Source organism: Oryzias latipes, chromosome 17 (genome assembly GCF_002234675.1).
Source record: "Oryzias latipes chromosome 17, ASM223467v1".
Classification (NCBI taxonomy): Eukaryota; Metazoa; Chordata; class Actinopteri; order Beloniformes; family Adrianichthyidae; genus Oryzias; species Oryzias latipes.
The window spans coordinates 4,611,697-4,723,366 of NC_019875.2; the positions used below are offsets into that span (position 1 = coordinate 4,611,697).

Genomic DNA, 111,670 nt, shown 5'->3' on the forward strand with positions numbered 1-111,670 from the left:
ACTAGTTTAGCTCATTTTGCCTTGATGATCAATTTTCATCCATGCACAGAATGTTTGTAGTGACTGTGTGACATGACCTTTAACCCTTGTGCTATCTTAGATGACCCCACCCTTACAATGACGTGTTCTCCCTACCATGACAAAGGTGGATAAAGGTGGAAAGATTTCATGTAATCCATGGACACCAGTGAAGATCACAAATCATTGAAGAAAAAAGGTTCAGAGCACTGTCTAGTGGGTCTAGATGACCCACCTCCCAATGTTAAAGTGCCTAGGATAGCACAAGGGTTACATGTCAGGACGTCAAAGCAGAGAGCGTGTTAACAAAAATGCTAAATCATAAACACCCTACTTACTGACTTAGTAGTTTTTAAAAACTATAAAAGTTGTTACTCTTCTCTCAAATAAAGTTAAGTAAAGCATTCTCTAGTCCTTTTGCAGCAATATTTTAAAAATAAATGTTCCATAGGAAGGTCTTTGAATTTGGGGTTATGGGGTCATGTTCTGTGGTGGTGGTTGGTGGGGGGGGGCTGCATGCTGACTGGTTGCTGCAGCTCACTGATGCTCTCCACCCTCCATGCATATCATCGCCCCAACAGCTCAGCTGTCGCACAGAAAAGCAGAGAATTTGTGGAGTTTTTACAAGGGTTAACAAACAAAACAGCAGCTGCTGTCTGGCGTTTTGTTTTTTGTAAGTAACCCTTGTGCTATCCTAGGCACTTTAACATTGTTGGGAGTTGGGTCATCTAGACCCACTAGACAGTGCTCTGAACCTTTTTTCTTCAATGATTTGTGATCTTCACTGGTGTCCATGGATTACATGAAATCTTTCCACCTTTGTCCACCTTTGTCATGGTAGGAATAACATGTCAAAGTAAGGGTGGGGTCATCTAAGATAACACAAGGGTTAAGACATTTTGGAGTGATTCAATAGAACTGCCTTGGACTATAGTGTAGAATTTGAGACATCAAAATGAGAAATTTTAATTTATTTAAACTGTAAATTGTTTCATTTTTGCATTTCTGAGTATTTTTCCATTTAAATTGCTGTCAATCAAACTGTTGCAAAGATGCTCTGTTTGAATTAATGAGCTGTTGTGATGTCACGACAGCCCGGTAGAGCATGCGCATTGCTCAAACTCTCTGATCTGCAAGCTCAAGTGCGGCAGAAGAGAAGAGGGAACATTGCTGTAACACCCACAAATATTTTAAGTGCGTAGATTTTGTTTTTGGACACATGTATTTAAAATTTAAGTTAAAATCCCAAATGTGTTCTCAGCATTTGTAGGGTAAAAATAAAAACAAGAATAAAATCATGGGACCTTTTTAATTATCACCTCGATGAAAATAAGGAAAACATAAAGTTTTGGAGGCCTGTGTAACTTGGCTCTTCGTCCCGCAGCGGTTCTCTGTCTGGCCGCCAGCTTGCCTCCCAGGAGCCGGTGTAATCGCTCCAGCTCCATGGTCCCTGGGACAGACTGTCCAGGGTGTACCTGCCTTCACCCAACAATAGTTGGAACGGGTACTGACCCCAGATCGTCTGTACCATTGACTTGGCAGTGAAACTTGACGCCTCCGCCGTGCCAATCATGTTTGGTGTGAACACAGCTTAACCCTAACCCCTAATCCTAAACTTAACCCCTCCTCTGAGTCCATGCTGCCAAGAAAAGAGCTCGGCATTGGCCGCCCATATTTGGAACATTTTGTGCAAATACTCACTTTTTTTATAACATTTCAGTTCATTTGCTGTTCAGGGTAAACCAACAATCTGCATGAGCTAGCATCACATCAGTTCTGAGCCACAGCCAGTGCTGCTTGCTGCGGTAATGCAGCTGTAACTGAAACACCTTTTGAAGTCTGAAGTTTTAAAACTGACGGAGTTTAACCAACAAATGTCATTACTTTACTGACTGATCCAAGTGAAGTGAATGTTCCCTCCCAGCTGCTGATAATCAAACTGTTTTGGATAATTCATATATTTTCTCACATGTTTTGCATGGCTCCTCTGGGCAGTAATTTGACTTTTCTTTATGTAATCAAATATGTTATTATACACAATTTCTAAACTGTTTGCAAACAGTAGAACTTTATCACAAAGTCGTGACTGCGGGTGGTAATGATGCCCTTTACATCTAGCAATTTTCAAAAGTTGAAAAAGTAATCCACCATTATCCATTTTTGTGTTAAACTTTTAACCATTTTTTTGGGTCTCTTTCCATTAGACCAAGGGTTAAAAACGTTCAGTTTAGTCCAGGAAATGTGCCATGAAGATGGTTAACTACAGATACAGAGCTGGACTCAGGTTCATTTGTAATTTATGTCTGTCAACACGTCAGAAAAAAAAACAGAATGAAACCCTCCATCATAGGAGACTCAGTTGTTTGGTCTGTTCTGTTAATGGGACTTATAAAAAGTTACTATTTTAACTTTTTTAAATATCAACATTTTAAATAAAGGAACATTTCTGTACATTTTGCAGCCGCAAATCCACAGCTGCCCTGCAGCATCGGGGAGACTCCCAAAAGGAGCCTGGAAGTTTGTGCATTAAGCATCGCTCAACAGAGAGGAAGCATTATCCTCACGGACGATAAAGGAAGCTGTGCTCTCCCGGCGCGGCTGTCGGCGATTCGCTGATATGGAAAAACTGTCAGCTAACTGGTTTGAGAAAAAGTACAACAAGCCATCAAGTGCAGCACAGAGGAAACGTTTATTGATGTTTGCACAGAAACCTCCTTCGGAGCGATTTACATGAGGTGGGAAACGGCGTCCGTTGAAAATTAAGTCATGAATCCCTTTATCAGCACAGATATCTGAAGATTTCAAGACTTTAACTGGCATCTCACTGTTATCCTAACAGAAAGACCAGGAAGTCATGCAAGGAATGAAGAGTAAAGATCACTGTGTGGTCCCTCTTTTTAGCGAAGGATTGATTCAGGAACCAAAACCTCAGTCAGGAATATTCCATCCTCTGAAACCCACACTCCACGTAAACAAAATCAATCTTCTTTCAGATTAAAAAAAAAAAAATCACAAGTAGCTTTTAATTATTAAGTTACACTTGATCATTTAGATATGATTTTATTGATTTTATAAGCAAACATGCAGGAATCGTGTGATTTCCGATTGTTTTAGTGTCGTTCCAGCTAGAGCAGAGGCGTGAATGCTGAATAAATTATCTCTGTACAAATGAACACCTATACACTGATCACCACACGATCAGAACCCGATTCCCATCACTAATCGTACTCTCTACCCACCAACGGTAACAGCAAAATATACAGCTTCACACACACAACAAATATGACGACATGTTTTTAAAGGACAGGCAGAGATCCACCTCAAAGGATAACTTAAAATAAAAAATAAAAGTCGATGATGCTTTTGTATCCCGTACTCTAACCGTTCGGGTTACTTTTTGTACTTTTCTTTTTTCCACATTTAAAGTTAAACAGCCAGCCGTCAGAACTTAGAGGATTTGCCACTTGGACATATGTAGACAGAGGAGAAAAACTAACAAAGCCCACCCTCGTATTCATCATCTTCCTCCCCTCCAGCGGCATGTGCCCCACTGCTGCCACCTTGTGGAGCAGCGGCAGCCTTCTTCTTCTTTCCTCCTCCTCCAGGGACCTTCAGGGAAATGGCCAGTTTGGCGTACTGGGAAGAGAAACAGCATTTAGAGCCTTCGTTTTTACATTCACAAGGATTTGACGGAACATGAACGTATATTCTGACGTTCATCAGACACATTAGGAGATTTCTTGTGTCATAGATATGTTCAGAGTAGCTGGTAACTTTTTAAATCCAGGACTTTGGCTGCAGCTCAAAAATGCGTTTCAGGTTCATTCATGGATGAATTCACTCCACTGAAGATCTTCATGGATGAAAACGGTTCACAAATATGTGGACTAAACACTGCACGATGAGCAAAAAGTAGCTGGTTGGAAGAGGCAAGACTTTCAAAATAAAACGCTTGAAAATTAACCTCTTACTTTTATGACATTTTGACAGGAAAAATGAGATTAAGGAAAAAAGGTTCTCCCACTCTAAACATGTCTGATAGATCTGACAAATCCTTTCTCACAGCTCCTTTTGTATTTTTGTCATCTTCGCCCTCTACAAAACTGGGAAATAACAGGCACAGTGAGAGAAAGTGGAGCCAACATCACATGTCAAACAGTAAGGCTAAGCCCGAATTCCCACCCTAACCCCTATATAGTACACTATATAGAGCACTATATACTGCCCTGAATTTTAAAAGCAATCCGGACTCCACGCACACAACTTTTTTTTTTTCTTTAAACGGCGGATATGATGCCCTCAATTTCATTAAGTTAAAATCTGATAAATATGAACATTTTGGGATGATTATTTATGGGCCCATCTTCTTCTAAAGATAAAACGTTGATGATTTATTTAAAAACATTTCTTTAAATACATATTTTTGGCAAAAATTGTTCCGACGCAATGCATTGTGGTCTATCAATGCACACGGAGGTTGTGTCGAATTCCCACCCTAACCACTAAAAACTATATAGTCCGGGTCTACGTAGTGCCCTGCTCGCTCCATTTCTTCCCCACTGTCTTCTGAAGATAAAAACATTGATGATTTATTAAAGAAATGCATTTAAATACATTTTTGGGCAAAAATTGTTCCGATGCAATGCACCCAGGGCACTCAAGTTTGGAATTGTAGATTCGTACAACACTACAAAATGGCGAAAGCACTACATAGTGGCCTGTATAGAGGTTAGGGTGGGAATTCAGACAGCGCTTACAATTCCCAAAGCCAGTGCCATAGAAATTCCCCAGAAGTTTCTGTGATAAGACAGTGTGAATCGTTGCTCACTAGATCGGTGAATATAGACCACAATGCATTGCATCCAAACAATTTTTGCCAAAAGAAATGTATTTTTTTTAAATAAATCATCAACGTTTTTATCTTCAGAAGAGAGTGGACTCAGAAATAATCTTCACAAAACGCTCATATTATTAGATTTTAACTATTGGAAATCGATAACGTCATATCTATGGAAGTATTTCTGGAGCATAATTAAAAATAAAAGTCAAAACCAGAAATGCTTTTTCTTTTTCAAAATGAAGCTGCATTTTTTGACTCAAAATTAAAATGAAAAAGCAATCCGCCAAACCGCTTTTTCATTTTCTTCCTCAAGATTGATTATTCTGTCACTTAATTAAAATGATAAAGAAAATGGTATTTGACATTTCATTTTCAAAAATTTCTCTGGTAAATGTGTAGCAAAATTCATTAAGACATGTCTAATTTGACAATTAAAATGGATTAACAGAAATGCTTTTTCATTTTCACAATGTAACTGCATCAAATGACTCAAAATTAAAATTAAATGTCACTCTTTTAAAATGCTTTTTCATTTTTTCTTTAACATCGCTCATTCTGTGACATAATTAAAGTGATAATGCAAAGAGTTGATTGCATTTGCATTTTCAAATTCAACCCACAAAAAGTGTAGCAATATTCAATACGACGACGTCAGTGCTCACTGTTCTGTGCTTTCCTGGCAGTGTTGCCAGATTGGGCGGTTTTGGTTCTAAATTTACGGGTAAAAGTGGCTTTAGGCGGGTAGGCAAAATTTAGGTGATTTTAGGGTCGGTCTGGCAGTTCTTATTTCCTCATGAAAATATATCACCTGACTGTGTGGCTGTTGGAGTTCTGCGAAGCTTCTATGTACTGGGATTCCGTGAACGCACCAGGCCGAGTGTGGGAGGAGCTACCAGCTAATGTTTTTAGCCGGATCGCTACATGGAGCGGTGTCTCTGTCACTCACTATCTCACTTACAATATATGGAAGACACTGAGAATGTGGAGAGATCATGTTTATTTGTTTTAAAGAGTTCTACATCATAATCATGTTTCCGTGTTTGAGTTCATCCCAGAGATTCTCCCAGAGAGTCTCTGCTTCAGCTTCCAGGGATGACGGCCACTGCAGCAGTTTTCCATTTCTCTCTCTCTGAGTCTGAAAGCTGTCCCGCGTTAACCCGAGAGGGAAAAAATAAAACCAGATTTATAATTATTGTATTGATGAAAATAAAAATATATATATCATAAGATTCAGGAGAAGGGTTTGGGATCCGGCTAAGACGTGTCAACAACAACATTTAGCTTCTGATGCATTTAAACTCCGTACTGCGGGCATAATGCCACAATGTGCATCTTGGCTGTAAATATGTGGGAAAAACTTCAGCCTTTATTTGGTCTGGACACGATTGGAAACACAAATTCACATGACTGCATGGTTTCTCAGGACTGCCTTCAAAAGCCGCCTCAAAGCTACTCCTCTGCTCAGAGACTCTGTTTCCACGGGAGACACAGTCAGACGGACTGAGGTCTGAATCGTCCTCCGGAGCGTTGTACATTACAAAGCACCCTTCACTTCCCTTCACAAAAACAGGAAGAGTCCGGCTGCACTGATCAGACATGCTTTGCTCGCGAAGAGCATTTAGCCACACCGAGTGAGCACTGACGTCATCGCCCCGCCCCCCCCTAGAAATGCTGACTGGTATTGACTTATGCTACACTTTTTGCGGGGTGGATGTGAAAATGAAAATATAATCCCCTCTTTGCATTTTCGTTTTAATTATGAAACAAAATAAGCGTTTTTTAAGTAGATAAGGAAAAAGCAATTTGAAGAATTGATTTTTCATTTTAATTTTGAGTCATTTGATGCAGCTACATTTTGAAAATGGAAAAGCATTTCCGTTAATGCATTTTAATTGTCAAATTAGACATTTCTAAATGAATTTTGCTACACATTTACCAGAGAACTTTTTGAAAATTAAATGTCAAACACCATTTTCTTTATCGTTTTAATTAAGTGACAGAATAATCAATGTTGAAGAAGAAAATGAAAAAGCATTTAGGTGGATTGCTTTTTCATTTTAATTTTGAGTCAAAAAATGCAGCTTCATTTTGAAAATGAAAAAGCATTTCTGGTTTTGACTTTTATTTTTAATTATGCTCCAGAAAAACTTCCATACATAAAAAAGTGAGCATGGTGTCCAAATTGCTTTTAAAATTCAGGTCACAACATCTAGTTTTTTAGTAGTTAGGGGTTAGGGTGGGAATTTGGACACAACCTAACAGATGTAGGTTATAAAGTGAGGGCAGCATCAAGAAGCTGCAGGGGAGGAGCAGCTTTTTCTCTGTTGGAAAGACACCTAACATGGAAACTTTGACAGGAAAAGCAGCAGCTTCAAAGTTTTCTGGCACTGATGCAGATGGCAGCTCATAGCTGCTGTTCACGTAGGAAAGAAAACAGTCACACGGCTCAAAATGACACCAAATAGAGAAACTGTTCTCATTTGTGAACGTTTCTCATCTGAAAATCAAAGGCAGACTGGGAAAAAGGATGGATCATAATTAGGATGGAACTGTAGAAAATGTATAAACCTTGTAATATCGTAATAAGACGTCCTATAGAACAAAAAAAGACAATATCTTCATGCTTATTTAAGAAAAATGTATCATCAAAACTTACATCATTATCCATATACTTCAGCAATGGAGAGTTGCACACGCGATAAACTTGGTCTTCATCCTGCTCATCAAAGCCTTGTAGCAGTGTCTCCATGGCAACGCAGTCTTCACTTCCACTATAGCCAGGCAGACTGGGGGATATTAAAGCAGGAGTCCAGTTAAGTTTCAACAGGATCACACACGAACGTGAAGAAAAGTCAACATGAACCAGACGTCCATGAACGTCTGGAGTCGTACCTGTAACTTTCTCTGACGCATTTATCTGCTGCCACATAGTCCCCTCTGTGAAGGTGAACCAGCACTTGAGCCGTGGTTTTCTACAGAGGGGGGGAAACACAGGTTCAGCAGGTACGCCTCGTTTTTTTCTTTAGATTCATCTCTGCACTGGTCTGTGATCAGGATCGCATGATTCTGAAATTGTTATACGTGTTTTCTGAAAGCATAGAATGTTTATCAAAATCAGGACTTGCTTCAACCAGTAGTTTTGAAGCTCTGATGTTTAACCCTTTTGCTATCTTGTGGGGTCCAGATGACCCCACTGGGGTCATCTGGACCCCACAAGATAGCACAAGGGTTAAGACGGATCTGATTTAGACATTTCAATGCTGACTGACCAGCTGACGTAGAACAATGCGATGTGTTGCTCCCTGCTTTCAAAAACTCGCTAATAATTTGATAACACATTCCAATCCTTTCTTGAGCTAAATCCTTGAATCTCAGTTGTGAATGTATTGCGAGACATTTCTGAGACAACAATAGCCAAGAGAAGAGGGAAGGAAATAGCAAAACAAGGAGTTGCTGCACCTTGAAACACATCGGGAAGTTCTCAATCTCTTTGTACATGTTCTTCTCCTTCTGCAGAGCGGTTGCAGCCTCGTCCAGCCTGGTTTACCAGACAAAACCAAAGCACAAGCAGACCAGGGTTATTCTGCAATGATTATTTACAAGAAGGAAGAAAAAGCCAAAATCTCCTTGGCTCTGGTTTGTTTGACCTTTTTAACCGAACCAGAAGTCTGGAGGCTTTCCCCAGCAGCTCCACAGCCTGACGCAGGCGGTCCTCATTCTGGACACAAAACAAGCAGGTATGAGGATGCAAAACATAATCAGAGAGCTGATGCAGTTCTTGAGCTGTTCTTACCTCGAACACTCCAGCTGCTTTTTGGTACAGGTCAACAGCTTTCTCCAGGTTAATAGGCTCAATCAGTCTGAAAGGGAAGACTAATTTTAAGTTCCAAAGTCAACTGAGGGTTCCTTTTTTCACTAAAGTCTGACGAGCAACAGTTTGGTTATTTCCACGTTAACAATAACTAAACTTCTGCTGAGTATTCAAGCATTCCACTCATGCCAACAAAAAAAAGGTTTCTTTTTTACTTTCCAGCGCGGTCCAGAGCCATGGCAGCAGTATCGGGAGTCCCGTTCTCCATGTACATCATGCATGCCTTCTCTATGTACTGAATGGCTTCCGGCATCTTCTTTTGTTCCTGTTGCAGCAGAAATGAGGGGGAATTACAACGGGACAGCGAACGCACCGCGGGGTTGTTAAGGCTTTCCCAGCATTCACTCACCTTCAGCATCATGCCTGCTTGTTCAATAGCTCTGGAAAAAGAGGAGCACTTAAAATAAACATTGAAGTTTTCCTTTTATGTATATATCAGTGACGTGCAGTCAGGAGAGGCAGGTGAGGCACAGCCTCACCTGTCATTATGGGAAGAAAAGAGAAAAAATAAATTCAATTATTATATTTAATCAGTAAGTTGTGCTTTGCGGTCATTTTCCATTTAAATGTACCATTTTTGGGTGTTTTTTCTTTTCAAAATCGCTGAATTCCCGCATTTGCCGTTCAGATACTAAGTGACCTGCGATGAGGCACCAGCCCGCTGAGCCTCACCTTGGATTGCGCAATACCTATGCAGTCAGACGGTACTGCTGTCTCTCTGTATGTCGGTTCAATCACTTGTACTATATGAGCTGAGTTTAAATAATTTAGCAGATGTATATGATGCACAGTGCTTGTTTTTATAAATAACTGTATGTGAGGGACGTGTTTCTTGTGCTGAGCGCTAAACGACGGCGAAAAAGCCGCTGGGTGAGGCCAGACATTCTCGTGCCTCATGTTGCAGTTCTCGTGCCTCATGTTAGGGGGCGCCGGTGAGCCCTGAGATTATGACGCTAAAAATACTAGAAGAAGTGATAGCAAGCGGCAAGTCATTTTCTTCAGAAGGAGCGGCGTATGGACTTTATTTACAACTAAAGGTAAGACGATAATAACGTTTGTGCTTTTTTCTATGCTGCAGTTTGTATATGAAAAAAAAACATGTTGAAATTATATTTTAAACAAAACGTTAACTGTTGTCAATCAAATGGTGAATAAGTTACTCAGTTATTTATACTCATGGTTCATATGTTTGTAAATCTGACTGATGACGTCAGTGCCTCACCAGCCATTAACCTCACCGCACGTCACTGGTATATATGTGTGTGTGTGTTCAATGTCAGAGGAGGGATATGAAAAAAAACAAATACTCACTTTGCAGCATGAAAAAGCCTGAATTGGAAGTTAAGGAAACACCACCTCCCCACATACGTGTCTTTGTTTTATGCAGAAACTAAATAATCTGTGGTACATCTGTAAATATTAAAATGAAAAAAAACAAGTCTTTTTACATAACAAAAGTTTCTGGGTGTGTATTTCTCAATATGTGTAATAGTTATCTGAAACTGAATATGTGCTCCTCTGAGAGGGAACAGGGTTGCACTGGGTTGGTATTAGGGCATGACGACTATTCCAGGATTTATCTTTTTTTTTCCCTTTTAAAATGTCCTAAAGCAAATAATATCATATCATATATAGCAATGATTGTGATTATTGAACTTGTGTTTTTTTAGTCCATAAACGTCTTTATGCAGCTCAGTGGACTTGTGGTAGAGTGTCCACCCTGTAACTGGAAGGTCATGAGTTTAAATCCAGGCTGAGACATACCCAAGACCCTAAAAATGGGACCTAATGAATGCCTCCCTGCTTGACACTCAGTATTAAGAGCTTGGATTGTAGTAAGTAAGTAAGTAAGTAATCTTTATTTATATAGCACTTCTCACAGAGAACGACTCACAAAGTGCTTCACAACGTAAAAACAATATAAAATCAGTAGCGATACCCAATAAAACGCACACAGGCATAGAAATAAACAAACAGGCAAAAGTGAACACAAGTAAAAGTCAGCTAAAAGCTTTCCTAAATAAAAAGGTCTTAACTTGAGCTTTAAAACACTCGACTGAGTCAATCTGGCGCAGAGACAGGGGGAGGTCGTTCCAAAGTCGGGGAGCAACTGCCTGAAAGGCGAGGTCTCCTCTTGTTTTAAAATGAGTTTTTGGAACACATAAAAGATTTTTTTCAGTGGACCTCAAAGAACGTGCAGGAGTGTAGGGAGTTAAAAGGTCAGAAATATAGATCGGGTATGCACCCGTATGGAAGCATTAGTGTAGCATAATTAAAACTAAAAGTCAAAACCAGAAATGCTTTTTCATTTTCAAAATGAAGCTGCATTTTTTGACTCAAAATTAAAATGAAAAAGCAATCCGCCAAACCGCTTTTTCTTTTTCTTCTTCAACACTGCTTATTCTGTCACTTAATTAAAATGATAATGAAAATGGTGTTTGACATTTCATTTTCAAAAAGTTCTCTGGTAAATGTGTAGCAAAATTCATTTAGAAATGTCTAATTTGACAATTAAAATGGATTAACAGAAATGCTTTTTCATTTTCAAAATGTAACTGCATCAGATGACTCAAAATTTAAATGAAAAATCAATCTTAAAAACCGCTTATTCTGTGTCATAATTAAAACGAAAATGCAAAAAGGGGATTGCACTTTCATTTTCACATCCACCCTGCGAACATTGTCGCGATAATAATTTCGAATAAGCATTTCCAGAGGGGAGGCGGGGCGATGACATCAGTACTATCTTCGTGTGTCCGGCTGCGAAGAGACACATGCTAGGAGCAGTGTAGCTTTGTGTTAGCGGCAGAGAAGGGGGCTTTGTGATGGTTGTGAACTTCTGATGATTGTACACAACGTAGCTACGTAGCAGCATTTCCGCCTTCTGTGGTCCTCCTTCGGACGCACAACGTTTTGTCCAAACTGCCCCCAGACTAGCTTTGTCTTCGGACCGGTAGCCGTTTTTAGCACGTTTTTGACGTACCACAGTGCGTCCGAAGGATGACCACAGAAGGCGGAAATGCTGCTACGTAGTCCTGATAAGCTGTGTAAAATCATCAGAAGTTCACAACCATCACAAAGCCCTCTCCTCTGCCGCTAACACAAAGCTACACTGCTCCTAGCATGAGTCTCGTAACAACCGGACACACGGAGATAGCAGTGACGTCATCGCCCCGCCTCCCCTCTGGAAATGCTAAGTCGAATTGAAATATGCGACACTATTCACAGGGTGGATGTGAAAATGAAAATGCAATCCCCTCTTTGCATTTTCATTTTAATTATGACACAGAATAAGCGGTTTTTAAGATTAATTTTTCATTTAAATTTTGAGTCATCTGATGCAGTTACATTTTGAAAATGAAAAAGCATTTCTGGTTTTGACTTTTATTTTTAATTATGCTACACAAATGCTCCCATAGAATTGGGGGGGTTAAACCACCAAATGGTTCCCTGGCACGGCTGTGTCTGCAGCTCACCGCTCCCCCAGGGGGATGATGGGTCAAATGCGGAGAACAAATGTCACATGTCTAGGTAGGTGTGACAGATGAAGGGACTTTAACTTTTTATTTTATGACATGACAAACTGTCACATTTCAGTAGAGATAGGGTGCATTAACAAGACAGGTGTCCTCGTTAATGGAGCAAAGACACTAAAAGCTAAGCCCCACATGTGAGGATACGTCTTGTTCTCCGTGTGGTACTCCGCCTCCTTCAGGTAAGCATCCTTCGCCTGTTCGTACTGCTTTGCGTTCTTGAAGCAGACAGCTGCAGGAGAAGAGTCAAGAACACATGCGGGATTGATTGATCATGACATGTCAGCCTCCTCGTCTGCTGGGACTGCTGGGGTTGCGGACGTGAGGCTTTCACCTGCTTTGGCGTATTCCGACGCTGCGCTGTCAAAGTCCGGCTTCCACTTCGTCATGCTCGTCTTTAAGCTACAGAAACAGGAGGAGTCGGTGAAAAACGGCTCCGGTAATCCCGGTCACCGAATTCAGACGACTCATGAGTGTTAGGAGAAACGCACAGATTTAACAACCGTGCAATACGTCAGGGATCAACCGTGTTCTGTCAGACTGAGCCAGTGGCCTGCAGTGCTGCTAGCTAGCTAAATCAGGATCACAAACTGGTCTTTTCTTTCTGCGCCGGAAATGGCAGCATTCGTGTCGGAACTCACCATTTTTCGGCTTTAGCTATGTGCTCGTGAGCTTCATTTATCTTCTGTGCAGCCATGCTGTGAAATAATCACAGTCGTACTGATATCGAGAAACGGATAGGAATATTTTGTACGGCGATGTTTGGATCATCAGGAACTCCTCCTCAGCGCTGACGTCATCGAATGTTGCAGGCTACGGGTGCCGCCGAGGGACAAGCAAAACACCCGAATCAACACAGCCGAATAAGCTGTTGTTTATTTATGTAAATATTGCAATACAGATTCTGTATTGTATAGTACAGTTGTACATTAATATTTGTTCGTTCTACTGTTTTATTTTTTAAGTGGTGGTTCATAACTCAATTTATTGATAGATTTCTGATTAAAATCCAGTATTCTTACTCAGCTAGAGTGACTTGTGTAATTGTAATTTTTGGCAACAGTTTTTGGCATGGACTTTCACATTACTGGCCATACGTTGTTGATAGAATTTGGCTTTGATAAAACATCCCTGATTAGCGCATGGGAACACTTTTAATATTATTTTAAACCAGAAGATTACACTTGCCTGTAAAACAGCATGGAGAGGTAAGACAACCTCTATTATTTAAAGTCCCAGTCAAATTATTTTTTGATCTATTCTTAAAGCATTCCCAGAGGTCTTTTAAGTATTATTATGCAATTTTTAGCCCAAATCAATAAACCTGTGTCCTAGTTTCTGCAGGGCGCTAGGAGTTGATCAGAAATGCACCTCTGAGTTGTGGGCGCGCTGATGTCATGGAGTGAGCCTGTGCTCATTTCCCATCATCCATCTGTTTACATGCTCTCCCGCTACCTCATGGCCCCTCACACCCCCAACCTCATTAGCGGCGCAACATAAATGGTGGTCAGTATCAGAGTTATCCAGCATTCCAGGAAAATGAAGACGTTCATGGATCCATTGGTCTGACGGTGGATAATCAGAATGGAGCAGAGCAGGGAGCTTATAGCCTGCTGATTGTAGTTTGAACATAACATTAACAAGCTTTTTCAAACGGCATGTTTTCGTCTGCTCCTGATTCACCACAATTTGAAGGAATAAAAATACTCAGAAATGCATTTTTATACATATCTTCCATCATCAGAAAATGCTACAAGAACCTGTTAAAAAGAGCAAAAACAGAATAGGTCCATAAATTCAATCACATCTGAACATCTGATAAAAGTTTCAAACTTCAGCATAGAGTGTATTTCTTTAGTTTGCAAACTCTAAATTAAAAAAATCTCTTTTTACTCATCTTCTGTTCTTCCATTAACAAAATGATCTTTTCCAGTAACCCTCGATGGCAAAAAGACACCGAAATAGAACTTTTTTATTAGATCCAATCCATGTTTTACTCCAAAGTACTGACTGCAGCAAGTGGCTTGCAGGCATTCAAAGTTCATGCTTCTTAGATTTAATTCAAAACTCTGTTTATTAAATTCAAGATTCTGAGAGCAAAATCTGAATATCTTTTTTTTTTTTTTTTTTTTACTTTGTTTGTTGACATTTTTCTATATCAAACAGACATACAGTGTAAAACAAGATGTCAAAAAAGGACAATGTTGTGTAAAAGAAACAAACAAACACTTGATTGTCAATCTAGTAGAGTTTCTGGGGGGCGATTTGAAATGAGGAAACTTTTGAACATAGTCCCTGATCTGGAAGAAACGGAAAATATGCTGATTTTGGAGGTAATTTTTCTTTGACAGTTGTTCAAAAGAGGAAAAAACACTGTTTTTAAAAAAAAAGTAAGAGATTGACTTAATCCCTTTGCGCTGCCATAGTTTGAATGACAAATCGGTTTTGGACGGATCGAATCTGCAGTTTTTGTAGACTGATGTGAGGAGTGTAGGATTTATAAGGCTGAACTGTTTCCTGAATTTACTCCAGATTTTCAAAGAAGTGGACACCACTGGGCAGATATGGACACTGGGAAGGGGAAGCTGTGAACACAGTATTGAACGCAGACAAAATTCTGAAGATTTCCTTTCCAGCTGGATCTAGCTTAGTGTGGAATCCTTTCAATCGCTCATCCAGAAGAGAAGTTTCTGGATATTTGCCGCCCAATAGTAATATCTGAAGGATGGCAGGGCAAACCCTCCTTCATCCTTTGGGGATTGTAAAACTGACTTGCAAATACGAGCCGGTTTGCCTGACCATAGAAATTATGAAATGGTCCTGTCTAGCTTGTCGTAAAATCTGAATTTCTTATTGGGCTTGCTATTTTTTTTCATGCCCCCAACAACCCTTTTCTGTATCTTAATTCATTTAATTACAAATTTGATTTCATTGTCTGAAAATTCAAAAAATAGTACATTTCTTTGGTCTGATGCCATAAGTTGAACCCCTCCACGCCTGACTGTATTTCGAATTCTTTAAAAAATATTCTTCGGTGTTTTTCCCACCCAAGGTGATGCAAAATTAAGTTGAGCCCTGGATTTAATGTGAATTAGTGACATGCAGTATAAACGGGTTAAGAAAATAAATCAGATCTGATCGAACTGTTTTCCCCATTTTACTCAAGGACTTATGTTTTTGTACTGTTTTGGGGATGTTAAACTGTTGTTTTTTTTTTTAAATCTCTGCTCCACTACTTTGCATTACAATGTAGAACACCAAAACACGATGCATTACCATAAAATCCATTCATCCATCTATCTTCAGATCATGCTGAACCCCCTTCGTGGTCATGGCGTTGCTGGAGCCTAACCCAGCTACTGTTAGGCAAAGGTGGGTTTCGCCCTGACCACACACACACCCAATCAGGCACACCTCGGGTAATTTAGAGACACCAATTAACCTATGATCACAAAATACACTTCAAAAATACTTTCAATATTTAAAACACCCCCCACCCAAAAAAAAAAATCTGGTAACATTATTATCTATTTGTTTTTTATTTAATACCATTAAATATACATTTTCCACAAATGTATGTTAGATGCATACTTTGAACATGTCAATTTTATCATGCAGTTCACCTCATTACCAGATTTAAGAAAAACAGTTGACCTTCAGGTTTGACTTTTTAAAACTCTCCTACAGGACAGTTGACAGAACTGAATGTCTTTAAATTAACCTCTAATGTCGTTTAAATTGACGATTTTTCCCCCTTCGAGTCCTGGTTGTGGTTCCTGATCCACATGCTGGTGATCAGCAGATGTTTGGCTGCCGCCTCTGTACCAAACACCCATGGAGGAAAACAAAGAGGCCCAGGGAGCGGATGTGACGTCATGACAGCCTCAGTCTCTAATGGCTGAACATCAACTGACGGCGACTATCAAACTTTTACCCTCCTCAGCAGAAGGTGCAGAGCTACTGTTGACTTCTCCTCGGTGGTAACTTCCCTACGCGTATTTCTGTCTCTGGATTACAAATGTGGGCTTAGAAATGGATCCGAGGTTTGACGTCCCGCGGAGGGCCGCCGGCGGCAGCGGGGGCTCCGCGAACTCTTCTCCCGCCCTCGGAGCTCAGTCCCGCCGCAGGAAGATGCCCCCCAGACCGGCGGATTTCAAACTTCAAATTATAATTATTGGCTCCCGTGGTGTTGGTAAAACCAGCCTCATGGAGAGATTCACGGATGACACTTTCTGCGAAGCCTGCAAGTCAACCGTAGGTGAGAAAACGGCGTTCCTGGAAGTGTTTGTGTACTTTCACACAACTAGCTTAAAAGCATGTAGCAGAGGGGGCTCCGGCTATTTACTGGAATAATATAGTTTTCAAGTACAACATGAACACCGTCTATGTTCTGCAGTTTATATAGTTTGAATGGTGGAGGAATTTAATGCAGTCCATAAACCACGAATCCATCATTATTTGATTTGTTTGATCAACAAAAAGTATTTGTTTGTCGCCAAAAATATTTTATTTATGTATTGATTAATATACGTTTTGTTCAAAAGTATTTGCATTCTACTATTCATTTTTTCTCAAAACTTTTCGGGTCACCTTTTGCTGCCTAAAGTACTTTTTTGTTTTTGTTTTACAGAAACATGTTATTCCAACGCATTAATAAATGTGTTTTTATATGTGTTTTAAGTAGCAAAGTTTGTCATTTGTTGTTGTGAAATGAGGTAAACAGTCCTGTGACCTGTGATCCAGCTGGCCATAGTGTCCAGTCCAAAAATAGTCTGACAGCCAACTGCTGTACCACAACTCCATTTTGTGTCTGGTCTTTTCCATGACAGGGCCCTGCTTCATCAGATCTGGCTTTTTCTGCCACATGAATGACAAAAGAGCTGTTGGACTTCTTAAAAAAGGCCTTTCCAATCAGATTCCAGTTACAACTCCAGTTCTTTTTGTCATTTGAGTCAAATGGTATTAATGTTATTCCCACATCAGAAAAGCAAGGTTAACGTGTGATTTGACTTTTAGGAGTTGATTTCAAAATCAAGACAGTGGAGCTGAGAGGAAAGAAGATCAGGCTGCAGATTTGGTGAGTACCTGGGAACATATACTTCTGCAAAGTGTTTATTTATTTTATTTTTTTTTGCAGTCTGCAACAACACAAACCAAAACCCTCTATCTGTGTCCCAGCTGTGTGCATGGTGTTTGTTTTTCCTGTTTATTCCTGGGGGGTATTCCAGGAAGCATGTTTAAACTAGCCTGACTTTAACCCTGAACTCCGGCTGAAATCCACCTGAACTTGCTTACTCTGGGTATGTCGGTTCCAAAAGACCGGATATGAGTTAGCGTAATTACGCTCCACTTGGTAACCCTGGGTTAATGCAGGTGCACAGCAAGTACATAAAGACATTCTCAATGGATCGCCGATTTCCAGAGTCACCATGGAAACGCGTTGAGAAAAAAAGAGCGCTATATTAAGAGATTAGATTAGATTAATGATGGCGAATGGAGATTATACGCCCATCAAAAAAGTAATACGGCTGCATCATCAAAAGAAAGAGTATCTGCTTGGAGAAAAACAACAGACTAAGTAAACGCACAATATTCTGGATCAATTCTATTTTCATTGTGACTCATAAAACTTATCCACTTAAATGAATTTCTTCAATTGTTAAGTAATTTAGTTAAATGTTTTCAACCTAATTCGTTACGTCTACCCAACTCAATATTTTTTTACCACTTAGATTTACATATTTATCTAACTAAATGTCATATTACTTGAATTCAGCTAAATGTTTTTCCATCTTAATTTATTGTACTTCTTGAACTCTCGTATGTCTTAAGTTAGACCCTGCAGACATTCTCATTTTTATAACAATAAAATGATTCAAACAAAAAGGATTCACCAAATGAAACATAAAATCTTTTACCATTTCTCGGACTTTAACATCACACCACAAAGTAGTACGGCTGCTTAAGGTTATGTTCAGAGCATGAGTTGCTATGGCAACTTGACATACCCTGAAACATACCTCCATTTCTGGAACCAAAAGCTGAGGTTATCCGCTCCCTTAGCCTCAAACTTACCATGGTTACTAGCATAACCTGCTTTCTGGAATACCCCCTTGCTCCTGCATTCAAACAAGTGTTTGTGCTGGCAGGAAACCTTCAACGTGATGCAGACAGCAGCCTGCAGTTGGCTTAATGTCTGCAGTCTTGGAGCTTTCTGTTGCATTAGGCAGATGTATCTTTTTAACCTCTGATTTTGCATTTTAGTTTGTGATTAGACCCACACATTTGAATTGACTTCAGCCCAGCAGTGAGTTTCTGTCCTGGCTTTGATGCAGCAGTATGCTGGACCGGGTCTTTTGCAAGTCAAACACCTGATTTAAACTCATAATGCAGCAGGTTTCAGTCTGCATAGTTGCTGTTTGAATGCTGCAGACGTGGATGTTTACATTTGTATGATATGTCTTCCTGATGTAGCCCAGATTAAACATTTCTTAGTTCTTAGACGCAAAAAAGTATGTCGGCCCATCCCTACCTGTTACTTTATTTCTCAAAACCTGGACTTTAGTGTAATTAAACACAAAGTAGATTTCCCCCAAAAACTCTCCCATAATACTGTACAGCTTTTCACTGTTTGAATGTGCAGGAACCCCCCCCTAGGAAAACTGTGGGAACACACTGACTATCTGAACAAATGTCACGTTTTGTCCACGTGGTGGCGCTTTGGCTCAGACGTGGGGAGTCTTTGGCTTGTTGCACTAACCCATCTGTCTGCTCACTAACCTCCTGTCATGACATCACCATCACCTCCTCCACGGTGACCACACTCCTCCACCCACCCTCGATCGTTGCGATGGGGATAGGCGGGGCGACTGTGTGGCCGTCCATCTTGAAATCCCCTCATGGAGCTCTGCCGCTGCTGTGTCCAGCCCGCGCTGCCACTGTGCTGCTGTTTCTGTCCGCTCTTCTGCTCGTGACTCATGGGGGGAGCGTGACGGCTGAAGGTACAGTAACGCCACCCGCTCTGCTTCACGCTGCTCGTCTAATCATCGGAGCTGCTTTGGTTCAGTGTCCAGTTTAAACATTCTGAATCAGCAGTGCAGTTTTGTAGTAACTGATTTGTGATCGAAACCCTTCACTTGTATTTTTCATTTCTATTTACAATTTCAACTCAAAAAAGTGATTTAGTGTCATATTGCTACCAGAAAAATCTCATCATTCTGTTGCTGGTTTAATCTGCCACTTCTAGATTTTAGAAACAATTGTTTTTTTTTTGGTTTCATTTGAATCATGATCACTTTAACCCCTTCACGCCGCATGTCACTAATTCTCAAAGGACCATTTAACCCACAACTTAATTTAGCATCAAAAGAAGATTTGTATGTAATTGGAAATCAATTCAGGCATGAAGGGGTTAACACATGAATCCAAAGTGCAGCTGATTTCTGCAGAACTGAATGAGGCCGGAGCGCACTGGCATGAACACGAGCTCCATGTTGGTTTCAGGGACACTGCCGGACAGGAGAGGTTCAACAGCATCACGTCTGCTTACTACAGAGGAGCCAAGGGCATTGTGCTGGTTTATGACATCACTAAGCAGGAGACCTTTGAGGACCTTCCTAAATGGATGAAAATGATAGACAAGGTAAGGAGCAGCACATGTGTGAGAAGGTCTTTGGTTTAAAAACTCCATCTTTCTTTTTATGGAGCCATCGACTTTATTTGGAGCAATCAACACCACTTCTGTCTTTGCAAAGTCCCGACGTGTTCAAAGCAGAAGTCATATTTCTGCTTCCTCCTGGTTCTTTGAAGCAGTTGACTGTATTTTCCTCCTGCCGTTAAACGTCTCCAGTAGGGGTGTGTATTGGCAAGAGTCTGGCGATATAATACATATCCCGATATTTTACAGAAACATATTTTCTTTCTTTTTTTTTAAAGAATATGACTTTGAAAAAACTCAACCTGAATTTCAATACGTCTTTCACTGTAATAAAATAGTCAAATTCAGTTTATTTAATGATCATAATATTAAGCACTGCAACTGTGTCTCATATATGTTGCTTTTACCCAAACACATTCACAGTGCTTTTATTTTGGTAATTTATAAAATAGAAAGGGAACAGTCAACATTGTCTGATTTCCACAACAAAGAATGAATGTGTCTTAACCAATAAGTTTCTATTAGGGAAATAAAATTCTGTTTATTTTCAACACTGCTTAATGTAGCTTCTCCAATGCTTTTAAACGGTTCAGGAGCCTGGATGGTGCTTCAAAAATAAGGGGGGGTTTACACACTGATTCTCTCTAGGAACAATAAAGTGTGATGATGAGGCAGCAGGACAGAATGAAGGAAAGTTGATTTAATGTGACAAAGATACTTTGTTTACATATCAGTCTGCTCTGCTGCACCGTTGCAGCCACGCTTCTTCTCACACGTGGAAGTAAACTAACGCTCCTCGCCACAATGTTGGCCTTTCAGAACGTTGTACAAAACTTGCTAAAGTAGAAAAAGAAGGTCGCTAAAGTAGAATCTATAGCTGGGAGGTTCTGCAGAACTTTAGGCCGCTTTGCCGATAGCATTTAGCAGATGCTAAGCGCATTAGCCTCTTAGACGCTGCTGGGCTTCATTATCTATCTTATTTATCTGAGCCGCTAAAAAGCACAGCAATCCACGTTTTTATATGTTACTGGCAGCAACATCGCTCAGAGTTTCTGTTTGGTATCCATCCCAAGTAAAAACTAAGTAGTTCATGTCTCATAACAACAGAACAAGCTGCCTCTGGCTGCAGTCTTCCTGTTGTCTTGTGCAGAGTAGAGCTGCTCTAAGAGGCTCCGTGTTCTCTGCTGCCAACTAGCGGTGGGAGGGTGAAGTGGACAACAAGAGTCTGACACTGAAGGATGCTCAGAAATAATTAAATAAATATCGTCCTGGCTACATTTTGAATCGGTACAAGTATCGCCAAATGAACTATTGCAATATTTTGCTGAATCGATTTTTTTCTTACACCCCTAGTTTCTAGAGCAGCAGATTACCCGAAACAATAGAGGTTAGTGGAAAGCCTTTCAGTCCTGACTGGAGAGGAGGGTTTGCCGTGTTCTTATTGGTCTGGTGCAGAAAATCCTCCCAGTAATGGCCGGGAAAAAAGAATAAACCTGAAAAAAATTCAATATTGATTTATTAAGACCATAAATTATTTATGCTTTGAACTAAGTTTTTGAATAGATAACATAGTTTTTGATATTTTATCATTTTTCAGTATATTGTATTAAAGAAAACTCCATACTTGTTCAGTTTAGTATAACAAACTTTAAATGGATGAAGTTTGAAAAAACAAATGCATTAATTGTGTTTAATCCCAAACCAAGAAGAATTGTGACCTCATGCAATATAATTGAATGGATTTAGTTTTTGACAGTGATGTCCAGCCCTTAAAGATTTTTCTGCCTTTCTGTTGACAGAGGAGGTGGTTTTTAAAGGCGTATTACATTGATATATTTCCCAAAACTGCAAAAAATGACTTTTTTTCAAATTTAATGAGTCACGTGACCAACAACCGGATGGCGATGAGCTGCTTGGTAGGAACTGGCGGCACCAGAGCTCCCACAGCATCACAGCTCATCAAAAGTTGAGCGTGTCATGAACAGCTTCTCTGGAAAATCACCAACCACCATTTCCCACAATGGCTTCATCAGTAGCCCCTCCCACGTGTAAGGAGCTCGCCGCTCCACGGCCTGAAGAGGACGCCGACGTCTCCTTTGATTGATGATGCGCTAGTGCCGTGGCAGAAAGTTGAATGTATCTGCTGTCAAAGTATTGATCACATCCGTCACCATGTTTCTGAATGACTGCATGAGGGAGTAGGTTTGTGTTTATTTGCATATTTATGATTTAAAGGAAATGGTGTCATAGAAAAATTGTGTTTTTTCGACATTTCTAGAATTTCAATAAAGTTTTGTGTGGGATGGAAACGCAGCTATTGTCACCTGGTTGAGACGACAAACCCACAGATCCACACTAAGTCATTTTCTGAATCTTTTTCTGACGCCTCCTGTCCTCAAGTTGACCCTCTGCTGTCTTTGTGTCATGGCAGTACGCCTCAGAGGAAGCAGAACTTCTGCTGGTTGGAAACAAGCTGGACTGTGAGACGGATCGGATCATCTCCAGACAGCAAGGAGAGAGGGTGTGTTCAGCACAGACCTACACAGCCCACACGGGCAAAAATGCACCGTGTCTTTATGAGCAATCTATTCTCACCAGGTCTACAAATGTTGTCAGTTTGCACATTTGCAGAAAATATGTATAGGTAAAAAAATATACAGATTTTATCCAGAAGGACAGGCCAAGCTGTTGTTGTTTTCACAAAAGAAAATAAATTTTCCAAATGCGTGCGGCCAGCCCTGAACCTGTTTCCTTGGCTGCATGGACCTGGAGAAAGGGTGACGGTTAGGATTACAGTTGCATTTAGGGTCAAACCACCAAATAGTTCCTGTGTGCGGCTGTTCCTGCAGCTCCCCGCTCCTCCAGGGAATGCAGAGAACACAATTCACACATCTAGGTGCGTGACAGATAATGGAAGCTTAATTTTAAATATGCGCGGCTCAACAAAATGCAAACATCGGACGCACTTAAAGTACGTGCAGGAAATGCCGCAATGCGCAACTTTTTGTGCATCAACTTTCACAAAAACACATTAGTCAAGGCTGTTGCTTCTTTTTCAGCAGACTCTAAAATAAATATCATCCAAACACAAATAAATGCATGTTTTTTCTAGAACTGATACATAGTGAGACTGCCTGCTTCTCACAAAACGCTGCTTAGAGAAGCGATGTTTCTGATCAGTGGGGGAGTCGGTGCTTTACTGTTGCCTCTCATTCAGAGTTTGTTCTGATGATCTAAAGCTCCTTCCTCTTTGTGGGATTTGCAGTTTGCCTCTAGGATAAGTGGGATGCGTTTCTGCGAAGCCAGTGCCAAGGATAACTTCAATGTGGACGAGATCTTCCTGAAGCTGGTGGATGACATTCTCAGTAAGGTTGGTGCTGTGCATTTCATTTGTAAAAAAAAAAGCTAGACTGACATCATTAGAAAAGGGCTTTCAAATGATGATGGTACAAAAACTCAATCTCGTTTTCATGCAACTCTACTGTCTGTGAAGATTCTCTGTCGTTCGGGTCACATCAACTCCGATTCTGTGGCAGAACTTTAAAGGTTCGTGAAGGAGCTGTTCCCCTGCTCATCCGAGTCAGAACTGCACATCACAGCGGCTTCCTGAGTTCTAACTGATGCAGATGACCAGACGTTCTCGCATAGAGAAACAATTAAAAAAAGGTGTTTTATGCAGAATTGAGACCTTTTAATCCTTCCATCCTTTCAGTAACTTTCATGGTCCTGCTTGTTGCTGCAAGTCCTGTCCTAAACCTGCTTCTGCAGTTGTCCGACGGTCACTGAGATCATTTTCAGGGTCCAGTTTTTGGTCTGCATCGAGGCCACAGCAGCAAACCCCGTTTCCACAGGGGGGAAGAAGTAGAAACCAGGACACTCTGACCCAGAATTCGGTCAATTTTCTCCACACCTCAAGAGCGAGTTGACTAAACAGTGTGCCTACGTGAGTGCACGTACGTGCACGGTCATCCTTCACATCACACGCTGCAGAGCTGCATCTGTACTGTCAAGAATCCAAAACACGGTCATGTTTTAAGGATGGTTTTGTTCCGATTTCATGTCAACTGGAGGCAGAATTAAGAAAAAGGGCTTTTTCTGCTCCGCTTTAGTAAATCTGTCCTTGTTTTCCCTGCAGCTTTGAATTTGACTTGACAGTTTGTTCAGACTACAGGTGACGGACCAAACACCCTCTTCTCATGGGGGAGTTTTTCAGCACAAAACACAAACAACTCATTTGTGATGAAAAAGAAAACATTTCATAAATTAATAAGCAGAAGCAAAGATTGATTAGAAATCAATGCAAGAGTTCCTCAGAAAAAAAAACTGTTTTCATGATGTTGTGACTTCTTCTGTTTGTATTTAATGTAATATCATTTAAAAAAAAAACACCTATAGTTTTTCTTTGTAAAATAATGCTATAACTTGATTGGTAGATTTTTTTGATCTCCCTGTCAACTAGTCTGGTGAGTCAAAAATGAGATTTTTATGTTGCACTTAAAAGCTTCAAAAAGTTGATTTTGCACGAAACAGGCCCTTTAACAGAAATTAACAGCATAAACATGCACAGCTTTGACTGTTCTGTAAGCACAGGGCCTTTGCTTTCATTCTTTACTTGTATGAAAAGGTTGTTTCTTTTTTTTTGTTTATGACATGAAACAAACATCTTTTTTTGTCGTCTTTCCTTAAAAAAAATGTACTTACTTCAAATCTCTTACCTTTTAAAGATCCTCTCCGAAAACTGTTTTTGTCCTTTTTAAAATGTTCTTGTGGCATTTTTCTGATGACGGAGGACATACGTTTAAGAAAATTAAACTCAAAGTGACGTTTCTGGGTATTTCTTTACTCAAACCGTTGTGAATCAGGAGCAGATGAAAAAAGGCCGTTTGAAAATTAATTTCAAGTTTTCCTGCTCTGCTCCATTCTGATCATCCACCTGCAGACAAACGGATCCACGAACGTCTTTGTGGTCCTGGTCGGAGCTGGAATCTGGATCACAACTGGATCACTCTGATTATTATTACTTTCAGGTTGTGAGGGGCTGTAAGCTAGTGGGAGAGGCTGTAAATGGGTAGATGATAGGAATTGGAGCCGTTGGAGTTGAGTTTTATCCACAACTTGGAGGAGAATGTCTGAACTCCTGCCGCTCTGCAGAAACTATGTTCTAGAAAAACACAACAGGTTTTGGATTTTGGCTGATGATTATAATTAAGACAGCTGGGAACGCTTTGAAAATAGGTCAGAAGACGATCAGAGCGCGACTGTGAGAAGTCATTGTGTGACCTGTTGTGGGAACTGTCGTGCTTGTTGCTTTCGTGTGCTGCACTAAGTTGTGTTTCTGCTCCTGGTTTTGCAGATGCCTCTGGAAGTTCCCAGCAAGGAGCTGTCCAACAGCGTTCTGTCCCTGCAGCCGGAGCCGGAAGTACCGCCAGAACTGCCCCCGCCCCGCATGCGTTGTTGCTGAGTCTCTCCCATCATCCCTCTCTCACAAAGCACATAGAAACCCCAGCGTGCAGTGGACACGTGGCTCCACTGGGGGGCGACACACAGCAGCTGTGTGGATGGTTGAAGGCTGCTGTAAATGATGCATGAACTGTCAAAGCAGCAGTATTATCTTCCTCCGTTTCTCTTCTCAGATATGCAGCATACACTAACCTTTAGGCCTGGAGATTCTTCTTTATCCTAGTACCACCTCACTGTCTACATGTGACCCCGACTACCTCATTGCATCGATGGTTAACCCAGCTGTGCCTGCATGTGCCTTCCACATAGAGAGCTCTCCAGGAAAAGTTGCACATTTTCTAAGGGCAGTAATATCCTTCTCTCTCTTTGTCTCCACATCTTGTCCAAGTTAGCCCGGCGCATCACCTCTGGAAGACAGAAAATAAAGAGAAGTTTACTCTCTGGGTTCACAGCTGAACTACTTTATATACAGATGAACATTCTTTAAGTCATTTGGGTTGAAGGAAGCGAAACACACCGTAAACATGCCGTGGTGCCATGATGACCCACAGAAAAAGGGCCTTGTTTTTATTTTAGTGGTGATTCTAACTTATTCCGTTTTCTAGTATCTGTAACTGCTATATATATATTTTTTCCGAGGATGTCATATTTGACACTAGAGTCTCTCAGTGAAGGGGGAGAACAGTTGTAGTTTAGCACCCTGAAGATCAGTGCAGCCTCAGCAGAGAGTGAGGCTCAGAGTGAACTGGAGACGCAAAGAGAGATGGGTAATGTAGGCTGGAGCAAGTAACCCTTCACTACCTGAGGATGTGGAGAGGAAAATCAAGTGCACATCTCTTTTTTCTTTATTGTGACTAATATTTCTGTGGTGTTTGTGTTTTATTGCTAAACTCCAAGTTTCCTTTTTTGGGGCAAAGTGCAAGGCGGTTTTGTTCAGTGTTCGACTCAGGAAACTTGAAAAAAGGCCTGATTGTTTTTTTTTTTTTTTTTTTTTTTTTGAGGACGGGCTCAATCAAGTCCGAGTGTTGAATCCAACGAAAGGTCTGGTTTCTGGGACGTGGCAGCATTTCGTATTCAAGTGCCAGATTTCATACAAATACACCCCCCACCCACCCACCCACCCTCCTCCATGCAGTCCCCCAAAAAACTGCAGAAACCAGATCAGCTCTGTTGAGTCATGTCTGATAAAAAGACGCTCCTGCAGAGTCTTTGAATGAAATGTTTTTTTTCTGACGGCTGCAATGTTAAATCCCTGCTTCAAATGTTCCTTTACGGAGCGGACAGGAATTTCCTTCACGGTTTTCTCCCAACTGAGTCCATGTCTGACGTTTATTTAAACCCACTACATGGACATATATGTGCTATACTTCCTCCCGTGCTCTTAGAAAACAATAATCCTTCATATGTTTGTTGAGCTGTGGCATTTAGGGGGAGATATGATGTTAATGTAAATTTGATGGCCTAAAAAGACTTTTTTTATTGACGTTTTATGCTCAATTTTAGCTTTTAAAGGTTTAAAAAGGCACCATGTCCATCCAAGAAAAGGTTTTGTACCAAAATAAAATCCTTACATTTCTATGATTGGACTCAGTCAAAAGGGTTTTTGTAGAAAATCTAGAATTTTTGTTTTCAGAACAGGACCTGTCTGTCTTTTTGCTACTAACCCCTAAGTGTAACAACCAAGCCTAATACTACATCTGACATGCTTCGATCTGTATTCTTTAAAGGCGCAGACTTTACTTTGTATTAAACCTGTCTTCATTTTTTTTGTAATTCATGATGGAAAAAGCAGGTTTGTTGTATTTATAACTTTTTGGCATTCTGGAACTAATGAGATGCTATTAAAGATGTCTATATTTATTGCTAGACCGGAGTCTTTCATTTGCTGTGGGAATCTTCATCAACCGTGACGCGCGCTCTGAGAGGAAAGGCGTGCTCCGTTCTGACATGCGCAGCAGCGCGTGCGTGTCAAACCTGGTCCCGGAGTAAACAAGGGGTGTGCTGGCGGGGCCAGGGCGCATGCGCGCCGTAGGAGCTGACGAGCGTCGAGCCTCGCGCCGCAGTGATTGCAGAGCTTCACGGGAGCAGGAGGACGCGCGGGGATGGAGAGCCGGCCTGCGGAGGAGGAGGAGGAGCGCCGCCGCGGATCCGTCTGACCAACTTTGGCTCCTTCAGGCAGCGGATGCCACCTGTCACTCACCGGGTCTGCGCCGATTATCCGCGTTTACCGGCAGCCTTTCCTTCGAAACGGGACTACGGGGTCACAGCAGCCGGGATGGAGTGAAGGAGACCTCGCAGACCGCAGGATGCGCACCCCGGTGAGGAGGGGAGCAGCGAAACCGGGCAGCTTTTCTGCGGGGCCGCGAATTGATCGCTTCCTCCTCCACTCCGCTCCCGCCGGTGTATAATGGAGAGCTCCAATGGCTCCGGTGGCGACACAAAAGCGCACAGCCAGCAGCCGGAGAAGAAGAGACCGAACCGAGCGCCGTCCCCGGCCAGACCCTTCCTGAAGGATGTGCCGTCCCGCTCCGCCAAACCACCTGCCATCGGACCCAAATCCCCCAAACTCTCCAAGCAGCAGCAGCAGCAGTGCGCCCCAGTGTCCTTAGCCCACCAGAACCGCAGCTCCAGACGCAGCACAGCTGGGTCCAAGGAGAAACCAGCCACAGTCAAAAGTAGCACCAGGTCTGCTGCCGCGAAAAAGCCCGCAAAGCCGCCCCAGCACGCAGCAACCGAGCCCAAAGCCGCCAGCACCAAGCCGGACACCGCTGGCAGTCCGGTCCTCACCAAAGGCAAGAAGGGGAAATTACCCGCGGGTTCTCCGGGCCCGTTCAGCCATGGATCCCCGATCCGGGTCCCCACAGGGGCCCGTCTGGCCCGGGTCACTCAGACCGACAGCAGCTCCGACTTGTCGGATTGCCCGTCCGAACCGCTGTCGGACGAGCAGAGGGCGGCACCTGCCGCAAGTAGCGACGCGGAGTCCGGTACCGGCTCCAGTGACCGGGACCAACCGGGAGCGCCAGCCGCAGCGCCGCCGCGCACGAGCGACTCTCCCGCCGCCAAGGGAAGCGCGCGCGCACAGGACAGCAAACCGGAGAGCGGCTCCGCCGGCGCACAGGTCAAACAGCCCGCAGCCAAGGAGGTGACCGAGGAGGATCTGCAGCGGGAGATCGAGGATCTGAGATCTGAAAACGACTACCTCAAGGTGCGTGGCTGCCGTCTCTCAACAGGTTCACGCAGTCAGTCAGTCAGGTGCATTCAACCCCTAAAGTTAGAACGGACTGTTTTTATTGTCCTTCAGACAAACTCCTGAAAATGTCAAAACAAGCATCAGTTTAATCCTGAGGGATTCCCCGCAGATTCGACTGTTTCCTCTCAAAATCAAACTTTTCACATCTGACAGTCTGCTGGCTCCGTGGATGTGGGAGGGTATTAATAGTTTGATGTTCTGGGTTCAGATATGAACGCATCTTTATTCGTCAGGAATCTGTAAACTCGCGCTCTGCGTTTCTGGTTCTTTTCCCATCTTTCAACTCTAAAGTTGAGGAGAGTTTATCAAAGACCAAACCTCCTTTTTGCCAGATGGGACGTGAATGTATTTGCATAAGACTGATGAGAGTATTATTTCAAACGTGAGCTCGCTCGAACGCGCGCGCGCATGTCTGCTGGGCCTTCCTCCCTGGTTTGGTGGAGACACAAGAGACTTAATCAGCTTTGCTGGCTCTGCTGTGATGGCTTTATCCCGCAGGAGTTGATCACATTCACATGTCCCATGTGTGGGGGGCTCAAACACCCTCCTGCCTGGTTGTCAGTCTGCCAGCTGGGTCTCTTAGGTCCTTCTGCTCCCCCGTGCAGCCCCCCCTGCCCACAGAAAACAAGGCCACCCCCTACTGCTGCCCTCTCTTTGAATGCAAAAACGTGTTTGCCATCCTTCCTGCAGATTTTGTTTCTTAAAAAAGAATAAAGTGAAGATGGATTTATTCTTAGTTTGTCTTTTAGGTTTCACTGTAGAAAAACGTTGATTTGATAACCTGCAGGTGATTATCACCTCACCTATTATCTGTGTGCAGGCAGATAATCAATTAACTGATGAGTCAGTCCAGTTCTTTCAGAGCAGCGCTAGACTAAAATGTACAGCATATAAAGCTGGTTGTTTTTGAAAACCTGTTTAAAATAAATAATTCAAATGTTTGAACTGACAGTTATGACAGCAGAAAATCCTTTTAAATGTTTCCCTTTGATCAATAAGCTCTACTTTATCATAAGATATTTTTGCATTAAATAATTTGAACTGCTTTTGCAATCCAGAATCAACAAACTCTAGCTTTTCTCAACAGTTTAGCAGGTTTCACAGCAAAAAAACGAAAGCAGTTTTTTTTCCTCCAAATTATTGAAAATGTTAATATTTGTTAATTTAATTTAGAACACACTTTTCCTTTCAAAGGAAGCCTAAAAGCGATCTCTTATTTCCCTCAAATAAATAAGAAAAAACAGATAAAGCTGTTTCACAAATTAGAAAAACATTTCTGTCCTGTGTCTTTATAAAGACCCACTCCAATGAGGAAAATGGTGTTTTTGGTGTTTTTAACATGTTCTTGGAGCATTTCTCTCATGATGGATGACATATATGAATAAATATATAAATAGCATTCCTTGGTATTTCTTTATTCAAATTGTGAATCAGGAACCAATGAAAAAAATGCAGTTTAAAAAGATTGAAGCTGTGACATTGAAGCTTCAAGTCTTCCTGCTCTGCTCCATTCTGATCATCCACCAACAGATCATAAACAGATCCATGAACGTCTTTGTTTTCCTCGTCCCAGCTGTAATCTGGATCAGAGCTCTATGGCTACAATATTGCCCACCGTTTTTCTTGCAGCACTAATGTTAGGTTGGGGTGTAAGGATTGTAAGCTAGCGGGAGAGCATGTACACAGATGGATGATGGGAAATGAGGGCAGACTTAGTCCTGTCCACAACTCAGAGGGGAGTTTCTGATGAACTCCTGCCGCTCTGCGGAAAATAACACTTTTTAAAAGTTATTTTTGCCTAAAACAGCATGCTCATAATTAAAAGACCACTGGGAACGCTTTGACAACAGATAAAAAGATGATGGGAGTGGGACTTCAACGTCCAGCATGCAGTGACGCCTAGTGGCACAATCTGTAATATGGAACCAACTGAATATTTTCCATCTTCTACATCAGTGTTTCCCATCCCTGGTCCCTGGGGCAGACTATCCTGCATGGTTTCCATGTTGCCCCGCCCATGCACACCTGATTCATCATCGGGCTCTGCAGAAGCCGGACAATGACGGTCATCAGAGGCTGGTGTGTCTGAGCAGAGCTGGATTGAAAAAATGCAGGACAGTGTTCCCTGAGGACCAGGGTCGGGAAAAACTGTTCTACACAAAGTACCAGTTGACTAAAACTAGCGTAGACCCCAAGTATGCATTCAGCCAAAACTTATATAGTTTGATATAATCAGTTGTGGCCCTGCGACAGACTGGCCACCTGTCCAGGGTGTCCCCTGCCTTCACCCACGAGTGGCTAGGATAGGCTCCAGCAGCACCGTGACCCCGAAAGGGAAAAAAACGGGTTTACAAGATGAATGGATCAAAAATTAGTTATAGCATCTGCTAAGTGGAGATGAGGACACTATAAAGAGTGGTAAAGAAGCAGCTGTGAGCCAGCACCCAGCGTTTACGAACATCAGGAGTATTGTTTGCACACACCTGCTCCCAGGAGACCGCCAGGTCTGTCTTTGCTTTTAACCTGCCCATCGATTGGCTCGACCTTGTGAGAGGTCGTCAGCTCCTCCCCACGGGGCCCAGCTGGGATCTCAACAGCCCATGTGGGCTTTTCCAAATGAGGATAGATTTACTTTTCTTTAATGGACATACTCTTTCCTCCATTTATGGATCCAATTGTTTTTTTCATCAGGGGCCAGTCAAGCTTTTTAGAATATTGATCCCTCAGAAAATGTGTGGTCCCCTCATGGTTGGAGGCACAGATGCGGACAAAGTCAGACTTGGATGTCGCAGGCAGAATGAAACATATGAATGCACCCAACCCTGGAGATAAGATGCTTACAGGCATCTAGTATTGTTACATCATCACAGAAGTGCATGCAGTCCTGGAACTCATGTAATCATGTGAAAGTATTAGCATAATCCACCAAGGTGTTTCATATTACACTCTCTATTTTACAACTTTTTTAACGTGAAACCATTAAAAGCTGGCTTTTAAATGTGAATGACATTTTCATTCCGGCCTAACATTGATCTACAGTATATATGGTTTATGCAGAACAATGAGAAAAATATGGCACCTTCAGCTGCTGTAAGCGTCCTGAGCTGCAGGAAGTTTCCCAGATCAATCTCCAGGGAACGTTTCTCCTCTTATCACGTCTCCTGAACTCTTGTCCTTTCATAACAGTTTTGTCCAAATCAGGTTGAAGTCGCTTTTGGTTAAAATTTCCAAAAGAGGTTTGCAGAGATTGGATCCTCTGCTGTCATTTCTTTTCAAACATCACTACTATCGTGACACTGTGTCATATTGGAGCAACTTGACGAGCAAAAAAGGGATCAGCAACTGAAAGGTTTTTCTATTTTACTCTCCTCTTTCCTGTTCCTGCAGCCTTTCACAGGCTTTTAATAGCAGACTTGATTAAAAGAGAAGCTGTTTTTTTAAAGACAAACATTGAAACAGGATCATTTATCATTAGTGTTGTTGAAAAAACACATAAATATGTGGATGACAAGCATAACCACATGAGTGCGCAGAAGGATGACTCTTCCTGTGTCTTTAGGAAAAATATAAAAAAAAGAAAAAAGTTTTTGGTCTCATGTTTTATAATCAACTTGAATTCACTTGTGCTGTAACTAAATTAATCTGGGAAACAGTTTTGAGCGCCAGGATGGCTGTTCGGGAGCCTCTGATGCTGCTGTAAGAAGCGCACAAACGTTGTGTAACAGCAGGGATTTTCTGGCAGCAGCTAGCGGCTGGGTCGTGTGATACTTCAGCTTTCCAAAGACGCTTTAGGAAAACGGCCCCCGTATCACGCCGCACTGGTACATCTGTGTCTCCCTGATCACGCAGAGCTCCACTTTGCTGGCTTTGTCTTCATCCTCAGAAGAGGTTTCCCTCCTCTTCGGAATGAGGTTTCGCATCTTTTCATGCACTTCTTCTTCTCCTGTCTACGAGAGTGCGTTTGGTGTTTGCTGAAATTGTGCTTCATTGTTGCTGTTTCTTTTCTTTCAGTTCTTTATTTGTGTTAAAGTGTTGAAAATTCTCTATAAAATTCTCTATACATAGAAAAACAGAGAGATTTAGAGTAGCGTTGAAGATGCTACTACAATTCTACTGAGACTGGGATTTCAAAATCCTCTTAATCTAAGCCACATTTTTCCTCGTCTGACTGCTGGTACATGAAAACGACAGTGTTTCAAAGAAATACTGATCCACTTTGCAATTTAGGATGTGCTTTACCCCTAGAGACACTGATGAAATGTAGGAAATCTTTAAGAACTGTTCTGAACTCCTGCATGTCCTCAGGATGAAGTGGAGGAGCTGCGTGCAGAGATGGAGGAGGTCCGAGACTGCTACCTGGAGGAGGAGGTCTACCAGCTGCAGGAGCTGCGAAGGGAGCTGGACCGCTCCAACAAGAACTGCCGCATCCTGCAGTACCGCCTGCGAAAGGCGGAGCAGAAGAGTCTGCGGGTGGCTCAGACAGGCCAGGTGGATGGAGATCTGCTGCGCGGCCTGGAGCAGGATCTGAAGGTCTGGCAGCGCTGTTCACATTTGACTAATGACAAGATGCCAAACATCACAGCTATTGTTTATAGTGTAGAATAGACTGTAAATGCGAGCTGCTTTCTCGGTGCACATGTGCAGTACTGACGTGTGCTTCCTGTATTCTGGGATGCCGCTGACCTCAGGTCGCCAAAGATGTGTCGGTGCGATTGCACAACGAGCTGGAGATCGTTGAGGACAAACGCAGCCGAGCGGAGGACGAGAACGAGACGCTCAGGCAAAAGATCATCGAGGTGGAGATTTCCAAGCAGGCGCTGCACAACGAGCTGGAGAGGATGAAGGAGGTGAGAGGATGAGGAGGTCTTTGTCAGATGTGGGCATTACTGCAGATGCGACTGTCGGGCTGCTGCGGAGAAAGTAGTGAAGGTTTGGAGCTTTGCTGAACTCTCATTCCTCACAGTTTCCGATGGTGTAGAAACTTTTACGTTCTCGTGAATCCTCTTCTCTAAGGAAGTTTAACATCTTGTGTCAGCCAGGATTATTTGGTCTGAAATGAATTCAGTCAAAATATAAAAGCCTTAGTAAAACTAAACAACACTGCTGTTAAAGATGTTTAAAAACTTTAGATTTAACGAAATACATTTCCCAGAGGCCTTTGCCACTGACTGCAGGCACAGAGTTTTCCACCACAGACAGTTTGAGTTTGTTGGAAAAAGTCTGGGTTGTTTGTTGATGACTTCTTTGCCTTGAACTGTAGGAGAGCGCGGAGTGAGCGCTGGAGGATTGGAGGTTTGGCGGAGTTAAAGACAGGAATGCCGGATCACTGCTCTGAGCTGTACCGGTGATGTAACATCACTATGAAAAGCTGAACTGCCCCGTGCATTACATATTTTAGACCTCACTGACCTCAGGCCAAGTGACGAAAGTGTTGCATAAGTCTTTTGGGGTTTGTTCAGAACCCAAACTTGAAAACCAAGAGTTAGTGTTTGACAGGAGGGGGTTGTAATCTTTGCTTTGGTGACGCTAAAGTTTAGCTTCATGAGGAGTCAGGCGAACAAAGGCTTTTCTCCGTGATGCTCATGTTCAGCTGCTTAGAATAATCAATGATGACGGCTGCAGGTAACTTGCCGTCTGCCAGCGAACAGAAAGAAGGTTAATCCCACAACAGTCTCTTCCAGGGACTCTTGTGTTTGTTTCGTACTTAAGCGCTGATCCGTTAACTTCCAGTCATAGCAGCTCCACTGGTTTAGAATCTATACTCTGCTTGTGACCTTTGCTGCGATGCTTCCAGCACGGCTGTCTTCAAAGACGACTTGTCTGCGCAGACTGGACCCGGAACAGAAAATCCATCTCTGGTCTGCTTCTGCAGCTAAATTCCAGGTCGCAGTCGTGACTGTAACAGCCTGAAAGAAAACAACCGAAGGAGCCACACTGGCAGGAGAGGAGCTGCATGCCACAAACTTTTGATATCTGGAGGTGTCAGAGCGCATTTAAAGGCCTCGGTGTGCTCTGCTGATGCTGTGCATGAAGACAGTTTTGCTCTGGATGCTGCTGGAGTGATGCATACATGCATGAGCAGATCAGTGGAGGGGGAGAGATGGTAGACGGCCTGAGATTGCAGACGTGCCAAATGAATGCAGATTTTTTGGTGTGTTTGTGGTCCCCTGTGTATCGTCCCAGAAAAACTCACTGCATCTGTGGATCTGTTTAATGTAAGGAAGCCCCAGACGCACACACATGAATGCACGCACACACACACACCCATTCATGGAAAAACACACACATGCATGCACATACACATACAAACACACACACACACACACACACACATACATGGAGAAACAAATGCATACATAGAGAAACACTCACACATGCATGGAGAAACACACACATATATGCACACACAGACACACACACACACCTATACACGGAGAAACACACACAAGCATGCACACACACACACTCACGCATGGAGAAATTCATAAAAGCATGTACAAAGACATGCATAGAGAAACACGCACAACATGCACACACACATATACATCAAGAAACATATGCATGCACACAAATACACACACGGAGAAATTCACGCATGCATGCACACAAATACACACACGGAGAAATACACGCATGCATGCACAAATACACACATGGAGAAACACACACATGCATGCACAAACACACATAGATGTTCAAGTACAGCATTTAGAAGTGCCTGAAAACTCCCACCTTTCAGTTGGTGTGTTGATGGCTGAAAACGGTAAATTCATTCTGCGGTTCCCAATGGTTACTTTTTAAAGTTAAAAGCAACTTAAAATCTCGGCAGCCTCTGCCACGTCTGCGGCCTCTGAGGCGTCTGAAGCCTCTGCGACGCTGCTGCATAAGTCCCGTCACTGATTTTGTTAAACCTGTGTGACGAGCTTCCTTCACTCTACTGCAGATGTCAAGAACGGAACAAAAAAAACATCCCAGCCTTAACCCAACTCACCTTTGGCTCACAGGACATGAATGGTCTTCTTACGTTTAGCTTCTCTTTGGGCGGCTTTCTCTTGGTGTGAAGGAGGATTTGAACAGAGCATCACTTGGTTTTGCATAATTAACGAATCAGGGAGGAAATCCTGTTAAATCCCACTCTCCTATCTTCTTTGATCAGCTCTGGATTTAAAGACCACTGCGTCCTGTTGCGGGGTCTGTCCTCTGCCGCCAGGATAGAGGGACTCCATCCCAAAGATCTGCATTCTGGCATGGATCAATCCCACTCCTACAAAACAGCCTATCATCTTTTTATTGGGGGTGGTGGTGGTGGTGGGGTGGGGGTCGGGAACACAGTGGCCAGCCGTTTGCCCTGACAGCCTTAGCCGATGCAGAAGGGCTGCTCCTGCAACATGCCGGCTGTGGTCGGTGTGAAGGCACACAAACCCGGCTGAGATTTTTCCTCCTCTGCCATGAGACAATGGACTCGCTCATATGTGTAATGAAAAGGAACTAATGAAATGTCTGCAGGCAGAACTGCAGCATCAGGTGATTTATTGAGTCTCTCCAGGTTTTCTGGGCTGAATTTTTCTTTCATTAGAACCACACACTAACCCTTTGCTCTGTGCTGCTGCTCCTGGACCAGCAGGTGTTTCTGATGATGCACTCAGACTCAAACGTGCCAAAGTCAGGTGTGCTGCAGAAAGCAAGTTCAGCATCAAGATCTTCTGGTTTGACGCGGTTAGCTAACCGCAGATCTTGAGTAACCAGGTTACAGGAAGAATTTGTCACAGTGACCAGGAAACCTCCTCTAGAAAACCGGTTTCCCTGATCTCCCATGCTGCTTTGGGAAACCAGGTTTTGGTTTAAAGCATACTTTTAAAAACTGGTTCACAAGAAAACCCGCATACTGAATGACAGTATAGATAAAGTGCCTTTATCATGCAAAATCTACTTTTTGAGCCAATACGGGTTTAGTAATGTTCATTCCTCGCAAAAAAAACATCCCCAAACTCTGTTTTGATCCGTTCATGCACTTCTGAGTATTCCTCTAAAAACCTGTTCTCACATTGTGACATCACAAAGGAAGAACTGCCCCTTTCAGGAAGAGTGTGCTGCCAGCCCCGCCCCCAGGCTAACACACGCCCATATTCTCAGTGGAGCTAGCAGTGATCGGCTAAACGCTTTCATTTTGTATACACAATGTGCACATCGTTTTTTGTAAAAGTTTGGATGTTGTTTACCTCTGAGTGGCATAATGAACTGCAAAAAACACTGTTTTTTAATAAAAAACGTCTTTTTTATTGTACCAAAGGTAATATATAATGATTTATTTGGATGTAGTTTCTCCTGAAAGGCTTAAGAATGGCATGATACGGGACCTTTAAAACTTAGCTTCTGTCAAACTGGTCGTGTTTAAAGACGAGATACAAGCTTTAATACCGGATTGAAAACGTTCAACTCCCTTTAATTCGCTCACATTTGGGAAATGTGAGAGAACTCTCCCCTGGGGGAGCAGTGAGCTCCAGGGACACCCAGGCTTTGACTGCAGGGAGGAATGAGGTCTCCCTGAAAAGCCACAGTTCCACTGTTTCAGGGCAGACACTCTACCACAAGGCCACTCTGCAGGAAACATAAATTATGATTGATTCTTTTAGTATGTCCCTCTTTCATCCATCCCGACCAGAGTCATTTATCATTTTAAAATTCCACTTTAAAAGTTGTCATAGACGTATGTGATTTTTTTTTTGTCAGTAGTTCCACATGTCCGACTTTGTTCCTCATACTAATGTTTGGGTTTAAAATATTGTTTGATTGGTGTTGAAATGCTTTTTAAATTATCCTTTATAAATTTATCCCATTTTTCTTATACAAAAAGATTCTTTCAGTTAGATTATAATATAAGAATTCATCATTTTATATCATCTGTTATGTTAAAAATCTTTTTCATAACCAATAATAACTACTTAAAATCAAAAAAATGATTTCGAATTCAATTAATTCATAAATTAAATTAAATTCAGTAAATGTTGGGGGAAGACGGGACATTCTGCCGTTGCAGGACGAAACCATCAACTTGTAAATGGAAATTAATTGAATTCAGAGTTTGGCCGTTAATACCGCTCATGTTTTCACTGAATGTGAACGACATTTTCTAAAGGCCTCTCACTATCTCTGAACTTAATTTCTATTTCCCGTAAACGACTGTTTTTCCGCCTTGGCATCAGTTTCTTGATGCCGTTTTCAGCCGCACCTCATCCCCACTTTTTCTCTGTTTTTATGCAGATTTAATGAAAGATTTGAACAAACTCTTCAGATTATTGTGATTTAAAGATCTCAAATCAAACACAAACACTCGTTTTTATTCCTGAGTTAATCAGCTGGAAAAAAACAAAATAAAAACAGAGGCAGTTTCTCCAAACCAGCCGGCGGGCAGCAGATTTGTCCTGCTCACACTCGTCGCCTCAGACTTGACTGACAGATTTAACAGCTAGAAATCGTCTGACGGTATATGTATGCTTTGATTTATGCATAAACTGTTGAAATGTTCATGTGGACCAAAAAGAATGCAGCTTCTCCTCTGGGCAGCTGCTCTCTCTGCAGACATGGTGGGGAAAACGATCAATTGTTAATGCCGTGTTCTGCTTTAGCTGGCTTCAGTGTCCACTTCCAGGAAAAAAAATCTTAATTTAATCTTCAAATAATTGATCTGTTTTGGGTTTTTTTTCACGTTTATTCCTGCAGAGACTATATGAAGTCAAAACCTCACTTGTCTGCATATTAATCATAAGAATTAATCTTTCTCCTTGTGGTGATGAGGAAGATCTCTGCAGATGTGTCGTTCCCCTCGTTTCCCCGCCAACAAGCCTCACTGTTTGGGATGCCTCTGTCTTTGATCACTGCCTCTGCATAACTCAGAGGATCCAGCTCCATCAGGATGCACCACAATGACTGTACGAGACCGTAGGTTGGTAGTCGTGAAGCGCTGCACAAGCACGAGTCACTGCAGAGCAGCAGCTTCTGCGTTTTTCCTCATCCTCCGGTTCTCCTCTCTGTCATCTCCTCCCATGTTGTGGTTTTAAAGGAATCTCATTGACCCAGTTAAAATCTTGTGTCTGACTCCAGCAATGAGGAGGGAGGCAGAGGAGGCTGGAAGTGAAAAGCTGCTGCAGTCCTTGTTATCATGCAGCTGCTCTGAAACTCACGATGGAACAGGACAGAGAGGGAAAACTTCACATAAGGTTAATGCAGTGTCCACTTTTCGGAGTCAGCCATGTTGCTCTCGTACATGGAGCTGCGAGATGGGCTCGAAGCTGCGGAGCTGCAACCATCTTCTGAAGACTGCTGTGCGAACAAAAGAAAATCAGACCCATCAATATGCTGGAGCTCCCCCCTTTGAAGCTTAAATCTGTAAAAAAAAGTCAGTCTTCTCCATCCATCCTGGTGGATTTTTCTGATGCATGTAGACCAGAAGATCCTGGGGGGGGGGAAGACAGCCACGGAGCCTCAGACAGCTTCTTTAAAATCATTTCATAAACTCTGTTGCTTGAATTAAAAACATGAAGGCTTCAGGAAATGGAATTTCAAACCCCTTTAAAAAACGTTCTCCGTAGCTGATTTTTGCTCATTGACAGTACACTACAAACAGATTTGAGTAATTTGGATGAAATATTACATTGAAGGTCTATATCATACTTTTCTTAAGGTTTTCATAGTAAACTAGATCCAAATAAATGATCAAATATTACATTTAGCACACTAAAAAACGATTTTTTAAAATGAATTAGTAGTTATTTTCGCAGCTCATTTTACTATCCAGAAGTGAAACGACTTAAACTCTGAGGCTCCGCCTTTCCCTACTTGACATCACATTAGAGTCGGCCTCTGCAGCATGTCTGTGTTTCTCCCACGAAAACAAACAGCATCCAAACTTTTGCAAAGATGGTTGTCCTTATTGGGTGTTTAAAAGGAAAGCGTTTAGGACAGCGGGTTGTCTTTTGCAAGGAATTAATAGACACTTAAAATCTCAAAAAAATAGATTTTGCATGAAGTAGGCCCTTTCAAATAAATGCCTTTGAAACCCCAGAAACAAGAATAGTAAATCTGGTAAATTCTTTTTCTAAAATCCACATCTAAAGTTGGTGCAATATCAGAATAAATGACAAGGATCAGTTCAAATGTAAATTAGCATCTGAACCCTCAGGTCAAAAGGGAACCAGTGAGATTTTGAAATTAAAAAATGCAGCAGCTTGGCGGGCTGGAACTGCGGGTGAATCCGGGTTTTTCATCTCTCCTCCAAACACAAGGAGGGGAGTGGGGGGGGGGGGGGGCACTGCCTTGAGTCAGTTATTGTAGGGGGTGTTGTGAGTCTTATTGTGGGCCTTGCCAAAGGTTGTAGAGGGAGAGGGTGTCACTGGATGGGCTTTTGCCAGCCGACACCCATGAAAGGAGGACGTTGGCTGGAGGAGGCTTCTCCATGCAGTCTTTCCAAAAAGTAACTTTAACTTTAGGAGCCTCCGACCCCCTTCCAGTCCACGTTTCTGTTTTTGGTATTGCTTCATGCTCTCCTTAACTTCTAGTTTAAACTTGTGATTTTTTCCCCCCACCATTAATCCCATTATTTAAAAGTTGCCAACTATTTTTTAGGATTAAGCTGCTTAAACTATTTGCTAACATTCAAAGAAATAAATTAAAAATAAGGAACACCAAAGATTCTGTGAAAATGTTAAAAACCTCGTTAATTTCTTCACAGAAAATCCAAACAAGTGTCAATAAAAGCAAAATTTTATTTCTGGAATGACTTGAAAAAGCAAAATGCAAACTCTGGGCGTGGCTGCAGGAGACGACTGCTAGAATGCAGTCACACCAAAGAGAAACAGGATTCTCATTGCTCTGTGCATTCAGCATGTTCATGGATGTTAGTTTTTTTTCTGGTATTGGTGTTAAATATGGAGGAAAACTAACTTTATATTTCTTGGATCTTTTGCATAGAGGAGTCGTCTTGCTAAAGCGGTCCAGTTCTCATCTGCAGATCCTCCTGAATGAATCAGCTGCTGCTCTCCTGCTTCTCATCATTCTGACAGCTTGTTATTTGTCTGGGAATTAATAGCAAACCCCCCCCCCCCCCATTGGCTCTTCTGCTGTCATTTCTGAACCACAGTCCTGACGTGAGCATCAGCGAAGGCCCCGCCCACCTATTACCAGCCTTTTGTGAATAGTTTGTTGCACACAGAAACTGGGGAAAAGGGGTGAAGGGGGGGGGGGACCTCATTATCAGTCCCCCACTTTCAAAATGTCTCCCCCAAAAATGCCCCTGTCATGAATAATTCACTCACTCTTGTCTGTTTCTTGTTAATGAGCCAAAAGACGAAGCCGTGGCTCAAAGGCACCTTTGTGCTGACGGCGTGGCGAGGGCAAACACGCTCGTTTCACGGCGACAGAGAGACGCCGCCAGACACCTCTGTCTCCGGATGTTACAGGATCATCTGAAGGACAAGCTGTAAATTCATCTCCAGAAGCATGTCCAAAGTCCGGCCCGTCGGGTTTCATCAAATCTGTGACAGCGTGGAGCGCCACGCGGTTTCCACAAACCGTGTGGAGGGTTCCTCGATGGTGGTGGGCTAAAGGAAGTTTGAGGCCATCGTAAACCTGTGGCAACACTGTCACACGACACTTCCGTCACACGTCCAGCTCATTTCTGAAGTGTTGACTGTATCAAAGAAGAAAAGTGGACAGTGAGGGCCGCCGCTCCCAGCACAAGAAGAAATTGGCAGAATTATTTCACTGAAATATAAAACGACTAGATCTGCCCAATATACAGAGAGGCTGTGGCTGTTTTCAGGAGGTTCAGCATAAGAGGCAGACACGGCAGGCTAGCTACGACACACTTGCTGTCTTTGGGCACTCCTGCCCTTTGGAGATGGCTGTTAGCTGGACGTGATGCCGGTTGGACTCTTGTCTTCTTAGCTTTCTGAGAATCCCACAAAAAAGTCTGGTTTGGGATATTTTTGACTGCACCTGCCTCTCTCATGAACATCTATGCATTTAAACTAGTCAGTGTTGATTTTTCTTCTAAAAAAATACTTTTTTTTAGCGAGATAACCTGTTTTTATGATCCTTCCTGCCTCCGATGCAGCTGGGATTTCTTCCCACCCGAGCGCTTCTTCTTGCGGCTTTTCCTGGTCTGTTCTCAACGTTTCTGAAGTTCTGCATCCTTTCAAAAAGAGCAGGACTCTCCTTTGGTTTTTCATGTTATTATTCCTCTCATTTAGCCCAGCTGATCTCTTTTCTGCCTCAAGTCAGCTGTTAATTTGACTGGGATTTGGATCCATTTGTCTGATCCATGTCTTTCACAGAGCAGCTGCTGTATCTCGTCTTTATCCCGATGTTTATCTACTTCATAAAGCGAAGTGTTTTGGGATCTCACTGAGTTCCTTTATAGTTGTTCAAAAGGCAAATATTTTGTCGTTGGTTACTCGTTTCATTGTTGGAAATGTTGAAACTTTTCTTTTTTAAATTGTGTTTCTGGCAGAAGTGCAGAGAAAGACCATTTTCTCTTTTTAATCATAATCCTTCTCTCTCGTCTGCGGGTCAGAGCCAGAAAAGATGTGTCTTCAAGCTGGAAATGAGCTAAAATGACATCCTAAAGTCAAGGTGAAGGGAAACTTTAGCTCTAACATTTTGACACGTCCGTCAGTGACGTCTCTGCAGGTGTAACTTGGACCACACATGGCACATGAAAAGGTTGCAGACGAGGCTGCAGTGGGACTTTGACACTGTACCGTTTTGTAAAGGACGGCAGCTGGAAAAAAGTCAAAGAAACTTCCAATTTGTGGCGTTTGTGATGAGTTTTAAACAGGTTTTGAGACGTGGAGGCTGCTGGGATCAGATCGTTTACCAAAAGCCGGTTTCAGTGCTGGTCTAGTTGTGGTTCTACCTGCTGTGGCTCTGGTTGGCTCACTCCTGCTGCTTCACACCCCAGTCACTGCTGGACGGCTGCCAGAACACCATCCCAGAATACTCTGTGCAGCCGCCGAGAAGCTCGCGGGCAGATGACGGGGCAGCCAGTTTTTTTCCATGCCTTTCTTTTTGGATGAGTTAGCTGAGATTGGAGTCCTGCTCCGATCATCTTTTGATGTATTATCAAAGCGTTCCCAGTGGTCTTTTAATGATGATTTGCCGGAAAAAAGCCAAAAAACAAAACTGTGTTGCTTTCTAGAACATAGTTTCTGCAAAGCGGCAGGAGTTCATTAGAAATTCACCTCGGGACTGTTGGCGCGGAGTGAGCCCACTCCTACTTCCCGTCATCTATCTAGCTAACTAGCTTCTAGCCTACGGCTCCTCACAACCTAACGTTAGCAGTCCAACAGATATCGGATCCATCCAGCTGCACAGTTCTGATTCAGATTCCAGCTGGGAGCTTGTGGCCCCGCCCAGCGTAGTTTCATTGGAGCGAGTCTTTAAGCTGAATAGGATGTAACCGCTTTACCGTGCTTTTCCTCTGAAAGTCGAGTAAAACCACAACTGTCATTTGATTCATTGCTACAACATTTTTCGGTTGACCTAAACCTCACACTGAGCTGTGCTCCACTCCCAACCAAAGCATGTTCCTTATAATGTAGCAGCAGTTAGAGGCTTTTCAAAAGAATATGAGATTTATTGCCAGAGAGAATTGTTCAAACATATTTCTTTACTTCTCAAATTTATTTCTAACATGAAAACTATTCTAATTTAAAATGGGGCCTACTTTTAAGTTCAGAGGGGAAGTATTTGTGATTTTAATTTGTCATCACTTGTGTTTTTGTCCTGAGTTGAGATCAGTCACCTTCATCGCTGATGTCCCGCTCTGCTCGGCTCTTTGTGTTGGCTTTCGTTAGCGATACATCAGCTCCTCGTTCCCCCTGCTGGCCTCCAGCGGTCGCCGACCCAGTGTCCCTGCTGGATTCCAGCGCTCGCTGTCACGTTCAGTAGGAGGCTGCCAGCTCTGCGCTCGTCAAGCCTCTGCATCAGCGAGGGGCTTGGTCCGGCCCACAGCAGACGACGCTCCATCCTGTCCGTCAGCCTGCTCTCCAGGTGCTGGAGTTTGCTCCGTTGATCTAAAATTCATCCGTTTAAATATGAAGCATTTAGAAGAAAACCCGCTCTGTGGACACCACAGGAAGCCGGGCTGTGTGGGCCCCATGTAGTTAAACTGTTGAGTTGACTGAAAAGGCGCCACAGGTGCTAAAAACGACACAAAAAGCCCAAACCTATAAATATAATTCCCCAAACATTCCATCTGTTTTGAGAGAAGCGGTCAGCAACTCCAAGTTACCATGTTTAAAACCCCCAGTTCTTTATTTCCAGGTCAGATCGTTTGATTGGGTGGTCTTAAACATCTCGTTACCCGGGCAACCAGTGATGGACGGCCCAGCAAGGCGATGGGTCATTAATTACTGTGGGAAGGTTTTCCGCCTCTGCTGCTGCTTACAGGGTAACCGAGCATCACGGCCTCGGACTGCATGGAATTATGGGAATCACATGAACATAACATCATTCCTTTTAGAAATGACCACATCTGACATGTGTGACAAATGGAACCAGCACATCAAAAATGTTTAAATGTACTGTATGTGTTCATTTTATTTAAAAAAAAAAGGTTTAAAATCATTTAAAAACTCAGAAAGTTTCCCCTGGAATCACGACTGAAGTATGTTTCCTTTGCAATAATAGGAATGTTATACCTGAAAATGTTAAATACAATTCCTGATCTACTATTGGTCAGGGTTGGTGCTGTAGTGACATTTACAGGTTTTGCCCATTAAAACCAAAATACACTTTTATTCTCCAGTTTAAAAATGTGATCTGGTTCCAGCAGGTTCAAGCTTCTTGACTTTAAGGTTATTTAGATGTTGTCGTTCTTCTTCTGAATAGAAGCCTGTGAAGCTCCTGTGCTGTGTGTGTGTGTGTGTGTGTCTGTGTGTGTGTGTGTGTGTGTGTGTGTGTGTGTGTGTGTGTGTGTCTGTGGGTGTGTGTGTGTGATGTGTGATGGGGCGCTGAGGTGGGGAGGTGCGACTGCCTGTATGCATGTACATCATTGGAGGAAAATGCTTCAGCTGCAGTGCGGCCTCCTCCTCGCTGCTCGTTTCCTCCTTGCAGAGTCAGCGCTGCATTAAGAGCTTCCTGACTGTAATTTTAATGTGTCATGCGTGTCAAAGCCCACACGCATGCTTTCATATTTGGTGCTGTAGCTTCATTCCTGCTGTTGGGGATTTACTACGACTTTTTCGGGAGGCAAATCGTGTGTCATTTTTTTGTGATTTCATTGTGATTTTTCTGTTTTACCTCATTGTTTTTGTTAGTGCTGCAGTATTATGGAAGCTTGTTGAGGTGTTTTATGAAAGATCAGTGAGGTTTTGTGGCTCTCTGCGATGCATGATGGGTCTCAGACAGAGGTCAGAGGAGATGAGTGACTCTGCTTTGCTCACACATGACCTCCATCAGATCTAGGTGGACTTGTGGCTTAAAGAATGATATACTACCTCTGTGTTTCTGCAAAGGCTGTTACAGCATCCAGAGCTAATTTACGGAGGACCTTTTTGATCTCCGGGACTCACAAATGTCCACCGGAGACACCAGAAATAGCAACACGGTTGATTCCTTGTGCAATTCACCTGCTACAAGCTTCATGCTGCAAAAAACAATACACAAAAGACTTGAATGGGAAGAGTGACAGAAGAAAAAGACGTGTAAATCTGCAAAGCGTGTCACAGCCAACAGCCTCTGTTTTGAAGATGCCCCCGTCTGCCTGGATGTCCTGACATTGCAGTGTCCTTTGAGACTGCTGCATCCAACTCATCTGTGCCATATTCATGCAAACACCAGCTGACAAATCACTCCTGCCAACAAACTCCCTGACAAAGGTTTAAGCAAAGGTCACTCAAAGTCAGAGAAGATTTGCACACCTGTGCAGATCAAACTGCTTTGATGGCATTAGAGCTCACCGCTCTTATTTTGAAGGAGTCCACAGTCTTGTTGCATTGCATGATGCATTCATGGAGCACATCCACAAGCGGTATATTTAGACCACTGCAGGTGCTGCAAGCAAAAAGATTGATCGAACAGATAAAAATAAAAGTGCTTTAAACCCCGATGAAGCAGGAGCTCCGACTGGAAGCTCTCTGTGCCGGCGTGCGACCTTGATTTGGAGAAAACCTAACCACACAAAAAAAGGGCCATTCAGTCTAGAGTGTGTGCTGCATTAATTAAATTATTAAAAGGGATTAGCAGTCCAGATTGAGCTCTTATTCATCCAGATCTTGCTAATATCATCTGCCTCTAAACATTTCAGAGCGACTTATCTCTCTGAGCCCTCCCGCCAGGCGAGCCTCATTTATTGTTGGAGTCTAAGCTTCCTCTGTCGTTGCAGAAGAGGGTTTATCTGCATCCAACGGCCGCCGCGGCCCCTTTTGTGCTCCATGCTCCCTTGTCAACCCCTCCCACTTTCTCTGGTCACATCCTTCTTCCTCGTAAATCCCTGCTTTCTGAGCCAGACGATGCTCTCTGTGAGCAGAACCAGAAAGACCAGAAATAGGCCAAGCTGTTGAGTGCAGATGCTGCTGCTGAAAATACCCTCTTTTACTCATTCAACACCCCCAGCTTTCCTCCCTCCCCCTGATTTTTGTGGGTGACGTCACTCAGGCGTGTCCGAGTTCACATTAATCCACTTTTCCTTTGGGGAAGAGACAGTTTTTCCAGGATTTTGCAGCAGAACTGCAACCCGGATAAAACTTTCCTCACGCACACACACACACACACACACACCCACACACACACACTTATAAACACAAACCACAATGCTGCCCTGTGAGACTCTGCAGCTCATTGTTCAGTCAGTTGATGAGCTCTAAGCTCTTGCTGAACATAAACTGACTGTCACACTCATGTTCCTTCTCGTACCTGGATAGACTAATCCGTGATTCCATCCTTTTTTGGATTTACCTGATTACAGTAAACTATGCATCAAAGCAAAGTGTGTTTATTTTTTATGTTGTTCCTCTACCTCCTGTTTAAAAAGTCTACGGTGTAGGAGTTTCATGATCACACCAGGATTTATCTTTCCTAACCCGACATGCTGCCTGCATTTTCTATGACAAAGAGATTTTTAAATGTTTTTCAAGGAGACATGTTTTTCTTTGACGCATAAACTCTTTCCCATAGGATCAAATAGAAACTTTGTTTCTTTTTGCTGTTGAATATATTTGTTGTGTGCTTTTCCTGCTAGTTTCAAATCAGTGAACTGAAGCAGCACAATGGCTAACAGGAGGAGTATGGAGTGATTTTTGTGCCAGTATTCCAACTGTTTTTAGAGTAAAACTTAAATGATGTTGCACTTGAAACTCTAAAATGTGGCAAACGTAACAATTTTACTCCTGAAACTTAAAAATGCCTGCAGAAGCGAGCGCAAAAGAGAGAGAACGTCTCTCTACTGTAGTTAAAATGTATTTGATTGCACATATTTTGAAGTTTCAAGTGCATTTTTCTGTGCAAAATAATTTTTTGTAACACAAAAAATGTTAAAGTTTTACGCTCAGAAGAGTGAGTGCTGCGCTTAGAAGAATGGAGTTACACAACGTCACTGAAGTTGGTTTATCAACATGAATTTGTAAAATTGTTCTACGACCCACACATTTTAGGTAATTTCAGATGTTTGTTGCACACTTTTAATTAATTTAAAGTAGTCATGGAGCCTAACCGAAGGTAGTTTAGACTCCTGGGTCAAACAGGAAGTGCGTTTTCTTAGTCACCATTCAGAAAGAGACAGAACGACATACTAGTTTTTGCATTTGTTGCTCTGAGTTTGGACCTTTATAATTCTGGTAACACATTACAATAAGGCTCCCTTTATTAACCTTAGTTAATGCATAATTACACATTACTTAACTATTAAATAACATGTTAACTGACACTTTTATGTATCACTTTGCATTACTAACTGTATTACTTACTTACTATTCAACCCTACTTAATCCATAACAAAGCATTAATCTGGTTTCCCTGTGCAACATCTTATGCATTAACTAAGGGCCCCTGATTGTAAAGCGTTACCATGATTCTCTTTTGTCAGACTCCTCTTAAACTCTTTTACTGCTCCTCTCCCTTTGCTTCTCTTTTCTTTCCAATGGATGTTTTCTTTTCAAATTAGACAGAAATTAAATGTAACACTGAGTGACAAACGGTCTGATCCATAGCCTTCTGCTTTGAGAAAACGGATCAGTTTATGAACATAAAAACGCGTTTCCTCAGATCGCTCTCACCTGGAGGAGTGAGAGAAAGAAGTGAAAGAATCCTGAATAGTTTTGATGCCTTAAATAAAACAAAATAAGAATCAAGAATCAAAAGGGAACACCCGGGGGAAGAAAATGGAAACCCTCTTGAGTCAAAGTGGTCTTTGAAGTCAGACGAATACTTTACTCGGTCTTGTCACTTCGCTTCCCCTTCATTTCAGCCTAAGTTTAACAGTTTGAACGCTCTGCAGGGACATTTATCATTTAAGTCTTCCACTACTGACATCCTCTGCAATAGAGAACTAGCTTGTTTTTTGTTTTTGTCTAAGAAAGCAAAGGATGCAGGACATCAGCTGCTGAATAAGATTCAAGAGTCAAAATGTGCCAGTGAAACTGCTGAGCTCTTCCAAAGTCCATAGTCTGATTCCCAGCTGGAGAGAAAGATGGAAAAAGAACAGAACTAACATCCTAACACCTCACTGAGGCCGTCAGCAGGGCAGGAAAAGAGTAGATTCACCTTCAAATACATTTCACCCTGTCTTCAGCCTTTTTGTTTTTCCACAGCCATCCATACAGTTAGAAAATAAATCCCAAGTTTCAGTGTTTTTAAACCTTGCTTCTTATCCTCGCTCTGCCTGTGAACTTTGGGAATGTCTTCCGGGACTCAGAGCCGAACCACTTTGAAGGTTTAAGACTCCAGCTTGTCTCACACGGAAGTAACGTTTTTTTGCTGAAGCAGCTTCCTCTTTTTTTTCTCTTCTCTAAAATGTCTTTTCTCGACTTTTAATGACTTTTCCTTTTACTCTTTTCATCTCCAATGCTGTTAACTTCAGAGGTCTGTGTTTTTATTTTTCCAAGCCCACTTTCACTCAATAGATGATCCAGCAGTTTCCCAGGAGTTCTGTGAAATCCTGCAGGCCGGCAGAGACTGGGTGCAGCGGGTCCAGCCTCACCTGTCCTGAAGGGAACTCCCACACCTGCTGATGCTGTGTATTTTAGTATTAAAAACGAACACACAACGCAAAATATGCAACAATACAGCAATGAAATTCCCTAGTCTATGTGTGCAGCAGGAGGCCTGCTCAGCGGCCTGCAGAGCCTCCAGGGTTGCATGTGTCTCATTTTCTGTACAGTAAATATATAGTAAAGAACATTTATTGACATATTAAAATCTTTGGTTGCCTTTTTGGAAGTTAAACGTTGAGGCTTCATTCATTTCATGAGTTGATAAAAAGATACGAAGCAGCTAAAAGTCACTTTTGTAACGAATATATCTAAAAAATGCTGGTGACCAGTATACGTTCATGACCGATTTATACCAAGCTAGTAAAAATTAAATGACTTATCAGTTGTTTTGTATTTAAGGACTGATTTATTAGAATGAATGTCTCTATTACAAACTCATTTATATAGATTTTTAAAAATCAATCAAAGTTCATGTATTTGGAAATAATTATACAGAAAAAGGAAACCTAGAACCTTCTGTGGTTCCAGAAGGAACCATGAGGAAGATGAGGAGCTGCCGTAACCCTTGTGCTATCCTAGGCACTTTACCGTTGGGAGTTGGGTCATCTAGACCCACTAGACAGTGCACTGAACCTTTTTTCTTCAATGATTTGTGATCTTCACTGGTGTCCATGGATACATGAAATCTTTCCACCTTTATCCACCTTTGTCATGGTAGGGAGAACACGTCAATGTAAGGGTGGGGTCATCTAAGATAGCACAAGGGTTAAGAGATCAGGGGAAGTTGCGCAGTTTAAAATTGGAATGGAACAAGAGAAATGCCGACTTGACATGACTCCAGCAGTTATTTGTTAAAGTTAAGGAACCGTTCTATCATAAAGTCCTCAAAGGTCAGGAAGAGCCATCCTGCCGTGCTGTTTTTAAACCGGGTTCTGGTTCTGCTTAAAAAAAAAAAAGTTGGGCAGAGACTTGGCTGACAGTTTCTCTCAGTTTTTCTCGGATCTCTCAATTGTTTGAAAAGGGGATCCCAGATTATGGCAGTTGGGGATTCTGAGGAGCTTTGCACAAGATGCCGACTAATCCGCCGTCTCCCCAGAGAGATTAGCTCCGTCACCACGATGGGGAGTTGAACCGCAACTGGTGCAGCGGTGGGACCGCTGCATGATTTAGAGAGCAAATAGTCACCCAGGAAAAATAGTCATATTTTTATTTTTATTTTGTTTAGTTATTTTTTTGTATGTAGTGTTGGACTTTTTTGACATAAAACATAAACTATGTTGTCGTACATAAAGCACAGTAAAAAGTGAAAAGTAAACAAACTAGATGCAGAAGACTAATAATGGTTATTTATCACTGAATTAAAAAGAATCCCTCTGGGTAGTGGAAACGTAAACCATTAAAATGGGTCAGTTGTTGCGTAAAATGTAAAATAGCCATAAACTTATAGCTAAACTAAGTATTTAAGTTTTTAACTCTGTAAAAAACATTTGCATCTGGAGTTATTGTTTTTTTATGTTTTTGATAGTTTTCAAGAGTTGAATGAAATCCTTAAGGCAAAATATGACAAAAAAACTTTAAAATTAGCAAACTCTAATTGTTCAGTGTTTAAGAGTCAAGTAGAGGACAGCAAAATCAATTTTTAGATTCACCTTGTGTTTCCTTTTGTCTTTATTTTTTCCACAATTTATTTTATTGGTTAAATTCTACGTGAAAAGACCAGTAATATATAAATAAAACTCAAAATTAAAATAATCAAATTAGTGACATTTTATCTGTTTATCACTGAGTTATTGGAGTGTATAAATAGATGATTTAAATGATTTTATTGTACTGACGTTTTACAGGCTCTGGTTAAAATGAATAAAATGTGTCGTGTGCGTGTGTGCGTGTGTGATTGTGTGTCTGTGTGTGTCCATGAGGTGGACTGAACAGGATTAGAAACTAGCTAAATGAATGGATGAATGAGTGAAATAATGCACAAACGTTCATCCTGAAGTGATGTTTGCCTGCAGCCTGGTTACGTCCGTGTTTCTGCCGTGTTGTTTTCCTGCTGCAGAGCTGGGAAGTGACTCAGAAACCTCTCCTGCTCCGGGCGAAGCAGGTTCCCCCTCACACTTTCCATCCATCTGGCCACGAATGATTCACGCTGTCCCACTGGTCTATTTCGGGTGGCAGCAGACTGTGTGCAGTGAAGGGTTTTCTGCACGCTGCGGGAAAATGAGAGTCGGGAAGCACCGAAACGGTCCTCATCAGCAGTGGAGGAAATCCGACGGATTTTATTCATTCTTTGATATGTTTCTGCAAACAAAGACAAAAACAATTCTCCCACAATTCCTTAAAGACGCAGCAGAACATGTGATGTGAAAGTCAGTCACTGACCAACAGTGTGCTGCATCATGAAGGTGTACACACATTTACCTTCCATGCTTCTTGATCAAATAAATCAAATAATAAGTGATGGAAGGAGAGCGTTTTTCCAAGAAGGAAAGTCGACCAGCATTGTTAGAATCGAGCTTTGCTTCCTGGAAAGATGTCCTACTGATCATCTAAACCGCTAAATAAGTGCAGACGGGCTGGTGGGATTGCTGCTGCCATCCTTTCTCTCAGAGCTTTATTTTTTTTTTTTTGTCCTGTCATTTGGAATTTGGAGCTGTGGCTGATGTGAAACAGCTGATAAAAATGAAAGATTGTATTAGTCAGCGAGGCTAAGCCGACAAGCAGAAGGCTTTATCCAGGCTTTGCGTGCGGTGCCTGCAGGACAGATTCCCCTGCTGGACGCGCAGATGCTTTTCCCTCTGTGTGTTGGGGAAGCACCATGTGTCATCGTGTGTGAGGGACTGCACGACACTGCTGTGTCACAGGGGGTCAAAAATTCCCACAAACACTCCTGAAGGTTTTGGAAAGTGTAGCTGCAATAGGATGACCAACATGCTATAAATCCCTGCGGATTACAAATGTGATTTTATCTAAATTTGACAGTAAGGTACATACAGGAAATGAGCATGGTGTCCAATATTGCCCCACAGTCTGCCTTGAAGCCAGGATGTTTCTTAGACATCCATCCAGATTAGTGCCCCTCTGGGTTCTGTGTGAGTCTGGTGCACGCTGCAGCACATTTGTTCATCTGAACACTCTTTGTTTTCTTTATGTTTTCTAATCTCTCTCCCTCACAAGCTGCATCACTGAAAGAAAGGATATTTGCAAGAGTAATGTAAAAAAACAAAAAAAACTCTGAGTGACCCTATTTGTTTTTTCCCTATTTTTGTTTTACAGACGGCTCTGAGGCGACGAGGGAGCAGAGAAGCTTTCAAAGACAAGAAACCTTCTAACCAAGTGAGACGAATTCATCGATGCTTTCCATGACACTCAGCGTGAAATGAGAAGAGAACTTTTAGCTCAGAGCGAGCATGCACGTGTCTCAGACTTCAGTATGATCAGTCTGACAGCAACGCGCCTCTGGACGGTTTAAAACCTGCAGTGAAAAAAGACTGGACACATTCTTAAATGATGTTGTTCGCCTTTTGGTTTGTCCCGTTAGGGGTCGCCACAGCGAATCGGCTTTCATTGATTCGCACAGGTGGTTTGGCAGAGAGATGCCCTTCCTGACATGACCCTGTATGTTCAAGGTACAGGGAGACAGATGGATAGATTTTTAAAAAGGTTTATTAATTAAAAGAAAGTAACCGGTACGTCTAAACGTGTTTGTGTGAGACATAATTCTACACTTGGAAATTTGTACATTTGTCTCAGGTTTTCCTGCCAGAATGTTTAGGACAATGGAATCACAGCACATAGGAACAAATCCACATAATCACTCATGTTTTTCATTTCTGCTCCTGTTATGTGCAAATTCCACATGTGTTCCATTGACAGATTTTTTTGCAAGAACTAAATTTCTGACAGCTTCCGGAACGATAGTTCCCATGCTCTCACAACAGTGAATTTCACTACGTCATAACCCAAACTGACATGTATGGATAGCGTGAAGCACACTTTCCCTCGCGTTTGCACTGTAGCAGGAAACCAAGGATTTGGTGTCCAACCCAATTTGCTAAGACGCACTAATACAAGAATCTACTTCAGCTTCTCTGAAAGACGGAGCGAGTGCGATGTGCTTACTCACGTCAAACTCCAGAGCAGCAGCAACAGGAGGCAGCAGGGACTCTGTGGCGGCAGCAGGCTTAGAAGTTGAAAGCTGCACTGGAGATCCTCGCCCAGAAAAATGGCAGAAGAAAAGAAAAGCAGAAAATTTGAAAGAGAACAGAGACACAATATGAATCCAAAAGTACAAAAATCAAAACAAAAAACGGCAAAATCCTCAGATTTAGGAGCTACGTTTTCTTTTAGTATTTTAGCTGCTTAAGTTTGAGAAGCGCATGTTTTGAAATGATCCAGAACAATCATTTCAGCTTCAATTCATTCTTTATTTAGAAAAGCAGACGCAAAGTCAGTGTTTTTTCAGCAGAGAAGTTCTGGACAAACAAATTCTCCCAGGCTGCAGTCGCCTCTGGAAATACAAACTGCATCCACTGCCGCCTGGTAGAAACAGCCTTCCAAAATGGGAAGAGGTTTCCCTGCATCTCAAATTCTCATGTCATGATATAACCATGGAAAAACACCCTCTAAGAAGAAGGGCAGACACACTCATGAAGTTCACCGGGTTGATGCTGAATCCTGTGCTGCCTCTGTGGCCACAGACTGAATGACATCAAAGACCTTCCAGGAACAGAACAGTTGTTTTTTAGTTAGACGAGATATTTTGCAGACTTCTTAGGTTCTTCTGTTATCAGACACGGTCGTGTATGAACACGACTGTGTCTGATAACAGAAGAACCAAATGACCAAGGAAGTCAGTTAATAATACAGACACTATGAAGTCTTTTTGGTTTTACTAAACGGCTGTTTTTTGTTGAAACCATCCTTCCAGGAGGACAGCGCAGACCTCAGGTGCCAGCTTCAGTTTGCCAAAGAGGAGTCCAGCCTGATGAGGAAGAAGATGGCAAAACTCGGCAGGGAGAAGGATGAGCTCGAGCAAGAGATGCAGAAGTACAAATCCGTTTACGGGGACATTGACAGCCCCCTCCCCCTCGTGGAGTGCTCGGGCGGGGGTCCACACACCACCCGGGAGGCCGAGTTACGACTGCGCCTCAAGCTGGTGGAGGAGGAGGCCAACATTCTGGGAAGGAAGATCGTAGAGCTGGAGGTGGAGAACAGGAGCTTGAGAGCAGAAAATGAAGACATTCGAGGTCAGTACGAGAGGGACTTCTTTGGTCGGGAGCCCTTCTCCAGCATGCCGTCATCGCCGTACGCCGGAGATGCTCTGGAGTCGGCCAACGAGCTTCGTCGCCATCTCCAGTTTGTGGAGGAGGAGGCGGAGCTGCTGCGTCGCTCCATCTCAGAGATCGAAGACCACAACAGGCAGCTCACATCTGAACTGAATCGCTTCAAGTTTGGTCCCAGCGGCACCTCTGTTCACGCGGGTGAGGAGGGAAACGAGGGGGTCTTGTTCAAACCCGGGAACGGAGGCAGCGGCAGCAGCCCCCTCATGATGATGGAGGAGCTGAAATCGGCCAGGATGCAGATCAACGAGCTCAGCGGGAAAGTCATGAAGCTGCAGTATGAGAACCACGTCCTCATGTCCAACGTCCAGCGCTGTGACCTGGCTGCACACCTCGGCCTTCGCACCGGCAGCCCTCGAGACAGCGACGCCGACAGCGACGCGGGACGACGGGAAGCAGCCGAGGATGAAGAAGCAGGCCGACTTCTTCTCCTTCAACCCAAGCGGGAGGGTCCTGTTGGTGGTGAGAGCGACTCTGAAGACCTGTTTGAGAAGACAGGAACCACCTCAGGGTTTGGAAGCATCAAACCTTCAGACGAGCTCAGTGCCACCGAACAGGCCAATCGCAGGAGGGAAGAGCGAGAGTCGCTGGCCAATGTGAAGCGAGAGGCCGACAGGCTGGGGAAGACGGTGGACCGTCTGATCACAGACACAGACAGCCTGATCTTTGAAGGGAGGCTGCTGGTGACCGCCGGAGACTTCCCTGAAGTCGGAGAGACGTCAGGATCCAAACCCGACACGCAGGTTCTGGACTCCATCAACACTCGCATGAAGGCGTTCCGCACCGAGCTTCACATCTTCATGGAGAAACTGGACCACATAGGTGAAGGTCTGAGAGAAAGGACGGACGACCTGTCGCCCATGCCCAACCTCACAGAGTCCAGCAGCTTTCTGTCCACCGTCACCTCCATGTCCCGCGACTCGCCCATCGGCACATTCGGAAGAGACCTGGCAACAGACTTTCAGGTGAGTTTCACAGACTTCCTGTCCTTTACTGTCCACAGCTCTCTGCTAGGAAGTACTTTTCTACTTTCTTTGGCTGGCATTTTTTATGACATTTGCTTTTAAAATACTTTAAGGCCAAAATATCTGTCAATCTCTGCAATAAATTGTGCTTCAATTTAGCAAAAAGCAAAGCATAAAACCTTTAAAGCATCTCACCGGTTTGTTTGCCTCAAAGAAACTCAATGGGATCTCAAGTCTGCAAACAAATGGGTTCTGATTAGACAGAGTGACAAAAGCAGTCTGTATGGGTATTAGACAAGACATTTATTTAATGTCTCGTTTTTAAAATGTGATTGTTTTTATGTAAAGCACTTTGAGTAGCATGAGTTGGAAAAGTGCTATAGAAATAACATTTGATTTGATTTTAAGTGATGAAAGTGCCAATCGGTTGAAAACTAATCACAAAAGAGAAATTATGCCAAGACAGAATTATATTGCACCATTCACGTGTTGCATCTTTCATGTATTGGGATAGAGCTGTGAAAGATAAAATCTGGAGCCAGATTCACCAGATTTGCTCATTTTGCCCCAAGCCTCATCCAGCTGTAGGTGGCGGACATGTGCTAGTACACATAAGAAAAAGAAGTTTAGCGTGTTCTTGAACACGCTTCACACGCCCGCCGAACAAAAGCAGAGATGAGAAGGTTGTTCATTTTAAAGGCGTTATATTTTTGCATACTTGTCAAACCTTGTTTCTTTTCATTTGGGTTGCCAGGTTTGACACGTATGATTAGGAGCCGGTCAACCTTTAATCTAGAAAGAATCCGTCATAGTTTGAGTTTAATAGATGTGGGAAAAATTCAAAACCCAAATCTTCAGGTCTGTCACTCCCCCCGTCGTCGTCATGACAGCACAGGATGATGAGCAGTTTGGGCTCCAGCCGTTTTTACCCACCCAGCTCCACCACACAGCCACTACACCCCCCTCCCCTCCACAGATCCATTGCCACCACCATCGCTTCCTGCTGCTGCCTTCACATCTGCATGGCGTGCGCATCCGCGTAGTCAGCAGCTTTGCCTGTCTGCATCCATACACTTCCTGTCTGCAGCCGTCCTGCTTGCACTCAGCTGTTGCAGGGGGGAGGTGGGGGAGTAAGTATTAAAGGAGTGCCAGCAGTTTCTTCCATTTGGCTGAGCGCTCTGACAGTTCTTGCATGATGAGCTTTTACTACTCCATTCATAATACGATGGTAGGACTGCAGTTCTCAGCATCCCATAGGCTCCTGCAGGACCGCTTACACTGTGGGTTACCTGTTGCATTCAGAGCACCGATCAAACAAACGTGTCAAATGTTGCCGCATGAGTTGCCCGTGGAAGAATCTGGCTGGCCGGCATCCTGCTTTCCTGTCCTTGATTTACTGCTGCTTAATCCGAGTCAACACGTCACCCAGCGCCCTCTTCTTCGTGCAGGTTGATTATCTCTGTGCTGCACCATCAGGCAGGCCTCTCCTGACACAAACAGGTCCTCAAACATTTGGAGAACACGGCCTAGAAACTCACGGGTGAAGCTGGGTGGTGTACTGTTACTGATGTAGCATCAGCTCACACTCTACAAAGTAAAGACCAGCTAGGAAGGGCAAAATAAGCAGATTCCAGTCTAAAAGAGTTCACATTGGTGCAGATTAATGTCCCTCAAAGTTTCTATTAAAAAACTACTATAGTTTAAAATAAAAAATAACCTTAACGATCCTTTTACAGTGACTCACGTTTATATTGTTGTCTAATTTCTGTCTAGTTTAGCCTTACTAAAACATAGACATTTTATTTCTGCAAAAACATTGTTTTATTTTGCAACATTATGAAATCACTTAAATCTAATATTTTACACTTTTGTAATTTATCACCGTTTCTGACTTGTGTACGGAGCCCCCCAGGTGCCAGTGGGGGAAAAGAAAAAAAAACTGATAGAGCGTGCACACAGATTACTAAACTGTGCCCACGGATTCATCAATTGTGCTCGAACTGTTGTGCAAACGTGCACGATTGCACAAGAGTTCGAGCACATGAATCCTTGGGAACGGTTTATTTATTTATTTATTTTTTAAACCACTGGCATCTGGGGGGCTCCATACTTATGTACTCAGATTCGACACAACGTTTTGACGGTAGACTTTCTGTGAAGAAACCATCAGAAAAAAACCCAGCACAAACAGTCTGCAGCTCACAAACATGACAACTGTCTGTCAGCACGGCTCTGGATTGGAATCGGTTGATTTCAAGCAATCGAAACAAAAATACTAAACAAGACAAACATAAGTGATTTATAGCTGTACATAAAATGATCAAACTTTGGAGGATTAAGAGTTACTTGGATAAAAAAAATTGGAAGTAGTTGAAGATACATCTCCATGATGTCAATATAATAATCATAAATTAGCATATCTGTACTTCTACATATATCATGTGACACAATGAATCCACTAAAAAGGAGTTTGTCCAAAAGTTCAATGAATTGCTTGAAATGGAGTTGGAGGGTCTCACCTTTGTTATGCTTAACCTAACTACCTTTATATTAATACAAAGCGACCATAATCTGGTTCTTAACTTCTATTTTGTTTCTATTTTTAGTTTATCAGTCCAAGCGCAGATCATTTATTGAACGTCTGAGTAACAAAATTATCAATAAAAACAAAGTTGAAGTGCTTATTTATTACATTCAGACATTATTCCAGAAATTATATGATAACATGATCACATTCAGGCAGGAGTCATGTTTTTACTTTATTTACACTTTCACATTGAAGTCAAAATGGAAGCAAAGGCAGTCAGATAAACATAACAAAATCATCTTTAATTCTGTTTTGCTTTTGCAAATGTTCATCGTACTTTAAGTAGCTCAACTTATAGAAAAGCTTAAAAGCCTTTGTTTTTTTTCAGCTGAATTCTGACTGATGTCAAAAAGCCAATCGTTATCTTTCAAATGGTACCGAATTTAAAAAAATTAATTCATTTTCCTCTGAAAACATCCAGACTCTAAACAGGCCTACAAATCTGCCCAATTAAAATCCATTTGATGCACAATAATTATGACATCAGGGTCCATGAGGGCTGACCTGGTCCTGGAGGTCGACCCCCCGGCCTGTTTCTCAGTTCTCTCATCGCTGCTTTGTGCTGATCAGCTGACTCAGGTGGCTCCTTGTTCTGATTCACACCTGATCAGGTAACCTGCAGCAGGGAGATCTTCACTTAGTCTATTTAAGTATACTACAAGTATACTTTCTATACTAAAAAGTGAGGCAGGAGACTTTATATGAACCTTTTATATGCTATCTATATATTCCAATTGAGTGTGAAAAAGTATTCAGTTAGTAAACTTACTACACTGCATGTACACAGTCTACTATAGTATACTTGCAATACTTGTAATCAAGTATACTTTAAGTGTACTACTTTTTGCTGAGGACAGGGTTGGGGCTGTCCTGGGTTACGTCATACACCTCTTACCTATTTTTGTTCAGAAAATTCTTGTTTTTTTAACTCCTCTTCATTGCACTCATGCAGCTTGTGTTTGTATCTATTGATCAAACTAACACAGGTCCAATCATGTGATCAAAAGCTGCTTTATAGAAAGTTTTCTATAGACTAAAGAAAACACCGACTCCTTTGGTCAGCGGAGTTTGCACTTCACTAAGTGTCCTAAATGAAGCAGCTGGCGTGCCGCCACGTCACACATTGACCAAAGCCTCTGAAGATGAAAGCTGATCCTAAAAGGTGTCTTTGGTGAAGTGCTTCTGTAACGCGGCTCCTGTCGCTGTGGCTCTTCAGTTTGCAGTGGTTTCTCTCCGCTGTTGGTTTGGACTCATGGATCCCTCATCGCATGCGCTTCATAACAGGTGTTTTGCATTCTTTTCCCCCGGTTCCCTCTCTTTGTTCCTCTTTGTGTTTCCTGCCAGATGTTTCAGCCCATGATTTTCTTCATCCTCATTCTCGTTCTCGTCTCATCTCTCTCATACGGCGTTCTCTTTAAGTTGGTCTTTCTCTTTGCGCTCTTCTTCATGCTCTAGCTCTCTTTCTTCTTCTCCATCTAGTCTATTAGTTGATTTTTCCCCCCTCCTTTGCTTATATTTTTTGCCCATTTTCAGTATTATTTTTGTCCCCCCCCCCTTCCTCGCTGTTTTTTTCCACCACCCCCCTCACACCGTTTGTTGTATTTTGTCTGTTTTGTCCACAAATCACCTCACATATCTCCCCCCCCCTCCCCCCCAACATCACCGCCGCCACAACCTGCACCCTGTATCCGGTACCTGTTGTCCACGCCTCCTTCACCCTCCCTCCGCCACCCCCCGCCCCCCGTCCCCCTCCACGTCACTCACAGTCCGTTCAGAGGGATGAGCTGGAGTGGCGTCTAGGACAGGAGCGAGGCGTGGAGCCCCAGAGCCAAAGCCAGAGTGGGGGCCAGGCCCAAGGCAGGGGAGCCGCGGGACTCACTAGGTACCACAGGCCCCTGGCTTTAAGAATAGAGGTCAGTGCCTCCTTCATCTCCCTTCTACTGTGGCTGTGTGGGCCTTCTGCCAACCTAAAGCATGAATCTGGACAGGTGTTGACATGGACGCTGTTTACGTGTAACTGCTGGAGACCCCGACGCCTTCAGAGGAGAGGGCAGTCAAAGCAGGCTGTGAAGGGAAACGGCAAAAACGTTTCAAGACATCATTGCTGAAGCCATGCAGGCTTTAACTCAAAAGTTGCTCAAAGCAGTTGTTTCACTTTGATTTTTTTGATTTGACTTTTGCAAAAGTCTGCAAAGTGATCGACATGAAGCTCTTCTAAAGAAGACACGACCGCTGACAGAAACGGCCTGCATGTCTCATCATAACCTTAGCAGACAGATCAGCCCAGCGATGCTCTTAGAATGTGTCCATCTGTGTGACAAATTCAATTATTATATCAACAATTAATTGATTTGGCCTTTTTCTCTCGTTATAGAGAATGGAGTTAGTATTTTTTAAAGCCACTCAGTCCAGGGCATCCTCATGGAGATGAACAGTTTCACCTCATTCACTCTCTTATTTCACACTGAAATCCACTCTCACAGCTTGTGGTGCTTATTTTTTTTCTTTCATTGCCATGTTCTATTTTTCTTTTCGTGTTATCATTTTGTGGCTTCCCGTTGAGCGGTTTGCAGCTGTTTGAGGAGCGACGGCGTGTAGCTTTTGACGCAGAATGTAGACCTGACGTGAGGATGTGATGCTCCTTCGTTGTGTCAGAGTAGGCTGGGTGTTGAACCCTGAAACGATGCCCTGTCACCAGTCGACTCAGCACATTTCACGTTATAGAACAGCCTGCACAGATCCACAGTGTAATCACACTTTACAAACAGACAGGGACGTTTAATAGGTGAGTGCTCCAGCATAAACCTCTCAAATCCTCCTGCGACTACTGTTTAATAGAGCGGCCGTGTAGTTGGAGGACACTGTGGCTTATAATTGCAGCCTTATGTTCTCATGGAGAACTGTGGGCTGTTATGTAAAGTGGAGCCCTGGCGGCGGCGGTGGCGGTGTGCAGACGCCACTACAGTCATGTGGGTTTGTTTTTCTTTCTACTGCACCGTTTCTGTGAGATGAAATGAATAGGCGGGAAAGGAGGCTGGCCGGATTAGCTCTGCATGCCCTGCAAGCATGATTTGCATTTGACATTGGGCTGACGGGGAAGCGATCCAGGGCCAGCTCACAATGACGAGCTCGGCTTACTGCTGGAGTGTACGGATTCATCCCAACGGTGCGCAGAGGCCAGAAACTGCTGCAGTCTCCAAAATTGGAGAAGCCGACACTTTGTGGATGAAGGGATATCTTTCCGTTTCACAGCCACAGTCATGTTCCCTCTGTTAACCTCCCTGCATTTATTTTATGCAACTTGTTCCAGAAGTTTTTTTTTTTTGAGGTTTTAAAAGAAAACTGATTGCATAATTACAGATTTTGACTGTCGAAAACAACAAGGCCGCAGGATGTTGACAGTTTTTTCTTTTCCAAAATGTAAACTAGACTTCTATTTTTATTATTTATTCCATTTTTTAATGTTATTTTATTTGTAAATATTGATTTAAAAACAGTGTACTGATCCTAAACTTTAAAATTATATTTTAGTACGTTTATCCAAGAATTCTTTCTTTTTCTTTTAAAGTGTTATATTTTACTGGAAAATTATTATTTTTTTAATAATTCTGACTTTAATCCAAGAATTAAGAAACTATAAATTAACTATATAAATGTGCTTTTTCATACAGTTGCCTAAATGTTTTTTCATCTGGATTAGCAATAGTTTAAGATTTAAATCTATTTAGTCCAAATTTATTTTTCTACTAGTTTGATGAACTGAACTGTTTTCTTATTTAGAAATAATTGTTCAAGTTGTTGAAGTTTTGCTTGATTTTTAAAGATTTTGTTCATTTTTTGGGAAAGGTACTTCATTGAGTGAGAATTTACATAAAAAAAGATTATAAACTCTGACTTTTAGTTGTGCTCTAAATATCAACAAAAGCTCACATTTACTCAGCAAATTCAAAGTCCAGACTTTGATTTTTGTGCTGGAGTATGTGAAGAAACCTCCATTTGTTTGTGTTTGTGCGCTCTGTTGGTTCAGCTACGGGACTCTCCTGACGTCCAGTTTCGTTTGGAGCACGACCGAAGGATGAAAGCGACGGCGGAGGATCGAGAGGCTGCGGTCTCTCTGCTGCAGGTACAGGACTCTGCCCATCAAAAGCAGATGAACAGAGATGCTCGGATGAAAGATTCAGCATTAATTCTTACTTTTATCTGTATTATGGCTTCTTTTTATCAGTCTTACCTCTTTCTTTAAAGCCTGTTTTGAAGTAACACAACAAAATGTTGGCTGATCTGTGATAGCGGTGATAATTTTGTACGTCTTTTTATTTGATGTTTTATGATCTTTTCTGGTAATGTTTGTTGGTGTATTGGTGAAATGATGGATTGGTAAATTGGTGGATTGATGGATTAGTGAATTCATAGATTGGTGGATTGATGAATTGATGGATTGGTGGATTGATGGATTGGTAAAATTGATGGGTTGATGAATTGATGGATTAATGGGTTGATGGAATGATGAATTGGTGAATCCATGGATTGATGGGTTGCTGAATTGGTGGATTGGTGAATTAATGGGTTGGTGGATTGATGAATTGATGGATTGGTGGATTGAGTGATTGATGGATTCCTAAAATTGATGGGTTGATGAATTGGTGGATTGGTGAATTGGTGGATTGGTGAATTCTATGATGGATGGGTTGATGAATTGGTGGAATGATGGATTGCTGAATTGATGGGATGGTGGGTTGATGGATTAGTGAAGTGATGGGTTGGTCGATTGATAAATCGATGGATTGGTGAATTCATGGATTGGTGAGTTCATGGATTGTTGAGTTGATGAAATCGTAGATTGATGGATTGGTGAATTGATGGGTTTGTGGACTGATGGATTAATGGATTGGTTGATTGATAAATTGATGGACTGATGTATTGAATAATTGTTGAATTGATTGATTGATGGGTTGGTGAATTGTTTGGATTGGTAGATTCGATGGATTGATGGATTGATAAATTGATGGATTGGTTGATTGATAGATTTATTGGTTGGTGGATTGATGGATTGGTGAATTGATGGATTGATGGATTGATGGATTGGTGAATTGGTGGATTGATGGATTGGTGGACTGATGACCTCTTTGTTCTTTTTGCAGCAGGAGGATGGATGTTTGCGTCTGGAGATGCAGCGAGAAGGTTTGGAGCTTCAGGGTCTTCAAAGTCTGGACATACCCTGGACTCATGAGAGAGCTGCAATGCAGCAGGAGGTTCGGCTCTTCAGACGCAACACCATCATCTTCTACATGAAGCTCAGAGCCATTCTCACCAACTGGAGGCTTGGCCGCAAAGACGACTCGGCAGACAAGACGGCGCACTCAGAGGTGAGATGCGTCCCTCCATCCCAACGTTTTCTCCAGACTCTCTTCATCATTCTAACCTGGGATGGATTTAAGCTCCAAATGCTGAATCGGAACAACATTTGTTTCTTCAGATTCTCTTCTGAATGACATGTCTGAAAAAAGCCTGAAGATCGGCATTGTCATTGGAACATTTTCTTTAATCTCCCAAAAATACTAAACTTATTTGATTTGATCCACTTTTATCATCCAGTTTGCTTCACGGTTCAACACTGTTTTTATATAAGTGGTTACTAAGAAATGGAATTCTAACATTCAAAAATGAACAGAAAAGTTTCCATCCATCCATCGTCTAAAGCTGCTTTGCTCCAGCAGAGAGTCATGGTGATGCTGGAAGCTGAACCTGTTGGATCAAGGCGAGGTTCTGTTTTCTCTAAAAAATACAGGAAACTGCAAATTATTGATTTGATGAATCACAGTGAAGCTAGAAGACAATCAAATTTTGATTTACCGGTATTTATTTATTTTTTCTAGCCCTGGAGCAGAAGTGCATCCTTCTGATTTAGATACTGGCTCATTCTAAAGGCAATCTGAGGCCGTTTTCCACTTTAAAATATGAACGAATGTTGAAACACTTTTGCTGCTGAAACTCGGCTGAAAGAAAATAAAGCAAAGACGAGCTGCAAAGACTCTAAGAACAGCAGAATCATCAAGTTTTGGCGTTTTACAGTCATGCACCGATGTGCGGAAGGATCGGATGAGTCCTTCCATGACCCTTGACCTGGACTTGCTGAGTGCTTCCCGGATGCAATTCTCAATTTCTCATTTTCTTTAATGGAATCAGCAGATAGCTTATGAGCCGTCTCCTCAGAGATGCTTGCTGAAAGGTACATTTCTGGGAACCAGATGGAAGCTGGGAAAACGGGAGCAAACAAGTTTGTTATCCTGAAAGACTTCCCATCCTTGAGGGATAACTGTTGCAGGAGGAGTGGAGCGGCTGCAGGACTGATGGGTAATTGGCTGGCTGATTGAGCAGCTTCATGAGTCGTTGATTCAGCAGTGGTTTCTCGTTAAATTCGCTGCTGCTCCATGATTGCACATCATTTGTGGAATTCAGGTGTAGCTTTTCTCCTCTCAAAGGAAAGATGGCTGCGCAGGTCGGCCTCCTCTGAACGCCTTTACCTTGAATTTCCTGCAGATGGAGGTCTAGTTCCTGCAGGTTTCCTTGTCCCATTAAATTCCCGCTGTTTAGTGCTGCACACACCTTCTTTGCTCTATGGTGCAATATTAATCTGTGACAGCGCCTAACAACATTTGAAGTATTTATCTATGTTGGGATGAGTACTTTAATGTGAGTCTCTACTGCAGCTTCTTCTTCTCAATATGATTTTCTGTTTCCTGACTCAACCGATCATTTGCTCAGCATCCTGTCGCAAAATTCGATTTGTGCTTACAGATGGATCAGCAGAGAGGAACCAGATCAAGCCTCACGCCACACTTGTCGCATCTCCTTGAAATGATCTTGGGACCCAGCAGACCTTTTGTCAAATCTCTTGATTCCCACTCAAGAAAGTCCTAATTAAAATGTTTTTAAAATATTTTCCACGTCAGTCATCCGGTTTGGAGCAGACATTCATCCAGTGTCTTCTCTGCTTCTTCACGACTAGATGCTCAGAAAAGAAGCTCACAGACTGTGCAGAAATTCTGTCTTTAACGGCCGTATGTCTTCTTGCAGGCGGATAAACTGGAGGGCTTCCAGGAGCTGGGAGCCATAATGGAGCGAGCGGAGGGGGAGTCGGACCGAGACGACGGACTATGTTCTCCACAAACGGCAGGAGACACCCCTGACAGCAGGCCCACCACCCCTCTGCAGTCACATGATCCACACCTGCTTCATCCCAGACAGGTACCTCCCATCCGGCGCTGTCGCACTACTGTTTCAACACGCGCAAAACTACTTTGAATGGAAGTTTTATTTATTCTTTGTTCTTTTGCACAAAAAGCAAATACAAAATAAACACAAAAAGCTGCCTAAAAATAGAGAAACATGGAGATATAAAACAGTGATATGCAATAAATAAAGCAAAACCTTACTAAAAGCCACAAATAGCCACAAATAATAAAAAGGATTTTTATAATATTTGCTTTAATCAAGTGAAAACTTTGACTTGAGCTGAAGGTCAAAACTAGAATGTAGTAGTTTTCAAACGTGCAAACACCTTACACTCCAGATTATTGTCTAAATAATTTTCACATTCTGAATGATGCACCTGATGCATCATACCAGCAACACTTGACCCAGTCAAGCTCTTCTTCCTGCAATGTCGTTGCAAAACTAAAAAAGCTGACACTACAGCGTTACCTTTTTAAAAAGTCAGTTATATTGAAAAAGTAGTGAATTAAAAGGAGTTTAGAGGACGCTCCACCGAAAAACTATGCTTTAAAAAACATTTTCAGAGATTAATTTATTAACTGAGCTTTCAGCGGCTCGTCTGTTTTAACTTTCCTGTTCTTCACTCTAGAGATCAAATGATTGTTTGGCAGCCGTTCACTAGAGCCGCTTGGCTCAATACGTAGATTTTGACCTACTTCACTGGTTGGAGGCAGACTTTTTTATCAGAGCACCCAGTTTTATGCTTTTTATTGACATAAAAGTGCCCTCACCGGCCACTTTATTAGGCACACCTCTCCAACTGCTCATTAATGGAAATTTTTAATCAGCCAATCACATGGTAGCAACTTAATTCATGTAGACAATGTCCAGACGATCTGCTGCAGTTCAAACCAGCATCAGAATGGAGAACAAAGATGACAGAAGTGACTTTGAACATAGCGTGGTTGTTGGTGCCAGACGGGCTGGTCTGAGGATTTCAGAAATGCTGATCTACTGGGATTTTCCCCCGCAACCATCTCTAGGGTTTACAGAGAATGATGACCTAAAAAGAGGAAATATCGGCTGGGTAGCTCGGTTGGTAAGGTGAGAGGCTACCATGCAGGAATCCAGAGTTTGATTCCCGGAGGGGAAAAAAGCAGTTCTGTGGGCGGAAATGCCTTGTTGATCCCAGATGTCAGAGGAGAATGGCCAGACTGGTTCCAGCTGATAGAAGGACAACAGGAACTCAAAGAACCACTGGTTCCAATAGAGGTCTGCAGGAGAGCATTTCTGAATGCACAACATCTCCCACCTGGAGGCAGATGGACCACAGCAGCAGAAGACCACACCGGGTACCACTTCTGTCAGCTAACTAAGGCTATAGTTCACACAGACTCACCCAAACTGGATCATAGAAGATGGGAAAACGTTGTCTGGTCTGATGAGTCTCCATTTCTGCTGCCACATTCGGATGGTAGGGTCAGAATTTGGCATCAACAACATGAAAGGATTGATCCATCCTGCCTTGTATCAACGGTTCAGGCTGGTGGTGGTGGTGTCATGGTGTGGGGGATATTTTCTTTGGGCTCCTTAGTACCAGTTGAGCATGGACTTGTACCTGAGTATAGTTGCTGACCATGTCCATCCCTTTCTGACCACAGTGTACCATCTTCTGATGCTACTTCCAGCAGGAAAAGGCACCATGTCACAAAGGTGAACTCATCTCAGACTGGTTTCTTGAACATGATGATGAGTTCACTGGACCCAAACTGCCTCCACAGTCACCAGATCTCAACCCAATAGAGCAGTGTTTTTCAACCTTTTTTGAGCCACGGCACACTTTAACCTTGCCAAAAATCCCGCGGCACACCGTGCAACCCCCCCCCCCCCCCCCAAAAAAGCAGAAACTCATAGTCTGTTTTGATCTACAGGCCCCCCCCCCCGCAATCTGACGTGCATTTTTGTGATAATTGTGGCAGAAAAAGCAGGAAGTTGCAGATGTTTTTTCTAAAAGATGTAATAAAAGTTAAGGTACATACAAACTGTATGTTCGTTGTGGTTTCAATCCGTGTAACAAGGACGACTCATTGTACGCTAAGGCGCTGTCCCTTTAAGCCAATGCATCATGGGAGATGTAGTGTGAATACGGCGAGAAAACGGCAGAAACACTTGCGTCTCTGAGTTTCATGGTTTTGTTCACTTGTTCCACGGTCTGATACCGGATTCTGTGGAAAGCTACACCGCTAAAGACGAGCTTTAGCTGGTGTTTTTGTTGGAACTGAGTGAGTTATGAGCTAAATTGGAACAAGGAAGTTTAGACTTTAAACACTTCTGATTGGTCAGACTGATGACATGTGATTTAGCCTTCAAGAATGATTGGTGGAGTCGTGGAGACAGTAAAAGCTGCGGGACTTTTCAGAAAACAGTTATAGCTGCAGGTAAATCGCGGTGCCGTCATTCTTATCAAAATGTCTTTAATAGAATCAAATAAACACAAAGAAATAAGTATTTTATGATCTTTCATATTCCTAACTACTCAGTGTTTTATCAGGACCTGTTTGGATGAACACAGAGCTGATTTCCTGGAGATGGTTAATGTTTTTAGATCAGTTAATGAGGGCAATTTTCCACGGCACACTTGACCATCTCCCACGGCACACTAGTGTGCCGCGGCACACTGGTTGAAAAACACTGCAATAGAGAACCTTTGTGATGTGGTGGAACGAAAGATTGGCATCATGAATGTGCTGTCATGGTTAGTCAGGAAGGATAAACCCAGGAGCAGCAGGACTCAAACACATCCAATCAAAAAGCCGAATTTATGAATCCGGAATCCATTTGTTTTTTAGGAGTTTTTCCTTACCGAGAAGGAGGGTCTAAGGGCAGGGATGTCAAGTTTAGGATAGCTATCACTTATTGAATTGTATGACTTGAATTCTGTGTTCTTTATGATTCATGTTTATTACACAAACTACCTGTTTGAAGCCCACTGAGACGACTATTGTTGTACCATTGGGCTATAGAAATAAAATTGAATTAAAGACACGGCAAAGAAGACGCTCCAAAACCAAACACAGAATGAACCGTCCTTAAAAAACGAAGCTACCGTAGATTAGATAATTGTAGGTTTGTTGTAGCCAACTCAGGTGGAGGCCACAGTAAACCAGAACCTAAAAAACATCACCAATGGGGGGTGACCCATAACATGTGCAGCCAACAAATCTGCAGCCACTGCGTGATACTATCATGTCAACATGGACCAACCTTTCTGAGGAATGTTTCCAGTTGAATCTATGCCACCAAGAATTGAGGCAGTTCTGAAGGTGAAAGAGGTCTAACCCGGTACTAGCAAGGTGGACCTAATAAAGGAGCTGGTGAGTGTATGTTCATGATGTGTTTAATGAATGTGGGTTTTTTGTTTGAGCTTCTGCTACAGCATGTGTTGAGATCTGTCCTCTCACTGGACCACTTTACCTGCTTGTTCAAGTGAAAGCAGGGTGAGAGCACTCTGTCTGAGATGCATTATTAGGTAACCCTAAATGCTCGACTTTGTCAAGGTTTTGGGGGTTCTCAACCTTGTCACTTTAGGTGTGATCAGACACAAAAGTGCAGCACAGCAGAGCCGTCCTGCAGGTGGAGAAAGGTTACAGCGTGTCAAAAAGTCTCCCCAAAACTTCTGGGAAGATTTGGAGAGAACCGAAGCGGGAAAGATCCCCACTCATCCCTCACAGTTCCATCATGCTGCTCGTGAGCTGAAGTGTGTTTAGCAATCACATAAATAATGTACCTGGAAGGGTGTCGCCTGCTGTGACAGTAAACACTCACCACCTTTAGTGGCTTTTCACATTAGAGGAATGTGGTGTAAATAAATGATCGCATGTAGAATGTCTTCAGGAGGACCAGAAATGGGACTTTCCATCAGCACTTTCCTGGTTCTTGGTTTGTTCATAGAGAATTTGATTTGTCGTTTTAAAGCCATTTGGTTCTTTTAAATCTTCATACTTAAGACTTAGAAATATGATTTTTTTTTTCAAATTAAATCCAAACATGTTAATTGCAGAAATTTCAGCTAAACTGATTGATGTGACTGCCAATAATCAGAGCATCTTCAAGAGGATCTTCCTCCACTAAATGGAAAGTTTCTTCCTTCTCCACTCCAAAATGTAAAATGAAATTAGCGGTGGGAATTTTCCACAAACGTCTTTATTCGGTCTTCGTTTACCCTCTTGTTACAAACAATCATGCCGCGGACTAAACTGATTTCTGCAAACCTGAAAATATTTTCCACTTTTTGAACAAGAAAAGACAGAAATGTTGATAGAGTGAAACCGTGCGTGAATCAGGAATGCTGAGAGGGTTTTAAAGAGCGGAGTGATGCGTCACAGCCGTGAACATCTCTAAGCTGCTGACAAGAAATCTTTCACTTATTCTTTTATCTAACTTATGCCCCTTTTTGTGTTTAGGGGACCTAGAGGAGCATAAAATGAAAGGTGTTTTTGCCCTCACTTTACGAAAAACCACCTAATGACTGTCACCATACAAAGTAACACATGTATTTACAAATTAATATATGACAAATAATAACTTAAACGGCAAAGGAAAAAGGCTTCAGGGTGAACCAAGGCCAAAAAAATACAAATAAAAACCACCTAACTGAAATCTGAAATCTCACCTTTGAATAAAGAAAAGGGAAATCAATGACAAAGCACCAACCTCCCTAGACTAACATAAACAGGAGAAAACGTGAAAGAAAATGTCGGTTCACCCCTTCAGCTTCACTGAAACATAACTACACCAAACAAAAGACTACACAGAGTGGGCCTGAACACAAAACTACAAAGTGCAACACAAACTACAGAACAGGTGGAGAAGAGCGCCAAGTGGAGGCAGGTTGCAGCAAAGCTTCCTTCTCTCAGGCTGTAGGTCCAAATGGTGCCTTTAAAGGCTGCCGCCATCCGCTTGGCTCCAAACGGGAGCCACACCTTTTCCAGCACCACACCTGAAAGCAATCAGAGACACACAAAGATCCACGAAAACAACAAAGTCCCACTCTGATAAAAATAAAATACACAAAGCACGGAATGAAAAGGGAAAAGCAAAACTAAATACGGCCACAACCCAGCAAATGTTTGAAAAGCTACAAACTCCATCAGCTTCTCAACTTTATACTGTTCTATTTGCTGCCAAGGTCCTCGAGAGCTCCTGTCAGTGTAAAACTGATGGAAATATTCAAATATTAAACAGAATGTCAGCGTTTTGGATCAGAATTCATGCAACGTTTTGACAGGAAGGCTCCATCTGCACTCAACCTTTTTACTCATTTTACTGCGGTTGACACTCGTGTGCACAGAAACCTTTTTGCTCTGTTCAATAAGTCAAGCTGAGTAGTTCCATTTGTGACATTAGGAGGAAAAAAGCCCGTCCCGCTCATTTCTGCTTCTGTGGAAAGCTAATGATTGGAGCGCCGGAGCGGAGCTTTCGGCGTCTGACACAGTGTTCCATAGCTGACGGAGCCCAAAGCGCTGCAGTGACACCTCGAGGTGATGACAGTCACTTGAAAGCCTGGCTGTGTCCGGTCGGGCCTGCAAGCTCCCCCCAGAAGGATCCCAGCTGTTTTTTGTTGCAGCTTCAATGAACGTCTCGTTTATCTGTGCAAGGTTTCATTTAGGATGCATGCAGAAATCCCTCACTCAGGGAACAGAGAGCAGAACTGATAGAATAGAATAAAATGCTTATTTCATCATAAAAGAACCACGACCGAAATTAAAGGTGCCCATCATGTCAAAGAAATATAAGAATAAAAGACAATAATGAAAGCAATACAGAACAGTATAAATATTTATGTAAATCCAATCAATATATTGATCTTTGATGGACTTCCTGACCACCAAACAGTTCAAGCAGTTGATGCTCAGCGCCTAATGGATGTTTTCTTGTGCTGTTTTCTGGTCAATGCTTGGTCTGACTGCGGCTGCAGTTTGGGGAGAACCGGCGAGTCCTGCAGGCCGTGCGGACGCTCCTGGAGGAGCTGCTGGACGTGCTGCGGGAGGAGGAGACGAGGAGAAGCCAACTGCAGCAGTCCTACGCCAATGACAAAGCCGCCTGGGAGGTCAAGTGGACAGAGATGAGGTGCCAGGTTGCTCAGGTACAGATGGCGTCTCAGCGTCCACTGTTAAAGGAACAGATCCCGTAACTGTGGGGAGAAGCGCCACCTCTCCCACTAAGCTGCAGGATGACAAGAAACATGTTGCAGGAAGTCCATCTAAAAAAAAGCTTTCATGTTTATTGGCTTCATGTTTAGCTACATCTTGAGTAAAAGGTGCAGCAACATTGATATGAGTCAAAGCTGTTTCCTAATGCAGCTCTCATCTGACAAAGAAATGTCTAGAAATCAGACTTTAACCATTTCTTCTGAGAATCTTTAGCTCTGGGTTGGATTTGCTGTTGCTGCTCAGTCCTAACCCATGGAGGTCTGACAGCTTGATACAGTATGATGAGCCCATCTGACTCAACCAAAGACACTGTGAACAGCTTCACAAAATGCTTGAGAGTATATTAGCATCCCGGCATCACAGAGATTGTATCCTAGCAACTATTGTTCTGAAAAAACATTTGCAATTCTGAAAAAGAAAATTGTGTTTCGTGAGACAACCTAATTTGACCATTTTTGGAGGACTGAAGTCTGTGAACGATGGTTGAAGAAAGGACTGGCAGGTTCCAAAGCACTTGAAGAAAATGCTCTTGGTGTGAAAACACTTTAGAGTCTAGTTTATGATTCTAAAACAGCGGAGAAACAGCGGAGGAACTTCCCCCATGAAATCAGCAATAATTCAGTGGGCACGGGAGATCTTTGGGATCCAGAAAAGGAAAAAAGCCACATTTCTGTCTTTAAAAACAACATTTAGAAACATTTTAGTGAAACTTGACTTCAGTTGTGAAGATGTTTCTGTTCTAAAAACAGTTCCAGAGAGGTGAGGCCTCTTCCTCCCACACTGGGAGGTCTTTAGTGGACTTTCTCTCAGTGAAATGAGTTTGAAACTTGTAGCCGTTGAGCTTTTTCTGCTCGGCAGCCTGTCGTCGTTCTGTTCAGTTAAGCTGCAGATGAACCAGAAGTCTGTCAGACGGAGACCAGAATCACACAACATGAAGATGTTGGACTTTCTAGTTGCCTGATATTCCGAGTTCACATCAGAATGAATTGAGAAAGGCTCTACTTTTGTGAATATGAGGGATGTGCAAAGAATAGATTGGGTTTCTTGATCTTAGTCATTTTGGAGACTTCTGAAAGTGAATTTTTCATGACTAAGTGACTTTATTCAGTGGTTGAAAGTGTGCAAAACACCTTACAGTGGAAATCCTGACAAAGTAAAAAGTCATCCTTCACATTTTTGCAAAAGATCTGGAGAGCTTCATCTCAGACTCTACAGGCCTCATGCTGTGTGGAACCAGAAAATGTCATTTGGATCTGGAAAGAATACTTCTGGTCATCGTAAGACATTGTTGGAGGTTGTTCTTTGGGTTCCTTTTGTTTTGGACAAAGCTTCTGCTGCGTTAATCTGGCCTTTACAGAGGAAGCAAACGAAAATCTGCTTTCAGGCAGTCTGTAGTCACTGGTTTGAACCCCCAAGCTGCTGGCATAGAGAAAAACAAAAGCATTTCCTGCTCAGCCTGATTGAACCGTCATATGTTTTTACCTCTTTAAAGTCAGGAGACCCGGATTTCTGCCACCAGCAATGCAGAGAAAAACTGCTTCCAGTCAGACGCCGCAAAGACACAGTCCCTCTTGATGCGTCCTGTATCTTATAGAAGAAAAACTCTCATCTCTAAACCAATTAGGAGGCTTGAACTATAGACGGCAGATTATCTTTTCAACTCTCCGGCTTTTAATCCACGAGGCTCTTACATGCTTGAGTCCTTCAGCAGAGCAGAGTTCAGCGAGGGCTGCAGAGGGAACTAATGTGCTTAGTTTTGTCTGATAAGGCCATGTGGAGCCCTCTTCTTGCTCCACTCTGCTTCCCTCTGGTTATGCGCTCAGAAATGGGCTTCAGGAAGCCCATCAGAGCAGAGGACGTCTCTCCCAGCTCAGCATTTTTCTGCGTCTGGTGTTGGGTGGTTCAGCCTCACAGCCGCTGCTCATTCTTTTTAAAACCTGCTGGTGAAATGAACCTTTGTTTCCTTAAATGAAGGCATGCGTAGAAAAAGAATGGCTTGTTTGACAATGCATTTGAAATTTGGCTTAGACAACATTGAAATGACTGACAGTAGACCTGCTGCTACATTAAACAGGTTTGTAGTGGAAGACGTTTTTGTAAAACGCTTTCAAAATTTCATGGAAACATTTCCTGCTGGAGAATTTGGTCGTTTAATCAGGTTATTTGACTAGAAACTGAACAAATGTTCAAAATCATCAGCACCTCAGAGTCTAATAACATTTCTTTGGAGAACGACATGAACAAACTTGTAAAAGTGACCTTCTTGAGTTGGAAGTTGCTGCTGCTGATTTGACTTTGCCTTCATCTACAAACATGATAAATGAACAGACTCAGAGTGTCCTCTGTCATTTTTCACTGCAGTGACTCCTCTGTGTCTGTTGTTTGAGCAGCTGGAGGAGGAGGCCCGGGGCGAGGCGCAGGGGGGGGAGGTCGATCCGGAGCCCGAGCGGGCCTTGAAGCAGGAGCGCGAGGAGCATCGGCGCATTCTGGCCGAGAGCCACAGCACATCCCTGGACCTCCGCTGGAAGCTGCAGCACGGAGAGAAGAGGTGGAGCCGCGAGAGGACAGAGCTCCTGGAGCGCTTCAGCCGAGAGCGGCAGGAGTGGGAGAGCAGCATGAGGGAGCTGCACCGCAAGATGGAGAGGGTGAGAGAGGGCGGAGTTTCCGAAAAACAAGGAACATTCATCTTCTCATCATCTAACGGTGTTTCCTCGGGAAACTGTCCTGCATTTTTTTTAATCCCACCCTGCTACAACACGCCTGCCTCTGATGACTTGATGAATTGTCCGGCTTCTGCAGAGCCCGATGATGAATCAGGTGTGCATAGGCGGGGCAACATGGAAACCATGCAGGACGGTGTTTCCCGAAGACCAGGGTTGGGTAACACTGATCCAACAGCTTGTTTCAGTTTGTCGTCAATTCTGGAACTTTGGGTTTTGTTTCAGTGAAACTAATTTATAGAGGACTTATTCACGTTCCAAACAGAAAGGAATGTGAGGCTTCATTTACTCTGATGTAAAGGGTTTGAATGCAAATTGAAGCTTAATTTTCTTGATATATGTCGTCTATCATCAGAAAAATGCCACAAGAGTATGTTAGAAACACCCAAAACAGGATTTTCAGAGCAGCGCAGTAAAATGATGCTCTAAATTCAAGGCCGAGTCAGAAATAGTTCATGTATTTATTCAGATCAAATCTTCTGTAATGTTTTTGCTGCATAAACCTCAGCAGAAGGAAGAGAAAAAAGAAGGAAAAATTCCCAACTCCAAATTGAATCTGTTTCATTTTTAGCAGAGTACAGTAAAAACATCACTGTATTTGACTGCAACCATGCTCCTCATCTGTGCCTGATGGACAGGAAGCAGCCCCCCCAACCCCACCTCAACCACCATTACACAATACAGGTGTGAGGCTTTTGTTCACCCTTGTGCTATCTTAGATGACCCCCCCCTTACATTGACATGTTCTCCCTACCATGACAAAGGTGGATAAAGGTGGATAGATTTCATGTAATCCATGGACACCAGTGAAGATCACAAATCACTGAAGAAAAAAGATTCAGAGCACTGTCTAGTGGGTCTAGATGACCCAACTCCCAATGTTGAAGTGCCTAGGATAGCACAAGGGTCAAACACGAAGCAGAACAAACTTCTGATTTGTCACAGAGCACAGCCATCAGTGCAGAGGCAGGGATGCAGAGTTCAGCATTTAACTGCAGAAAACAATCAAGCAGACGACGCTCGGCTCAGAAACACTGAAAACGTTAGAACTGTGGTCTGGAGCAGGATGCTTACAGTGAATTATCTATAGTATTCTGGAAACTTTTGGGGAACTAAAAGGACTGATTGTTTGTTGAACATGAGATTTAACACAGAACCTGTTTCCGGTCCAGTTTAGAGGGCTGAAAGCTACAGAGAAGTTCATCGGATCTGCACTAAAACTGGATCCACTTTTGTTGACAAAAAAAAGTTTAGTGTTTATATATTTTAATAAAATCTATATTCCTGGCACAAGCGGCAAGATTAATGTCGATTTTACGGATGGTTTAAACTCTCAAAGAAAAAAGGAAAAACTGAATTTTCTCATTTCAGAGCCAATGGGTTGATGTCCCTCAGGGAAAAACGCAAACTTAGAGAAATGCTGTGTTCAAGTGGTGTTGGAAAGATCAGAAATATGACTGTCCAACTCGGAAAACATACATGAAAATTTTCAGAATCACTTTCTGCACCTAAACAATGTTTTTTTTGTGCCCTGTCTATGGAGAGACACCAGAATTACAGGGGAAATAATAAGGATCACCGATATAATTTATTCCAGATTAAACGGGCCGCATGTGGCCCCTGGCCTTAGTTTGCCCTCTCCTGGTGTAGTGGTTAGCACCTTTGCGTCACAGTGAGAAAGCCATGCTTCAAATCCATCCTGGGACCTTTCTGTGTGGAATCTGCATGTCTCTCTCGTGCATGTGTGGGTTTTCTCCAGTCTGACATGTTCAGGTTGTACCCCACCGTCACCCAACTGCATATGGGATAGGCTCGAGCAGCCCTGTGACCTCAGAAACGGATTCAATGGATTCTGAAGGATGGATGGATGGAATCTCTTAAAAACAGTTAATCTGTTTTCATTAAGACATTAACACTCTGTGAAAGTAATAGGGTTTCTGATTGAAGGGCGGACAAATTCGTGTTAAAGCTTCAGTTTTGCATCTTTCCAAAACCTTTTCATTTCCAGTCCAATCGAACACCATGAAGAGGTTTTCTGTGTGTCACTTGTCATGTAGATGCAGAGGGAGCTGAACACCAAAGGAGGGGAGGGCCCTGACGTCAAAGATGGCAGCTCTGCCCACAGGGGGGTGTTCTCACCTCAGGAGAACTCTCCGAGATCCCCTCGAAGCCTCAGAACCTCCACTACCGCTCCCCCCACGCGCTCCCATTCCGACTCTGACGCCACCCTGGAGGAGCAGGGGGCCGCCATGAGGCTCAAGGGCCCCACAGAAAACCTGTTTCTGGATGCTCTGTCCCTGGACCCCCTTAGCTGTCTGGAAGTCCCTCCACCCTCCAGGCTGGAAGCAGAAAAGAGGTTCCCCTGCATGAAGGAGGTAAAAGAAGTCATCTTTATCAATTCCTTTCCTCCAAACCAGGTCCAGATGACCCCACTCCCTAACGTTAACGTGCCAACGTTGGGAGTGGGGTCATCTGGACCCCACAAGACAGCACAAGGGTTAAACTCTTTCATGCTATCTGTCTGCTCGGCTGTCAGACAGGACAAGTTATTTAAAAATTGATATTACTGTGAAGTTAGATTTTGTTTTCAAGGAACAGTAAAGGTACGGTCACAAACACAACTGCCACCACGTGATGTGGATGCATTTGCAGAATCTTCAAGATTAGACGCCCGATTTGTCTTGTAAAAATTGTCGGCCTGGTCATGAATCTAGACGGCGGCCATCAAGCATCAGTCATTAAAAGAACGGCAGCCATAGGGCAGTGACAGCTGGATTGCGAGCTCTGATTGGAGGATGTGTACATGTCTGCAGATGGCAGACGTCCATATTAAGTGCCACCAGCTGCCCAGTAGCTCGTTATAAAAAGCGGGCCGTTCTGCCCCGCTGGTCATTCGCAACTCACATTCTGAGCACACATTATAATTTTGTCAATTTGACATATTCACACATTTTTAGACAACATGCCTCCCAAGAAACCCAGCAAGGGCAAAGCCCTGCTCGAAAAACAATGTTCCAAGTGGTCCAACCACAGCAAGAGTCTTCATCGAACGAAGAGCATCAATGCCGTCTCCTCATATGCAGGACCCAAGGAGACGTCTGGTCATTGGTGGGCCCCCAGCCCATGTCTGCAGCTCTTGTTTATGGAAAAATAAACTGCATCCACTGCTGCTTTGTGTTGTTTGGAACCAGAAACTGCAATGTTGTCCTTCATGGTCCACTATCTTGATTTAAAGTTGTCCTGGTGTCACTCCCCTCCATACTGCCCCATGTGGTGTGCTGAGGTTACCACAGACCTCCCCTAACAGCAGACATTTGGAATTTTGGATTGTTTTTAATGGCTGCTGAGGAAACAACTGCTAAATAGGTCTTTTTCAGAAACATAGCAAACCTGCATTCTGGCCTTTCGATGTTGTTTGTTGTAAAATAAAAAAATCTTTGATTCAAGGCATAAAAGGTGTATTTTAAAGAGAATTATAGTTTCGTTTGCATTTATCAATTTAATTCATTTTCTGCTATTACCGCCTCCATGTTTACCTTTGCTTCTTTTAGGCCCTGAATGAGATTTCAGAGCGAGAAGAATCTGCTGCCTCCCCAGAGGAGGAGATGAGAGAAGGAGGGAGTCTGCTCAGGTAATTTCTTGAAGAAGTTGATCTGAGTTCAAAAGCACGTCAGCGATAAATGTGTCACAAGAACGATCTGCATTTGTGGTGGCTCTCTGACGCACACACCAACACACACACACACACAGACATGAGTCTCCGGAGAGATCAACTGCTGATTCTCTTTAGTGTTACTTGAAGTGATGGGGGGGGGGGGGGTACTTTGTAGTTTCCTTTAAAAGCAGGATAGAGATGGAGATCTCTTTGCCGATAAATAATTCAGTAGGTTTCAAGCAACAAAAAGCTCTGAGTTGTTTTGATAAATAAAATCTGGCACATTTTAGTAGTTTTATTTTATGTTGTTGCAGTTAAACTGAAATATTTTCTAGCTTGCCATCTGACATCAACCATGGCTGTGTTGGTTTTGTGTCCAGGGCCAAGTCTGTGTGCTCCATGAGCGACTTTCAGCGGCTGATGGACAGCTCGCCGTTCCTCCCTGACAAGACGCACCAGGGTGATTACGGCCAAGACGACGCCACTCCTCCTCTTTCTCCAGATGACCTGAAGTACATCGAGGAGTTCAACAACAAGGGCTGGGACTTCCCTGTGTCCACTCCGGTGACGCATCCAATCCGAGAAGTGTGGACAGATACGTCTGCAGAGGTCAAAGAAGGGGAACCCAATCCATTCCAGCCACCCTCTTGGTTCCTCACCACCACCGCCACCTTGACCACCAGCACCCTGAGCAGTCCCGAGCACTGCCACAAGTCCCCACTCAGGGGCAACGGAACTGGGGCAGCAGATGTAGGTGTGGAGCACTTTGGGCTTCACATGCTCCACAGCCCTACTAGACATGTGGCAGCAGAGCGCGGCACTGCCCAAGACCCCGATTCTTTAAACGCCAAGGGGAGCAAAGGCAGGGCTGAGGGTGAGGCTGGGGTGGCAGCCGGCACGTCCGATGAGGTGTTCAGCGGCGTGCGGTGGCCCTGCATCCTGGAGGGCGGGGGGCTAAGGACTCCTCAAAGTCAGACCCCTGTGTGTCCCACAGTGGGTTTTGCGTCTTCTCTGGAGCTTGAGCTCGCCAAAAATTTGAGCGATGACATGAAGGAGGTGGCCATCTCCGTCAGGAACGCCATCCGCTCTCCTCAGGGACCTGCAGTCCGCGACATCGCCTGCCAGACCAACGGGTTGACCACACGGGGCACACAGACCACCCAGACCATCAACGTGGGTCTGCAGACGGACCTGCTCCGGAACTTGACCAGCAGTCCCCACCGTTGCCTCACACCGAAAGCAGGAAGCACACCCATCTCCTCCCCGTCACGTGGCACAAGGAAGGTTCAGTACTCCCCCGTGGTGCAGAGCAAGTTTGATCGTCCCTGCTGCTCGCCAAAGTACGGCTCGCCCAAGCTTCAGCGGAAACCATCCATACCCGGGAAAGCCGAACTCCAAAACAACAGCCGCATCCCGACCCCCACCACGCCTCAGAAGGGCAACAGTGAGTCAGCATGGGCGCGCTCCACCACAACCCGGGACAGCCCCGTGCACACCACCATCAACGACGGCCTCTCCAGCCTCTTCAACATCATCGACCACACCCCCGTGTCCTACGACTCCATGCAGAAGTTCAATAAGTCTCCGAGTCGCTCCCACCCCACGCCACCCCCCACCACAGAGCTCAGCCCCGCTCACAGGGCCCTCGCTGCCGACTCCAGGAGTGGGCACGAGTGCCAGCGGGCCGCTCGGGGGCGCTCCCCCAGCCCCGTGCAGCTGATCGTGGAGACGCAGGGTGACAAAAACCCAGAGGTGGTGACCATCCGGCAGGACCTGTCAGCCCCCCCAGGCTACACCCTGGCTGAAAACGCAGCCCGCATCCTCAACAAGAAACTGCAGGAGCAGAACTGTAGGGAGGAGAGGCGGCTGCAGGCAGGGCAGAGCAGCCACGGCAGGCAGGCGGACTCTGACAGAGGACAGCCTGGATGTATGGAGGTAAATATACAGACTCACTGGATTCTCTCCGTCATCTTTCATTTGATCTGGCCTCCATGTTTATGACTGGCCTTGGAGTTCCCTTTAATATTCAAAGACAAACATTGTTGCATCTGTCTCTCATGGTAAAATGATGACTTGTACTGAAATCTTAATGTTTTTTTTCCCAGATGGAAAGCACTGACTGATTCAATGGTAATGCTGAAATATTTACCTCTGCTCTCCAGCTCTTATCTTCCTACCTCTGCTGTGCAGAGACACACTCTGAACTTCCTTCTCGACCACATTTTGTCTTTTCTAATCCCTGTGCTTCAATCGCTGCTGAAGTCTGACTGAAATCTGGTTTACATATCTGATAACGGGAAGGAAGTGACAACATGCAGGATCAAGAAAAATAAAGTCTGTAAAGCAAGAACTGTGTTAAAAGCAAACCTGAAAGTGGCTGCAGTTCTTTCAATGGGGGCTGGTGTCAATAGAAAGCAATTAGCCTTTGACTCCTTATGATCAGAAGTCCAGTTTTACACCAAAAATAAACACATCTGCAGTCTGGTTTTAAAAATCTATTAGAAGTCTCTTGCTTCATTTTTTATTCTTGACATCTGTGATTTTTTTTAAATATATTTATATATACTTGTATACACTTTTTGCCCCAGAACTTTTTGGGCCATTCTCTGTAAACCCTAGAGATGGTTGTGGGTGAAAATCCCCGTAGATCATCAGTTTCTGAAATCCTCAGACCAACCTGTGTGGCACCGACAACCACGCCACGTTCAAAGTCACTTTCTTCCTTGTTCTGATGCTCGGTTTGAACTGGACCACGTCTACATGCATTAAGTTGCTACCATGTGATTGGCTGATTAGAAATTTGCAGTAACAAGAAGTTTTACATCTGTGCCTAATAAAGTGGTCAGTGAGAGTACATCAGCTGTTTGGAGTTTTACAGCTGAAATTTGTTCAATATTAGGGGTGTGTTTCTTTGATTGGCAGGTGGGTGGACTGAACAAAAAAGTCTCACTTTACTCTGACCCAAACAATCGTCTATATTTGGATTGTTGTTGAGTTTCCTCTTTATACCACTCAGCAGCCTCAGCAGCTCACTTTACTCCAGTCAAAGTGACCCACCTCAGGCTTTGTTAGCAGAATCATGCGGGTGACAGCAGATCATCAGTGCAGTACGGACATTATGTGTCTGTGGTATAACTCTATATGTACGAGTGTACAATGGCAAACTAACAACAGAAATAATCTTTTGGTTTACTCTCAGTTTGGGATCATAGTTGTGCTCCAAAAGGGGGCGGGACTTTTGCTTAACATGTGACCTTCAATTCCTCAGCTCAAGAACAGCAAACTGAGCATGCTCTGACAACTGTCAGTCATGTTTTGCATTGTCTCAGTTTGCTGTTCTTTATACAACTGCAGAACTGGAAGCAAAGTGACCAGATTAGACTCGTTTGAGATGATTGTTTCTGATATTAGTGTTTCTTGCTTAAAGACAGAGTATAAACACACAAACGCGGTAGCAGAAAGAACACATAACATCCCTGACTGTAGACACCAGGTTAGGAAAAAGGTTAAAATTCACAATTAAATCTTGTTGAAACCCTTTTATCTTGATCCTAAAGCACAAATATACAATTTCAATCAAATAATAGGGAATGAGCAGATGTCTATTCTGGGGTTGACAGCATGCGGTTCTTTCATCCTTTTGCTGCAGCTCTCTGTGGTTTTGTAAAATAACTATTATGTTCTAAGATTGTCGTGGTGGCTTTAACACCATCGGGATGTGCGAGCGTGTAGGAGGAAGAGTTGATGATGATGAGACAAGCCTTGTTAATGATCTCATTGGTGGATCTCATCTAAGCTTCTCGTCCGTACTCATACGGTCGATGCTTCAGATGTAATGAACTCAATCGTTTGTCTTTGTTCAGTTTTATGTGGCACTTAGGCACAAAAGCAGAAGAATAGTTCTTTAGTTTCCATTGATGTTCATTCATGAAGCCAACAGAAATGATTAGAATTTATTCATTCATAATCATGTCAGGGTTGGATTCATCTCAAGAAAACAGAAAAGAAGCAAGAACAGAAAAATGTGGACATTTTTACAAGAAGCAGCCTTCAGAAAGAAAACACAAACTGATGCGTGTTTAGTGTGAACATAATATATCTTAGTCGTGAATTCAACTAGACCAGTATGTTTTACCTACGTTTAATAACAAAGTAAAATAAATCGGATATTTTGTTTCGCCAAGGGCGTCAAACTAGCTAGGACCACCTCTGAAGACGGTACCTGTTGAATGGGGTTGAATGAGAAGTGAATAACGATGGAAAACTTAAAAAACGAGTGAAATGATCCCGTTCACTGGAATCACCGGGTTTTCCAAAGGATGTTGCAGCTCCCCGTGTTTGACTTTCTGTGGTCCAAATGGCTCTTTGAGTGGTAAAGAGTGCCGACCACTGATCTATAATGTACGACCCTTACACTACATACACACCACACAACAAAGAAAGCACTTTTAAGTACAGGCTTTTAGCATATGGTGTTCACTCTTATTGTTTACCAGCTCATGTCCCCCTCCTCAGCTCCACAGCTCTATTCCAATAAATGAAAGACTTGGTATGGTAGAATTCCAGGCGACCACAAACTGCACTTATTAAGTTATCCTCCATGGTCAATGTTCAAACGCTTCTGTGAACACATCACTGCTAAATCCGAGTCCCTGATTGGTCAAAGTTTAACTTTCAACGCGCGTTTTGTGCTTGGTGCCTGAAAGTGGTCGTAAAAACTTGAGTAGCAACGCGTGACCCCCGAGAGTTTTGAACGTGGAAGCCAGAAATGCGTGTTTAGGTGTGTTTACGTTAACTTTTTATTGAAAGTGGTCGTTTGAACACACGTTGGCGTGTTCAGAGTGAACATTGCTTCAACGTGGCTGCAGCTGATTTTTGAAAATAAAAGTCAGAATTTCTTGAAATAGGGTTTTTTTTTAACCAACTTTTGACTCGATATGACAAAAACGATCTAAAATAATAAAATACAGTCTGAGTGATTTAACTGCATGATGGCTATAGAATCAAGTTTACCTCAAAACAGTGTATTTTTTTTGCATGCTGTTCAATATTCCTATATTTCCAGGCATGTTTTAGGCTCTGGATTGATAATTTCATGTAGAATTTCAGCATTCACCACCCAAAACAATTTTAAATGAAAATTTTAAACAGATTTAACTGAGTTTTACTTCATTTATTTGTTTGAAAGGAGAAGGTGGGTGACAAACAGACAAAAATCTACAGTATATGAAAGGACAGAAGAAACGTGTGTGTTGGAACACAGGCGTTTATTTCATGAGGTCGTTCATCTGTGATGTAATTTAAACAGAATCAACAGTTCATCGTAGCAAAACAATCATCGTGTAAATTCATCACTAGCCTTCAGATCACAGACTAAACTGTGTAATACAGATGATTGACAATATCAGTAAATCTTAAAATCTTAAATTAAGGTTCTTTGCCTCCTCGCCCAGCCCTCTCCTGACCTCCCATCCTGATGGTCAGATTATCTCTGATGCTCTTCAGCACACAGCTGAGCTTCTACATGAAGGTTCTGCTTCTATCAAGATGTGAATGAACAGCTGTTTGCTGCTTTCTGTGCTTATCAGGCTGAACCTTTTGTTTCTGCTTTCAGTGGAACAAACGTACCATGTATCTCCGACTGGCTTCTGCTCGCCTGTTAACCTTTCCCGCTTTATATTTTTCCTCCCCTCTCCCACCTCCTCTGGGCTTCATGTCTCCGTTCTCCTCCTCCTCCTCCTCCCTCCTGCTGCTGTGCTCTGATCCAGAACCACACTGTCATACTAACCACTCCCTGGGGGCTCTAACTCTGCCCGTCTCCACGATGTAAGTTCCTCTTCCTCCTCTTCCTCCTTTGGTGGTGGGTTAACCAACCACAGGACCTTTCACCTCCTGCCTGCAGACCCTCTACACACACACCCTCCTCTTCATCAGTGCATGCTTGGCAGGTCAGGACATTGGTGTGGTGTCCAAAGTGGTGCAGGGGTCCCACATCTGTCCCTTGGTGTGAATAGATGCATGCTACTTCTTTAACTGGACCATTAAGTATTTTCTGTGGGACCATATCAGTGGTTTTGCATGCAGTGGTTGTCCATTAATCATTACTCAAATGTTGGAATAGATACTACAAAGTTAGAGTTTTGAAAAACCTCAAACCAGAAATGTTGGTACAGTATGAAAACCTAAAAGAAAAGGACAAGATTTAGCTTTCCAAAATTTTCATTCTTTTATAAAAATATGTTGTGTTTTCACACTTGTAGCTGATTTCAAATGAAGTTGGGACAGCTGAACTTTATTAACATAATAAGATTCGAGCAGTTTTCTTTTATAAATGAAAGGCCTTAAATGGCTGCTGCTTGATAAATCCTGTTGACTTAACTCTTGGAAATGCAAATCCCTCAAACCAAACAAGATATTTCTCTTTTAATATAAATATGCAATTGTATTTTTTACGAGTATTTAATTTCAACTGATATTTTATTCAGCAGTTAGAAAGAAAAGAATCTAGGATCTGCTAAATGTTCGTTCTTTTTAAAGACGGCCTGTTTCAAAGGATGCTGCAGGTCAAAGTCCCTGATCTTTTATAAAACAGATTTTTCACATTTCTCACCCAAATCATGATGTTTTCTTTGTCTTTACTTTTGTGGAATGTGTGTAAAATGCAGAAATCACTTAAATACTCCGTAACTCTTTTCATTTTCATTGGTATTTTCACTAACCGATCTCTAACCAATCCTTCATTTTATTTTGCTTTTTCCATACTTTTCTTCCATATTTCTGGATGCCGTTTTACACGATCAGATTTTAGTTAAATGTGGCATTTTTACAAAAAACAAAGCATTGACACAACAAATGATTTCCGTAGTAGCAGACCTGTCGTCAATATTTTTGTCCAATTATGTAAATGACAGGACGCCGTTCTTGAAAGATGACTTATTCTGAATGAAAACATAGTGCCAAACAGTCTCTTATGAACAAACTTGGAGAGTTTGATGTAATAGAAATGCACTGCACAGTGACAAGTAAAGCAAACTGTCATCAGCATAGCAGAAAACATCTATGCCTTCCTACCCAGCAGTGTAAACTCATAAAAACATGTTTAAAATGAAAAGTATGGAACCAATCACAGAGCCCTGTGGTACACCATGACTGTGGCACATACAGGTGACAACATTTTTGCTGCTCAGTACTTCTGCATAAAAAAGTAAAGATTGTCAGCTATTGACAGTTTTTTAAGTATTGTCAAACAAATGATAAATTCAGTAAATCAGTGTAAAAGCTCTGATACCAAATACTGTATGCATTTCTGGTTTGGTTTGTGATATAAATCTGTATTCTGAAATTTATGTATTTAAAATATATTTATATGTTGAATAGTATAATCGCATAAATCAATAAACCAGTGTTGTCAATAATAGAGATTATGATTGATTGCGCAAAATCCCTGCTATGGTCCCGGCAGCTCCTGTGACTCATCAGGTAATGTCGTGATTTTTTGTCCTGCTGCATCTTAATGTCACAGCTGTGCAACGACTCGGCGTCACCAACATTCATTCACGTGTTTGCGTTGCAGATTCCTCTAACATTCTGTTTCAGGTTCACCTCTTTACGTCACCATTTCTGTAACCAGATGATGTACTGTTTTCCTCTGTTTCCCTCTTAAACAGAGCTGTTTGTCAGTAGAGACCTGAATTTTTTCCATCACCATTCTTTCATTTCTCTCACTAACGAGTTCTCTGAAGACTAACGTCAGAAGTCAACGCTAACACGCTTCCCTCACCTCTCACTCGTTTGCAGATTTTCATTCTATTTAACTGATTCTCCTGATACACTTTGCATGTTCAAAGGAAAATGTCACCTTTAGGTAAACAGCTGTCATTTCATATTGTGACAGGGTGTTCTTGATGTTGGGAAATAAAAACACTATTAAAAATAGGATGACACAGCCAGAAATGTAGAAAACAATAATGCGAGTTTATTGGTCCCAAGAGTTTTTGGGAGAGCAGCTTTGGTTGCAGTGGTGGTTTTGTTTGGGACCAATCCAATCCCATCTTCTAAATTTCTGCTTCAGCTCTAAAGCTGCCTTTTCAGAAATTACTTTGTGTCAAACCAAGTAGAGGGAAAAACCCCAAATATACAGCTTTGTTTGCATGTTATTGTCTTTGGAGTATTAATGGCACATGAAGAATCATAGAACATGGAAACGATAATGAAATATCTATGCCTTTTTATGTTTTGGTGAGAAAATGGAGAATTCAGATCAATGTTTTAACTTGACAGGAATATTCTACAGACAATGTTCACAAGTTCTAACATTTCTGTGAGTTTTCAATTTACATTTTAATTTTTGCTTTCAAAAAGAGATTGAGGATGGTCTTTCTGTTTTGCTCAGCATCCTATCAGAAACTGTTTTCCAGACTGTCTGAAGAGTTTGCATCCTTGGCTCCTGTTCTCTATTGCTTGAATTCTTCTGCAAATACAGCAATAAAAGAGATAAAAGAATAAAAAGCAAGTCAGAAAAAATTCGAGAAAGAAGAATGATTAAAAAACACACACACACATCTGTAAATAACTTTAACTTTAACGACACCTGTCCAAAGAAATGAGTCCCATGTGAGACGTCTTTGTTGGCCCACCATGTTGTTTATATTTAGAAAGGAAGTGTGTGGTACTTTTAACTATAAGAGAGCGTGTAAGCGTGTTCCTAACATGACCAAAGTATCAGCAGCTATGCTATAGCACAGACGTTATTCAGCGGCAATCTGAGGAATTTTCCTTTTCAGACAGAATTCGTTTGCACAGAAACTGAATGCAGATTTAGTTGTTTTGTTTTTGTTTTTGTCTTATGCATGCTGTTTGTGATGCCAGACAGAACAATTTGACCTGAAGAAAGTCCAGACTCTCACGGTCCTGTCTGTGGATGCAGGAGAGATCAACGCAAAGATGTCTCAATCAGTTCATTGTAATCTTTTGACTTTGTTTTGTTCCTGACGTTTTGAGGCTGCAGGAATATTTGTAACAGTTTATTCTCATAAAGGATGGTTTGGTGTATTCTACATTAAATTCGACAACTAAAGAAGCCAAATGAATAAAATGTAGACCCCCTTTGTTATAATTCTGGAAAGAGTTGGGCTTAAACAGAAAACTACAGCAAAACAAAAAATGAAAAGTCAATAAAGTACAACCGTATGCATGTGTCCCTCTTGATGATGAGTTTTTGCAGATTGATTGCAGAGCAATCTTGGCTCTTGTTTTTGTTATTTACAGCTAGTTATGTGTTTCTATAAAAGTTTATAATGTTTATTTTCTAAGCATCTAAATGTTTGATGGTGGATTCCTCCATTATAGCCGCTCCACAAACAAAATGCAGTTTCCTGTAGCAGCGTTTTTGTACCACCGTGCCGTTCCGATGGCTGCTGTATTGTTGCCTGGTCAGAGGGGTTTAAAGAACAGCCTCCCTTTGGAGAAGCTTTGTCTGTTTCCTCTGTGAATGAAATCCATCATCTGTTTCTATGAACACCTGATCAGAGCTTGCTGCAGGTAAACTGTCACGAGTGTTTGTCCTGCTCCCCCCCTGCAGCCAGGCTGCTAGGTATTTTTAGCAGAGTTGGGCTGTTGCATTGCTGTCAGTGTCCCCATCCATCCGCTAAAATGTGACGAGGCCTTTAGAAATCAGGCTGGGGGTGGGATTTTCACTCCATCACGTCCTAAAGTACCAGGAGATTTGTTCCCCAACTTTTGAAGTTATTCTCCTGCTGTTGAGGAGCTGGGTGTGTGCAGCTCAGATATCTACTGTACATAATTCTGTATCAGAAGCCATCAATATGGGAGCTCTGTGTTTAGAAATCTTCATTAAATAAACTGCAGCAGGGGAAGTCAACCCAAATGAACTTTTCATCAAAGTACTAATTAGGTTTAATAGGAACCTTTATGCTCCTGCTGCAGCCAAATATGATTTGTTTCATGAATAAAGCTTGTCCCATTTGAAAAAATGGTAACGACTACATCCTCTGATTGTTTTTTTAAGGGATGTGCGTCATGAGGTGGGCTGCAGCTCAAACATCTGCCTCAGTGCAGTTCCATACATAAAGTCCTTATGAGGAGTAAATCTGTTATTTTCAAACGTTCTTTAGCAGATTGCCAGTTCATTTGAGGTGCCTTTAACTCATCAGCTACAATAATTGAAGTAATCTGTGGGGAATGCAGATTTTGTTCTCTCTGATGCAACTCCATGGCTAAATTTAAACTCCAAAGGTTTAATCCAGAGGTTTTAAAAAAAGTGTAAAATCTAAGGGATGAGCAAATATTTTGCTGAATTTCTTTAAACTCTGTATTGTTTGGGGCATAAAACTAAACTTCCAATCAATCAGAATCCCCCTAATGAAGCTGGTCAGTCCTCAGAGGGTCATCTTACCAGGAGTTAAAGCACCAGGTTAACTAGAAATCTCCTTTAAAAAAAAAAAAAGTAATCTCCCTTAATCAAACAAAAATGAAAAAGCAACAAACTGTTCTATCTGAATTATTTCTGACTAAAATAGCTCTGAACAAAATGTTAACATCGTATTTTTAAAACAAGAAAGAGGAGCAGCTGTGACCACAACCTGCTGCCAAATGTCAAAGACGGTCAAACTTCAGCCTAACATTCTTTGTGAATCTGCAAATGTTCCCTATCTGATCTTTGAGGGCACATTCTTCCTCTTCAGCATCCTCATTCTGGGCTTGTTCCCTTTCCTGATCCTCCTCGGTCATCTTTCTCGGCCTTTGCTGTCCCTCCTGTGGCCACATGCCCTCCTCCCTCTCTGACAGCTCCTTGTCTTCAGCAGGACCTCCCTCGCTGTCCGGTGGCTCCACCCCTGGACTCCTGCTTCATGAGACCGGCCCGCCCCGCCAACCGCCGACCCCCCTCTCGCTGGGCCCCCCGCTCCCCCTCCCCCTCCTCCTCCTCCCTAAAGAGGGGTGAGACCATGAGAAGGAGGTTCACCTACCCACCACCAGGACGCCGGAAACCCATCTTGGAGGGTGAGGAGCCGGCCTGAGGACAAGTCCCCCTCCTCTACCTCGGTCTGAAAAGACCCGGGATCTCAGAATAAAGGGGTTCAAAAGGAGGGGGGGGGGGGTGGACCCTTCAAGTAGCACCAGCGGATCATTGAGGAACCAGAAGAACCTGGATTGTACTGTAAACTCACTGATATCAGAACACAAACGGACATTTCCACAAGAGGTGCCTCTGCATTCGAGTTCGTTTTCCCTCGTTTGTTTGTAAACAGATATGAGTTTAATGCATTTATGAAAATCAGCCACAAGTCTGGACTTTCTCCAGGTCAAAATGGCAACTCAGCTGCAGCAGATGGACTTTTTCTCTCATTTGTTGGAAGGCTGCAGCTCATTTCTCCCTGGTTTGTCTTGCAGTGGTTCAGTCCGGCTCTTTTGTAAGGAGCTTGTTCTTTGTTTAGGATTCAGTGTTTAAAGATTTTGTTTTAGGCTGAAGAAGAGGAACAGCCACACACATACATACACACACACACACACACACACACACACACACACAAGCAAATAATGAAAAAGCAGTTCTGCTTGGTCAGAATCACATGATGTCATTAATGAGATCTATTTCTATGTTGGGATGAATGTTGGGCTCGGTCTGCGTGTAGACGTCGGCTGACGACAACCTAAAGAACCTCATGCATATTTTCCAGGCAGGGGTTGGAATATCAGAAACGTGTTTGCATGCCTTTTCTGCAGTAGCACTTTAGTGCATGTACAGACGAGCTCTAGTCTTTTGTAGCCACTTATCGTGGCTGTGAGGGAAAAGTCCTCCTAAGGGAACTCTGTTTACCTGTTTCTTTGTTGTCAAATTATTTGCATCTACAAAAATGAGAACCGTTTTGAGTACTTATCGTCCTTTCAAGGCTGTCTTTGTTACCGTTGATGAAAAACTTTTTTTGGGGCAAGAAAATTGTGGAATTCAAACTATGAATGTTTAAAAAAAAAAGTCTATGTCAGAAATGTCTATCAATCTATAGTCTCCTGTAAATAGTAAATGGTAATAAAAGCAAATGTGTGTTTCCATGATTGTGTCTGGCGGAGCTTCCATGTCCAACAGCCCAGACGAAGACAGAGACCCGGAACTGCAGGATTACGCTGGATCGGGGACAGGAAGATGGAATTCTGGTCCTTCTTCATCAGTAACTCATGCATCCTCTTCCTCATGTTCTGAAGCCCTTTGAACAATAGAGAGGTTATTTAGATCACTGTTTACTCTATTTAAAGATCAGAAAGAAACCATATAAGGCACAGTTTTTTGTTTTGCAAACTCAACTAACAGGTCTTAAACCTATGAAGGTTTCCAAACCCGCTGTGGCTTGGACTCAAAGAGATCCCTGAGGGTTTGCTGGGATTTTGACACAAAGACGTCCCAAGCAGGTCCTTTAAGTTCTGTAAGCTGGGGCCTTGATGGACTTGATCCTTGATTCAGTTTGAAGTCTTAGCCAAGACCTGACATTCTCCTAAAAAAAGGTCCTGCTCCATCTTTGCTTTTCATGATGTCATGAAAGGATGTGCTGCCTCCGTGTGCGAATGGTGGGGTTGTTCTTCAGTGACAGCCATTCTGATGGTCTGACCCAATTTTCCACGTAGGAAATGTCGATCTTTGGTGATTCATGCGTGATTTATATGTTTTTCCTGCGTTCGTCATTCATCGATGTGCTCGGATGTCCGCCAAGAGTTTCGGACGACGCAATTATTACCTAAATCTTACAAAATTGTGTGTGATTTTTGTGAGATACCTATGCAAATTTGTGTCTTTCCACGATCATTCCACGTATGTCTAACGGACTTATGACGCATGAACCACCGACGTGTAGCATATTTATCCCGTAAACGGCACACATTTCACCTTCAAATTATGTAATTGACGCACAACTCACTAATGAATTGTTCATAAACAACGCAATGAATATGCACGGTTCACGTTCTCCGTTGATGTACGTGTTCTTTGTGTGGTTTATTCGTGGTTCATTCATGATACATCTGTGAAAATTTCACGTAAAGACCACGACTTTTTCACTTTTTCCACATACACTACAGACCAAAAGTTTGGACACACCTTCTCATTCAAATGAATGGGAAGGTGTGTCCAAACTGTTGGTCTGTTTGTACATTGACGTATGACCAATTTGTTATCTGTGCAATATACACAAAATATACGTCGTGGCTGTGTGGCATTAAGAAGCTGGACACTGTTGACCAGAAACAGAAACTAGAAACAGGAGCCAGACATTTGGGAATACTTAGAGCCGCTCCTCTCTCACAGTTCGGTGCATCTAAAAATTTTTCAGCTTCAAAACATTTCCTTTTTGTCCATCAGAGGGGAGAAATTCCATCTCAATTCATATTCCTGGCAGTGAGAGCGCTGCACGTCTAAAAACATCATGAAAGGTGATCATTCTGAACGGATCTGCTGTTATTCTGGACTTATTGACACAAAAACAGCTGAGATTATTTCAGGACAGTTTACAGAAATACTAACATTATTGTTTTTTATGTTTGGCAAGTTACTTTTATTTGACTAGTTGGCAGTTTAATCGTTTTTTATTTTTGATTGCATCGATTTTAGTGATCAACTATCGAGAAATTCATCCATCTTCTAATCCGTTTGGTCCCTTTCGGGATCACTGGGCTGCTGGAGCCTATCCTGGTCACCTGTGGACAGGTCGCCAGTCTGTCGCAGGGCCACAATCACACATCCATGCACACACACACACACTTATGGGCAACTTAGAGGAACCAATGTACCTATGAAGCACAATTTTGGACAGTGGGAGGAAGCCGGAGAAAACCCACGCATGCAGGGGGAGAACATGCAAACTCCACACAGAGAGGGATGGGACGGAAGTCCTCCAGCCGGGACTTGAACCAGGGGCCTTCCTGCTGTGAGGCAAGAGCGCCAATTGTCAAGAAATATTAGGACAAAAATATTAAATATGTGGTGAAAAACACTGCAGTTGGCTGGTCTCTGTTTATCACATTTTATCTTATTTATTAAAGATCTTCTCTAAGATGCTGTCCAAAGTCAGATTTCTTCATCGTTAACCTACACCTTCAATAGAATCCAACTGGATGAATGAAAATGTAAAAGGTAACGGTTTGACTTTGTGTTCACTGTGACCGGTTCAGGGCAGGTTTTATGAGCAAAAGGATTTTCAAAGAACCACAAATCTCTCAAACTCAAAGAATGAAGATTATGTAACAATGTCAGGGCTAGACATTTCCATTAAACAATTGAGTATGTTCGTTTTGCTTAACAAAAACTTCAGCTGCTCAGTAACGTCTAGCTGCTAAAGTCTTGTGTTTCTTTATTCGTCTTCAGCTCTGAAATCAGACCTGAAGACAGCATAGTTGCAGAAAGAAATCTAACTTTCTGTTAAAAACATGCTAGTTTGTTAGCAAGTGTCACACTAAAATGTGTGTATTTTATTTATCATCGGCCTCCTTGCATGGTGGCCAAAAAGAAGTTCAGGTTAAAAAAAAAAGTAGTTGAAGCTGTGATTGACCCCTGCAAGTGCTGCTGCTGGTCTCATAAAGTAAAGAAATGTTCCTCTGGTCTCAGTTTTGGTTGCTTGAAAATCAAAGGAAAAACTAGGACAGCTGGATTTTATTGAGAGGGGGGCAACTGACTGGAGTGAAGAAGTGATGATGAGGTTGAAGCAGCGAGCCGAGGGTCCCTGATGCATCCCAGAGTCATGACGATGAATGAATAATGCAGACTGGCTGCTGATGGCACAGTGAGGGTCAGAGGAGGAAGGCAGGGAAGGAGGCTTTTACCTCGATCTGCCCTGAGAGGAACCCACCACTGCTGAATTATTAACATGCTCCCAGAAGTCCTGGCTCTGACACACAGCGCTGCTCTCTGAACGCTGGCCACTGCTTTAATGTTTGATGTCCACAGCAGCCTCCCCTCCTCATGCAGCTCTGAAGCTCTGGAGGAAATGATGAAAGCATCAAGTCTGATTTAAAGATTATGACGTTTTGGGGGGGGAACAACTTTTCTGACACTTTCTTTATTTAGATAAACACACAGAAACGACAAAAAAATGCAACTTCATTTGTGTGCACGCACGCAATCATGACCATCTCAAATTCCCAGAATGCATTTGTGGTGCATATCTGAAATGTTCCGGTTCATGCACCTTACATATGACCAAGAAGGACAGTCCTTGGAGTAACCTGACAGGTGTTTTGTATTTGTACCCATGCCTGTGGAAGTCATGGGTGTGGCTTCGTGACTTTAAAGACGCGCTCCAATGCAAATGGTGTTTTTAACATGTTCTTATAGCATTTTTCTGATGATGGAAGACATACATCAATAATTATTTCTTTATTCAAATCGTTATTTATTAAGATTCAGCTTAACTTACAGCAGGACTCCTAACTTTATTTGGGTCGGTCATACGCTGGTTTGCTCCTACTTCAACAGAAGAACCTACAGTGTTGCTGTTGACTCTGTTGACAAAAAATCACATGCAGTGATGTTCCCCAAGGTTCTGTTCAGGGCACCATTTGTTCCTTCTCTATATGATTCCTCTTGGGAGACTCATCAGCAAATTCAGTCACATTTAGATGCTAATGACATTCAGCTTTAAGGTTCCTTCGGTGAAAACGGTTACAATAATCTGTCTAACCTACTTGATTGTTTGGCCAGCATCAAAGTGTGGTTACATGACAACCATGTACTTCTAAACTCTCAAAAGACGGAGACATTCATTTTCTCCTCAGATGTTAAAAGACACCTCGGTTGATGTCCTGCCTAGTCTCAGGAACCTCGGTGTCTGGTTTGTCCTGCTTCTCATTCAAAACTCAGAGCGAAAACCTGTTTTTATCGTGTAGGGAATGTGGCTACCCCTAGAGCCTCCCCCGGTCTGACCTTCAGCTGATCATCCATGCTTTTTACTTGTTGTACCAAACAGTCTCTGAAACGTCTCTGATTTGTCCAAAATTCTGCGGGAAGGTTTTCATCTGGAACCAATAAGCAAACTAATGTCAGCCCTTTGATTGTATGGCTACATTAGCTCCCTGTTACATTTAGAATAGATTGAAATTTTGGACAAACCGCTATATATTCCTGACCTGTCAACTCCCTACACTCCTGCACGTTCCATGAGGTCCACTGATAAGAATCTTTTTCTGTTCCCTAAGTTCGTTTTAAAATATCTTTTTATTTAGAGGAGCTTTAAGCTGATATTTTTATTCTTTTAGCGATCTATGCATAATGCTTTAATAGACTTAGTGGAATTTCCAGCTGACAACTGAGCCAGCGGTTGGTCAAAGCAAAGTCCCGGTTTGGAATATGTGCCCTGCAGTTCTCTGGATCCCTGCAAGATGCTGGCTCCAAGCAAAGTCCACATGTTGGACCATGTCTTCTGTGGGAAATTTGCTCATATTGACGTCTTACTGAAGCAGATTTTAGAAAAAATCCCTGTTTCTGATGACTAATGCAGCAGCTGCTGTCTGACTGTTCAGGGAATCTTTTCTGGCATTCTCAAACCTCTTTGCGTTCGACTAGAGTCCTGGGACGAGCCTCGGGTTTCCTCTGGTTTTGTCTCCAGAAGGCTGAGCTGACAGTTGTCAAATGAAGACATCGACAGCTCATAGAGAAGCCACAAAAACATTTCCTTATTTCAAAATAATCCACCTAACACCAGGCTTAACCCTTGTGCTATCCTAGGCTCTTTAACATTGGGAGTTGGGTCATCTAGACCCACTAGACAGTGCTCTGAACCTTTTTTCTTCAATGATTTGTGATCTTCACTGGTGTCCATGGATAACATGAAATCTTTCCACCTTTATCCACCTTTGTCATGGTAGGGAGAACACGTCAATGTAAGGGTGGGGTCATCTAAGATAGAACAAGGGTTAACCTGCTATACCCTCTTTGGGGGTTGTGGGGTTGCTGAAGCCTTTCCTGGCTGCTGTTGGGTGAGGATGGGCTAAATCCTGGACAGGCCACCCATCTGTTGCAGGGTCACACGATTGCTCACACACACACACACACACACACACACACACACACACACACACACACGGGGACACTTGGAGTGACCTATTAACCTGTGAAGCATGTTTTGGGACGGTAGGAAGAAGCCAGAGTGCACGGAGGAGACCCACACATGCACAAGGAGAACATGCAAACTCCATGCAAACACTGAAAGGTCCCAGCTCACCGACCACTGTACCACCGTGGAGTCCCCCCTTCAATGTTTTTAATTTGCAACATTTGAACAGTTTCCCTAAAAATGCTCTGAACTGCTGCACAGATAACACACGGTAAAAAGAAAATTCAATTCAATTTTATTTGTATAGCCAAAAATCACAACGACAGTCGTCTCAATGGGCTTCGTACTGGTAATTGTAATCCATCCTTCCTCTGTGTTTCCCGCTGACAGTTTTTCTCTTTCAGATCTCCTCACTTTAACGGACGCTCAAAACTCAAACTGCCTCCAACGTCCTAATTGAGATGAGATGGATCCTGTAAAATGATCGTCTCATTTCTCTGCTTATTCACATAAATGAGCAGTTTACATTCAAATCGAGTCTCTTAATCCATAAAATAACAAAAACAACGGCATTTGCAAGTAAAAAGGGATTCAAATGTACTTTATTTTCTTAAGTGCTTTTGCAAATGCACCGTTTGTTTGTTTGTTTGTTTGTTTGATCATCATAAAGGTTGTGCAGCCCAAAAGAGAGGATTTTTGAGAGTCAGATGTCACTGCAGGAGGAAGATCCCTTTGACTTTAGTGATGAAGCACAAATTACATTTATGTAACAATACTTTTAGAAGATCTACTCAAATTCTTTTTTACATTCACATCTTTTCCTTTGGGCTTTTCCCTTCAAGGGTCGCCACAGCCAATCATCTTCCTCCATGTAACCCCGTCTTCTGCCTCCTCTAACAGCAGCTACCTTCATGTCTTCCTTCTCTGCATCCAGAATCTTCCTCTCTGGTCTTCCTCTAGACCTCTGGGAGCTCTAGACTCCTTCCACCGATAGATTCACCGTCTCTCCTCTGGACGTGTCTGAACCATCTCAGTCTGACTTTATCTCCATGTGCTGTCCCTCTGATGTCCTCATTCCTGATCCATCCTGGTTCCTCACAGAGAGAACCTCAGCATCTTCATCTCTGCTACCTGCAGCTCTGCTTCCTGTCTTTTCCTCAGTGTCTCTATAGGCCCAACAACACGGTCGCTCTCACCACAGTTTTCTACACCTTTCCTTTCATTCCAGCAGAAACTCCTCTATCACACATCACACCTGACACTTTTCTCCACCCATCCACATACATCACTTTAAAATTCCCAAACCTGTTGAATGTCTGTTGAAACGTTTTGCTTTTTTTTATTTAAAGTAAATCAGTTTCTGTAGAAAAAAAAACAGTTTCTATTTATTATTTTTGTGTTTTATTATTATCATTGTTGTTGCGTTTTTGTTCCCTAACCGTTTTTACGTTTTTTTTTTCTTTTTTTTACTGCTTCAATAGGAAATGTTTGCACACAAAAAAAAAATCATCAAGTTACAAAACATCTGCAGACTCCTGCTGGAATCATCTGGAAAAGGAGGGCACACCGGGGGGAGAAGTGGGGAGGGTGGGGCAGTGCTGGAGAAGGCGTTGTCATGGTTACTAGTGTTCATGATGCTGGGGGGGGGGGGGGGGGGGGGGGTTGATGTAACATCAGCTCTCTTGTCCTTGTCCTCCTCATCCAGGCGCTCTGATTGCTGCAGAGACACAAAGGGCTTAACCAGCGTCTGAGCGTAACCCCAACACAACACATCACAAGACATCTGAACAGCATTTAGAACAACCCAGAGCAAGAAAAACAAAGAAAACACACCTTTACCTTTTACTTCCTTCTCTTTTAGGTCAAACGTCATTCCACAAGAATCCCACCTTCTTCCGATACCACAGAATCCCCTCATGTTTGAGTCCAATGAGCTGCTCTGATGGCTGAATCCAAGCCGTGTGTTGCTTTTGTGCAAAACGAGACAACAAAACAGGCAACATTCTTTGGCAGGAAAAACCAGACTTCCCAGTGAGTCATCAGGCTCACTGCAGAGGAGCTGTCTGCCCACAGGAGGGCGACGTTCTGCTTCTGTGCTCGGAGCCAGAAGAACAAACGCAGCGAAATGTCATGTTTTATTCTCAGGCTACAGAAATATAGAACAATTTTTTAAAAATGGACATTATATATCCAGCAGGAATGAGCTGTTTGATTTAATTGTGTTTAATCAAAAACATAAACTAGATCCTGCTGTTCCAACAGCTCTAAACTTTGAACAAAATTGCTCATTTGTTCTTCTGAAAAGCTTCCTGTCTGCACCCCCAGCAGGTCATTCAGTCCAAAGGAGGAAGCACTGACGCAGATCCAGCTCTCTTTAATAGTCTTCATCAGTGTGGTTGCTGCAGGAGGAGCAGGTTGCTCAGGCTGCAGCCTCACTCCTCTGGCTGAACAACACCTCCACCACCTTAGGGTCTGCCAGGGTGGAGAGGTCCCCGAAGTCTGTCTCGTTGCGAGCGATCTGGCGGAGGATTCGTCTCATGATCTTCCCTGAGGAGAAAAAAGAGGTTTCAGAGAAGCAGGAGGAAGAGGAGGAAGAGGAGGAAGAGGCTCCAGCTGTTACCTGAGCGGGTCTTGGGCAGAGCTGGGGCGTTCTGAATGAAGTCAGGAGTGGCGATTGGTCCGATCCTGTCCCGTACTGCGGAGACCGCACAGGAGTTTACATCTGCAACCATTCCTGCTGCTTCCATGGAAACCCATCTTCAGATAGGACTCTTTCTGCTTCCTCACTTCGTGAACACAACTCTAAAAATGTTTTGGATGTCATGGGTCGTCACATCTATCTGATAGGATCTTACAGTGTGAGCCCCCGTGGACCTTAAGGTCCCTTTGGCAGAGGCCTTGTAGTAATTCCTGAACTTTTGGGAGGATTCACTCAGTTTTTAGGGGCCTCACCTGTGGAACAGACTCCAGAGCCTGAGGGCCGCAGAGACTGTTCCTGTTTTCAGAGGAAGGCTCAAGACCTTTGTGATTTGGCTTTGGCTGAAATGTAGGAACTTCTTTATTTGATGTACTGGTAGTCATGCTTTGGTCTTTATTTGTTTCTTTTTCTTTTTATCTTTTTTTTTGTCTTTGTAATTCATTTTTACCGATTACACCTGTCCATCCATCCATCAATCCTCCTCCACATCAGTGATTGTATTGAGCCTCCTCAGTAAACAGCCCTTTGTGTTCTGAATGCACTCAATGCCTTTAAGTCTTTCCAGCAACACTCAGACTGTTGTTTGGGACTGAATAGCTAGCTGCTTTTGGAGATGCTCTCTTGAACATCAATAACAGAATAAAAACCTTCCGTCATTTCAGACTTTTGTTTTCACATTTTCAGAATCACCTGGCTTATATATAAAAACGAAAAGTCTGTCCGTCCATCCATTTTCCAAATGCGCTTTACCCCTTTTGACGGTCATGGAAACATTAAACTCAAAGTTACAAGGAAGAAAGTCCCTCATGTAGTGGACATCCTGAATTGGGAAACACTTTAGAAAAGCTAATTAGTGAGCTCATAACCCTTGAGCTACCTTAGATGACCCCACCCTTACATTGACATGTTCTCCCTACCATGACAAAGGTGGATAGAGGTGGAAAGATTTCATGTAATCCATGGACACCAGTGAAGATCACAAATCATTGAAGAAAAAAGGTTCAGAGCACTGTCTAGTGGGTCTAGATGACCCAACTCCCAATGTTAAAGTGCCTAGGATAGCACAAGGGTTACAGGAGATTTTTACTTAACATGTTTTCTAATTTTTCATTTATTTATATATATGAATTAGCAAACAAGGAGACTCCAAACATAACTGGAGTTTTGACATCAAATTGCTACAGTGTAATCATTTGTAATAAAGAAGACCTTGGATTACATTGTTGTTGATTTTGAGCTCTAAATCTCTGAAGCTCTGAAGCTCTGAAGCTCTGAAGCCCTGAAGCTCTGAAGCTCTGAAGCCCTGAAGCTCTGAAGCTGTGAAACTCTAAAGCTCTAAAGCTCTAAAGCTGTGAAGCTCTAAAGCTCTGAAGCTCTAAAGCTCTAAAGCTATAAAAGCTCTGACGCTCTAAAGCTCTAAAGTTTTGAAGCTCTGAAGCTCTGTATTTGTAAATGAAGAGACTCCATCTTTTTTGAGAGACTTCTATTAACTTGCATTAACATGGGAAAAGTCTATTTTGAATAATTTTTCTTGAACAGTCAGAGCCTCACCCTGCTTCTTCAGCTCCTCCACCAGCTTTTGGTTGAACTCCTTGCAGTCTTTGAGGGTGACGAAGCAGTGAAGACACTCCCCCTTCACCTTGTGGGGCCGACCCACCACCGCAGCCTCCGACACTGCAGGGTGCTGCGCCAGAGCTGCCTCCACCTCCGCAGTACTCATCAGGTGGCCTGAGACACAAAAACCAGCGACCTTTATGTTAAAGATGTTTAAAAGGCAGAAAACCAGCCTGACAGCCCCCTACCTGAAACATTCAGCATGTCGTCTATCCTCCCAGTTATCCAGTAGTAACCGTCTTTGTCGCGCCGGCAGCCTGAAGGCAGAGCCAGAAGTTACACAAAGAGTCTGCTGGTCCTCAAAGCAGAACTTTACTGGAGCGTCAAGAACGTGATGCTCACCGTCACCCGTCACATAAAAGCCCGGGAATTTCCTAAAGTAGGTGCTTTCAAAGCGCTCGTGGTTTTTGTACACAGTTCTCATGATTCCGGGCCACGGCCTCCTGAAAACCTGCAACACAAAGGCAATTATACCAAGTTGACTTTGGTTGAACGTCTTCAAGTTACCATGGTGGTTTCAACTGTAAGACTTTTGCAGAAGAACTACAGATAACGGTAAATAAAGGAGCAGCCATGTGAACTGCAGTAATGCTGGGTGAGTTTAAGCTGACCAGATAACCCTCAGCTTCTCCCTCCAGCTCCTCCCCATGTTCATTCAGGATGGTTGGCTCCACTCCAAAGAAAGGAAAAGTCTGCAAGGACAAATTAACTTTCACAAAGCTTGACGTCTTTGAGTTTGGTTTGATATTACACAAGAGATTTGTTTCTGATGGATGGGTAAACAAAAAAAAGAATTATAATATTTTTAGGACAAAGTACATAAAACATTTTGTCAAAAGAATCTACAACAGTGAAATGTGGTGGCAGTATCATGGTTTGGGAGTGTTTCACACATGTAATCTCATGAAAATAATAATGCTTTGAATATAATGTACGATTTTAAACTTTTTTACTTTAAACACAGTAAAACATATTTCAGTAAAGAATATTGCTCCAGAACAAAACAAATCCAGCAGATTAAAAGACCTGATGTAGAAGCAGCATGTTGCTTTTTGATGTTAGAAAAACTTAAAAACCAGACACTGAAAACAAACAGGTTTCCTTAAAGAATTAAAACAGAAGTAACCTATGATAAAAAACTGTATTATTTAGAGTGAAATCTGAAAAAAGATTTTGAAAAGTTGATTGTATATTTTATTTTTTTTAAATGAAGGAGCCGTTACTTACAGCAGAGCCTGGTTTCAGAGGCGTAGCAGCAGGTAGAGGAGTCAGAACGTGTCCTCCCTACAGAGATAGAAACACGGACGGCTGTGAAGGTTCAACAGAATCCTGACACCGTTGTCTGAATCAGAAACCAAGACTCTCAGCATCCTATTGATCATTTTTCTTACCGTCTCTGTCTGCCAGAAAGTGTCAACCACAGGACATCTGCCCTGACCGACCACCTCGTAGTACCACTGCCACGCCTCGGGGTTGATGGGCTCGCCCACTGTGCCGAGGATCCTCAGGGTGGACAGGTCATACCTGACAGGTCAACACATTTCTCTTACACCTCATTCTCCATCGATCATCTGAACAAGGATCCTTTAAATCCTCTCAATCCAGTTTTATACACTAGCTTTTAAATTCAGATGCAGATAGAGTCAGATGAGTCTAAGCTTTGATACTGTAGGACTTAGATATTTGCACAAATACAGAGCAGTTCAAACTCTTATAAAACTGTGTTTTGCACCGCAGAACTCCAAATGTGCATTCAGCAAAGCGTCTTTGTCAGAAGGGAGACGTTTCAAAGTTCAAAGTGTGTAAAATACAGGAGGGCGGGTCACACAGCCTTTGTGTACATTTTACACATATTGCACGGATGACAACTGGTCATACGTGAACATACGTGGAAAAAGTGAGAAAATACATGGGAAATTTTCAAAGATGTTTCAGGAAAGAACCACGTTAAAATCAAAGTACAAATAAACCATGGAAGGAACACGTAAATCAACATAGAGCACAAACCGTGCATTTGTGTTTCAATTATGTAATTTTAACGCGAAATGTGCGCTCATATAAAAGTTATACATGGGTGGTTCATGCATGAGAATTCTGTTAGACGTACGTGGAACGGTCGTGGAAAGACATGAATTTGTGTATGCATCTCAAAAAAATCATTCACAATTCCGTAAGATTTACTTAATATTTGTACATAAACTGCTTCAAATGTGCATACACTGTGTAATTCTCAACCTACCAAACAGCTCAAAACCAAATTCAAGTAAAAATCCTTCGACCAAAACCCTCGACAGACGTCTGTGCACATCGACGAATGACGAACGCAAGAAATACTTGAAACACATGACATACGTGTCACGCATGTAAATGGTGAATGGCGTATACTTATATAGCGCTTTCTACCTTCCTCAAAGGCCCAAAGCGCTTCACAGTCACAGACCCATTCACCCAGGTACACACACATTCCCACCGCTGTCGAAGACTGGCGCCAATATTCCACCAGGCAAGCTGGGGTTCAAGGTGGGGTTTGGTGTCTTGCCTAAGGACACTTCGACACATGGGTGTGCAAGGCGGGAACCTGCAATCATACGATCAGGGGTCGCCCGCCTACAGCTGCACCACGGCCGCCACGTGTATCACGAAAGACTGAAATTACATTGGTGGAAAACGCCCAAAATGTACGTAGTGACAGCGAGAGACGGCCTTGAGAGGCTGCTCTTTCTTCTTAAATCTAATTTTGTTGGTGTTTTCAAAGCAGACTTCCAGCAGACAGCCAAACTTACTTCTGCAGCGGTTCCTGGCCGTACTTCATGAGCATGCGGATGGCGGTGGGGGCTGTGTAAAACTTGTTCACTCGGTACTTCTCAATGATTTCCCAGAAGCGGCCAACGTGAGGGTAGACTGGAACACCTTCAAACTGGATCGTAGACGCACACTGGTGACTTCTCTGAATTCTTTCATGTATACTTTTTTTACGAGACTTCTAAGGGACTCACAAGGACACTTGTGGCACCGTTTGCAAGAGGGCCATAAGTGATGTAGGAGTGGCCCGTGATCCAGCCGACGTCTGCTGTGCACCAGTACACGTCGTCGTGGTGATGATCAAAAACATATTTGAAGGTCAGAGAAGTGTAGAGCAGATATCCAGCAGTGGTGTGAAGAACACCCTGCCAAGAAGGCAAAGGGTGGTCATCAATGCAGATGGTGAAAGCCAAAATACGGGCGGGAGGAGCACGCGCTCAGGTCGTGTCGTAACATCAGCAAAAACATTCAAAGACGTGTCTCACTTTGGGTTTTCCAGTGGAGCCACTTGTGTAGAGGATAAACAGAGGATCCTCGGCATCCAGCCACTCAGGTTCACACTCCTCAGGAGAGTCTGCCATGGCCTCGTCCCACCACAGGTCTCGCTTCGTGTCCCAGGGAGTCTGAAAGCATCAGGGAACAGGGCCCACATGTTCAGGACTGCTGCTTTTGTTTTGAGCCAAAACACACCTGATCCATGATCAGCTCAAATTCAACAAGTGGCTGGAACACGCCAAAAACAGTCAAAGCTTCAAATGAAGCTGTTTCGTCCGTCATATCCACAACAGGCTGAATCGTTACATTAGAGTGTCATATTGAATGTACAGGATCTTCAGCGTGAAGACTGTCTCCTTAGTAGCAACACAAATACATTTTCAGATGTTCTTTTCATGTCCAAAATTACACACGTGTCCATTCTTTCTCTAAATTCTTTTTCATCTGCTTTCCCTTAACCTGTCACCAGCACCACAGTAACTGCCCGTTTTTAGTAAAGCTATGGTAACAGGGTAATTTCCCCCTGTGGGACCAATGGAATTTAATTCTATTCTATTCTATTATATTAAGCAATTTTAATGTGTATTAAACTTAAGGCAGAAATGAAGTATTTTAAATAAAAACAAAAGGATTTGTGCTGGCTGGCTGGAGTGATAGATGGATGTATGGATGGATTTATGGATGGATGGATGGATGGATGGATGGATGGATGGATGGATGGATAGATGGATGGATGGATGGATGGATGGATAGATGGATGGATGGATGGAGTGATGGACGGATGGATGAATGGATGGATGGATGGATGTATGGATGGATGGATGGATGGATGGATGGATGGATGGATGGATGTATGGATGGATGGATGGATGGATGGATGGAGTGATGGATGGATGGATGGATGGATGGAGTGATGGATGGATGGATGAATGGATGGATGGATGGATGTATGGATGGATTTATGGATGGATGGATGGATGGATGGATTTATGGGTGGATGGATGGATGGATGGATGGATTTATGGGTGGGTGGGTGGATGGATGGATGGATGGACGGATGGATGGAGTGATGGATGGATGTATGGATGGATGTATGGATGGATGGATGTATGGATGGATTTATGGGTGGGTGGATGGATGGATGGATGGATGGATGGAGTGATGGATGGATGGATGGATGGATGGATGGAGTGATGGATGGATGGATGGACGGATGGATGGAGTGATGGATGGATGGATGGATGTATGGATGGATGTATGGATGGATGGATGGATGTATGGATGGATTTATGGATGGATGGATGGATGGATGGATGGATGGATGGATGGATTTATGGGTGGGTGGATGGATGGATGGATGGATGGATGGATGGATGGATGGATGGATGGATGGATGGATGGATGGATGGATGGAGTGATGGATGGATGGATGGATGGATGGATGGACGGATGGATGGAGTGATGGATGGATGTATGGATGGATGTATGGATGGATGGATGGATGTATGGATGGATGGATGGATGTATGGATGGATTTATGGATGGATGGATGGATTTATGGGTGGATGGATGGATGGATGGAGTGATGTATGGATGGATGTATGGATGGATGGATGGATGGATGGATGGATGGATGGATGGATGGATGGATGGATGGATGGATGGATGGAGTGATGGATGGATGGATGAATGGATGGATGTATGGATGTATGGATGGATGTATGGATGGATGGATGGATGGATGGATGGATGGACAGAGTAAAGAAAAAGACAGCTGTAAACTGTAAACCCTCACCAGCAGTTTGTTGCATAGAGTTCCACTGTTGGTCCGTGGAGCTTGGTGGTTGACCACCAGACATTTAGTGACACTGCATGGTGCTCTGTAAGGGAAAGGAAAAGAAAAGTTACGGATGGACGAGCCTATATGTTAGCTCAAAAAGCGTAAACTGTCAGTTCTTGTCTTGTACTAAGTCACATATTTCACGAGTGTTTCGTTACATTTTCATGATCTTACGTCTTTAAAATCACAGATACTCCGTGTTCTCCTTGCAGACAGCATGCATCCCAGCATGCTCTGCCTCTCAGCTACTGTCCTCACAGGCTCTAGTTGCCATGGGAGACGAGCCGCTTGGGCTTCCCTGATGAATCTAAGTGCTCCATGTTGCCTGGAAACCTTAGTAATCTAAAAGCCCAGAGATGTGTTCCTTTATCCTTTCTGATAACAGCTGACTGAACAGTGTGTTTGTTGTGACTCATGCTGTAAAGGCTGGATCCTCTGCCACTCTGTGTAAACATGGTTGCTGGGAAATAGACTTACTTTTCTCCACACTTCTCCAAAGCCTCATCTGAAATCTGCTTCAGGTTGATCAGCTTCTCTCCTCTGTAAACACCATCTGTGTGTGGTGCAGATGTGGAACGCATAGGGGGAAAAAAGCATCAAAACTATCATTGATAGGTGCTTTCGCTACATCAGATCACATCCAGGCGCTGCTGGTTTTACGGCGATGAAACTTCAGCAAGTATACTGTACCCGCTGTCACCAGAACGCTGCTTTGAGCATCCATTATCCTTTCACACAGAGACTCGGAGGAGAAACCTGCAAACTGAGCACACAAGGAAAAACAGGGGATGAGAACAAGGAGAGGGGAATCATAAGATCAAAAACAGTCAGTGTCAGTAGAAGAAGTGTTCCTGTGAACTCAGTGCCTGATGTCACTGTTTGTAGAAATAGCTCATTTAGACATTTGAGAGTTCGGTGCTGTTCTTTTTCTGTCTGTCCTTCACAGCCAGACACAGTGCAGCTCTCTGTCTCTCTGAAAACTGCTGTTAGCTCTGCCTGCCAACTCTCAGCCAAAGGCCGTTTTCAAGAGACGGTTTAGACAAAGCATTGGAGCCTTTTTCCTTCCACCCTACAGCAGACCCTTCAAAGTCTGTTCCTTCACTCTTACCTGCCTGGGATTGACATATGCGTTTATGAGGAGAGCTTTCTGTGTCTCCAAACAGAAAGTAGTAACTTGCTGGGCTGCTTCAGCATAGAGCAAGACAATGAGTGAAGGGTCAATGCTGTAGTGTCACGTTTATTCCTAACATCTCAGAGAAACAGACCTTCAGACATCTGAGCTTTGCGGTGAAACTGGTACTTATCCTGACATGTTTCCATTTCGCTTTCTGTTGCTGTTGGAAAGTAACCCTCCGAACGACTAAAGAGCATGACATAACTTCAGCCTCATATACCGCTGTCTGAGCTGTTGTTTAACCCTTGTGCTATCCTTGGCACTTTAACATTGGTCCACAAGTGTCAAACTCCAGGCCTCGAGGGCCAGTGTCCTGCATGTTTTTTAACCAACCTGCCATTGAAGATCCTTATTGGGTAAACACACCTGATCCAGGTAATCAGCAGCAGATGAGGCAGGATTTCTGAAAAACTAGCAGGAGGTCGGCCCTCGAGGCCTGGAGTTTGACACCCCCCACTAGACAGTGCGCTGAACCTTTTGTCTTCAATGATTTGTGATCTTCACTGGTGTCCATGGATTACATGAAATCTTTCCACCTTTATCCACCTTTGTCATGGTAGGGAGAACACGTCAATGTAAGGGTGGGGTCATCTAAGATAGCACAAGGGTTAAGGCCTTAAGTTGACTGTGTGACACCTAAAACTAAAAAGCGACACTCTGAGCATCTTTTTGGAAAATAGAACATAGCCTACCCACAGAAATTTGAAATGTGGAATTATGGGTCACTTTACTCCCTGATGATAACATTTTCACCACATTTACACCTTTTAGAATAATTACACAGAATGGTTAGTAAAATCTGTGTAGATTCACTGTTTTATGTTCTACAAAGGTTGATCATAATAATTCAGTTGGGAGTCAGTTCAACTGCTGTGTATATCTTTCTTTCAGTATTGCCTGTGCACGGTTTGTGCTTTCACACAGACACAGTTCTGGTTCTGTTCTGGAGTCAGATGATGCTGGCTCTGCCGTCTCTACAAGGCAATTTTATTTGGACCCCAAAAAGACGGGTGGTTCTTCCTGGAGAGCTGTGATATTATCAGAAAGAGCCGTATTCTCAGTTGAAAATACAAACTTTGGATCTGCTGGGAATTCACTCTGGTCCCCCAGAAACCACCGAGATTGTGAGGGACCAGAATGGAACCACAAAGATTTCAAAGCATTTGATTCTGATTATGTTATTTTTTAACCAGATGGTTAAACAAATGGATAAACACTGGTCACTCCCAGTAGTTCAATGTTCTTATATTGTATAAAAAAAACCAAAAAAAACTTTTGTTTCGATGTTTGTGTATTAAGAAATTCTAAGCAAATTATTATGTTTATTGTTCTGTTTTGTACTGTAAAGCTGAAAACGTATAAATAAATAATTTTTAAAAAAGCCAGGTTATCAGTGCTACCATCATATTTGGCAGATATGATGCCAGCAAACCCAAACCCTTCTAAAGATGAGCAAAAAACGACAAACAAGCCTGATGGTGGTTGGTAAACACTCAATGATGTAGAGCTGAGGATTCAACACAATATTTAACTGTAACTGAACACAATTTGATCCCAAATACAAATTCAAATGATGGAAATACAGCTATGAATATGCTTATTTCTGTTGACAGTCATTTTAGTGAATGGGACCAGCCACCCTGCTGTCACAAGGTGACCTGAACAACTCAAGCTACTTTCATGCAGGTGTTACCCTGCTCACAATTCTTAGAGAGCTATCATCCAGGTTATGTGCCTTTTTCCTGTAGTCAGAACTCTGCAGCAATGACAAAAGTCTGCATCAGAGCTGCCATCACTCCCGGCTGGGGATCCTCCAGTTTGACATGTGACTATAAAAGCAGCCGGCACAGCTCCCTCTGCCCCCTTATATGGACCAGTAACCTTATTTCATCTTACATAAGCCAGCTATTACATGCTCTTTCCAGATGCCTGATCTGAGGCCAGGGGTAACAGTTTAAGGAGCGTACAGTTCCAGAGCCGGTGGCCAGCACCAGAAATGAGGTCAGTCTGGACGCAGGCAGAGATCTACCTGCTTTTCTTCACCTTCGACGTTTTACTTCAGTCACATTTTTGACCATCGCCTAAGGGAACATGCGAGTCCCACAGGCTGCTGTTAGCCCTGCAGGCTTTAATGCTAACAAGCTAACCTTGGAAAACAACCTTGAGCAAAAAACGAGGTTGTTTTCATTTAAGATCAGGTCTTTGCTCCCGTGGCGCTCCTGCACCGCAGATATATTTAACACAGCGGCTGACCTTTGCATGGAAGAGGAAGGTCAGATATCTAAAACAGTGCAGGGCGGATTGTGCTGACAGGCTGGGAGCAGCCTGTAGACTCCTAACCAACATAGTGAGTACAGGTGGTGTTAATTCTGGGTGTACACAGGCAACAGCTGATAAGTGCTGGAGGGAGGCAGTCTGCACTAAGAGACAAAAGAGTCGGGTTGAGCTGGAAACGAGGTCAGAGCGTCAAACGCAAACAACTTGCATGCTGAACGTCTGCAGAAAAACAAGGGCAGCTTCTCTGCAGCAAACAGGAGCCAAACCCTGAAAAAACACAAGGGATCGGAGCAAAGAAACAGTGAGGGGTTCCTCATGGCTGATGGAAAGCTAAATGTAAGAATGCACAAATGTGAAAATGCCATGTCCTCCTACCACTATGGAGTGAACAGCACCTATCCTGGCACAGGCCAGCATGGTGTAGATGAGCTCTGGGATCATGGGCAGGTAGATGGAAACCCGGTCTCCCTTTTTCACACCTTTATGACACAAACAGGGTATTAGGGTTTCACAGCACAAGAGTGAACATTTTCATTAAAAACAGTCACCTGTAACCTTTGTGCTATCCTAGGCACTTTAACATTGGGAGTTGGGTCATCTAGACCCACTAGACAGTGCTCTGAACCTTTTTTCTTCAATGATTTGTGATCTTCACTGGTGTCCATGGATTACATGAAATCTTTCCACCTTTATCCACCTTTGTCATGGTAGGGAGAACACGTCAATGTAAGGGTGGGGTCATCTTAGATAGCACAAGGGTTAAGGACTAAAGTCTAGTTAATTTTCTTCCTTTCTCCTTTAATTTTTAACATCCAAGTGTGATTGCTCATATTTTGCGTTTGATTAAAAGTTAAAATTTAAAGAAAAACAATAGGGAAGTCTGTATGGACTTTAGATTCTCACCCATTTTCTTGAGCACATTTGCACAGCGGCAGACACGGCTCAGCAGCTGCTGGTAGGTGATGGTCAGATGATGCTCTGGAGAGTTTCCCTCCCTGAAACACAACCACCAGTCAGCCGGTTCATGTTGATGCTTCTTTTTATGCTTTCGGAGGAGATTTACACTCAGGGATCTTGATTTTGTAGCAATGAGTAGGACAAAGAGAGAGTTGGGATGTATAAATCGGTGAATCTTGAAGTCGTCAAACAGACAGAACTGCTAAATGACATGGGAGAGATAAATCACCACAAACAAACCTTTTGTCCTTTTTCTGGTGAGACTTTGAATGTGGTGAAAAAAGGGTCAACTTGCTCACATAGGAGAAACAATTTAGTAAAAACATCTACATTTTGAAAAAGCATTTTTTGATCCAAACTGACAATTCTAACCATCATCCTGAAAATGCTGTTATCGCTGTTCAGATGCTGGAATCCAGCTCTTGCTATTTAACACCAACGTTTTTGGTAAACTGCTCTTTTTCATTCATCTCTCCATCACAGCTGAAAGGTCTGCAGTTTCCTTTCCCCCGTTCAGGAAGAGCTGAGAACCAGTTCTGGTTCTCTGCTTGCTTCAGCGGTTTCCAGGACTTCTTTTTAAACAGCGACATGTTGCACAGACTACCATACAAGTGAATGGAGAGACTTCCAGCTTCTAATGCAGTCTCTCTAAGATCCAAGCATGACCATCACTTTTTCAGTTCAGACGTACACAGAACACCTCTAAGCTAATCTTATGAAAGGTTAGCTTTGTAATTCTTCTTTTGTAGGTTTGCTAGTGATTTGGAGTGTACCTGCTGCTGCAAACAAATAATTTAATAAGAGTCACACTTTTGAACTGCTGTTAAACTGCTTTAAATGACTAAATCGTTCTCTAAATTATGCCCTTAAGGCCGTGTCACACAACCAATACCTTCATTTTGTGCATAATGTAGGGGTGAAAATTGGCCATATGTGAATCTACGTGGAGAAAATGAGAAAAGTTGTGGTCTTCATATGAATTGTGCTGCTTATAAAACAAATCTTTAGTGGTTCGTTCGTGCGTCAATTACCTCATTTGAACATGATATATGAGCGCCGCATACGCGATGTAAAAGTTATACATCGGTGGTTCAAGTCTGAAAAGTCCAAAAAGTCCAAATTTGCATATGTATGTTGCAAAAAATCACAAACAATTGTGTAAGATTTATGAAATATATAAACTACGTAAAATACGCGTAAACTGCGTAATTCTCAACGGACCATAAATTTAGAACAGCTAAAGACCAAATTCACGTAAACACCTGTTGGCTGAAACCGACAGATGCAAGAAACGCGCATGAATGACGTAAGACAAACATTTTATACGTGGAAAATGTATGTAGTGGCTGTTTGACACGGCCTTTACACAGAAGCACTGTGTTGGTCACATCAGTAACATATAGGAATATTGTAGCAACACATTTAAAGTGATGATTTGTGTGCATTAAGTTATAATAAATAAAAGCAATTGCTTTTTTTCAACAAGTGCAAGCTGGCTGGGATTTGTTTTTTAATGATCTCTGTTTTAATCGGCTTGATTTGCAAATTGGGAATAATCACTGAGAATCACTGAACAGCTGCATTTCCACTTTTCCTTAAGAATCTTTGCACAAACATCTTTTCAGATTCCAGCTTGTATGTGAAAATACAGGAGCAAACCAACAAAACAGACTTTTACTTTATGAACAGAGCTGCCAGAACTGTATTGTTATACAATCCTGACAATCACATGACACCACTGAGCACGACATGCTTGGATGTCTGGCTTGACACCATAACTGTTTTTATAGGGGTCATAACAACTTCTGAACAGAAAGTTCAAACTGTTTACTCCAGATGGTTCTTATACAGGTGATTGTCACTGAATTTGTCTTAAACCCCCGGTAAGAAGGACCTCACAAACATTCAGGTTCCACCAAACCGCCATCCTGCTGGGATGACTGAGCAACTTTTTGTCCGCTCAACCTCTGGAGTCGGCAGGGCAAATGTGAGCTGTATGATAAAGACAAAACATTGCATTTTCTGCCTCTATGGCTCTGGAAAATGGAAGACCAAAGCCCTGATATTGAGCAGCTACCAGCTGAGAGTTGGCTGCTGTTGTTTTGTTAGCATTAAGGACAAAGCGGTGACTGCTGACTGAAATTCTCTAGGCAGAAAAATGTCATCAAAACCTCGGAGAGGCAGGTGCAGTTTCTTACCAGTGAAAGGCAACCTTTTCACCAAGGTTCCTCTCCTTCACATGCCTGTCCAGGACATTATAGCACATGTTGGTTTTGGCTCCTTCCATACACTTGATGTATACGCTGCCTTTTGTAACGTCAAAGTTGTACTGCAGCATTGGTCCTGTGGCTGGCTTCTTCCAGAAGAACTCATCAGCGACCTCCTTCCAGAAAGCTGCAGCAAAGCGGGTGTTTGACTGGTTAGGTGCGCTTCTAACCTGATGTGGGAGGTGGAAAACAGTTTTCTAACAAATGCAAACATATTTGACCAACCTTCTGGATCCTCCAGAGACTTCCTGTAGATTTCTAGATATGAGTTAAAATCTGGGACATGAGCATCCTTCTGCAGGTCATCGGGGGGATGAAACAACTTGTCCTGAGATTCAGGAACAACCATGGTGAAGGAGCAGATGTGGAGACGTCTGTGTCATCAGAGGAAAAAGCAGAAAAATAGGTCAATCTGGAGCCACTGCTGTGTGTCTGGATCCTCCAAGGTGAACCAGGTCCTAAAGTAGCACAATTCAGCATGCACAAAGGCCCACCCCTAATCCCTGATCTGCAGAGTCTTCCCTGGATCTGCTTAGTGTCAGGGCAGCCAATCACTTCACAGAAAAGAGCACTCCCACTTTGTGATTGGCTGAGCCTCCTCTGGCATGCTGGTCACATTATGTTTGCGGGCAAATGGGTGGTGGATGAAGAGGTGGTGTGTGTCAGAATAAATGTTGTGGATTTAGAAGGGCAGACATGGGCTTATTTTGAGAGGGTGGGTTATGGGGGGGCAGTTAAAAAATAGAGGAAAAACACACATAGGAAGAAGAAGCAGTTATTCTCAAAGGAAAATGTGTTGTTTTTATGCATTCTACGAAATTAGTTTTATTTTTATAAGTATTTCTATTAAATTAGTCATGAAAAAATGAGGATTTAGAAGTTTTTTGTATGATTTTGAACTCTGAATATTATCCTGATCAAGGTGAGCAGCATACTTTACATCCACTTCGTATGAAAATTGTTTTT

General features: G+C 42.8%; 4 protein-coding genes across 13 annotated transcripts; 2 read left to right on the forward strand and 2 right to left on the reverse strand.

Moving 5' to 3' along the window:
• Positions 1-2,688: 2,688 nt before the first annotated feature.
• napg (NSF attachment protein gamma) lies at positions 2,689-13,112 on the reverse strand. Of its 2 annotated transcripts, XR_002292138.2 has the most exons (13): positions 12,904-13,070; positions 12,597-12,664; positions 12,410-12,494; positions 10,041-10,058; positions 9,079-9,109; positions 8,885-8,994; positions 8,652-8,718; positions 8,506-8,576; positions 8,318-8,396; positions 7,751-7,830; positions 7,515-7,644; positions 2,976-3,654; positions 2,689-2,945 (listed from the first exon to the last, which is right to left on the reverse strand). XR_002292138.2 is itself a non-coding variant. In XM_004078611.4 (12 exons), exons 1-12 carry the CDS (start codon positions 12,957-12,959, stop codon positions 3,511-3,513), a joined length of 939 nt encoding a protein of 312 aa, XP_004078659.1. In that variant the 5' UTR covers positions 12,960-13,112; the 3' UTR covers positions 2,689-3,510. The 2 variants fall into 2 exon arrangements, 1 of the variants encoding a protein (XP_004078659.1); XM_004078611.4 differs by having other exon boundaries at positions 2,689-3,654; positions 12,904-13,112.
• Positions 13,113-16,111: 2,999 nt separating this feature from the next.
• rab12 (RAB12, member RAS oncogene family) lies at positions 16,112-27,239 on the forward strand. Its single transcript, XM_023965346.1, has 6 exons — positions 16,112-16,520; positions 17,279-17,339; positions 19,766-19,904; positions 22,351-22,440; positions 23,185-23,289; positions 25,273-27,239. Exons 1-6 carry the CDS (start codon positions 16,295-16,297, stop codon positions 25,378-25,380), a joined length of 729 nt encoding a protein of 242 aa, XP_023821114.1. The 5' UTR covers positions 16,112-16,294; the 3' UTR covers positions 25,381-27,239.
• Positions 27,240-27,349: 110 nt separating this feature from the next.
• On the forward strand, positions 27,350-89,601 carry mtcl1 (microtubule crosslinking factor 1). 7 transcript variants are annotated; one of them, XM_023965339.1, is made up of 16 exons: positions 27,350-28,584; positions 32,935-33,159; positions 33,318-33,476; positions 52,110-52,169; positions 53,764-55,140; positions 59,494-59,640; positions 61,755-61,850; positions 62,869-63,093; positions 64,805-64,975; positions 70,920-71,087; positions 73,545-73,799; positions 75,932-76,249; positions 77,426-77,505; positions 77,910-79,464; positions 83,298-83,355; positions 88,353-88,466. In XM_023965339.1, the coding sequence occupies exons 1-15, from the start codon at positions 27,787-27,789 to the stop codon at positions 83,334-83,336; spliced, it is 5,673 nt and encodes a 1,890-aa protein (XP_023821107.1). In that variant the 5' UTR covers positions 27,350-27,786; the 3' UTR covers positions 83,337-83,355; positions 88,353-88,466. The 7 variants fall into 7 exon arrangements, with proteins under 7 accessions (XP_023821107.1, XP_023821108.1, XP_023821109.1 ...); XM_023965340.1 differs by having other exon boundaries at positions 88,350-88,463; XM_023965341.1 differs by lacking the exon at positions 83,298-83,355 and adding an exon at positions 79,635-79,659 and having other exon boundaries at positions 88,353-88,460.
• A 5,612-nt stretch (positions 89,602-95,213) lies between these two features.
• Positions 95,214-111,170, reverse strand: LOC101172107 (acetyl-coenzyme A synthetase, cytoplasmic). 3 transcript variants are annotated; one of them, XR_002875108.1, is made up of 19 exons: positions 110,930-111,170; positions 110,636-110,831; positions 108,384-108,475; positions 107,856-107,959; positions 104,720-104,792; positions 104,507-104,582; positions 103,985-104,069; positions 102,180-102,317; positions 101,889-102,059; positions 101,676-101,809; positions 100,284-100,416; positions 100,120-100,176; positions 99,504-99,584; positions 99,235-99,343; positions 99,081-99,149; positions 98,830-99,006; positions 97,201-97,275; positions 96,420-97,127; positions 95,214-96,297 (listed from the first exon to the last, which is right to left on the reverse strand). XR_002875108.1 is itself a non-coding variant. In XM_020710717.2 (18 exons), the coding sequence occupies exons 1-18, from the start codon at positions 111,051-111,053 to the stop codon at positions 97,000-97,002; spliced, it is 2,022 nt and encodes a 673-aa protein (XP_020566376.1). In that variant the 5' UTR covers positions 111,054-111,170; the 3' UTR covers positions 95,214-96,999. The 3 variants fall into 3 exon arrangements, 1 of the variants encoding a protein (XP_020566376.1); XR_002875109.1 differs by having other exon boundaries at positions 96,414-97,127; XM_020710717.2 differs by having other exon boundaries at positions 95,214-97,127.
• Between the last annotated feature and the right edge of the window lie 500 nt (positions 111,171-111,670).

What these genes read in the sequence shown, in the direction of transcription:
- napg (XM_004078611.4), bottom strand. Translation starts at nt 12,959, where the DNA reads ATGGCTGCACAGAAGATAAATGAAGCTCACGAGCACATAGCTAAAGCC. An exon ending in GTCGGAATACGCCAAAGCAG is followed by an intron (nt 12,495 to 12,596) that starts GTGAAAGCCTCA and finishes CTTCTCCTGCAG; the next exon opens with CTGTCTGCTTCAAGAACGCA. An exon ending in CTTCTGGTTCGGTTAAAAAG is followed by an intron (nt 8,397 to 8,505) that starts GTCAAACAAACC and finishes CTGGTAAACCAG; the next exon opens with GCTGGACGAGGCTGCAACCG.
- rab12 (XM_023965346.1), top strand. Translation starts at nt 16,295, where the DNA reads ATGGATCCGAGGTTTGACGTCCCGCGGAGGGCCGCCGGCGGCAGCGGG. An exon ending in AGCCTGCAAGTCAACCGTAG is followed by an intron (nt 16,521 to 17,278) that starts GTGAGAAAACGG and finishes TTTGACTTTTAG; the next exon opens with GAGTTGATTTCAAAATCAAG. An exon ending in GGATGAAAATGATAGACAAG is followed by an intron (nt 19,905 to 22,350) that starts GTAAGGAGCAGC and finishes GTGTCATGGCAG; the next exon opens with TACGCCTCAGAGGAAGCAGA.
- mtcl1 (XM_023965336.1), top strand. Translation starts at nt 27,787, where the DNA reads ATGGAGAGCTCCAATGGCTCCGGTGGCGACACAAAAGCGCACAGCCAG. An exon ending in CTGAAAACGACTACCTCAAG is followed by an intron (nt 28,585 to 32,934) that starts GTGCGTGGCTGC and finishes GCATGTCCTCAG; the next exon opens with GATGAAGTGGAGGAGCTGCG. An exon ending in GACAGCCTGGATGTATGGAG is followed by an intron (nt 79,465 to 88,349) that starts GTAAATATACAG and finishes CCTTGTCTTCAG; the next exon opens with CAGGACCTCCCTCGCTGTCC.
- LOC101172107 (XM_020710717.2), bottom strand. Translation starts at nt 111,053, where the DNA reads ATGGTTGTTCCTGAATCTCAGGACAAGTTGTTTCATCCCCCCGATGAC. An exon ending in GGAGGAGCTGAAGAAGCAGG is followed by an intron (nt 97,276 to 98,829) that starts GTGAGGCTCTGA and finishes CGGTCTCCGCAG; the next exon opens with TACGGGACAGGATCGGACCA. An exon ending in TCTGCCCAAGACCCGCTCAG is followed by an intron (nt 97,128 to 97,200) that starts GTAACAGCTGGA and finishes TTTTCTCCTCAG; the next exon opens with GGAAGATCATGAGACGAATC.